At 42.8% G+C, this 125,106-nt stretch overlaps 3 protein-coding genes across 6 annotated transcripts; 2 read left to right on the forward strand and 1 right to left on the reverse strand.

Moving 5' to 3' along the window:
* Nucleotides 1-3,191: 3,191 nt before the first annotated feature.
* ntaq1 (N-terminal glutamine amidase 1) lies at nt 3,192-24,992 on the reverse strand. Its single transcript, XM_033019081.1, has 6 exons — nt 24,727-24,992; nt 19,805-19,904; nt 9,988-10,038; nt 8,334-8,482; nt 4,496-4,620; nt 3,192-3,759 (listed from the first exon to the last, which is right to left on the reverse strand). Exons 1-6 carry the CDS (start codon nt 24,810-24,812, stop codon nt 3,650-3,652), a joined length of 621 nt encoding a protein of 206 aa, XP_032874972.1. The 5' UTR covers nt 24,813-24,992; the 3' UTR covers nt 3,192-3,649.
* Nucleotides 24,993-27,717: 2,725 nt separating this feature from the next.
* On the forward strand, nt 27,718-82,654 carry atad2 (ATPase family AAA domain containing 2). 2 transcript variants are annotated; one of them, XM_033019083.1, is made up of 28 exons: nt 27,718-28,166; nt 35,803-35,969; nt 40,286-40,323; nt 41,337-41,475; nt 41,575-41,680; nt 42,169-42,262; nt 42,879-42,989; nt 45,601-45,709; nt 47,258-47,368; nt 50,333-50,441; nt 52,917-53,032; nt 57,754-57,928; nt 60,512-60,600; nt 62,558-62,717; nt 63,328-63,418; nt 63,941-64,255; nt 65,656-65,785; nt 67,854-68,040; nt 72,245-72,430; nt 74,345-74,480; nt 75,872-76,068; nt 76,877-77,036; nt 77,914-78,036; nt 78,256-78,402; nt 78,751-79,173; nt 80,360-80,496; nt 81,034-81,162; nt 82,368-82,654. In XM_033019083.1, the coding sequence occupies exons 1-28, from the start codon at nt 28,056-28,058 to the stop codon at nt 82,404-82,406; spliced, it is 4,035 nt and encodes a 1,344-aa protein (XP_032874974.1). In that variant the 5' UTR covers nt 27,718-28,055; the 3' UTR covers nt 82,407-82,654. The 2 variants fall into 2 exon arrangements, with proteins under 2 accessions (XP_032874974.1, XP_032874973.1); XM_033019082.1 differs by having other exon boundaries at nt 27,898-28,166; nt 45,598-45,709.
* A 5,389-nt stretch (nt 82,655-88,043) lies between these two features.
* Nucleotides 88,044-110,341, forward strand: zhx1 (zinc fingers and homeoboxes 1). Of its 3 annotated transcripts, none has more exons than XM_033019084.1 (3): nt 88,044-88,253; nt 98,896-101,721; nt 107,937-110,341. In XM_033019084.1, exon 2 carries the CDS (start codon nt 99,017-99,019, stop codon nt 101,696-101,698), a length of 2,682 nt encoding a protein of 893 aa, XP_032874975.1. In that variant the 5' UTR covers nt 88,044-88,253; nt 98,896-99,016; the 3' UTR covers nt 101,699-101,721; nt 107,937-110,341. The 3 variants fall into 3 exon arrangements, with proteins under 3 accessions (XP_032874975.1, XP_032874977.1, XP_032874976.1); XM_033019086.1 differs by lacking the exon at nt 107,937-110,341 and adding an exon at nt 102,197-102,912 and having other exon boundaries at nt 88,054-88,253; XM_033019085.1 differs by lacking the exon at nt 107,937-110,341 and having other exon boundaries at nt 88,054-88,253; nt 98,896-102,912.
* The last annotated feature ends 14,765 nt before the right edge of the window (nt 110,342-125,106 follow it).

The raw sequence follows: 125,106 nt of genomic DNA on the forward strand, positions 1-125,106 counted from the left end.
GGACAGAGGGGTAGGGGAAGGGAGCGGGGGGAGAGAGGGAAGGGGGGTGGGGGAGAGAGGGATGGGTGGGAGAGGGAGACGGGTGAAGAGGGGGAAACATTGAAACATAGAAATTAAGTGCAGGAGTAGGCCATTCGGCCCTCCTAGCCTGCACCACCATTCAATATGATCATGGCTGATCATCCAACTCAGTATCCTGTACCTGCCTTCTCTCCTTACCCCCTGATCCCTTTAGCCACAAGGGCCACATCTAACTCCCTCTTAAATATAGCCAATGAACTGACCTCAAATACCTTCTGTGGCAGAGAATTCCAGAGATTCACCACTCTCTGTGTGAAAAATGTTTTCCTCATCTCAGTACTAAAGGACTTCCCCCTTATCCTTAAACTGTGACCCCTTGTTCTGGTCTTCCCCAACATCCGGAACAATCTTCCTGCATCTAGCCTGTCCAACCCCTTAAGAATTTTATACGTTTCTATAAGATACCCCCTCAATCTTCTAAAATCTAGCGAGTACAAGGCGAGTCTATCCAGTCTTTCTTCATATGAAAATCCTGACATTCCAGGAATCAGTCTGGTGAACCTTCTCTGTACTCCCTCTATGGCAACAATGTATTCGAGCATTGGGCATTGTGACATCACACGATGGAACGTTCACCAGGGGCTGGGGCTCCTGCAAAGGCATATGTAAATGAATCCATTCCGATTGGACATCTGTGAGCATCGGGCATTGTGACATCACACGATGGAATGTTCACCAGGGGCTGGGGCTGGGGCTGGTGCTGATTCTATGGGTGAGAAGCCAGTTTATTTTTGAAATATTGGGGGGGGGGGGGTGGGGAAGGATTTGATTTAAAACGTGTACTTAAACACGACGAAATGTAATGAGGAGCGGATACTTAGAAATAAAAGTGAAATCTCTACCGAAATGGAAAAGATGTCGGCGATTCTGCGTCTGGTTTCGGAGTTGCAGTGAATCAAAGGAAGAAATGCAGCCGGAAGCCGTACATGTAAATGGATCCATTCCGATTGGACATCTGCGAGCATCGGGCATTGCGATTGGACATCTGCGAGCATTGGGCATTGTGACATCACACGATGGAAACTAATCAAAAGGCAGAAAGGCAGCCGGACGGACGGAGGCGACTTTTATATAATAGATAGAAGATAGATAGATAGATATAGATAGATATACTAAGATTTTATATGTACTTTATGATATTTAATATGCAATGCATTTTTTAAATGTAATGTTGCCCCTTGGCTGGACCTCGAGTCCGTAATAAAGTTTATTATTATTATTATTATTTTATCTATCTGCTTATTCTGTATATCCACCATCTTATAAATTTTCTGTACACCCTTTCCAGCTTAATGACATCTTTCCTATAGACAATGACCAAAATTGAACACATTAGTCCAAGTGTGGCTTCAGCGACGTCTTGTACAACTGTATCATACATCCCAACTTCTATACTCAGTTCTCTGACTGATGTGGGGCAATGTGCCAAAAGCCTTCTTCACCTATCTACCTGCAAAGCTTCTGGGTTCAAGCAGAACAGTAGGTCAGGCAACACATCTGGAGCAAGAAGCAAGGTTAATGCTTTCAGGTTGATGGCTTTACATCAGAACCCAGAGAAGTTGGAAGTCAAGGAGCAGGGTGGGGAGAACAAAAGGGATAAATGTGTCATGGTAGAAAACAAGATAGAATAACGGTCATGGTGAAGATAGACACAGTGCTGTAGTAACTTAGTGGGTCAGGCAGCATCTCTGGAGAAAAGGAACATTTTTCCTGCAGTTACAGTAAGTGAAAATCTAGCAGGCAAGCAGGATGCTTTCTCCAACCACCCCCATTTGAAGGCCACGATCTTCCATCGCTTCTACCCAGGGCTTGGCACCTACTTCTAGCAGCCACTGGTTGTCCTCCAGGATGCACCGAGCTGCAGCCTGGTTTATGCCGGTCACCTGGGCGAATTCGGACAGAGCATCTCACGACCGCGGCGCAATGCTTCCGACGGCCCGGGATTCTTGCACTGAGACTGCTCCATGGCCGGAGATGCAGCGAGCGACTCGCCAGCCACGCAAACACTCGCCAGCCCCGGCTCCCTGTACGCATCTGCCTCCGCCGCTGCTTCTGCTTCCATCCCTCCCTCTGCCCCGGCTCTCCAAACACCCATGACCAGGTTGCTCAGAGCGCAGCAGAGCCTCGTCCAAAGCCGGAGATATTGAAACATGTCTAGCCAAAAAAGTGGAGGGGCTGCAGCCCCCCCCCCCCCCCCCCCCCCGGTTCCGTGGCCCATGTACCTCTCTCCTGCCGCTCGCTTATGTCAATCACTTCCCGCAAATCCTTAAATTCCGACTGCCGCCAGGAGCAGGACATGGCCTTACTTGCTGCGCTGGGTGACACTCATTCACAGCACGGTCCGTGTCTTTCAATGTAAATTTGCATGGGGACATGGTTTGGAGGTGTGTGACGGTTCGGTCAAGTAAGAATAACAGAGAATAAGAGTGCTGCTGTCTTGTCAACATATGCGCACACAAGCAGTTGATATTAGTTTTGGAATTCTCGTTGATCACAGAATTTCTCATGACAGAGCGTGAGAAATTCTGTGATCAGCGTGAGAATTTGGCTAAATGCGTGAGTCTCACGCTTAATGCGTGAGAGTTGGCAGCTCTGACATAGGTATAAAAAGATCTTGATTTTCTTTTTTCTGTCTTGCCAAAGCCATTTTGTGGCCGCTTTTGGCCCTTCTAATTGCCCACTTTAGTTTTTTCCTCCTTTCTTTACAATCCTTAAAGGCCCTGTCTGATTCCATCCTCTTGAACTTTGCATGTGACTCCTTTTTCATTTTGACAAATTTACAACCTCTTTGGTCATCCATTATTCCCTTACATTGCCATCCTTATCCCTCCTCCTTACTGGAACTTGCCGGTCCTGAACATCGATCAACCGACCTTTAAACAACTCTCTTGTCAAATGTGGACTTACTGAATAGCAATTGCTCCCAGTGTACCCTCCTGAGCTCCTGCCTAAATACGCTGTAGTTTACCCGACTCCAATTTAGTACCTTCCCACAAGGCCCAATCCTCAAAATGCACTTCCGCTGTAACACCAGTCCCATGGCCAGACTTATTTTCCAACACAAGGTCCCGTATTTTCCAGTACATACATGACGATTTAAACATGAAATAAAAAGGGAAAAAAAGTGTTAAAAGGTTACATTTTATTGAATTATTTTACAATGTGGATAACAAAACTTTGGTTTACATACTAAACAGATAGGGTTGGTCCTTTCTTTGTGATACCATTGCAAGAACAGACAATCTGTACAAGGTTCCATGTGCTGAAAAAATACTATAAGACTGTAGGAAACAGTTCATTACAGTGCCTTCATTTGATATAGAGTTCATTCTTGAGCAATACTTGCAATTTGAGGGTTTATTTTCAATCACAATTCCAATGGCCATGGTTTGAATGATATTTTCATTCACCTTTCTTTAACTGCTGCATTCCTTCTATCTAAAGGTTTTTTTTAAATCCCACCTTTGTTCAATACACAAAGTACTTCCTGTCAGATGATTTATATCTCTCTCATGCAGTTCCTTCAAATCTTGCAGACCAAAGGCTGAGAATGTTTTGGTTCCAAATGTCATTGCTTTGTACTTCCAAACTGTTGCACAAATTCAGTGAAGGTATAAACATCGCCCCATCCGACAGCAAGATTCATACTGATGAAGTCATGCAGGTTCATTTGTGCTTCTAGATTGCAATAAAAATCACAGGAGGTTAGGAGATCGAAGTTTTTTAAACCAGGAATCAATGCCACTTCTCAGTGGAAGCAGTTTTGTCTTATTTACTCCATAATATCCTTCACAATTTTAAACCCCTCTTTAAAATGTAATCTTAAGATAAGCATCAAAGTTTGCTTTGTATTGTTCAGCCTTGAAAACACATCAGTCATTGTGTGATGGACACACAGCAAAAGCCTGGGATGCAATCCCAAGAAGTTCACTACCATTCAGGATAACAATCCTGCTTGACTCACATCCCACCCACCTCCTTAAACACTCTTTGCACTGAAACAATTTATCTAGGCATCTAAAAGCACCTCCTGAGTTTAAAATGTCTTCCACTTAGAGGGCAGTGGTGCATGGAACAGCTTATGTAAGTACTTACCTCCACACTATCATCTAGAGTTGGAAATATTTTGCTGTTCCTTCATCGTTGCCAGTGTCTAAATCTTGGGAAACGCCAACAATGCTGTGAGAGTACATTTACCACCAAGGCTTCAGTGGTTTAAGGGCAATAAAACTGGCTTTGACAGCCATGTACACATCCCAGAATAAATAAAAAAGGGACATATTACACACAACTGCAGAACACCACATTAAGCACATAAGCCCTGTCTAAACTTTGAGTTATATTAGAAAAGATGCACTGTCTGTTTTTGGAACAGATTGATTTAAAGATCCAGAATGTTTTTAATTTCACGTACCTGCAGTCTGAATGCATGGATATGGTGGAGGAGCCATGCGCCACATTCCATGAGCATTTTTCATGTGGGACCGATCTGAAGCAAATGTCTTCAGGTAGAGATCTGCTCTGAGAACTCTCATCTTCCTGCACATGAATCACACGCAATAGCTGACGTTACAGAACGTGGCTTCCATTCAGTCCCTCCGTAATCATTGCTTTCTACATTACAGTCCCAGAGAACTCATCACAAGAAGAAACAAGCTGCTATTTTTGAATTGATGAACTGCAGACTTGTGGGGGTGGAAGGAAGCGGTGGACTGTCAGAATTAAGTTAGATCTTGTCAACTAACTACATGTCCTGCCTGCGTTCAGTTCCCAAGAATTGTTTGTAATCCGAACAATTTGCAAGTTCAAATATGCATGTGAACCGAATTCCTACACGGCAAAAGATATCAGTACAGGTGCACTGTCCCATTGGAAAGGACAGTCTGAAGGACATTTTTAATCTTGCTTTGTTGTTCTTAATAATAAAATTAACGCTAATAAAATTCAGCCCAAGCCTATTTCAGGCCATCAATGATATTCTTTTAAAATATTTCACTGCAGATGAGGTCTTGCATGCTATTAAAAAGCCTATTGTTTCTGGCCAAGACAGTGCATACCCTGATATTATTTGCAAAATGGACATCAACGTGTTAACTGGAATGTAGTTTTCTTCTGTTTGATTTGTTAAAATTTAAACCAGTGTCCAGAACAGTCACCTGCAGCCATGTTAGTCGACAAATCCATTCTGCCAGTCTTCCAAATGTTTTTTTGTATGTAAGGGGTATACACGAGTCAGGTGTTCGTAAGTCAGGAATGACCTGAAAATGGATCCTAGGACTTGGTTGTGGAGAGAAGACAGTAGTGCAGCAGGTAGCACAGCTGCTGCAGGATAAACCCTCACCTCAGGTCTATAGGGAGGTTTCACGGCAGTCGGGTCACGACCCCATGACCCGTACTGTTGCTACGCTACTCCAAATGGAGTACACGCGATGAACTGCAGGTAGGCACTTACCATTGTTTCCAGCGTAGCGGGCCCGTTAAAACCCGCTGAAATTGTCAATTTTTGCGCTGTAAATAATTATGGAAATCGGGATAAGCGTGAGAGACATTTAGCCTACTTCAGAATTCCAAAAGTGAGGAGAAATGACGGTAGATACAAGTGTGAGCTGAAGGGGACAACAACAGCCAGAGTGCTTGGCGAACATTGGCCGTTTGCTCACTGCATTTCATCAACTAAGGCATTATTTGTGGTTTTTCTTGATTCCTTTGACATCTAAAAAGTTTCAGAAGTGATAAATCTGGCTGTAATTTTTTTAAATCGGCCATGGTTCTCAAGTGGGTTTTTACATACAAAATGAAAACGCATCTGAAGAAGGATTTACAGCCAGATTTATCACTTCTGAGACTTTTTAAATACCAAAGGAATCAAGAAAAAACACAAATAATGCCTTACTTGCTGAAATGCAGTGAGCAAACGCGATAATTCGGAAGTGGCGGCGCTGTGATACAGCTGCGGCTCGCCTGCAGTCTGTCTGTTTTTACTTTTTGTGTTGTTTTTTTTGTCTAGTTTAGTATTGATTTTGGTTATTAGGTGGTGTTATGTGTGTGGGGGGAGGGTGAAACAGAGCTTTCTGTCTCTCCCTTCGGGGGAATGCGACTTTTTGTCGTATCCCCCTTCTCTTCCCCCGTCTGCGCTGAGGCCTAATGGCGGAGCTGGCGGCCTCCAACCTGCGACCGACCTCGAGGGTCCGGAGGTAGAGCCAGCCAGGACTCACCAACGCGAGGCTGGCCGTCTTCGAGCTGCGGCGGCGTTCGGGCAGCGGCACGATTCGGCGCTCCGGTGAGGGCGGACGGCGCGGGGCTGAGACACTCCCGTGCGGCCGGCACGGCTACTGGCTGGAAGGCGCTCCCGTGTGAGCAGCCCGGTGCAGGGCTGAGACGCTGCCGTTTGGGCGGACCTGCTCCCGGCTGGAAGGTGCTCTCGTGGGGGCAGCCCGGTGCGGGGCTGAGACGCTGCCTTGTGGGCGGCCCGGTGCGGGGCGGAGACGGTGCTACGGCGGCTGAGGCGGCGTTCTGGCGGCGGCGACCTGGATCCGGGGCTCGGCCGCGGGCCAGTGGAGGACAATGTCGGGAGCTCGCAGGTCACAGGCTGGTGCCTGTTTTCCGGAGCACCCGTTGCAACAGCTGCGGGCAGCTTCGACCACCCCCGGGCCGCGGAGCTTGAACCGCGGGACTGATGCCATCGCCCGGTGGGGTATCGCCTCGGCGCAGAGGGAGAAGAGGAGGGAAGAGACAGTAACTCTAAGACTTTTGCCTCCATCACAGTGAGGAGGTGTTTGGTGAACTCACTGTGGTGGATGTTAATTTGTGTTTATTGTGTTTTGTTATTATTACATGTATGGCTGCAGGCAACAGCATTTCGTTCAGACCGAAAGGTCTGAATGACAAATAAAGGATTCAATTCAATTCAATTCAATAATTCCCAATATTTTCAATTCCGATATCTGCACAGCCAATGTTTACCAAGCACTTTAGCTGCTGTTGTCCTTTCAGTTCTCGCTTCTCTTTACCTTCATTTCGCTTCACTTTTGGAATTCTAAAGTTGGGTACATGTCTCTCACACTTACCCCGACTTCCACAAATTTTTTCAGCGCAAAAATTCAACATTTTGGCGGTTTTTAACAGGTAGGAAAGTACGCGTTTCTTGCATTAATAACATATACCGGAAGTTACGGATGTCCTCCAGATGGATTGAGCGGCTCCGTGCATCAAGCCCTATGACCCAGTGACCTTACGTGCAACCCCCCTATATAGCGTTAGCATATTCTCCCTGGCTGTGACCCAGTGGATGGTCCGGTTTCCTCCCACATCCCTTAGACGTTAATAGGTTAATTGGCCACTGTAAATCACCTCTCAGAGCAAGTAGAACCAGGAGAGAGTTGATAGGCACTTAGGTTAAAAAGCACAGGAGAAAAACATGGGGAATGGGGTTGATGAGAATGTTCCAAGAGCCGGCATGGACTCAATGGCCTCCGTTTATATTGTAAGAAAATATGGGGAATGCCAGTTTAGTAAATTGCAGTCCTGCATTTCAGCTAAAATTGGATGAATCAACCTTCTTGGAGAAAATTTCTGGTCCTCGCATTACAGGAAGGATGTGGACGTTTCAGAGAAGGTACAGAAGGGGTTAAGCAGGATTCTGCCTGGATTAAAGGGTATTGGTTGTTAGGAGAGGTTGGATAAACTTGTATTGTTTTCTCTGGAGCGTCAGAAACTGAACTGATAGAGATTTATAAAATGATCAGAGGCATTCTTCTCAGGGCGGTAATATCAACTACTAAAGGGCATAGTTTAGTTTAGTTTAGTTTGGAGGTACAGCAGAAAACAGGCCCTTCGGCTCACCAAGTTTACAGCCACCAACGATCATAGTTGTCTGTTGTCCCACTTTCTCATCTACTCTCAACACACTACAGGCAATTTTACAGAGGCCAAATAACCTACAACCCACCTTTGGCTCGGTTTCGTCCCACAAGACGTGTACGTTTGTAGGTTAATTGCGTTCTGTAAATTGCCCCTAGTGTGTAGGATGCAAAACTGGGATAATATAGAACTAGTGTATGGGTGATCGTTGGTCAGCACACACTTGGTGGGCCGAATGGCCTGTTTCCATGCTGCATCTCACAACTAAACAAATATTAAATCTGTCTAGGAAGCCACTCAGTTCAGGGCCACTAAAATGGTGGGATGGGGGCAATTTTCCAATGCTGCCCAAATCTTGTGAATCAATGAATTAAGAAAGATACTTTTCTCACCTTCTAAAAATTGGTCTCATGTGGTCTTCAGATCGGAAGGCTTCTTTCATGTAAATATCAATAGGACATGGAAACGGTAGTGTTGAATCCAAATCATAAACCTCACAGTGCTGCCCTCCACAATCGTGGAACAGGAGAACGTGGTAATCCTGGTTTAAAATACATTATTTTAATTGCTATATTATATGCATCTATAATTTGTGTTTACACCACTGAATCTTATTAAGTGAATTCCTTATCTGAGGAAGGGTATCGACCCAAAACGCCACCCATTCCTTCTCTCCAGAGATGCTGCCTGGCCCGCTGAGTTACTCCAGCATTTTATGTCTATCCCCATCAAAATGTCTGAGTGTTTGTACAATAAATTATGTCAGCACAGCTATTGCAGGACAATACAATCTCAAAGATTAACACGGGCCACTGAATGATTGAAAAGATGATTTGCCTTTAAATGGTGGTATAAGCACCAAATCCCATTGATCCCGACACCCCTATATAAATGCACCAAATCCCATTGATCTCGTCATCCCTATATAAAAGAATAAAGGCTCCCAGTCTGACATTCAAATCTCTCCAAAGCCTCGTCCTTGCTTTGTCCCTCCAGTCCTACAACTCTCCAGCCTCTACCGTTCCCTCCCAAAAAACCTTTCACCTCTTTTTCCTATTGATTTCAGATTCAATCTTTATTGTCATTGTGCAGTGTACAGTACAGAGACAACGAAATGCAGTTAGCATCTCCCCAGAAGAACAAACATAGAATAATGAGCAATAAATATATATATGTACATACAGTCGTAGTAGTGCAATTTTTCTGGGGAAAGGATTGTCCGGGGGAGGGGGGGGGGGGGGGGGGGGCGACTGGCAATCACCGAGGTGCAGAGTTAAGTAATGTAACAGCCGCAGGGAAGAAGCTGTTCCTAGACCTGCTGGTCCGGCAGCGGAGAGACCTGTAAGATTCTACCAAATCCCTGCCTCATTGGTCTGGCTACAGAAGTTCCGTAGCACAATGGTTATGTTACAGTACTAACAACAAGAGTCCTGGACCACTGACCCAAAGACTTCAGTTCAAATCTCCTTGTGACAGCTGTGGGTCTTAAATTCAAGAAATTAATATCTGATTCCCCTCACTGATTTCTATGCAAAAAGCATGTTACATTTATGGAGAGAAGTCATGCTATACTTTTTTTAAAGACTCGGGTAGAAGATAGTGTACAATTGCAAACATTTATGGAACGATGTTAGGATCTTTTAGAGGTGGTTTAATTGTACAGATTGAAGGAATTCAATAACGTGGAATGCCTGGGGGAGCTCAAACTGCCTCCTCAGAGCAGAGCAGGTTAAGAAAACTAATGGGGAGATTGAAAATCATGAAGGGTTCTTATAAACCAAGTGGTTTAAAGCTGTCTCTGTTGGCAAATGGATGAAAACAGAATCTTTTCATGTGAACAGTCATTAAGATCGAGGATATCTCATCTAAAATGAGTCGGATTCCATGGGGTATTTCAAAAGGCAATTGGATATGTACTTCAATTGCAGTTTCATTACAGTTGTCATGTAGGACTTATTGGATTGCTCATTGGGTTCTGTTCAATTCCTATATTTGAATAAGCAAAGGGAAATTGAGTTTAACGGGTTCAACAAGAGCACTACTTACCCAAATCACAGGCTGATCTTCATGGCACGATCTCTGTCTCCAGATGGGCACCTTTACAGAAAAACATATAAAAATAATCAGATTCATAAACTATCCTGTAATACGCTTATATCGTAAATGTTCCTCTTCACTTAAATTACTGAATGATATTTAGACATATGATGAGATACATTCTAGTAATGCAACCAATAGAGGTGGATAAGACAGGGACCTCTCTCCTGACTTAGTGCCAAATGATACAGCAACGTGGGAGGAACAGCTATTCTGTGCATGCTCATCACTAGATGATTCTCTTTAGACTCTACAAGTCCTCAACCACTAAGTCTGCGCCGACCAGCGATCACCCCATATACAGTTTTGGTCTCCAAATCTGAGGAAGGACATTATTGCCATAGAGGGAGTGCAGAGAAGGTTCACCAGACTGATTCCTGGGATGTCAGGACTTTCATATGAAGAAAGACTCGGCTTGTACTCGCTAGAATTTAGGAGATTGAGGGGGGATCTTATCGAAACTTACAAAATTCTTAAGGGATTGGATAGGCTAGATGCAGGAAGATTGTTCCCGATGTTGGGGAAGTCCAGGACAAGGGGTCACAGCTTAAGGATAGAGGGGAAATCCTTTAGGACCGAGATGAGAAAAACATTTTTCACACAGAGAGTGGTGAATTTCTGGAACTCTCTGCCACAGAAGGTAGTTGAGGCCAGTTCATTGGCTATATTTAAGAGGGAGTTAGATGTGGCCCTTGTGGCTAAAGGGATCAGGGGGTATGGAGAGAAGGCAGGTACAGGATACTGAGTTGGATGATCAGCCATGAGCTTATTAAATGGTGGTGCAGACTCGAAGGGCCGAATGGCCTACTCCTGCACCTATTTTCTATGTTTCTATGTTTCTATACTAGCACTATCCGATACACTCGGGACAATTTACAATTTTACCAAAGCTAATTAACCTACAAACCTGTACATCTTTGAAATGTGGGAGGAAACAAGAGCACCCGGAGAATACCCATAGTCACAGGAAGAACGTACAAGCTGCATCCCTAGTCAGGATCGAACCTGGGTCTCTGGCGCTGTTAGGTAGCAATTCTACCCCTGAGCCTTTGTGCCACCTTCTCCATATCAAATTAGCCACTTCTCAAATGGTGCACCTATGAGCTCTGATATCGAATGTTATGGCTGACGAGTTTCTTAATCAATCCCATTCTTCTCAGTGATTGATGTTGCTAGCATTCTATTCATACTGAGCTGATTATATTTCGCAGACAAGTTCATAAATCGTAACAGCACAGGAGGTTATTTGACCTGCCATGCCTGTAAAGCTGTGCGAACAGCTCTCTAATTGGCTACACTTTCCAAACAGCCCTGCAAATGTTTCCTCTTTGAGTATTTATTCAACCACCAGCCTTGCTGTCAGATCACAGCAACTCACTGCATTAAATTGAAGCGCTAATTGACAACTTTGTGCATAGCAATGAGCTCAAGGTTTGGTAGCATGTGTGACTTCCAGCAAACCGTCTTCTATACAGTAAACAAAGTAAATTTACTTGGAAAATATTGTCAGGTTAAACAGGATTGAAACAGCGACTATTCCAACTTCTCCTTGGATGGGAGCTCCCTTGAGAGGCGTCCATAGGTTGGGCGTTCGTAACCTGGGCTAGCCTGTCATCCCTTTCACAGTGTGGCAGAGGTTGCATGACTGATTGTGTCAGAGGCGGTGTACTTCACCTGCCATTTACTTTGGGTTTTGCATGCACCGGTCCCACAAACCCAAGGTTTACAGCGCCTTCCCAAAGAGTCCTTCTCCAGTTTGAGCGGCCACGGACCAGGGATTCTCGTGTGGGTGAGGAAGCTACAATTTTTCCAGGAAGGCTGTGAAAACAGCTTTGAAGTTTCTTCCTCTGTTTATCTAGAAATCTCTTCATGTGACAGAGCATGAATACAGTGCCCATTTCAGAGGTCTGGTATTATAGAATCACAAAGACATACAGCATGGAAACAGGCCCTTCAGACCAGAGTCCAGGCAGACCTTCAATCCTACATGATCCCATTGTATTTTCCCCACATTCTCAGCCTCGCACGTAGCGAGGCATTTCCATCAGAACCGACCAAGTATAATAAGGCCCTCAATTGACCATGGAGAGGACAATGGCATTCGTTCGCTTATCCATCTTGTAAACTTGGAGAATTGTGTAGAGAAAGTGTTGCTTGCTGGAGTCCTAACCAATTTCTATTTCTCATATAACCATATAACAATTACAGCAAGGAAACAGTCCATCTTGGCCCTTCTAGTCCATGCCGAACACTTACTCTCACCTAGTCCCATCTACCTGCACTCAGACCATAACCCTCCATTCCTTTCCCGTCCATATCCAATCTATTTTTAAATGATAAAATCGAACCTGCCTCCCCACTTCCACTGGAAGCTCATTCCACACAGCTACCACTCTCTGAGTAAAGAAGTTCCCCCTCATATTACCCCCAAACTTTTATCCCTTAATTCTCAAATCATGTCCTCTTGTTTGAATCTTCCCTACTCTCAATGGAAAAAGCTTACCCACGTCTTATCTGTCTATCCCTCTCATAATTTTAAAGACCTCTATCAAGTCCCCCCTTAACCTTCTGCACTCCAAAGAATAAAGACCTATCTTGTTCAACCTTTCTCTGTAACTTACGTGCTGAAACCCAGGCAACATTCTAGTAAATCTCCACTGTACTCTCTCTAATTTGTTGACATCTTTCCTATAATTTGGCGACCAAAATTGTACACCATATTCCAGAATTGGCCTCACCAATGCCTTGTACAATTTTAACATGACATCCCAACTTCTATACTCAATGTTCTGATTTATAAAGGCCAGCACACCAAAAGCTTTCTTTACCACCCTATCTACATGAGATTTCATCTTCAGGGAACTATGCAGTTATTCCTAGATCCCTCTGTTCAACTGCATTCCTCAATTCGCTACCATTTACCATGTACGTACTATTTTGATATGTCCTGCCAAGATGTAGCACCTCACACATATCAGCATTAAACTCCATCTGCCATAATTCAGCCCACTCTTCCAAATGGCATAAATCTCTCTGTAAACTTTGAAAATCTACTTCATTATCCACAACACCACCTATCTTAGTATCATCTGCATACTTATGCCCCTGTCCCACTTAGGAAACCTGAACGGAAACCTCTGGAGATTTTGCGCCCCACCCAAGGTTTCCGTGCGGTTCCCGGAGGTTGCAGGTGGTTGCCGGAGGTTGCAGGTAGTGGAAGCAGGTAGGGAGACTGACAAAAACCTCCGGGAACCGCACGGAAACCTTGGGGTGGGGCACAAAGTCTCCAGAGGTTTCCGTTCAGGTTTCCTAAGTGGGACAGGGGCATTACTAATCCAATTTACCACACCATTATCCAGATCATTGATGTATATGAGACATGTAGTAAAAGTCATGCTGTGGTTGTTATGGGAGATTTCAACATGCAGGTAGACTGGGAAAATCAGGTTGATACTGGACCCCAAGAAAGGAACTTTGTAGAGTGCCCTTGTGATGGATTCTTTGAACAGCTTGTATTGGAGCCTACCTGGGAGAAGGCAATTCTGGATTTAGTGTTATGTAATGAACCGGATTTGATAAAGGACCTCAAGGTTAATGAGCCATTAGGAGGCAGTGACCATAACATGGTCAGGTTTAATCTACAATTGGAGAGGGGGCAGAGTAGATCGAAGGTGTCAGTGTTGCAGTTGAATAAAGGGGACTATGGGGCCATGAGGGAGGAGCTGGCCAAAGTTGACTGGAAAGATGCCCTAGCAGGGATGACAGTGGAACAAAAATGCAGGTGTTTCTAGGAATAATACAGAAGGTGCAGGATCAGTTCATTGCTAGAAGGAAGAAAGATTCCAAGGGGAGAAAGGGACGACCATGGCTGACAAGGGACGTCAGGGACAGTATAAAAATTAAACCGAAGAAGTACAACGTAGAAAAGATGAGCGGGAAGCAAGAGGATTGGGTAATGTTTAAAGAACAACAGAAGATAACCAAAAAGACAATACGGGGAGAAAAGATGAGGTACGAAGGTAAGCTAGCCAAGAATATAAAGCAGGATAGTAAAAGCTTCTTTATGTATGTGAAGACCAAAGTTGGACCCCTGAAGACTGAAAAAGGTGAATTTATTATGGGGAACAAGGAAATGGCAGATGAGTTGAACAGGTACTTTGGATCTGTCTTCACTAAGGAGGACACAAACAATCTTCCTGATATAGTAGTGACCAGAGGATCTGGGGTGACAGAGGAACTGATGGAAATCCGCATTAGGCAGGAAATTGGGTTGGGTAGACTGGTGATGCATTGGTGATACATTTTCCAATGTTCTATAGTCTCAGGATCAGTTCCTGTGGATTGGAGGGTAGCTAATGTTATCCCACTTTTCAAGAAAGGAGGGAGAGAGAAAACAGGGAATTATTGACCAGTTAGCCTGACATCGGGGTGGGGAAGATGCTGGAGTCAATTATAAAAGATGAGATAGCCGCACATTTGGATAGCAGTAACAGGATCGGTCCGAGTCAGCATGGATTTACGAAGGGGAAATCATGCTTGACTAATCTTCTGGAATTTTTTGAAGATGTAACTAGGATAATGGACAAGGGAGAGCCAGTGGATTAGTGTACCTGGGCTTTCAGAAAGCATTTGATAAGGTCCCACATAGGGGATTAGTGCGCAAAATTAGGGCACATGGTATTGGGGGTAGAGTGCTGACATGGATAGAGAAGTGGTTGGCAGACAGGAAACAAAGAGTAGGGATTAATGGGTCCCTTTCAGAATGGCAGGCAGTGACTAGTGGGGTACCGCAAGGCTCGGTGCTGAGACTGCAGCTATTTACAATATACATCAATGATTTGGATGAAGGGATTCAAAGTAACATTAGCAAATTTGCAGATGACAGAATGCTGGGTGGCAGTGAGAACTGTGAGGAGGATGCTATGAGAATGCAGGGCGACTTGGACAGGTTGAGGGAGTGGGCAGATGCATGGCAGATGAAGTTTAATGCGGATAAATGTGAGGTTATCCACTTTGGTAGCAAAAACAGGAAGGCAGATTACTATCTAAATGGCTTCAAGTTGGGAAAAGGGGAAGTATAATGGGATCGGGGGGTCCTTGTATATCAGTCTATGAAAGTAAACATGCGGGTACAGCAGGCAGTGAAGAAAGCGAATGGCATGTTGGCCTTTATAACAAGAGAAATCGAATATATGAGCAAAGAGGTCCTTCTGCAGTTGTACAGAGCCCTAGTGAGACCACTCCTGGAGTATTGTGTGCAGTTTTGGTCCCCTAATTTGAGGAAGGACATTCTTGCTATTGAGTGAGTGCAGCGTAGGTTTACAAGGTTAATTCCCGGGATGGCGGGACTTTCATATGCCGAGAGAATGGAACAGCTGGGCTTGTACACTCTGGAGTTTAGAAGGAGGAGAGGGGATCTCATTGAAACATATAAGATTGTTAAGGGCTTGGATACACTAGAGGCAGGAAACATGTTCCCGCTGTTGGGGGAGTCCAGAACCAGGGGCCACATTTTAAGAGTAGGGAGTAAGCCATTTCGAACGAAGACGAGGAAACACTTTTTCTCACCGTGAGTAGTGAGTCTGTGGAATTCTGTGCCTCAGAGGGCGGTGGAGGCAGGTTCTCTGGATGCTTTCAAGAGAGAGCTAGGTAGGGCTCTTAAAAATAGCGGAGTCAGGGGATATGGGGAGAAGGCAGGAACGGGGTACTGATTGGGGATGATCTGCCATGATCACATTGAATGGCGGCGCTGGCTCGAAGGGCCAAATGGCCTACTCCTTCACCTATTGTTTATTGTCTATTAGACAGAGTATTGAGTATAGAAGTTGGGAGTTCATGTTGCAGTTGTATAAGACGTTGGTGAGACCGCATTTAGAATATTGTGTTCAGTTCTAGGAAATAGGAAAGATATTGTCATGCTTGTAAAGTTATAGGAAAGATATTGTCAAACTTGAAAGGGTTCAGAAAAGATTTACAAGGTTGTTACCAGGACTAGAGGATGTGAGCTATAGGGAGAGGTTGAGTAGACTGGGTCTCTATTCCATGGAGCGCAGGAGGATGATGGGAGATCTTATAGAGGTGTACAAAATCATGAGAGGAATAAATCAGGTAGATGCACAAAGTCTTTTGCCCAAAGTAGGGGAATCGAGGACCACAGGACATAAGTTCAAGGTGAAGGGGAAAAGATTTAATCAGAATGCGAGGGGTAGCTTTTTCACACAAAGGGTGGTGGGTGTATGTAACAAGCTGCCAGAGGAAGTAGTTGAGACTGGGACTATCCCATTGTTTAAGAAACAGTTAGACAGGTACATGGATAGGACTGGTTTGGAGGGATATGGACCAAGCACAGGCAAGTGGGACTAGTGTAGCTGGGACATTGTTAGCCCGTGTGGGCAAGTTGGGCCGAAGGGCCTGTTTCCACACTGTATCACTCTGTGACTCTTTGACTGTTTGCCAGAACCCTAACCAATATCTATCCCTTACCCACATTGTTCAAAGTTTATATTATATTACTAGACTAAGTGGGACCCGTTGGGTCCCATGTTCACACGGGAGGGCTGGTCCCCCAACGCAATATTCCACCTCTCCACCAATTCCAACATTGGTGGCCAGTGGGGGGGGGGCGCTTTCTGGAGCGCTAGTATGGGTATTGTGGGCTGAAGGGACTGGTTTCCAGAGGGCTAGTATGGACATTGTGGGCCAAATGGATTCTTGGGGTGGCAGCTCAGTCACTCAAGCCTGATGTGCTGGCAGCTCATTCACGGCGGGTGGGCTAGCAGTTGAATCACGGCTATTCCTTGAAATTCCATTTCAAGCAGGGTGCAAGGCAACCAAATTCAAGTGCAGTTTCATGCCACTTCAAGCAGGGTGTAAGGCCACCAAATGCTAGTGCAGTTTCATACCATTTCAAGCAGGGTGCAAGGCCACCAAATTCAAGTGCAGTGTCATACCATTTCATGTAGGGTGCAGGGCCACCAAATTCAAATGCAGTTTCATATCATTTCATGCAGGGTGCCAGGCCACCACATTCAAATGCAGTTTCATACCATTTCAAGCAGGGTGAAACCACCATAAAACCACACAAAACACCACATAAATACCACACTCACAGTTCAGTAGACATTCAGTGTTTTCAGTTGATTCACAGCTCAGACAGAGTCGTGACCTCTCCCTCCCCCATCTTGTAGAGACTGAGCCACACCCACACTTCCGGGTTTTATAATCCCTCCCCCTCCAACCAGAAGGGGCGTGGCCTTCATGGCGTGATTGACAGGAGAGAAATTCTCACCATTTTTTAAACACTAATAATACTTTTATTTTTCATTGATGGGAAGAATCCTCTGCACCTGATGAGCGGCGGGGGACTGAGTAAGATGGCCAAAAATCACAGTCGTAAGTGGTAGCGTTTTATCTAAAATCAATATACATTGCAAACAGAAAGTTGTCAAGTTTCCAACAACAACCATTTTTGCAGTGCAGCATTTTAAAGCAGTTACCACCACCAACAACAACCATTTTTGCAGTGCAGCATTTCAAAGCAGTTACCACCACCAACAACAATCATTTGTAGTGCAGCATTTCAAAGCAACCACATTTTTATTTTCAAACCACATTAAGGGCACTCACAGTTGAGTAGACATGTGTTCAGTGTTATTCACAGCTCAGAGAGACGTGACCCTCTTGCTTCCTCCATCTTGCAGAAACTGAGTGAGGCACAACACTTCCGGGTTTTATAGTCCCTCCCCCTCCCACCAGCAGGGGCAGCAGAGATAATGTCAACATTTTTAAAACATGAATAACTCTTATTTTTCATCGATGGGAAAAACCCTCTTGTCCTGGGCAGCGGAGGGGGACTCTGAGTAAGATGGCCAAAAATCACAGCCGTAAGTGGCAGCGTTTTTTCAAAAATCATGAAACAGAAAACAGGAAGTAGTCAAGATCTTACTTTTAGCAATATAGATTACCTAGTCATTACATTGCTTTTTATGGATTTTTGAAAAACATTACAACAATGTTTAGTTTAGTTTAGTGATACACATGGAAGCAGGCCCTTCGAGTCAACACCGACCATTGTTCACCCAATCACACTAGTTCTATGTTATCCCACTTTCTCATCCACTCCCTACCCACTAAGGGCAATTTGCAGAGACTGATTAAACTACAAAACAGCATGTCTTTGGAATGTGGGAGGACACCAAAGCACCTGGAGGAAACTCACACGGTCACAGAGTGAATGTACAAACACCACATAGACAGCGCCTGAGTTTGGGATCAAACCTGGGTCTCTGCGCTGTGAGGCAGCAGCTCTACCAGCGGCGCCACTGTGCCATGCTGAATGTTGGTAATATTAGGAAAAAAAGTACTTCATTGGTAGTAATGAGCTAAGCACACCTCCAGATTGAATATGGGATTGGATGTTCCCATGAGCTTGGTGTATACTGGCCCCCCTCCTCTTCAACATCTACACCAACGACCAACCACTTCCCCCACAATGCCGCCGCTTCATCTATGCTGATGGCCTCTGCATCACCACCCAACAGGAGAACTTCCAGAAGATCGAGTCTGTCCTGGAAAGCGCCCTCCAAGAGATGACAACCTACTACAATAACAACCACCTGAAATCCAACCCATCAAAAACCCAACTATGCAGCTTCCATCTTAAAAATCGAGATGCAGGAAAACAACTGAGCATCTCATGGGATGGCCACAAACTCTCCAACCACTTCCACCCCGTGTACTTCGGAGTCACACTCGACAGGACACTCTCTTTCAAAACCTACCTTCAGAACACCAAAACCAAGGTCAACACTCGCAACAACATCCTGCGCAAACTGGTAAACTCAAAGTGGGGCGCTGATCCACCAACCATCCGTGCAACTGCCCTAGCCCTGTGCTTCTCCACAGCTGAATACGCGTGCTCAAGCTGGAGCCGCTCCCACCACACCAAACTGGTTGACACAGCCCTCAACGACACCTGCTGCATTATCACGGGATGCACAAAGACAACGCCAGTCCCGTGCCTCTACGCCCTAGCTGGTATTGCCCCCCCCCCCATATCAGACGATCCATCGTCGCCCAAGACGAGCGGAGAGCACAGGAGATCGATACCAGGCACCCCCTGCACGGACACACAGCACCTCCACCCCGACTGAAATCCAGAGCCAGTTTCTTGCAGACAGTCCCACCTCTCCAGACAACCAAAGAAACAGCAAGGACCAACATCTGGAAAGATGAATGGAACCAGCTCAACATACGAGCCCACGACTGGATGGAGAGAGGAATCACTCCGACTGAATGCCTCGCCAGCGGGCACGACCTCCCATGGCCAACCTGGAAGACCCTCAACAGATTACGAGTGGAGCAGGGGAGGTGCAAAGCACTTATGAAAGCATGGAACTACCAGGCAGAAGACACATGCAGCTGTGGAGCAGTACAGACAATGTCCCACCTACTGGAGTGTGACGACGCCCCCCAGTGCTGCCCCCAGGACCTGGCTGAACCGACCCGACCAGCTGTGACCTGCGCCAGATACTGGCAGAACGACATCTGAGATTGCAACGGACTCGAAGAAGAAGGTGTCAAAAGAATTTGGGGTTTCACCCCTAGTCACAAGCTTGAATCTGTACAATATATGGGTCAGCTGAGCCTTTAGAACTTTGCTTGGAATGATCAATCTTTTCGGCTAGGACTGGGATAGTGGGGTGAAATTTATTAAAATTCTCGTACCTCATTTAAAAAAAAAAGCACATTTCCAAATTACACTTACCATCTTTTCATCATTTGATATGAAAACAGCATACCATTCTTCTAAAGGATGTTGTCTTTTGTTCTTTATATATTCACAAAGCTTCCACACATTTTCTTCACTGTAAAGACATATAGATCAAAGATTAAAGTGCAAGATTGTTTATCTTTTGAAACTGAAATGCCCAGTGCAAAATATGGGGAAAAGATGCAACATTGGAAAAGAGAGTTTGAAGATTGGACGATAACTTTCAAGGAATTAGGAGTTATGTAAATTGTGTTTTTTTGAGGAGTGGGATTCTGTCAGAAAATCTACCACTGGGCAGCGGGTACTGGAATTTGAAAACCGTGACCTCCAAGTTCAAGAATAGCTTCTTTCCAACAACCATCAGGCTCTTGAACACTATACAACAATAACCTCAACTATGAACTTATTTAGACTGTTTTTAGTTGCACTAAGGACTGTTTACACTAGTATTGTGAATATTAATTTATTGATTTTTTTGTTTATTATATATCTGTGCATATTGCGTTTTTCTCGGCCAGTTATGCTGCTGCAAGTAAAACCCCTGTCTCACGGTGCGAGTTGACCCACGAGGTATCCCGAGTTAAAACTCGTGGTAATAACGTACGATTAACTTAGCTGTAACATCGGAACTCGTGGATGCAACTTAGAGACTCGTTGCGCTAATGGCAGGAACCCGTGAAACTTGTTAACTCTTGGAAAAATTCAAACATGTTTAAAGTTTTCCACGAGTAAAATGTACCGCTGAAGTTAAAAATTAAAACATTTGAACTCGTTTTAAGAACGTAGTGGCCCGTGTGTTTGCCTTAGTGTCTCGTGAGTCTACCGTGGGAACTCTTAAGTCCTGCAAAATTACGCGCAAGGTTTCCAAAACAGATCTTAACGTCCAACTTGTTTCATTTTTATGCGGAGTTATACTTGCTAATAACTTTTGTTAAGTAAAATGGTGTGCCATTTGTTGGCTACTTTGCTTAATGGCGTAAAAGCCTTTTTATATTCTGGTACAAACGCGTTAAGGGTTCTGCAATTGAGATCTGAGATGACCGTTCCCGTTCAGACACACAGCATAAATTTCAGACCTCCAGTGTAAACTTTGGAAACTATACCATTAACTTATTGGTCTACGACCTACTTTATTGAGATAGGAAACTCTATTTAAATCAAAAAAAATCAAAGATCCAATTTCCTGTGCTGTCTCAGAATTAGTGAGTTTGGGGATTCGACGATGAGTTGGCAAGTATTGTTCTGCACAATATAGAAGATATAACGGGTAGGAAGGAACTGCAGATGCCGGTTTACACCGAAGGTAGACACAAAATGCTGGAGACACTCAGCGGGACAGGCAGCGGGACAGGACAGAAAATGAATAGGCGACATTTCAGGTCGAGATCCTTCTTCAGACTGAGAGTCAGGGGAAAGGGAGACGCGAGGTATGAAAAGTACAAAGAACAAATGAATGAAAAGTATGAAAATAACAAATCTAAGTCAACAATGATGATCAAGGAAAGGTGGAGCCCACAATGGGCCACTTTAGTCCTTTAATACGGTCTAAAAAGTATTTACATTGCTGAACGTAAATTCAATAAGATGGACGCAAATGAGTGGCACTATCTGTAGGCGAGTTTGGGACCAGACTAGACTATCTGAGAATTAGAAGGGTGGCGACACAGTTTCTCATCCACATTCAGTACCCTGTTCCTGCCTTCTCCCCATATCCCCTGACTCTGCTATCTTTACGAGCTCTATTTAACTCTCTCTTGAAAGCAGATAGAGCCCTTAAAGATAGCGGAGTCAGAGGATATGGTGAGAAGGCAGGAACAGGATACAACTCAGTGGGCAGGCAGCATCTCTGGACTCCGGTGGCGGGCTCCATGCACAGCTGTTTAACCTGACCCCCCCAGTTGATTGTCGCTCACTTCAGTTTCCCAGGGGGTCGGGACGGGACTGGAGTTGGGAGGGAAAGGTGGGAGGGAAAGGTGGGGAGGGAAAGGTGGGGGGGGGGGGGTTTGGGGTGACTTATTACGGGAGACAAGCGTACTGACTGTGTGAGCACACACCAAGTTAAATTAATCTCCTTTGCCTACATGTCATCCGTATCCCTCCACTCAATGCCCAGGTCAAAGGTCACTATTCATAACATTGCTGGAAAGCAGTGGAGCAATGGACCTTCATTTCTTCTGTTTTTTCCAGCTTTGATTCTTCTAGGTTAGACTAGCATCAAATATTGCTTTCAAACTATGAAATAGTTGTATTTATTGTTCCTTTGATAAAAGCGAAGATTATTTTGTTGTTTTTATAGCTTTATTATGCTCTGGTGCGCGCGGAAACTGACCCTTCAGCCCACCGGGTCCGCGCTGACCAGTGATCCCCGCACATTAACTCTATCCTACACCCACTACAGACGTTTTTTACATACACACATAGCCTACAAACCTGTACGTCTTTGGAGTGTGGGAGGAACCCGAAGATCTCGGAGAAAACCCACGCAGGTCACGGGGAGAACGTACAAACTCCGTGCAGACAACACCCATAGTCGGGATTGAACCCGGGTCTCCGGCGCTGCATTCACTGTAAGTAGGTATGTTGCAAAACTTACCTTCAGCGGCGCTGCAGTTCTGTCGCTGCCCGTGTGCGCGACTTTGGCGCCTTTGAGAGGGGGGCGGGTTTAAAACGCGATTTTCTCTAGGGTATTGAAATCGAGGTTGTTCAGCCTGCCTAGTTGCTGATGAAAAATCGCTGCGAGGTTCGTTCGCTGCAGCTATTTTTAAACTAAATTGGGTTATTTAATTGTTATAGTAGATTAAAAATCATCCTCTAAAGCCGCGAACGCCGACAACGGGACGGATCTCATGTCGGGGACAAGGCAAGGTAGGTTGTTTATTTTTACATTAAAAAGTGCTTCTTAAGATCCCTTTATACAAAATTTTATGTTGCGAGTAGCTGACTTGGGGGCCCATTCAATCCCGCAGTGTTTTTCATGCCATATGGGCTTCAAATCCACCGCAATGGCAACGTTCCAAACCAGCGCGTTCCACAGAATCCCACTCGCAAGCTGATGGCCATTAATTTACAGCAATTGAACACTACATTCCTTCCATTTGGCCTATAAATTAATGTCAATGAGATTTAAAAATCATGTTTTATTGTGAATTCTAGTGTGAATGTTCTTTGGACACTTAGGCTATTTAAAAATGTTAATCTTTCCTTAAGAAATGGATAGATGTTTAGATCTAGTAATTGAATTTTGGAATTAGCTACAATTGGGTAACTAACTAATTATATGCTTTAATTTCAGGTAATCCAAGTAAGATTGTTTAATATTTGTTTCAGAATGCTTCAATCTATAATAACTGAAAATGTCTTTCAGTTCTCTTAATTTTTAATTAAGTTATGTATGGGCTTTTGACTGTCCTCGATCACAGCTTTTGTGTTAAGTTAATGGAAAATCAATAGTGAACAAGATGATAATTTCCGAGTATGAAAATGGCCATAACTTTTTTAATACTGCAGATATGAAAGTGAATTAGGTGTCAAATTAAACTTCCTTTTATGCTTTATCTGATGGGATAAGTTACAGACTTGATTTTTTAAATCTCAAAATTATGTGACATTGCAACCTATAGGCGGGATCAAAGATACTAGTATCTTTGGTCGGTATAGGGCGGTTGCATGTAAGGTCACTGGGTCAGAGGGCTCGACGCACGGAGCCGCTAAATCCAACTGGAAGACAACCGTCACTTCCGGTATATGTTATTAATGCTAGAAACGCGTACTTTCCTACCTGTTTAAAACCGCCAAGATGTTGAATTTTTGCGCTGAAAAAAATTGTGGGAGTCGGGGTAAGTGTGAGAGACATGTACCCAACTTTATAATTCCAAACGTGAAGCGAAATGAAGGTATAGAGAAGCGAGAACTGAAGGGACAACAACAGTTAACGTGCTTGGTAAACATTGAAAATATTGGGAATTATCGCGTTTGCTCACTGCATTTCATCAAGTAAGGCATTATTTGTGTGTTTTCTTGATTCCTTTGGTATCTAAAAATTCTCAGAAGTGATAAATCTGGCTGTAAATTTTTCTTCAGATGCGTTTTCAATTTGTATGTAAAAACCCACGAGAACCATGGGCGATTAAAAAAATTACAGCCAGATTTATCACTTCTGAAACTTTTTAGATGCCAAAGGAATCAAGAAAAAACACAAATAATGCCTTAGTTGATGAGAAATGCAGTGAGCGAACGGCCAATGTTCACCAAGCACTCTGGCTGTTGTTCAGTTCTCGTTTCTATCTACCGTAATTTCTCCTCACTTTTGGAATTCTGAAGTAGGCTAAATGTCTCTCACGCTTATCCTGATTTCCATAAAAAATGTTGGAATTGCCAACGCCATTACTGGAATCAAAGCGGGCTGATCAGAGATGGCAGTGTGCTTGAGACGATAGAAGCAGCACGATAAGCAAAAGGTGAGGGGGTGATCATGCAGGCGGATTGTGACAATTGTAAGGGAAGTGGAAAACTAACATAGGAAACATGAAGTGATAGGGAAGTTTAACAAAAGTGTTGGATGAACTCTGCGGGCCAGACAGCGTCAGTGAGGGAACTAGATAGACACATTTTCGGATTGGGACGCTTCTTCAATCTGACCGTTGCCTGATCTGCTGAGCTCCTCCAGCACTTTACCCTTCATTCAAGATTCCAGTCTCTGCAGCTTTTTGTGTCTCCTCTGAGATGGAAGGTTGATGGGTGGAGAGTGGGGGAGCAGTGAAGCCGACATAGGCTAAAAGCAGTAAACCAGGCTGATCACGATTCAACAAGTGAGAGTGCTAGGGTTGATGCTTGTACAGCTACAACCACCTGGGTGGAATTTGAAGCCACCACCATTGCCCCTCTCCCCAGAAGGACAGGTCAAGCCTGCAGCTTACCAATAACAGCTGGTGTACACACAATCCTCCTTCACAATGGCTGAAAGCTGGCCTAGGCCCAACGCGGCGGCGTTTGGGAAGTTCATAACAATCTGGGAGACAAGACCTGATCCCACGTATATTGATTTATTTTCTCTTCGGACCCGCTTCGCTGCAACACAACAGATCGGAGAACAGTGATTCCTTCCGGAACTACCGACCGGAGCCCCCGACAGAAGCCCGGCGGTGGCGGAGTGGACAAGTGGTTGCACGCAGTCATTTCCACGCCCACTAAATGACGTCGCCCCGGGGCAGCCGCCTGCGCGCTTTACCCCGGCCTTGCTGCAGTTTGTGCAATTATTGCAGTATATTATCTCTTTTGATTTGGAGATCTGCAAATTTAATTGCACTTTATCGACATATAAAAGCACAGTGCACTGAACCATTTTGGAAATGTGTCTGTAAATTGTAATCGGTGTCAGATAAGGTGTGGAGACAACACTATTGATACACAAAATAATTTTAAAAACACACAAAATGTGTTAATACACAAACGGACACAATGTGTTCAGCAGGTCAGGCAGCATCTCTAGAGAACATGGATAGGTGACTTCCAGATTGAGACCCTTCTTCAGATCTTCAGGCTGTTAAAGTGTGCTGAAGAAGAATTAATTACCTCAAACAACTCCTGATTTTCCACACAGATGCTACCCGACCTACTGCGTATGTCTCCAGCAGTTTCTGTTTTTATTTCAATGATGACATAGTCTATCATTAACTTGTGGGTTGCCTTACTCCAGATAATATGGAGTACAGTAAGCTCGGCTCTGCATTTTGGAGGGAGTTGCATGATGCAATTTTCAATCTTGCAATTAAAGAAAATAAGGCTGTACTGCTCAATTGGCTAAGCAAAACATGAACTATTGCACTATATGGAAGAAGAGTAGGGGTGTTTTTCTCAGTCAAGGGATTAATATTTATCAATAATTGTGTGAATAGCCTGATCCATTCATTATTTACAATTCTAAAACACAAATTAAATTATTACAACCTTAATGTTTCACAGATCTTTCTGCCTTCCTGAGATGTCCCCCCATCCTGTATTTCCTATAATACAACAGAGATGACACACCAGAAATATTTCATTGCAAAGCATTTGAGACAACCTGAAAAGAATGAGAAAGATGCTATAAAAATCAAAGTTTTTTTAATGCAAATTTGATCAATGCAGTTACACAAAGCGTTTCCCGGTCCTAATTTTCTCTAAATAATATGTTCAGGAGATGATCAAGAGCATATTGCAACAATTTGTTTATCTTTTCAGCTTCACTTGACTTGAAGGTTCCACTTGTGATACTCAGCTTTTTCTAAAATTGTTGACTATTATCTGACAATGTTCAGCTTATTTATCAGAGCCGGTTAATGTGTGGATAAAACACTGAATTAAATGCAAAATACCACACATGCCAGTTATCCTAAAAGAGAAAAATGTTGGAAACACTCATCGAGTCGTGGATGTTGTAGAATCGGTATGGGTAGAACTGCAAAATAGCCAAAGGCAGAAACCGCTTGTTGGAGTTATATATAGACCACCAAGCAGCAGTAGGGAGGTTCGGGATAGCATCAAGCAGGAAATTAGGGATGCATGCAGCAAAGGTACAGCAGTTATCATGGGTGACTTTAATTTACATATAGATTGGGCCAACCAAATTGGTAGCAGCACTGAGGAGGATTTCCTGGAATGTAGACAGGATGGTTTTTTGAACCAATATGTAGAAGAACTGATATCTATTGCTCTACACACTTGCTAAGATTATACAGAAGCGCCGTAGAAAGCATTTTATCGGGATGCATCACAACTTGGTTTTGGAAACAGCTCCACCCAAGACCAGAAGAAATTGCAGGGAATTGTGGACATAACCCAGACCATCACACAGACCAACCTCCCTTCCATTTACATCTCACGCTGCCTCAGCAAGGCCAGCAGCATAATCAAGGACGAGTCGCACCCCAGCCACTCCTTCTCCCCTCTCCCATCAGGCAAAATGGATAGTAGAGTGAAAATGCACACCTCCAGATTCAGGGACCGTTTCTTCCCAGCTGTTATCAGGCATCCTACCAGAGAGCAGTGCTGAACTACTATTCGCCTCTTTGGTGACCCTCGATTATCCTTGATCGGACTTTGCTGGGTTTACCTTACAGTACACTAAACGTTATTCCCTTATCATGTATCTATACACAGTAAATGGCTCGAATGTAATCATGTATTGCCTTTCTGCTGACGGGATCAGCAGTCCTGAACTACCATCCGCCTTATGTGGAGCCCTTCGGACTATCTTCGATCGTATTTTGCTGGCTGAGTTACTCCAGCATGTTATATCTATGTTAGGTGTAAGCCAGTTGCAGCATGGGACCCATACACAAATAAAAACATTTCTTCCATCGAACGTGTCCAAAGACAGGCAGCTCGATTTGTTACTAACACCTATGAGAGAGAAGCGAGTGTCACCAAACTTCTGAATTCTCTGGGGTGGAACCCTCTCCAAGACAGACGTGAAGCTCACCGTTTGACCTGTTTTTACAAAATGTTAAATGGTCAGCTCGACATAGACTACAAGAGCTACACCAAACCCAAGTGATCCCAGCTACAAATTCAGATGTGTACAGCAATTCGTTCTTCCCCCGCACAATTAAAGCATGGAATAATCTCCACCCAACTATAGTTACCCAACCAGATGCAACTAAATTTAAAGTAGCTCTTTTTTCCCAATAACCCTTTCTGGCTTAAGCCCTCCCTTCACCACCTCCAGTTTAAATTCCATTTGGAATATTTTGGAGGACCAAGAAACCAAGAATCCTCTGCAGCTCCTTCCTCCTCCACGACAGAGAGCCCACGTGTTGCTTTGTTGTGACCGCGCCCCCGTCCGCTGCGTCAAGCGCCACGGTTCTGATTGGTCTATTGTGACGCTACGAAGCGACGCGCTGGACCACGTGTTCTCCCGGGTCTCGACCAATGAGAGACCAGGGCAACTTGCCGCTCGCCGGCAGCTTTGAAGTGGAATCCCTCCGCGCCAACGGAGATGGGAATAAAGTTTCATGTCACCCTATTTCACCCAGTCGGGCGGGGAATCTTCACGCTTGTCCAGTGGCGCGGCTTCTGCTTGCGGTGTCAACCCCAAGGTTGAGGATAGGGAGGGGGACTATATTTCGTGGCGGAAGTAGATGGCGGAGAGCGCGCTGGAAAGTTCTGGCGCTGGAATCGGCGGCAGTTGGGCAGCGGCGAGGTTGGCCGGGCGGATGGGACTGGAGGAGCGGGCGGCAGTGAGTAGACAGACCGCCACTGCTCCACCATGGTGATGCTGAGGAGCGGCGCGACCATCTGCCTCGACTCCAGCTCCGAGTTCATGGCCCTGCCCAACACTGACAGCCAGCATCTCGGCAAGAGAGAGCGCAGCTCTTCGGTAAGCGAGCGGCCGGCGGTAGGGAGGGGGGAGATGGAGAGAGAGAGAGAGAGAGTACCTTCCCCACCCCCAACCAGCTCACCCCCCCCAACCAGCTCACCTCCACCCCCCCCAACCAGATCACCCCCCCCAACCAGATCCCTCCCCCCCCAACCAGATCCCTCCCCCCCCAACCAGATCACCCCCCCCAACCAGCTCACGCCCCCCCAACCAGATCACCCCCCCCAACCAGATCACCCCCCCCCAATCAGCTCACCCCCCCCCCCAACCAATCACCCCCCCAATCAGCTCACCTCCCCCCCCCACAAGAATCACCCCCACCCAACCAGATCACCCCCCCAACCAGCTCACCCCCCCCCCCAAACCAGCTCACCCCCCCACCAGCTCACCCCCCCCCAACCAGCTCACCCCCCACCAGCTCACCCCCCACCAGCTCACCCCCTCACCCCCCACAACCAGCTCACCCCCCCCCCAACCAGCTCACCCCCCCCCCACCCAGCTCACCCCCCCCCCAACCAGCTCACCTCCCCCCCCAACCAGCTCACCCCCCCCCAACCAGCTCACCCCCCCCCAACCAGCTCACCCCCCCCCAACCAGCTCACCCCCCCCCCCCCCCCCCACCCCCCCCCCCCAACCAGCTCACCCCCCCCCCCACCCCCCCCCCCCCCCGCTCCCCCCCCCCCCCCCCTCACCCCCCCCCACCCAGCCCACCCCCCCCCCAACCAGCTCCCCCCCCCCCCCAACCAGCTCACCCCCCCCAACCAGCTCACCCCCCCCAACCCCCCCCCCCCCCCCCCCCCCCCCCCACCAGCCCCCCCCCCCCCCAGCCCCCCCCCCCCCCCCCCCCCCCCCCCCCCCACCACTCACCCCCCCCCCCCCCACCTCCCCCCAACCCCCCCCCCCCCCCAACCAGCTCCCCCCCCCCCCCACTCCCCCCCCCAACCTCTCACCCCCCCCACCAGCTCACCCCCCCCCCCCAGCTCACCCCCCCCCCCAACCCTCCCCCCCCCCCAACCTCTCACCCCCCCCAACCAGCTCACCCCCCAACCAGCTCACCCCCCAACCGCTCACCCCCCCCCCCACCAGCTCACCCCCCCCCGCTCACCGGCTCCCCCCCCCACCGCTCCCCCCCCAACCGGCTCCCCCCCCCAACCGGCTCACCCCCAACCGCCCACCCCCCCACCCCCCCACCCCCCCAACCCCCCCCCCCCCCCCCCCCAACCCCCCCCCCCCCAGCTCACCCCCCCAAGCCCACCCCCCCAACCAGCTCACCCCCCCCCCCCCCCCCTCACCCCCCTCCAACCAAGCTCACCCCCCCACCCAACCAGCTCACCCCCCCAACCAGCTCAACCCCCCCAACCAGCTCACCCCCCACAACCAGCTCACACCCCCAACCAGATCACCACCCCAACCAGATCACACCCCCCAAACCAACTCAACCCCCCCAACCGCTCACCCCCCCAACCAGATCACCCCCCCACCAGCTTCACCCCCCCAACCAGCTCAACCCCAAAACCAGCTCACCCCCCCCCCACCAGCTCACCCCCCAACCAGCTCACCCCCCAAACCAGCTCACCCCCCAACCAGCTCACCCCCCCAACCAGCTCACCCCCCCCCCAACCAGCTCACACCCCCCCCCCAACCAGCTCACTCCCCCCCCCCCCCAACCAGCTCACCCCCCCCAACCAGCTCACCACCCCCCCCCCCCCAACCAGCTCACCACCCCCCCCCCCCCCCCAACCAGCTCAGCTCCCCCCCCCCCCCCCTCCAACCAGCTCCCCGCCTTCCGGGGCCGGGGAGGATGGTTTGAGTGAGACCGCAGCCCCCCTGGCAGTCAGGAGCCGGGGTTGTGGTGCGGTGGAAGGGGCTGTTGACTGTCACCCGGGCATCGGCCGTGTCTATATTACCCCCCCCCACCCCCCCCGCCCGGCTCCGAGCGCCCGGTTTCGGGTCCAGTGGCTGCCGATTGAAAGTTGTCGCCGACCGTTTCTCCCAAAGATCCTATAGCGGAGCTATATATATATTCTTTGGTTTCTCCTCCTGAAGCTGCCCCGACCCCCACCCTCCTGTCATTGATTTGAGCCTCGCTGGGCGGGAAAGGGAAGGGGGTGGTGCTGTCGCCGAGCCGAGTCGCGCCTTTTCGGGGAGGGGGTGTGTCCGCAGCCGCTGAGTTTTCCGCCCTTCCCTGCCGCCCTGCCTTCACCGTGGGACGAAACCCATGTTTTTCCACGACTCCCTCCCCCTCCCCTCTATGCTCCGGGCGCTGGCCGCGGCCCCGGAATTGACCTGTCCCATGGCTGTATGCTGTGCCAAGTGTCTCACAATTCGGAGCTCGTTACTTTAACCTCTCTTTCGCCCTTCCGTTATCCACACCATCTCTTCCCTTTCCTCCGCCCTTCTCTTCATGCGTCGAGTTGGACAATTAATGTGGGATGATGCGAACTTTTGCAGCCGGCCATGGAAGAAGCCGTGTCCCAGCATTCGTAGCTGCAGTGAAAGTCCTCTATCCCGAGTGCAGAACTTCCAAAATTTATGCCATTGCCTCTATAACAGACTGGCAGACTTTCCAATCCTAGGAGAGAGCAGTTCACGTCCTTTATCTATTTAGTTCTCTGTCGTATTAAAAAAAATTGTAAAAGATGTGGCTGATCTCGGCAAAAGAGATGCTAGGCGGGTGATCCGATCGATTTGTTTACATTTTTGAAAATATGGAAACTTCCATCTGCCACTGGGGGACGGGGTCAAGAATCCCGGATCATAGAAAATAATGTGTAGGAAGGACTGCAGATACTGGTTCACACAGAATGCTGCAGTAACTCAGCGGGTTAGGCGGCATCTCTGGGCATAGAAAAAAATAATGGGGATTGGACAATCTGCCATATACTGGATTCATGATCGATTGCCAAAATCTTGCACCCCATTCTTGTGTTCTCCCATGGCCATTCGGCCCTTCGAGCCAGCACCGCCATTCATTGTGATCATGGCTGATCGTCCCTGATCAATAACCCGTGCCTGCCTTCTCCCCATAACCCTTGACTCCACTAGCCCCTAGAGCTCTATCTAACTCTCTCTTAAATCCATCCAGTGACTTGGTCTCCACTGACCTCTGTGGCAGGGAATTCCATAAATTCACAATTCTCTGGGTGAAAAAGCTTTTTCTCACCTGTTTTAAATGACCTCCCTTTATTCTAAGACTGTGGCCCCTGGTTCTGGACTCGCCCCACATTGGGAACATTTTTCCTGCATCTAGCTTGTCCAGTCCTTTTATAATTTTATATGTTTCTGTAAGATCCTCCTCATCCTTCTAAACTCCAGTGAATACAAGCCTAGTCTTTTCAATCTTTCCTCATATGACAGTCCCGCCATCCCAGGGATCAATCGCGCGAACCTACGCTGCACTGCCTCAATCACAAGGATGTCCTTCCTCAAATTAGGAGACCAAAACTTACACAATACTCCAGATGTGGTCTCACCAGAGCCCTATACAACTGCAGAAGAACCTCTTTACTCCTATACTGAATGCCTCTTGTTATGAAGGCCAACATTCCATTAGCTTTCTTCACTGCCTGCTGTACCTGCATGCCAACTTTCAGTGACCGGTGCACAAGGACGCCCAGGTCTCGCTGCACCTCCTCCTTACCTAACCTAACCCCATTGAGATAATAATCTGCCCCCTTGTTTTTGCCGCCAATGTGGATAACCTCACATTTATCTATATTATACTGCATCTGCCCACTCAACCTGTCCAGGTCACCCTGCAACCTCCTAACATCCTCTTTGTGTCATCCGCAAACTTGCTAGTGTTGCTCCTAATTCCCTCTTCCAAATCATAATATATATGGTAAACAGTTGCGGCCCCAACACCGAGCCTTGCGACACTCCACTCACGACTGCCTGCCATTCTGAAAAGGACCTGTTCACTTCTACTCTTTGCTTCCAGTCTGCCAACCAATTTTCTATCCATGTCAACACCCTACCCCCAATACCATGTGCTCTAATTTTAGTCACCAGTCTCCCGTGCAGGACCTTATCAAAGGCATTCTGAAAGTCTAGATACACTACATCGACTGGCACCCCTTCATCCATTTTACTTGTCACATCCTCAAAAAATTCCAGAAGATTAGTCAAGCATGATTTCCCTTTCATAAATCCATGTTGACTTGGACTAATCATTTTGCTGCTATCCAAATGTCCCATTGACTGTCTGCTCTGATAGGAATTACCATAGGTTCACCACACTGGGTGAAGAAAATGTTCCTCATCTTAGTGTTAACTCGTCTACTGTGTATCCATGGATTGTGACTGGTCCTATTTGTTTCCTTGCCACTGTGAACTTTGCTGCATTGCTTCCATGTGCCACCTCATTCTTCTGAGTCCTGGAAGTTATAAGCTCGAAGACAGACACAAAATGCTGGAGGAACTCAGCTTCTCTGGAGGGAAGGGATGGGTGACGGATGTTTCGGATCGAGAACCTTCTTCAGACCAATCATTCCAATTTCAATTTGTACATCTGTCCTGCCCACCCAGGAATTGGGAGTGGTGAGATTTTGTTTTCCTCTGCAGAAAGGACATCCTCCATCTGATAAGGAAACAAAAATGTTACACATTATTCGGACTGTGGTCTTGCATCAAAAAATTGTAGTAAGATATCCCTGTTCCTGTACTCAGTTATTGTGACAAAAATGCCATTTGCCACAATCACTTGCATGCTTCAATCGAATATTCTTGCTATTGAGGGAGTGCAGCGTAGGTTTACAAGGTTAATTCCCAGGATGGCGGGACTGTCATATGCTGATAGAATGGAGAAGCTGGGCTTTTACACTCTGGAGTTTAGAAGGATGAGAGGGCATCTCATTGAAACATAAGATTGTTAAGGGTTTGGACACGCTAGAGGCAGGAAACATGTTCCCGATGTTGGGGAAGTCCAGAACCAGGGGCCACAGTTTAAGAATAAGGAGTAAGTCATTTAGAACGGAGATGAGGAAACACTTTTTCTCACAGAGAGTGGTGAGTCTGGAATTTTCTGCCTCAGAGGGCGGTGGAGGTGGGTTCTCTAGAATCTTTCAAGAGAGCTAAATAGGGCTCTTCAAAATAGTGGCGTCAGGGAATATGGGGAGAAGGCAGGAACGGGGCACTGATTGGGGTTGATCAGCCATGATCATATTGAATGGCGGTGCTGGCTCGAAGGGCCGAATGGCCTACTCCTGCACCCATTGTCTATTGAATAGTGAGTGCACAAGGGCTAATGACTTGCTGCACCTCTCCTTATGATACTATATACATATAAATACTTTGTTCAAAGCATTTAAACTTGTGGTGCATTAATAGTCACTATTAAACTTGTGATGCGTTAATAGTCACTGCCTGCCACTCAAAAAAGGATCTGTTTATTCATTTGTCTTTTTTTAATCAATCAGTGTTCCTGGACATTATATTAACCATTATTCCCCAAGCCATATGTTTTAATGTTGCATCATAATCTCGCATGAGGGTTGTGAGAAAGTGATTGGCAAAATAACCAAAAGTGAAATGAGGAAAATCGTGCAGTGGAATGTTCTGCCAAGATAATTAGTGGTTTCACTTGTAAATTCAAAAGGAAGCTGGATAAATTGCAACAATATACAAAACTGTGGGGCGAGAAACCAGTGTTTCCACTTTGAAGTAAATTACCCGAAATTCGGAAAATTCTGGTTGTCTTCAGATAATTTTAGGGAAATTGATTCATTTTGGGAAATTTGCGCATCCGGCCCACGAAGAGGTGTAAAGGTAATACACACAGCACTGCTGGTTTGGCGCTCAAAGGTTTAAACAGATCGCTGTCAGTTTACGCGTGGGAATTTAAACAAAGAGCTGTCGGCTGCAGCGCTATGGATTCTAAACATAGCGCTACGGGCTGCAGTGCCATGGGCTTTAAATATAGCGCTATGGATCCCAGACTGTTCGGGAAAATTCTCGTATAACAATCTGGAATTCTCTTTCTCTGGAAGTTGAGCCTTTGATTATTTTTCAGGCAGTGGTAGAATTCTGGATAAGCCTAGTGGTGAAAAGTTACCAGTGGGATTGCAGTTATATTGGGATTGGCTTGATCTTACAGAACGGTGGGTGGGCTCATGGGGCCGAGAGGGCGAGAGAGGGAGGAAGTGAAAAGAGGAAGGGAAGAAGGGAGAGGGAGGGACGAAGAGAGGGAGGGGGAGAGCAGAGACTGAGACACATGAGAGCAGGTTGAAAACAACGAAAGCTGTTGGAGGCAACGAAAGCTGCCTTGCATAACACTGTACAAGCGAGTAACAGAAGCAGGCAGATACGGTGTAGTTACATAGATCTTTTTGTGTTAATGTGTGCCAGTGAAAAAAACCCAATAACAAATAGCACGAAACTTGGGATTTTATTTAAGGAATTTGGGAATTTATTTAAGGATTTTTTTAATTTTATGTGTGGAAGCACTGAGAGAAACCAACTGAACTCTTGCAGAGCCTATATTGATTTGATGGGCCAAATAGGTTGATCATAAATTGGCCTTCAGCCCAACCTGTCCATGCTGCATTTGGTTGCATTGGGCCCATGTACCCCATAACATTTCTTATCCATGTACCTGTCCATCTGTCTTTCTAATGATATTGTACCTGCCTCAACTACTTTGGCAGCTTGGTTTATATATCTACCACCCTCATGAAATTCACGAGGCACGATTCCCCATGCTTGAAACCATACTGACAATACCCAATCAACCTCTGTCTTTCCAAATGCATGTAAATCTTACCCTGCAGAATTATGTTCAGTAACTTTCCCACCACAGATGTTGGTTACTGGTCTATCGTTCTGTATTTTTACTTTGCAGCCCAATTCAAATAGAGACATGACGTTAGACATCATCCAGTCTTCTGGCATCTCACCCACATCTAATGGGGTGGGAGATTGCAACCTTCACGTGGTCCGCCCTGTTTCGACGAATGCAATCAACCTGGCATGCACAATCAAACAAGATCAAATAGAACAAGTTGTCCTACAACTTTAGGCTGTGCATGCCATACGCACGAAGAAGAAGACCCACATCTAATGATGAATGTATCACAGTAGTACTCCTGCAATTACTTCTAGGTTACAACGGTGTCCATGGATATATCTGATCAGGCCTGGGAGATAAATCTAGCTTAATTCAGCACTTTCGAACTACTGTAATATGGATTTTCATTATGACACCGTTATTAACTTTTCTAACTTCACTGTTCTTGAAACAGACATTGAATCCCTTACAAAGGGTAAGGGTTCAAATGTCTTTTCGAGTCTCCCATTCCAAGCATGAATGTCGTATCCTTTTTTGGGAAATCTTGCTTTATTGTTGGTTCTCAATGTGACTGCTGGTAGGCAGCACCTAGACTGTCAATGTTTTTTTTTTTAAGGGGGGGGGGGGGGGAATTCATCTTGCTGAATGTTTATAGCTTTCTGCCTGGTGTTTCCAATTCAATTATTATTTCTTTCCTGAATACTATGACATCTCGAGATTCATTGTATGTTGTCTTCTTTCCAGATCAGTTTAAACATTTGTGCTAGTAGTGCTATTTTGACATATTTCTTTACTTGTGTCAAAATATTTAAAAAACAGATAATTTACAATGCACTGTTACTCTTTGCACAGAGATATCTATTCAGGAAAGTGAAGGAAAGCAGCAATGGTGATCTGCTTCCTGCTTTGAAGAGGAAGATTCAGTTGCACCTAACTGATACCTCCTTGGATTCAAGTTACAATGAGAAGAGCATGGAAGAATCATGTGACCATGGGGTAGAAGTACAGCCATTTACCAGGTAAAGAACTGAACATTTTTTTCCCCCCATTTTTTAAAATTTTATAAGCCAAAAATAACATAATACATTTCCTGTACCACTTCTTGTTTTAAACTTTAAAAAGAAGGAAAGTAGAGAGAGTTAGATAGGATAGTTAGTGCGTGAAAGAGTGATCAAGAGAGACCCGTAGAAACGTAAAACACGAAAAAGTTAAAAAGAAAATCAAAGAAAGAGAAAAATAGAAAACAAGATATAAGAAAGTAAAATAAGATAAAAGGGATATACCTACTTGGTATCTTTACACACCCCTCACCAGGTCCTGAAACCATTTATTTTCAAAGTTATGTTGCACCCTATACTTGTAATGTCGAAAAATGGAGACCAAATCTTTTGGAAATGGTCTAGAACTGAACATATTTAGTGAGCAATCTCTCTATTCTTGCAGGTCACCCTCTGAAATGTATGCTTCACATTTCTTCTTGTATACTCCGGTACTTGCTTAAAACAATAAATGCACCCCAGAAATGTGGACATTTGTGGGATCAGTGCAAAAAGTAGTTATCCATAATAAATGGAGACAGACAGACATCACTCCAATGGCCGGTACCTGATACAACTCTTGCCCTTCCTGCTGTGCTGGAATACTGGCCAGTGGGGAATTATTCTCTCACTTGCTACGAGTTGCCATGCCAAGTATCTCGTGCATATATAGCAATGCATTGCATCATGACTTGGGGTGAAGAGGCTGCTTGTGAAAGGCCGGTGTTGAAGGGGGCCAGGGCAAGTGGTACAGTTGCTCAAGACTGAGGTTGTATGCCTGAAGGCTGGATCTTTGTCTTCAGAGTGGGCCATTATCGGAACACCCACTCCATGTGTTACAAGACTGCCCTGGCCCTCGCATTACCACTCTTAGATGTGATGGAAACTACCATTTTCCCCTTCTCCTTGTTTGGCTCTGCTGTCACCCCAGTCTTGGGATTTCTAGAGTTATATAAGCTGAAGAACCAGAATGCAGCCTTGATCCTCAATTCTCAGTGACTGGCTGCACCGCTTGTCTTGGCCTGTTCAACACCAGCCCTCAGGCCTACTTCTCTACTTCAGAAATTTAGGCAGACTCGGCAGGTTGACAAATACTCTCTCGGACCTCTGCAGATGCACTGGAGAGAGCCTAATGCCTGTTTGCGTTCGGTAATGTCCAAGACCAAAGAAGGTTGCAGAAAGTGGTGGGCATGGGGATCTACAGGAAGCTCTGCCTCGGGAAGGCAGTTACAATTATCAAAGCTGCATACCACCCTGGCCATGCTCTTATCTCACTGCTACTATCGGGAAGAAGGCTTAGGAGCCTGCGAATCATTGACTTGGTGCAATAAATAATTTCTTCCCATCAACCATCAGGCTTTTGACCTGCACTGCACAGTCCTAACCACAGCCTTATCTCAGCAATCTACTATGGACCTTGATAGATTGTGCTATCATGGTCTGGTTACCTAATAGTGCTAATATTTTATTGTTTATTATACATTTGTCATATTATGTTAATGCATTTGTATAGCTGCAAAGTTTCTTGTTTCTTAAATGTATCAATGTTTCTTCCTGGAGCATATGACAATCAAACATTCTTGACTCGACTAACCACACTGAGCTCTAGAACTATTCATTGCTGGGTTTGCACCAGGTATCTGATCGAGCATTGTGTAGCCTGTGAGATGCTTTAAACAACCAAAAAAACTATACGTGATTGTTCAGTTGGAAAAATTCAGAACATTGAAATGATTGGGACTCTTGGCATGGTACCGGTGTGTTTCAAATAGGATTGTCTACATTGAATGCACTTTCTGCCACTAGAGCGCACCATTGCATTTTTGTAAATAGGTATTGGTGCAATTTACTTTTCAACAAACTATAGATTCAACAGCAGTTACAAGAGATTGAAGGCTGGCAAAGAGAAGATAAGGAACTATTGACCTTTTGACTGAACCAGAATGGATAAACCAGTTAATGTGATGTATTTCGATTTTTACAAGCCTATTGATAGGCTGTCATGTGGGAAGACATGTTTGGAGAATATGAAATTGGGAGCAATTGAAACATACAGCACAGCAACAGGCCTTTTGGTACAACTCGTTCATTCCGACCATGGTGCCCCATCTAAGCTAGATCTAAACCTTTCTGAGCCAACTGTCCAAATGTCTTTTAAATGTTGTGATTGTATCTATTTCAGCCAATTCCTCTGGCAGCTCATTCCTTATAGACACCACCTGTGTGATAAAGTTGGCCCTCTGATTCCTATTAAATATTTTTCCCCATTTTAAATCTATGCACTCAAATTCTTAATTCCCCTATCCTGGGGGGAAGAAAATAGTGCATTATCCATATCTATTCCACTAATGCTTTCCTATAGCGAGGTGACTAGAACTGATGATAATACTGCAAGTACAGTCTTGTGCAACTGTAACATAATGTACCACCTTGCATACATAATTCCCTGACTGAGGTCAACATGCCAAAAGCTGCCTTCATTACCCTATGCATCTGACACCACATTTAGGGAACTGTGTCCTTGTACTCCTAGATTCCTCCATTCTACAACACTTCTCGGGATCCTACTGTTCACTGTGAAGGCCTTGCCCAAGTTTGACTTTCAAAAATACAATATTTCACACTTATCTGAATGGCAGAGCTGAGGCCCTGTACAAGAAGGGTCAAAGCCAGCTGTACTTTTTGAGACGGTACCGCTCCTTCAACGTCTGCAGTAAGATCGGGAAGGAAGGCTCCGCCTTGTGGGCGGAGTTGGATTTATGGGAGATTGGCTTGGAGGGGAGGATGCTCCTCAATGTGGAATACCTTTAGCAACAGACTGGTTCCACCAAGATGCAGGACAGAACGCCACAGGAGATCCTTCTTCCCTGTGGCTATCAAACTACAACTCTTCTCCTTCTGTCGTGGGGTAGACTGAGACTGACTCCCTTCACCCCCCCCCACATTATTTGCACAACCCCGTTCCGTTCCACTTGTCACTTTAGTTTCATGTATTTAGTGCTTTTATGATTGTTGGCAAATCAATTTCCCTCCTGGGATAAATAAAGTTCTATCATATGGTCTGGAAACTCCATTCGCCATTCTTCAGCCCATTTGTCCAGCTGATCAACATCCTGCTGTAATTCATGATAACCGTCTTCACTGTCTATTCTACCACATATTTTAGTGTCATCTGCAAACTTGCTAATCATGCCTTAAACATTCTCATCCAAATTGTTGATATAATATACTGGCATGCATTGGAAATTGGTTAACAGGGTTTAAAGCAATGAGTAGAAATGAACATGTTTTCATCGGGTTGTTACGATCAGCCATGATCACAATGAACGGCGGTGCTGGCTCGAAGGGTCGAATGGCCTCCTCCTGCACCTATTTTCTATGTTTATGTTTCTATGTCACTCCTGTAGTGGAGTACCACAAGGATCGCTACTTGGACACCATCTATTTGCAATTTGTCTCAATGATTTGGGTGTCCCAAATATATTTCATTGTTTGCCGATGATGCAAACCTAATGGGATTGAAATTAGGATACAAATAATAGACATTAAAAGCGAGTGGGTGAGGTAGAATATATTGTGGAAATTAGGTCATCCTCAAAACACGGGCAGAATATTTTTGGTGAGAGGTTGGAAAATACTGATGTTGAAAGGGAATGTGCTTTCGTACACATCACTGAAATTCTGCATGCAGGTGTAGGAATAAATTAGAAAGTTAAATGGCATGTACTCTTGATTGAAAGGATTTGAGTACAGAAATAAAGATGTCTTACTGCAATTATACAGGACTGTGGAGAGACCTCAATAGCTTTGGGCATCTTACCTCAAAACAAAAAGGATATGCTTCTTGTGGGAAATTAGAGTTGAGGTGGAGGGTCATTCATGATCTTCTTGAATGGGAAAGAGGGCTCAAATAACTAGATTGCTTGCTTCAAATTATTTATTTCTTATCTTATATTGGTCTCTATTCTATCACTCTTAAGATTCCAGCATCTGCAGCTCCATGTGTCTCCCTAATGTTTAAAAAAAAAATTCTGCTGGCTATTGTTGATTGTGGTTGACCATTCAACTATGAGACCAATTTCCCAACTGGGATGAATAAAGTTCTATTGTATCGTATTTGCTTGATTTGGAGGGACTGAATTTGTCAACTCGCTTCATCCCTGGACTGTACGAATATGGGAATCACGGGTGATTCCAAGTGGTGAGCTGAGCTAGACATCATCTGATCCTTTGTCTTGCCCCTTCTGAAATACGTTCTCTTAAGTGTTTGAGTGCTTACAAGCTCTCTTTTTTTGCAGGCAATCAGTAAGACTAAAAACGAAAAGGAGTGATAAAGGTACGTTCCCAATTTTGTCCTTAACAGGTCCCATTCTTCCATTTTCTAACTTTTTATTTATAAGCCTCTTCTCTAATTCTATAATTCCCATTTTGTTAGTTGCTGGTCTTTTTTACATGCATTCCTTGCCATTTTTAATTTTAGCTTGTCTTCCAAGTCTACACAACCCTATATCTATGTCATAGAGTGTTACTGTTTTTCTCATCCTCCGTCCATGGTTTTACGAGAATTTCCCTTGAGAAAATGTTTCGATGCTTTTTTTGCTCATCTCTTTCATGAAATTAGAAAAGTCAATGTTCATATCGCTGGGATGCAAAACTCGTAACAAGGGCAGAGTCCCCCTTGCCCTCACCTTCCACTCTACCAGCCGTCACATAGAACAATTAATCCTCCGACGTTTTCGGCACCTCCAACGGGATCCCACCACTGGCCACATCTTCCCATCTCTTCCGCTGTCTGCTTTCCGCAGAGACCGCTCCCTCCGTAACTCCCTGGTCAATTTGTCCCTTCCCACCCAAACCACCCCTTCTCCTGGCACTTTCCCTTGCAACCGCAGGAAATGCTACACTTGTCACTTTACCTCTCCCCCCCCCCCCCCCCCCCCCCGACTCCATTCAAGGACCCAAACATTCACCTGCACCTCCTCCAACCTCATCTATTGCATCCGCTGCTCTGGATGTCAGCTGCTTTACATCGGTGAGACCAAGCGTAGGCTTGGTGATCGCTTCGCCCAACACCTCCGCTCGGTTCGCAATAACCAACCTGATCTCCCGGTGGCTCAGCACTTCAACTTCCCCTCCTATTCCGAATCCGACTTTTCTGTCCTAGGCCTCCTCCATGACTGTTTTTCAGTTACCCTTCTGCTGACTTTGTTGGTGCATTGTTATGCTTGTGCTTTGCAACAAAGGTGATCCTGTAAATCGAGTATAGATTAAATGTGTTGAGTTTGAATATAACGTAATGGTCATGCATTGTATTCTTTCCAATAACCATGGCTCCCATCACACGACCAGTCAAGTGTAACAGGTCTGAAATGGAAGTAGATGGTGTGCAAGAGGAAGGGGGCACTGATACGGAAGTGCGACGCAGTTGTCGGCTCCGAAGAAATCCCTACAAAAACCAATCTGTGCTCTTTGATAAACTGATCACAAAGTAAGAGCAAATAATTTTTCTTTTGCTTAATTTGTAGCCATTAACAATTCATTACCAGAAACTTTGTTTTTCTCTTCTTTCCAAACATTTGATGACCAGCACTGCTGAAGCAGTTTTGCAGAAAATGGATGACATGAAGAAGCTGCGACGTCAGAGAATGAGAAAATTGGAGAATTTGCGAGTACTCAATGATACAGAAGAAGTGGTATGTTTATACCTTGTGCAATGCATAATTTCAGTCCTGTGAGGCACTGAGGCAAAGCTTTACTGTTGATGAGCTTTAAATGGTGTCCTGTCCAACCTCTGAGTACAGGTTCATGCAGAACTGTGTTGGAGAATGGCCGGGGTGACATCCCAGTGCTCTGGCAATAATTATCCTGTGAACTACATCATAAATCAGATCATTTGGTCACATTGCTGTTTTTCGGAGCTTGCTATGCACAAATTAGTTGCATAATTACCTACAATGGGACCTACAACTCGGAGGCATTTCATTGGCTCAAAAATACTTTGGACAGTTCTAAAAGTGTTGTGAAAAGTACTAGAGAAATGCATGTTTTTCTTTTACATTGACTATTATCAAAACTCAGCTGTTCTCACCAAGATAAAACACTTGAGGTTATCAAATGGGGTAAACCGCTTTTGTATGGAGAGATGGTGCGGTATTGATGCTGTCCTTTTCCATTCCTAAAGGAAAATCTAGACGTGTTTTCGTGTGTGAAAAAGAAAAGAACAACGCAAACAATAGATGAAGAAACCACTGAGGATCATGAAGATGCGAGCGGTGGTAAGGAACTTGAGTTTAATTATGCATAAACAATTTCATGTTTGCAGGTTGCGTAATATCTTTGTGGTTAGAACTTAATGCTGTTCACTATTTGTAGTCTAACTCGCGTTTTGCAGTCGAGCATGCTCTTTGTATTCCATATATTTTGTGCCCTAACTTGTGATGTCCCTTTCCCCATCTCCACTTTGTTTATTGAGCTACACTGCTTCTTGTTTAAGCAATGCATTTCTTTAATCCTTATTTTACAATCTGCTACATGCTGCTTCCTCTTTCCCAGTTCTACCACAATTTTAAGTATGTGCTCCCTTAATTCATCATTAAATTTAATCTCCCAGCTGCTGGCAATTATTCCTTGTGTTACCTGAATACGAAGATTTGGAATTTTCGTACAAGTCTGGCTGCCTTTGTTCTTCTTTGGTGACACTTATTAACCAAATCTTCAGTCACCTGCCTGGTTGTGTGCTCTTTCTTGGCTTGTTTAAACTTTGTTTATCTCTTTTGAACTGTCTTCCATGAGTATTCCATGGCATTAAATGCACAATGCAAATAGAAGTTTGTGAAAGTATTAGCAAATTCCTGCTTTAAAAAAAAGTTACTTCTCAATCTTTAACCATAGATTTAACTGAAGAGGAAGCTGAAGATAGAGAAGATGAGGATGGTGAGGAGGACACTCCCAAGCGTTACTATTTGCGTCAAAGGAAAGCTGTTGTGAAATGCCAAACTCCAGGTATATCTGCTCTCCATCTGATATGATCCAATACATGTCTCTTTTTTAAGCTTAACTTTTTTTTTCTATCCCTTGGGAATGTATTCACACTTTCAATAAGCGGTTTTGTATTGGCTTCCTCCTTTCTGGTCTTTTTCATTTGGAAAGCAGTGACAGGATCAGTCAAAGTCAGCATGGATTTGTGATGGGGAAATCATGCTTGACTAATCTGGATTTTTCTTGAGGATGTAACAATAGACAATAGGTGCAGGGGTAGGCCATTCAGCCCTTCGAGCCAGCGCTGCCATTCAATGTGATCATGGCTGATCATCCCCAATCAGTACCCCGTTCCTGCCTTATCCCCTGACTCCGCTATTTTTAAGAGCCCTATCTAGCTCTCTCTTGAAAGCATCCAGAGAACCTGCCTCCACTGCCCTCTGAGGCAGCGAATTCCACAGACTCGCCACTCTCTGTGAGAAAAAGTGTTTCTTCGTCTCCGTTCTAAATGGCTTGCTCCTTATTCTTAACAAGTAGAATGGATAAGGGAGAGCCAGTGGATGTGGTGTATCTGGGCTTAAAAAAAACCTTTGACAAGGTCCCACACGAGATTAGTGTGCAAAAATAGAGCATATGGTATTGGGGGAAGTTCTTTAGTAACTTGTCAGTTTCTTTGTTGAACTAAATTAAGGCGCATGTTGCAATCAAAAGCGCTTGACCAATTGGTTGGGAAGAAAGCCAAACTGTAAGAAAGACGACATGGATAGAGAACTGGTTGGCAGACGGGAAGCAAAGAGAAGGAATTAATTGGTCCTTTTCAGAATGGAGGCAGTGACTAGTGGGGCAAGGCTCAGTGCTGGGACCCCAAATATTTACAATATAACGATTTAGACAAGGGAATTAAATGTAAAATCTCCAAGTTTGAGGATGACATAAAGCTGGGTGGTAGTGTGATCTGCGAAGAGGATGCTATGAGGGTGCATGGAGGCAGACGCATGGATAGGTTGGGTGAGTGGGCAGACGCAGGGATAGGTTGGGTGAGTGGGCAGATGCAGTATCATGTGGATAAATGTGAGGTGGTCACTTTGGCGACAAGAACAAGAAGGCAGATTATTATTTGAATGGTGTCAAATTAGGAAAAGGGGAGGTGCAATGAGACCTGGGTGTCCTTGTACATCAGTCACTGATAGTAAGCCTTCAGGTACAGTAGGCAATGGAGAAAGCAAATGGCATGTTGGCCTTCATAGCGAGAGGATTTGAGTATGGGAGCAAGGAGGTCCTGGTGAGACCATACCAGAAGTATTGTGTGCAGTTTTTGTTTCCTAACTTGAGGAAGGACATTCTTGCTATTGAGGGTGCAGCGTAGATTCACCAGGTTAGTTCCCACGTGGCAGGACTGACATATGATGAAATAATGTGTCGACTGGGCTTGTATTAATTGGAATTTAGAAGGATGAGCGGGTATCTTAAAAGGAACATATACAATTCTTAAGGGATTGGACAGGCTAGATGCAGGAAAAATAGAAACATAGAAATTAGGTGCAGGAGTAGGCCATTCGGCCCTTCGAGCCTGCACCGCCATTCAATATGATCATGGCTGATCATCCAACTCAGTATCCCGTACCTGCCTTCTCTCCATACCCTCTGATCCCCTTAGCCAAAAGGGCCACATCTAACTCCCTCTTAAATATAGCCAATGAACTGGCCTCGACTACCCTCTGTGGCAGGGAGTTCCAGAGATTCACCACTCTCTGTGTGAAAAAAGTTCTTCTCATCTCGGTTTTAAAGGATTTCCCCCTTATCCTTAAGCTGTGACCCCTTGTCCTGGACTTCCCCAACATCGGGAGCAATCTTCCTGCATCTAGCCTGTCCAGCCCCTTAAGAATTTTGTAAGTTTCTATAAGATCCCCTCTCAATCTCCTAAATTCTAGAGAGTATAAACCAAGTCTATCCAGTCTTTCTTCATAAGACAGTCCTGACATCCCAGGAATCAGTCTGGTGAACCTTCTCTGCAAAAATGTTCCCCATTTTGGGGAGTCCAGAACCAGGGGTCACAGTTTAAGAATATGGGGTAGGCCATTTAGACCTGATACGAGGAAAAACTTTTTCCTCCAGAGAATTGTGAATCTGTGGAATTCTCTGCCACAGAAGGCAGTGGAGACCAATTCACTGGATGTTTTCAAGAGTGAGTTAGATTTAATTCTTTTGGCTAACTGAATCAGGGGATTTGGGGGGGGGGGGGGGGGGGGGGGAAAGCAGGGATGGGGTACTAATTTTGGACGATCAGCCATTATCATATTGAATGGCGGTGCTGGCTTGAAGGGCTGAATGCCCTACTCCTGCACCTATTTTCTTTGTTTCTGTGTTTAACTTATTTCTGAGTTGGCAACTGTGATGTACTTGGCAGTATTAAATCAATCCCTCATAAAGCCATAGAATTGTTTAGCAGGAAATGTGACATTCAGCCCTACTTGTCCGTGTGTGCTCGTAGGCACTCCTTCCATATTAATGTAATCTCCCAGCACTTCAAGCCTAGGCAATGCAAGTTCTCATCTAGAAACGTAATGCATAACGTATGCCTTTATGGACTTGCAGAGATCACTGAAATTTTTTTTTCTTCTGATCATTGTACTAGAACCTGAAAGAAAACGAACTATCTTTTATCATGGCCCATCTTCACCTGTAGGGTATCGATTTGGTGCTTCAGGCTCTCGTAGTCCTTACTGCAAAAGAAAAATAATCAGGTTTGTTGTTTGTAATCTTGTTGCGATTAAAGGTTTAACTGTGGCTAATGTCTTTGTAATCAACGTTGTCTAAATGTTTTTCTTGTAATTTGCTTCATTCTGAACAAATACCCTGCCATTATATTTTTGTGTGGTGTTCTGATGCTATACATACAGTCAAAAAATGCTAATGACTTATTTTGTATAAAGTAGGAAAGTTTTAATTATGGTTCTTCCCAGTTAACAAAACATTCACTTAATGAGTCGTTGCAACAAAGAGGGGTCTTATAAATGTAAACACGAGGAACTGCTCATGCTGGTTTCCAAAAAAAAGACAGTGCTGAAGTAACTCAGCAGGTTAGGCAGCATCTTGAAACATCACCAATTCATGTTCTTCAGAGATGCTGCCTGTCCCGCTGAATTACTTCAGCACTTTGTCTTTTCTTATTAATGGAGTTTGTCGCTTAACAAACACTTTATACCCTGCAGCGAAGGTTGTAAAACGTTTAGACACTGTTTTAAATATAGAACTGAACATATTGAGTGTTTATCAAGGATACATTTTTGGATATAGATATTAAAAATGACTAAGGGGAAACATGAGTATCTACATTCTGTCATTTGGCAACAGTAATTGGATGAATGACTCGTAGCTTTGAGCTTGTTTGTTCACTAAAACAAGTGTACTTTGCTGTTAATTTACTGCATCTTTACTGGGGAGAGAGACAGTCTCATCCACAGCAACTGGTAGCATCCTGTAAAATATAAGGGTTCATTAAACCTGCTATGAAGAATCTGGCATTAAAATTGTTTAATAAATTTAACTCGTTTATTAGCAATGGTGCAGGAGTAGGGAAATCTGTATTGGCTTCAGCATGATTCTGAGGCATAGATATGGTTATGATTTGTCCTATAGTCTCAGAGGAAAATAGACAATAGGTGCAGGAGTAGGCCATTTGACCCTTCGAGCCAGCACAGCCATTCACTGTGATCATGGCTGATTATCCACAATTAGCACCCCATTTCGGCCTTCTCCCCATATCCCTTCAGACCATATCCCTATCTTTAAGACTCTTGAAAGCCTCCAGAGAATTGGCCTTCACTGCCTTCTGAGGCAGAGAATTCCACAGATTCACAACTGTGTGAAAACGTTTTTCCTCATCTCTGTTCTAAATGGCTTACCCCTTATTCTTAAGCTTGTTAATAAAATTGTTTTTTAACTGGCATGATCAATAAAAGATAAAAGGAAATGAGCTTTATTTAAGTGCTACTTTTTCGGGAGTATTGTTGGTAGGGCAAACATTCATTGCCTTTGAAAAGGTGTTGTGAGCCACAGCCTTCACCTTGCTGCACTACTTGGCATTAGGAAATCATACATACACTTGGGTGCGAGAAAGAGTCCAAGTTTGATAGCATAAGACGTAAAGATGGAAGACATTCCAATATATTTGCTGCCTTTGACCTAAGTGATGGGTGTTGGTTTTGGAGGTGCTGTTTGAGTAGCTATGGGTGATATGTTGATGATATGTGCAGCTTTCAAGCAAATACTATATATGTTTTTATTTGAAGGCGAAGACATGCAATACATAGTAGTGATTCAACCTCCTCTTCATCTTCTGATGAGGAAGAGGGGCACTTTGAGAGAAGAAGAAACAATACGAGGAACAGAGCACCTTTGAGGTATGTCATTTGTTATGGAAGTATATGAAACTAATTTAAAGTGATTTTTTTTAAATCTCAAGGCTTGTCTTACAGAGATTTTTTTTAATTGCGTATGTAATTTGTTGGTTTTGTGGAGGAAAAATAAACCTTTTGCTGAAATCATTCTCATCTATAGTTGTATGTTAATTGGCCTCTAAAATTTCACCTCTTGTGTAGAGTGGATGAGAAAGTGAGATAAAATAGAACTCGTGCGAATATTTGATCAATGGTTGGCATTGGCCATAAGGATGGTTTCCATGATGAATCTCTAAGCTCAACTAACCAAGCCATGTTGCTGGCTCTTTCATTTTTATTAATATATGAATCCTCTGCAGTAACAGGTTTAAGGCGTAATAATAAAAAATAACTTACTGCCATTGTGATGTGGTATTACCTATGGAACATGGTCTGCTTTTGTTCATGGCGACCATATTTTAATTCTGTAATGTCACTCTGTGTTAGAATGTTTTGGGCTAATATTGGAAAAAAGTAGAACAAAAGGTGAGGTATTGAGCTTTATGATGTCATTTGCATTATTTTCAGAAAAGATTTGCATCATAACTGTAGGGCATTGTTTTTGAATATAAATCAGTCTTGCTGGCAGTAAAGAATACGGGACAATATTCAGAGATCTACAGCAGAGGAAGCCATTTAAACTTTAGTGTGAAACCAATGGAGATGCTTGAGTTGGAAGAAGGTATTGGTTTCTGTGGGAGCTGCATGGGTGTGGATTTGGATTATCAGTCACTGAAGACAAGGGGTTAACATTACTCATCATTTTAAATTGTTTAGGAAAATTTGTTGTAAATAGTGGATGGGAATGATGTTACTGACCAGAACCAAGCATATCTGTCCAGAACAAGCTGGACTGAGGAGTAAAGAGCAAAGGACAGATGAAGTTGTAGTTGAGGGAGAAAAAATAATTTTAAAATTGTTTGCGGGGGCCGTGAAAATGAAATTGAGAAAGGCCATTATGAAGAGGCAAGAGGAGCTACTAAAACACTCAGCATGCTAGACGAGATCTGGAAACTTGGGTTTAGATTTATTATTGTACATGTACTGAGGTACAGTAAAAATCTTTATTTTGCAGTTAGTCAAACAGATCAGATATACAGGAACAAATCAGGAACAAATTTCCTGTAACCTTAATCATTTTTGGAAGTTTCTACCTTAATGGAATATTTCTAATTGTTCATGTTTATACAGATAGGGCTTTTATTGCAAAATGTAAAGTACAGGTGCACAACCTTTTATCCGAAAGCCTTGGGACCAGACACTTTTCGTAATTCAGAATTTGTCGGTCTTCGGAATGGAAATTTTTTAGCGTAGATTTTAAAGGCTGGCTCAGTGGTAGAGTGCTCGGCTCATATCCGCAATGTCGCGAGTTTGCGCCTTGATCCCGGCAGTAAACTCGGTCGCGAGTTTGAGTCTTCAATGTAGTTTTTTCTTGCAGAATAAATGTTTGTATGAAATGCAGTGTAGGAGAGGTGTACTGACTGTGTGGGCAGAACTTTGGAAGTGATTGCCCACCAGTCTAAAAAGCCGCTGTGTCTCCCTGTCCCTGGGATAGCAGGGGGCGATCAAACAGCACAATACCCCCCTCCCCCTCCAACTCCAGAGGAATCCGCTCCCCGATGGGCCGCTACGGCGACAAGTGGCAGTTCGCCCACAACCCGAGCTGCGCCACCCAAAGAACAAGACGTACCTTGCACACCATCAGCTTCTGCCCCTACGGGGAGCGTGTTCCTCTGGAGTTGGAGCGGGGCTGGGCTGGAGTTGCCCTTGCCCCCTCCCTCTGCAACTGCAAACAACCCCACTCTCCTGCAAGGGCGGTACAGTTCCCGGAGGATGGCAGGTGGCCGGAGACGTCAGGACCAACAGGAACCCGCTCCCCGATGGGCCCCTACGACGCCCCGAGCTGCGCCCCGTCATCGCAACCCAGGTTCCTCTGTAGTTGGGGCTGGGCTGGGCTGCTGTTGGCTGTGGGTCTCTGGGATCTCCGTGCTTGCAGTGGGCCTGGGGGTCGGTGTCCCGATGAGGGGGCGCAGCTCGGGGAACGGCTTCTGGTGGTCCTGACCTCTCCGGCCAGTTTGCAGTTTTCCTCTGGAGTTGGAACGGGGCTGCGCTGCTGCTGGCTGTGGGTTTCTGGGATCTCCGTACTTGCAGTGGGCCTGGGGGTCGGTGTCCCGTTGGTCCTGACGTCTCCGGTGACTGGCACGGTCCTGCTGCAATCGCTGACGTGAAGACAGTGCAAAGCCCCCCGCGCCGGTGCAATGGGCGGGGAGCTGGAAAGGGGAGGGAAGGGGTCACACACATGGCCGGGAAGCAGAGGGGTGTAGGTGGGGTGAAACTGAAGGGAGCGAAAATATGCTGCTGCCTGCCCCGCTGAGTTAAAAAGTTCCCACGCAAGACTCACGATACACTGTGTATTGTGAGTCTACCGTGGGAACTTTTTAACTCAGCGGGCAGGCAGCAGCATATTGTCAATTATTAACCCTCCCGCGCAATATAGCCTCACCTTCTCTTTTATGAATGGGGATTTAGTTCCCCTTTCTTAGAGGACCGACCGGAGGTTCCGCTGTCACCTCTGCGGGCCGCCCTCGGTGAACGTTTTCAAGGACCTTTCTTCAAGGACCGAAAAAATGGCCGCTATTCGGAGGTTTTCGTTATTTGGATCTTCGGATAAAAGGTTGTGCACCTGTAGAAGGAATATTCCATTTAGTCACTGATGTAGGAATCATTTGTGCTGACTAGAAAGGTAAGTGCATGTTTTGGGCAAGCTTCCTTTTGTTACTTTTCCAGATACTTGGCGAATTTATCATTTGTTATTTTGCATATTTGACTAATTTCACCGTTTAAGTTAATCTGTTTAAATTGTTTCTTGCACACATACAAATATGGAAATGAGCTTTTTTTTACAATCCTACCATTGTACATTTCTAGATGTCTCCCACTGAACATTAGGAAAGATGACATGAAAGGAATTCACAAAGATCGGATGAAAATAGGTGCTAGCCTGGCAGATGTGGATCCAATGCAAATTGACACTTCTGTAAGTTAAGGGAGTTTGGGGTTTATGGTTTTCATTTTTTTCCCCCCATCAACTTTTATATCAAGGATATGGAGTAGATAGCATTAAATCATTTAATTTGGCAATATTTAACAGATTTGTAATTGCTATATTATCGTTGCATTTACTATTAATCTACTTTTTTCTGGTTCTCTTTGATTTGCGCTGTAGCAACAAGCATAACTAATCTTATCTTGGAAAGACTTGCATTGTTAAACTTTTGCCAAGGTTTCTCACAGTTGCTTCCAAGCTTAGTTGATGAAGATGTATCCACTAATCATTCAAGCAAGCTGTTTGCCTGTACTTCATTTTTATCTGATTTTCATCACTTGTCTCCAGTGTCCACTCTTGGACAGACGAGATGGTGATCTCAATTCAAATTCGTTTGAATTTCACATAAATCTGCATTTTCCTTGATGACTTTTGCCCGATATTGTACATTAGAAAGATAAGGGCTTTAAATTGAAACAAAATAATATTTTTTTTTCAGTCAGGATGAATCAAGGTTGAGTTGTTAAAATTTATCAAATTATCTTTTCGCTGGCCACCAACAAAACAACAAGGTATGAGTTGCAGGAAAAATATTTCTAATTTCAGAGCTGAGGTTGGACTGTGGGATTACTTTAAGCATCCTGCCTGCTAATCCAGAAAGGGTTTACTGTCACAGTAGATTAGTCCATTTGTGGGACCGTTCCTCATAGATAACAGGATTGTAAATATAGTTAAAGCAATAATGTGGATAAAATATCATTTTTTACACTGTATTATCATGTGCTTTTTGCTTTAGTGTTTGCAGTAGGTTTAGTCAAATTTTAAATGTTCATTTACTCCACAACTAAATATTTTCCTTCTCCAGAAGAATTTCTCCTTGCTGAATTTAAGTTTTGCCTTTTGCCCACATGTCCTTTCTTCAAATGGCTCCCTACCTGACAACGAGGCTTATTGGAATCTTTTGTCAGTGCTCTGGCTGAGAATTGACATTGTATAGAGCTGAGTTAAAAGCTGAGATGCTCAGGTTGCCTTTGTGCAATTTACCCAGTCATCAGCAACTCTGGTTGCTTCATCTTGAATCCCTTCCATTGAACTTGTTTTAGTTGCAAAATGGCCGAATCCTGAATTTGTCATGCCTGAGTGGATTTACGAGGATGTTGCCAGGACTAGAGGGTCTGAGCTATAGGCAGAGGTATTGAGTAGGCTGGGACTATTCCTTGGAGTGCAGGAGGATGATCTTATAGAAGTGGATAAGATCATGAGAGGAACAGATCGGGTAGATGTACAGTCTCTTGACCAGAGTGGGTGAATCGAGGACTAGAATACATAGGTTTAAGGTGAAGGGGAAAATATTTAATAGTCTGAGGGGTAACTTTTTCTCACAACGGGTGGTTGGTGTATGGAACAAGCTGCCAGAGGAGGTAGTTGAGGCAGGGACTATCCTATATATAAGAAACTGTGAGATGGGTACATGGCTAGGACTGGCTTGGAGGCAGATGGACCAAATGCTGGCAGGTGGGACTAGTGCAGCTGGGACGTGTTGGCCGATGTGGGCAGGTTGGACCATCTGTTTCCACACTGTGTCACTCTGAAAGAAGATTTGTTTTTCAGAATAAAAACAGTTGCCTTTCTCATGGTGAATAGTTTTTGAACGTTTGTTACCAAGGTTAGCCATGTTTACAAAATTGAAGCAATGTAAATGTATGTTATGAGTTCTAGTTAACACTCTAATGGGGGGCCTTCATATTTTTGTATTTAAAATGGCCTTTGATTTAAAGTATAGTTGGTTCTGTAAAGGGAGGTTTAATGGATAAGATCAAAAACATCAGTGTTTAACTAGACTAATAAAAGTGATGGATGGATCAATATGCATAGGTTAGACAAAGATCCAATGCACAGAATGATGTAGTTGGAAAAGCTTTCTCAAGATCAATGTAAAATGTGCTTATTAATTTGGTAGTACAAAGCTGCTGAAAGTAAGCAAGCATACTATTTACTAACTGTACAACATAAATGTGTGAAATATGAATAAATAAGCATCCCTGAATTTTGTTTATTGTTTAAAATGATTTTTGAGAGATTGGATAGTACAATATAGTGAATTATTAATCTATATGCCTAAACTAATGATTTGGAATCATTACTGATTATTCTGTGAAGATTACAAATTCAAGTTTAGTTCATGAAATAAACATAGAATTGAAGTGTCTGTGGAAACAATGTGATGGTAAAAACCTAGCATGTTTGTTCAGGCTTGTATATGAATCCTGAAGCATAGTAGTGTGTTGAGATTCATAAGGTTGTTGCACCAAAGCCTATAAATGGTTCAAAAACAGCCTCATTCTCAAGGCAGACATGTGCAATAAATTGTGGCTTTGCCTTTGATGCCAAAGTGATTTTTTGTGGGAAAACGCATGTAGGTATAACTTGGAAACATACTGTTTTTAAAACATTTTTCTCATTTAGGTTCGTTTCAATAGTGTGGGTGGACTTACAAACCATATTGCTGCACTGAAGGAGATGGTGGTTTTTCCATTACTTTATCCTGAAGTCTTTGAGAGGTTTAAGATTCAGCCTCCAAGGTAGAGAAAAATCACTAATCAATCTAAATTATTGATATTTTTTTTCTGTGGTTCCATTGCAGATTAAAATATGTTAGAATGCAAACATTTTTTTACGTATCTGGCCTGAGATCTTGCTGTGCATGTCTATCTTTGCTAATCTGTAAACTGCACACCTGGGTTTCTTCTGCATTTCAAGTCTAATAAGGTGTCTTATTTAACGCTAACCCGATCTTCCCATTTGTACTATTTATGGATTGTCACGGATTTGCTGTAAGTTGTACAGCTACTAATGTGCTTGTCATTTTGGAAATGAGATGATTCATTTGGTTGTGAATATAGAAAATTATCCTCAGTTTATATTTTCCAGTTCAGTTTTGGACTTGCGAGAGTTTCTCTTGTATGTGATTTCAATACGTGTTACAATTAAGATTTGTCATTTACTGAAGTCTGTGCTGTATCATTGATACTTAAGCTATTGCACTTTAATAACAATGTGCTTTTATAGCTCGATTGTAAAGGCATCCCAAAACAAAATGTTATACTGAGTTGTGTTTGATATTTGAATAGTTAATCTGAATCTTGACAATGTGTTGGGTTGTAAACAGCCTATTTTTAAAGGAAAGTGAGAGAGAAGTTTACAAATGGAGATCCAGTGCAGAGGTCCTTGGTGGGTCAAGACTTAATGTGCAAAATGCTATAATTGGAAGAACTGAGACATCTTAGAGAAAAATTGTAGAGCTGAGGAAGGTTTGAAATGAGCTGTTAAGCTATGGAGAAATTTGTTATAAGAAATTAAAATCTGAATTTGTCAGTGTAGGGTGGCAAAGATGGGGCCAACAGGTGAATGAGATTAGCAGGTGATATGGTAGCACAGCAATTAGTAATGCTGTGGCAGACCCGGGTGCTGTTTGTATAGTGTTATCTCTGAGGCAGTGTTTTCTCCCAGGTGTTCTGGTTTCTTCCCACATACTAAAGATGGTTAATAGGTTACTATAAATTATCCCCTGCGCATTGGTTAATAATAAAAATGAATCGGAAGGGTTGATGGTGCATGTGATACAGAATAAAAGGGGAGAGAGAAATGAGGAACCATGAAGGAGATACCTGCTCTTAGACTTATAATGAAGCAGATCGTTCAGCTCAAGTAATGGAGTCAATTTTAGATGGACTGAAGTTTATTGAGTAAGTGTGTGCTTCTGTGGGTGAGGTCCTTTTCAGGGCTCGATATTAACAGTTGCCCGGGTGCTAATGGCGACCTAAAGTCCCACCGGGCAACCTAAAAGCCTTGCCATTTTGCCCGGCTTGGCAAGCACCCGGGACACCTCTCGATCAACTCTGAGCGGGCCCCTCTCTCTCTCTGTCACTCTCCGTCTCCGCCCCCGCCCGCCATCTGTATCCGTGTCCGGGCCGCTGGTTCTCCGCTCTCCGCCCGCTCCTCATCCGCCGGCACGGCCGGCAGCCTTGCACATGCGCACAGCAACGGCCTGCACATCCTTCCCCTGCACGTGCGCACTGCCACGGCAACTGGTCGGCGCCGGGAACTTTCTCCCTCCCTTTGCATTGTGGGAGATCTGGCCGCCATGACTGTCTGGTTGCTGCCTCGCCGTGACCGCTGAAAGCTAACGCCGAATCACTCCCTGGAGCTGGAGTAACTCCCTGGAGTAACTCTTGCTTCTTGGTTTCCTGGTCCTCCAAAAATATTCCAAATGGAATTTAAACTGGAGTGGACCCTCCACCTCCCAACTCCAAACTCTGAAAAATAACAGCCTATTGCACTTTATATGTTTATTTATTGTCTATATATATATGGTCTGTGGTATATAGACACACTGAACTTTTATCTCCTGTTCTGTATTATGTATACATTCTGTTGTGCTGCAGCAAGCAAGAAATTCATTGTCCTATCTGGGACACATGACAATAAAACTCTCTGGACTCTTGACTTGGACTTAAGCAAAAAAGGGTTCTTAGGGGGGAAAAAAGAGCTACCTTAAATTTAGTTGCGTCTGGTTGGGTAACTATTCCATAGTTAGGGTGAAGACTATTCCATGCTTTAATTGTGCGGGGGAACTCCATGGAGCAGCCAGCATCTCTGGATTGAAGAAATTGGATGATGATTCGGGTAGAGACCCTTCTTTAGATTTCCTCTGGTTTTAGTGTTTTTAGTTTAATTTAAAGATACAGCGTGGAAACAGGCCCTTCGGCCCACTGAGTTCATGCCGACCACTGATCACCGTACACTAGTTCTAATCCCCTCATTAGTGAGTCAAGAGTGTTTTATTCTCTCATGTCCCAGTTAGAACAATGAAATCCTTGCAGCAACACAACAGAATATGTAAACATAGCACTCTGTAAACAATGTTGTAAACGAGAAAACAAAACAGTGTATATTTATATATGAATATATTTGTGTGTGTGTGTGTATATATGTACACACACACACTTTCCTGGGATTAGTAAAGCTCTGTTGTATAGTATCGTGTATGTAGGAAGGAACTGCAGATGCTGGTTTAAACTGAAGATAGACACAAAAAGCTGGAGTAACTTAACAGGTCAGACATAATCTCTGGCCAAAAGGAAAATATTACATTTTGGGTTGGGTCCGTAAAAGGTTCCTGCACACCTTTGGAATGTGGAAGGAAACAAGAGCACTCCGAGTAAACCCATGCGATCAAAGGGAAAAGGAGCAAACTCCATACAGACAGCACCCATATTCAGGATCAATTCCGGTTCTCTGGCACTTTTAGGCAGCAACTTTATGGCCAATGTACTGCCCCATAGTCTTGAACTGAATTAAAACATACAGTAGCTGTAAAGGGGGACATAGCGTCACTTAGAGATTTAAGACTGAAAATGGATAGTTTCTTTTTTTTTTAGTAACCAAAGTTATCAACGTATAATTTTTTAGTGTTGGATAACAAAATATAGTGGCACAGCTGGTGGACTTGCTGCCTCACGCCAGAGATCTGTGTTCGATCCTGCCTCGGGCACTGTTTGTGTTGAATTTGCACATTGTCCCTGCAAGCGTGTGGGTTTCCTCCCACATCCCAAAGACGCATTGGTTTTGTAGGTTAACTTGTCTCTGTAAAATTGCACTTAATATGTAGGGAGTGGGTAAGGAAAGTGGGATAACAGAACTTGTGTGAATGGGTAGACAAAATTGCTGGAGAAACTGAGGCAGCATTTCTGGAGCGAAGGAAATAGGCGACGTTTCGGGTCGAGACCCTTCTTCAGACTGATGGGGGGGGGGGGTGCGGAGACAGTGGGCTGAGGGAGAGCTGGGATGGAGAGGAGAAAGCAGGGACTGCCTGAAATTGGAGAAGTCAATGTTCATACAGCTGGGGTGTAAACTGCCCAAACGAAATATGAGGTGCTGCTCCTCCAATTTACGGTGGGCCTCACTCTGGCCATGTAGGAGGCCCAGGACAGAAAGGTCAGATTCGGGAAGGGGAGTTGAAGTGCTGAGCCACCGGGAGATCAGGTTGGTTATTGCGAACCGAGCGGAGGTGTTGGGTGATCGCCAAACCTACACTTGGTCTCACCGATGTAGATCAGCTGACACCCAGAACAGCGGATGCAATAAATGAGGTTGGAGGAGGTGCAGGTGAACCTCTGCCGCACCTGGAAAGACTGCTTGGGTCCTTGAATGGAGTCAAGGGGGAGGTAAAGCGACAGGTGTAGCATTTCCTGCGGTTGCAAGCTAAGTGCCAGGAGAGGGGGTGGTTTGGGTGGGAAGAGACAAATTGACCAGGGAGTTACGGAGGGAGCGCTCTCTGCTGAAATCCGACGGGAGGAGATGGGACGATGTGGCCAGTGGTTGGATCCCGTCGGTAGGCAAAGTTTGAGAAAATCAGCAGGTGAGGCAGCATCTATGGAGCAAAGGAACAGGCGACGTTTTGGGTCGAGACCCTTGTTCAGACTGATGTCGGGGGGGGGGGGGGAAGAAAGGAAGAGGAGGGAGAAAGGAAGGTCTACCTGTAATTGGAGAAGCCAATGTTCGTACCGCTGGGGTGTAAACTACCCAAGCGAAATATGAGGTGCTGTTCCTCCAATTTGCGATGGGCCTCACTCTGGCCATGGAGGGAGGCTCAGGGGGAGCTGGAGAGGAGAAAGCAGGGACTGCCTGAAATTGCAGAAGTCGATGTTCATACAGCTGGGGTGTAAACTGCCCAAGCAAAATATGAGGTGCTGCTCCTCCAATTTACGGTGGGCCTCACTCTGGCCATGGAGGAGGCCCAGGTCGGATTCGGAATGGGAGGGGGTTGAATTGCTGAGCCACCGGGAGATCAGGTTGGTTATTGCGAACTGAGTGGAGGTGTTGTGCGAAGCGATCGCCAAGCCTGCGCTTGGTCCCACCGAGGTTGATCATAGGCTGAATAATCCAACCACATTTTTGTTTGGCAGTGGAAAGAAATAATAGAAATTGCATTCATTGCAATGTGTAAAAAGCATTGAGAGACTATATACTGTATTATAATTTTGCTGCATGTCATTATGGTATATATCATGTCTTGATTGGTGAATATGTTTAGTTTGTGACTTTATTTGAAGCAGAAATAATATGTGAATGCTTCATTGAGCATAATTCCGACTGGTAACTACGCACTTCGTCCGAGCACAATATCACACACACAATTTTTTTTTTATCTTTCACTACATCTTTCTAATGGTTAGTATGGCTAGTTGGCGTTATTCACATTCAAGAAAAAACTGTTAAAATATTCTGTTTCTGTGTTTAGAGGCTGCTTATTCTATGGTCCTCCTGGGACTGGGAAAACCCTTGTTGCCAGAGCCTTGGCTAATGAGTGCAGTCAGGGAGATCAACGAGTGTCCTTCTTCATGCGAAAAGGTGCAGACTGCCTCAGTAAATGGGTTGGGGAATCTGAACGACAACTTCGGTTACTTTTTGATCAGGTAATTAGAATGTTCGATTCTTCACATTGATTTTTGAACATCAAGTGTACAAAAAGAAAATGCAGAAATTGACTCACTAACTAGCTCATTAAGCGGTGAATAGGGGACTGTTTATGCACAATTAAGAATTATTTGTGTGAAATCTATTTGGATCTGGTTTTCGGCCTTGTGGTTTAAACAATATTGTCATTTGTCATCCTGAAAGCTGAGACTTGTGTCCTGATCCCGTCATTTTCACTAATTCACTCGATCAAATTACTTTTTAAAATCTTTAATGCCTAGAACCAGAACCAGGGATTTGGGGGGGGTTACAATTTCAAAATAAGGAATTGGATTGGAAGACGAATCAAGAAGGGTAGCAGAAGTATACACGCATATTAAGGGATTTGGTGTTTGTGCAGGAAAATGATATTGACATTAAAGATTGACTACAACCTTGTTGAATGGCAGAGGAGTTAAAAGGCTGAATAGGCTCATTTTTATTTTGTAATAATACTGTTCAGGGATTGGAGGAATATGGAGCCTGTGCAGGCAGATTAGATTACATTATCTTTGCATCATGTTCAGCACAGACATTGTGAGCACAAAGGTTTGTTTTCGTGCTGCACTTTTCTACCTTCTATCTACTGATGGTGGGCAGATGCGTGGCAGGTGCAGTATAATACAGATAAATGTGAGGTTATCCACTTTGGCGGCAAAAACAAGGGGGCAGATTATTATCTCAATGGGGTTAGGTTAGGTAAGGGGGGGGTACAGCGAGACCTGGGTGTCCTTGTACACAGGTCACTGAAAGTTGGCGTGCAGATACAGCAGGCAGTGAAGAAAGCTAATGGAATGTTGGCCTTCATAACAAGAGGATTTCAGCATAGGAGTAAAGAGGTTCTTCTGCAGTTGTATAGGGCTCTGGTGAGACCACATCTGGAGTATTGTGTACAGTTTTGGTCTCCTAATTTGAGAAAGGACATCCTTGTGATTGAAGCAGTGCAGCGTAGGTTCACGAGATTGATCCCTGGGATGGCGGACTGTCATATGAGGAAAGATTGAAAAGACTAGGCTTGTATTCACTGGAGTTTAGAAGGATGAGGGGGATCTTATAGAAACATAAAATTATAAAAGGACTGGACAAGCTAGATGCCGGAAAAATATTCCCAATGTTGGGCGAGTCCAGAACCAGGGGCCACAGTCTTAGAATAAAGGGGAGGTCATTTAAGACTGAGGTGAGAAAAAACATTTTCACCCAAAGAGTTGTGAATTTATGGAATTCCCTGCCACAGATGGCAGTGGAGGCCAAGTCACTGGATGGATTTAAGAGAGTTAGATAGAGCTCTAGGGACTAGTGGAGTCAATGGATATGGGGAGAAAGCGGGCACGGGTTATTGATAGGGGACGATCAGCCATGATCACAATGAATGGCGGTGCTGGCTCGAAGGGCCGAATGGCCTCCTGCACCTATTTTGTATGTATGTTACTGCTACCTGCAGTATGCTGTGGCGAGCTACACATTTTCTACCCACGTCCACAGCTGGAATATATAACTTCAGTAAATTAAGTAAATTATATTTGTTGCTATGATGCCACAAGAGTGTTATGAAAGCTCAAAGTTAATTTGTATTGTAGAAATGTTGTGGCTCCTGGTCCACAACAATGTGGTAGACTCTTACATGCTCTTTGTAACCGAGGAAACAGTTGGGAATGGGCTGCACGTCTCTGCCATTGGTGCCAATCCAGTAAATAAATAAATGAATGAATGTAATTATTGCATTGTGTACTGGGGTAACTCAGGAGGACAGCAGCATCTCTGGAGAACATGGATCAGTGACATTGTGGGTCGGGATCCTCCTTTAGACTAATCATTCTGAACAAGTGTCCTGACTAAAAAAAATCCATGTTCTCCAGAGGTGCTGCTTGATCCACTGAGTTACTCCAGGACTTTGTCCTTTTTATAAACCAGCATCTGCAGTTCCTTGTTTTTACATTCCCATCCCCTGGTTTTTTTTGGGGGGGGGGGGGGGTTTGCTCCTGAATGTATTACTTCACATTACCTGAATAAGGTTTTATCTGAAATGTAATAAAAAGGAACTGCAGATTCTGGTTTATACCAAATATATACAAAATGCTCCAGTAACTCAGCAGGTCAGGCAGCATTGCTGGAGAAAACGCACAGGTGACTTTTTGGGCCGGGACCCTTTAGTCTGAAGAAGGGTCCCAAACCAAAAAGTCATTATCCATTTCTCCAGAGATGCTGCCTGACCAGCATTTGGTGTTTACGGTTTTATTGGAAATCATACTGCGGCTGATCCAGTTTTCTGTATCCAGCAAATAGTTATACTTCCATTGCCCAGTTCAAAATAAAGCTGTTTACTGGACCTCGGTACACGTGACAATTAACTAAACTAATTCCCATATGGTGGAACCAGAAATGAGCACCAAATATTTCCAGTTCCAACCTTTCTATTGCAATTGCTTACAAATGGTTCGTTGTACAATTTCTGATATAGAAACAGTTGAGGGGGTACATAATTTCTCACTTTGTTTCTTCAGTCTTGTTGAGAAAGTTCTACAAACGCAACTTTTTTTCTACAGGCTTATCTTATGCGTCCTTCAATTATTTTCTTTGATGAAGTGGATGGCTTGGCTCCTGTTCGTTCTAGCAGACAGGATCAGATACATAGGTAAGCACAAAAAGGGTTTTAAATGAGGCTAAATTATTTGCACAGTTAAGAGATGTGATTCATGTTCCATATTTGAGAGGTCGGTGTCATTACATTGAAACAGAAACTGCTGTACATGGTGCAGCCATCTGCGTGGGTATAAAATAGGAAATCCACAAACCCATCCTTACCATTGACCTGACCTGATCCAAAACTGCCGCCCCTAGATGGAGTAAAAGATTTAATATTATCTTGAGTGACCAGTCGCGATCAAGGAACATATTCTTTCTGCTGGTTAGTAATTTCATTGCAAGAAACATATTTAATATGGTTAGATGTTTTTATTAAACTGTATTTGGATATTTATTTCCCCATTTTTGATACATAAAATGTTCTTGTGGTTATAAGAACAAACCTGTTTTGACAACGAATGTAGGTTGATATGAGCTGTAAATCTATTAATTTACTAGACTAAGTGGGACCAGTTGGGTCCCAGCATCATACGGGAGGGCTGGTCCCCCAACGCAGTATTCCACCTCCCCACCAATTCCAAGATTGGGGGGGGGGGGGGGGGGCTTTCTGGAGCGCTAGTATGGGTGTTGTGGGCTGAAGGGACTGGTTTCCAGAAGGCTAGTTATAGACATTGTGAGCCGAATGGAGTCTTGGGCTGGCGGCTCAGTTACTCAAGCCTGTTGTGCTGGCAGCTCACTCACTCACGGCTGGTGGGCTGGCAGTTGATTCACGGCTATTCCTTGAAATTCCATTTCAAGCAGGGTGCAAGACCACCAAATTGAAGTGCAGTTTCTTACCACTTCAAGCAGGGTACAAGGCCACCAAATTCAAGTGCAGTTTCATACCATTTCAAGCAGGGTGCAAGGCCACTAAGGACAGCGAGTCGTGACCTCTCCCTCCTCCATTTAGCAGAGACAGCCACGCCCACACTTCTGAGTTTTATTGTTCCTCCCCTTTCCACAAGAAGGGGTGTGGCCTTCATGGCGTGATTGACAGGAGAAAGAATCTCAACATTTTTTAAACACTTATTTTTTTATCGATGGGAAAAATCCTCGGCACCTGATGAGTGGAGGGGGACTGAGTAAGATGGCCAAAAATCACAGCCGTACATCGTAGTGTTTTATTCTAAAATCAATAGAGAGGACAAACAGGAAGTGGTCAAGATTAGACTTTTAATTGTATAGGCAAGGCAGCGTTAATTGGGCAAGGCAGCGTTAATTGGGCAAGGCAGCGTTAATTGGGCAAGGCAGCGTTAATTGGGCAAGGCAGCGTTAATTGGGCAAGGCAGCGTTAATTGGGCAAGGCAGCGTTAATTGGGCAAGGCAGCGTTAATTGGGCAAGGCAGCGTTAATTGGGCAAGGCAGCGTTAATTGGGCAAGGCAGCGTTAATTGGGCAAGGCAGCGTTAATTGGGCAAGGCAGCGTTAATTGGGCAAGGCAGCGTTAATTGGGCAAGGCAGCGTTAATTGGGCAAGGCAGCGTTAATTGGGCAAGGCAGCGTTAATTGGGCAAGGCAGCGTTAATTGGGCAAGGCAGCGTTAATTGGGCAAGGCAGCGTTAATTGGGCAAGGCAGCGTTAATTGGGCAAGGCAGCGTTAATTGGGCAAGGCAGCTTTGGCAATTCCAAACCAAAGGCAACGCAGCTTTAGCGGAGGGGGACTCCAAGTAAAATGGCCGTAAATGGCAGCGTTTTTTCTAAAATCAATATACAGAAAAACAGGAAGTGGTCAAGATCAGACTTTTAGTAATATAGATAAGCAATTATGCACAAAGTCAATTTAAATTAATTTATGGACTTTTCTTGTTGAGCATATTTATTTTGGTTTACAGAGATGTCAACTTCATAAGCCTGCAGTTTTTATGATAGTGATTTTTAAACTTTATTTGCAAGTCTGTACCTCAATGACTGTGTTTATGACTTAAGTTGGAAAGATGTTGTTAAATGTTAACATCACAGTTGTTTTCAGTTCCATAGTTTCTACTTTGCTGGCTTTGATGGATGGACTGGACAGTAGAGGAGAGATTGTAGTGATAGGGGCCACAAACAGAATGGACTCAATTGATCCTGCTTTAAGAAGACCTGGACGATTTGATAGAGAATTTCTTTTTGGTCTCCCAGACAGAGATGTAAGTGTTCAAGCATTAACAAGTTATCTTGATTAATATGAAAAAAAAAGTTCCTTTCTGGCATCTGAAAGGAAGGATTATGTTTGAGTTGATTATTCTGGCACAATGTACTTCTGTGATTTCTGTGCCATTTGGCTTCTGTGGTAGATTCCAGTCCACAGAGCTTGAGCAGCTGCACTTTGACCGGCTTGATGGTGTTCCAGATGTTGACTAATTTAATCTGCATTTTCCATACCTCATCTTGGAGCAGAATTTCACAGATAGTTTGATTCTCACAGCATGCTGGGGTAGAGTTTTTCTTTGCTCTGTTTTGAGAAATTGATGGACAGTTTCTGTTCAGCCTCAAGTTCAATTTACTTAATCAGTTTTGTTCACTTTGTAGTTGTATGGCACCAATTTTCTTCTTGTAATTTTGGCAACATTCCTGATTTTCTTAGCCCAGGGTGCTAAATTACAAATGCCACTTTTTGGATCAAATAACTTAGTTTGAGTAATTAAAGGCTTGCAGAAGTATGGCACTGCAATTTTCACTCAAAGTGATACATTTTCAAGTGCTCAAATAAATTTACTTTAAAAATATTTATGTTCCTTTCTTTCAATTTGCTAAAAGGCCCGTAAAGAGATACTGAAAATTCATACCAGGGACTGGAATCCAAAGCCATCAGATGCATTTCTCCAGGAACTGGCAGAGAAGTGTGTGGGTAAGGTCAATAGTGCTTTATTTGTCACATATGCAACTGCACAGTGAAATTCATTTTGCATATATTACACATGCGGGTGCTGCCATTTTTGGCGCATTATTTCAAGTTCGGTTGGTCTATGCACTGGAGCAGGTCTTGCGATCAGATGTTCTTCACCCGGCCATCTTTGTGCCACGGGGCCCCCTCTACAGCCTACCTGAAGGTGCTGGAGACATTACCTCAGTTCACTCTTCAACCAGCCCTTGCTCCTTGCATCCCACTTCTCGAGTGCCTGGTTACGCCGTCTGCCAAGCCTTCGGGTGAGTTCCCGATCCCTTCGGGCGAGATCCTGTCGACCACGAGCCACTGGGTGAGCTCTTGAGTCTTTGGGTGGATTCCTGGTCCCGCAAGAGATCGTGGTGGGCGAGCCGGGCCTACAAGGCGGGTCCTCTCGGCAAGTCGTGTGTGTGTGTGTGTGTCTCTTTAAACTACATTGCCTCCTGAAACATTTACATCAATTAAATAATGTGTTCTCTACCACAGGCTATTGTGGTGCTGATATTAAATCCGTCTGTGCTGAAGCTGCCCTGTGTGCCTTGCGTCGCCGGTACCCCCAGATTTATGTTACCACTGAGAAATTGCTGCTGGATGTATCTTCTATAAACATCATGGCACGAGATTTTGTGAAAGCCATGCAAAAGATCACACCTGCTTCTCAGCGAACAGTGACCTCTCCTGCACAGGCACTGTCGTTTGTTGTCAGGCCGCTCCTGGAGAACACCTTCAAGAGAATTCTAAATGTATTGGAAAAGATTTTCCCACATGCAGGACAAGACTTGAAAAAGAATGACGAGATCGGTAAGAATTAAATGTATGGAATGTACATTGCAGAGACAAGCCATTAATACTAATTGATCCATACCGATACTAATGCACGCATGAGCACTTTCCAGAACTCCTTTTTTCTGTATAATTATATTCTCTTACTATTGTCATCCTTTAGCTTTCCTAGATCCCTTACAAATACTTGCCAGTCTGGTCATTGTTCCTTGACGTCATAATTCCATATTTCAACCACTCAGTAGAGAAGAATCAATTTAATTGTTTATTTCATTCAGAGCTTCATAATTCAGTTACATTGTATTAAATTATACCTGTTTCACATTTATTAAATAAAACCAGTAAGATTACTGAAGTCCTGAGATCATAAAGATTACAGCTGTGCTATGCTCATGCAAGTATTATCTTGTATTCTGTCTTCAACCTTTTATAGTTGTCGGGTAAGGATATTAGTTCATGTTTCCCATTTTTTGGCACCTGACAGCAAGTAGTCTAGACTAACAAATAGCAAGGAAATATTTGTGATCATACACTATTATTTTGCCTGTAGCTTAATTTCAGGGTTGTCTTTTTGCTCATGACTTCATCTATATATCTTTGAATGAAAATATTGTACTTCTGCTGAGTTGTATTTCTGCTTTGCGCCTACTGTCATGTTACCAGAATGGTTTTCTTCTAGGTGTGCTTCACCTGATTAGACGGAGGTTCAGAATTTCTAAGTGTGGACTCTAATAATCATAGTTGTGAGAAGAAAGATTCCTCAGATCTCTTTATTCCCTCTGAGAATTAAAAAAAATAAAAATTAAATGCAGCAATGTTCTATTAGTTTCAAATATTTATAGTACCAATCAGTCTTTTATACAAAAGCTAGAGTAACGTAAAGTGTTGAACGGCATCTCTGGAGAAAAGGAATAGGTGATATTTCGGATCAAGACCCTTCTTCAGACTGAAGTATCTAGTTTTTTTTGTTTGCAAATTAACTCCTGGTCTTGGCCTCTATCTCTTACCGTCATCAAATATTTGTGTTCCTCTGACTCTGGTTTCTTGCATATTGCCAATTGCTGACGCCCATGCTTCCTCTTCTTTGGTCAGTGATTTTGATCTCCTGAGCATATATTTTGCATGTCAGATTTTATCTAATAACGTTTTTCTGAGGCACTTTCGTATGTTTTTCTACTGTAATGTAGTGAATGTAGTGCCAAAATCAAAGTGCTGGAGGAACTCGGTAGGTTAGGCAGCATCACTTCGGCTGATAATTTAATCAGCTAAGCCTCACGTTCAAGGATCTGTTTAACAAGAACATTTCTTGACGGTGTTGACTATATAATGTGCTGTTTTGGTTGCTCATTTTGTTCTTGACACAGATTTGTTGGACTGATGTGAGGAAAACTCTAATTGTTTTATTACTCCTAAAACAGATGGATTAAGCCACATACTTAATGATGGTGTCTACAGTGATGACGAAAGTCCATCTGCTTTTGAAAATGAACTACATCAAAAAACAGCCAGTAAGCAGACACATGGTGGATCTTTCCTCAGTTACAGCCGGTAGGTACACTTATTCTATTCTATAGAGCTGCACTTGCCCACAGGAATTCAAGATGCAAGTGATGAATATTACAAAGTGGATTTTCTTGACATGTGACTTTCCACTAATAATAAGTTAATATTAGGAGAAATAAGGAGAAATCCATTGGTTCAAATGCTATAATCATTATTGTAGGTGATTTTTCTCATTTTGTCTTTTTTTAATTAAATGAAGTGCTTAATCATGCCTTTTGTGAACTTTTCCCATTTATAAATTCCCATGTACATTTCTATCGTCCCAAAACTTAACGACCGGTGTGGCATTGTCAGAGTTGCAGCATTAAACAGAGCTGTGTCTGCTTAAGTAAATGTAAAAGGTACCATGGCTATATACAAGGATAATTGATGTTCTGTGCTCTGGCTAGCATTTATCCCAGGATTAATAGGAACAGATTAACTGGGTGCTTACCTCTTGAGTGTGGTACATTTTGTGCACACATTTCCTGTTTCCCTATAAAACAAATATTTCAAAATTCATAGTGATATGTGAATCGGGACGGCACAGTGGCGCAGCAGTAGAGTTGCTGCCTTACAACGCCAGAGAACTGGGTTCGATCCTGGATGCCGTCTGTACGGAGTTTGTACGTTCTCCCTGTGATCGTGTAGGTTTTCTCCAGGTGCTCCAGTTTCCACCCGCACTTCAAATATGTACTGGTTTGCAGGTTAATTGGCTTCATTAATTGTAAATTGTCCCTTGAGTAGGATAATGCGAGTGTACGGGGTAATTGTTGATCAGTGCAGACTCATTGGGCCGAAGGGCCTGTTTCCGCGCTGAATCTCTAAAGTGTGTGGAAACGTTGAAGTTCTGAAACACTAGGGTGACAAGTAATGTACCATTATTTCAGGAGGGGAGCAAGGACAAGTGAGGGAATGAAGCTTGATGTCAGTGGTGGGAAAGTTGCTGGAGGGGTCTCTAAGGGATCTACCAACATTTGGATAAGCACTGATTTTGGAATAGTCTCTATGGCTGTGTGTGAGAAAGGGTCTCTCACATATCTGATGGTTTATCTTTGAAGAAGCCATCAAGATTAGCACGGGTGTCAGGGGTCATGGGGAGAAGGCAGGAGAATAGGGTTGAGGAAGAGTTAGGTCAGCCATGATTGAATGGCAGTGTATACTTGATGCTCTGAATGGCTTAATTCTGCTCTTGTCACTTAAGAACTAAGGATTGAGGGCAGGGCAGTGGTCGTCAACTATGCGGACTTTAGCAAGGCCTTTAAAGTTCCACATCCCAGCCTTCTAGTGTCTGGAAGGCTAGATCACATGGGAATTAAGGTGAGCTAGCTAATTGGATTCAAAATTGGCTTGAAGCAGAGTCAAAGGGTCTGTTGTTTTTCTGATTATAGGCACATGACCAGTGGCATGCCGCAGTGGTCTGTGCTCGGTGTCCAATGCTGTTTGTCATCTACATTGTTAATGTAGTTAGCATTGTTAGTACATTTGCAGATGACACACAGGTGCAGTGGGCTGTGAGGAAGGATATCTAACTTTACAACAAGATCTAGACCTTGGGAAGGTGCGCAAAGGAAAGGCAAGTGGGATTTCTGAAAAGTGTGAGCTGTTACACATAGGTGTGTCAAGCGAGGGCAGGGCTTGCACAGAAAATGGTTAAGCCCCAAGTATGTTGCAGAGCACAGATCTGGGAGATGGGGTGCATGCCATCCTGGTCAGCATGGGTTTACATGGACAGTTCTCACATTCTAAGAATTTTAAAGGAATTATGAATTTCAGGACAAAATGTAGCCTTTTTTGTATCCACCATTCCCAAACAATTTTACTTATAAATGTGAAATGTTATGACACTGAGTAAAACATGTCAACAGATGGAGCTGTTACCGTGTTGTTAATATCACTGAATTTTTGAACTTCACTTAAACTTGGCCCTGATTTAATTTAAAAAATCTGCAGTTATAGATTGTAAATGACTTATCAAATGTTTTTGGCCTTCGCTGAATTATTGCTTTAAATATCTTAAACATACACTGCTGATTTTTGAAGAAATATTCATGAATATCTCGTCTATCATTAGGTGTGCCTATCACCAGCCAACATCTTACAGACCAAGGCTACTGCTGGCCGGGGTACGGGGTTCAGGTCAGAGTTCTCATCTTGCCCCTGCATTGCTTCATGATATGGAGAAATATGCAGTACATACACTAGATCTTGCAGTGTTATATGGTGTTAGTACCACATCACCTGAAGAAACCTGTGCAATGGTACGATTATGTGTAGTTTTTATGCTCTGGAAATATATTTTAATGGAAACTCTTGGTGTTCAAATGAAACATTTTAGTTTGGGTTCTTTCAATGAGGTGATCATACATAATTCCTTTAAAGGTGCTTGTAAATTCAATTATTTAGGGATAGCTTATAAAAGTCATTCTTGCAGTTACTCAACTTGTACTTTTGTTTTCTTTGTCCATTGATAAGTCAATCATTAGGTCATACGGAATAGGAGTAGAATTAGGCCATTTGGCCCATTAGGTCTACTCCGTCAATCTATCATTGCTGATCTATCCCTCCTAACCCCATTCTCCTGTCTTCTCCCCATAACATCTGACACCTGTATGCTTGTGTGATTTCTGGAAAGGATTTTATTTGAGGGGTTTTGTCTGGGTTTCTACTCTGGGTCACGTGTAAAATTATATATTTAAAACTAGTGCCTTCCATAATGTTTGGGACAAAGACCCATCATTTAATTATTTGACTCCACAATTTGAGATTTGTAATAGAAAAAAATCACATGTGGTTAAAGTGCACATCGTCAGATTTTATTAAAAAGGTGTTTTTATACGTTTTGGTTTCACCATGTAGAAATTACAGCTGTGTTTACACATAGTCCCCCCCCCCCCCCCCCCCCCCCCCCCCCATTTCAGGGCATCATAATGTTTGGGACACATGGCTTCACAGGTGTTTGTAATTGCTCGGGTGTGTTTAATTGCCTCCTTAATGCGGGTATAAGAGAGCTCTCAGCACCTCGTCTTTCCTCCAGTCTTTCCATCACCTTTGGAAACTTTTATTGCTGTTTATCAACATGAGGACCATAGTTGTGCCAATGAAAGTCAAAGCCATTAGGCTTACCAAAATCAACTGTTTGGAACATCATTAAGAACGAGAGCACTGGTGAGCTTATTAATCACAAAGATTTTGGCAGGCCAAGGAACTCCTCCACAGCTGATGACAGAAGAATTCTCTCTAGAATAAACAAAAATCCCCAAACACCTGTCTGATAGATCAGAAACACTCTTCAGGAGTCAGGTGTGGATTTGTCAATGACCACTGTCCGCAGAAAACATCATGAACAGAAATACAGAGGCTACAATGCAAGATGCAAACCACTGGATAGCCACAAAAATAGGATGGCCAGGCTACCGTTTGCCAAGAAGTACTAAAAAGAGCAACTACAGTTCTGGAAAACGGTCTTGTGGACTGATAAGATGAAGATTAACTTGTATCAGAGTGATGGCAAGAGCAAAGTATGGAGGAGAGAGGGAACTGCCCAAGATCCAAAGCATACCACCTCGTCTATGAAACACAGTGGTGGGGGTGTTATGGCCTGGGCATCTATGGCTGCTGAAGGTACTGGCTGATGATACAACTGCTGATGGTAGTAGCATAATGAATTCTGAAGTGTATAGACACATCCTATCTGCTCAAGTTCAAACAAATGCCGCAAAACTCATTGGCCAGCGATTCATTCTACAGCAAGACAATGAGCCCAAACATACTGCTAAAGCAACAAAGGAGTTTTTCAAAGCTATAAAATTGTGAATTCTTGAGTGGCCAAGTCAATCACCCGATCTGAACCCAATTGACATGCCTTTTATATGCTGAAGAGAAAACTGAAGGGGACTAGCCCCCAAAAATAGCATGCTGAAAATGGCTGCAATACAGACCTGGCAGAGCATCACCAGAGAAGACGCCCAGCAACAGGTGATGTCCATGAATCGCAGACTTCAAGCAGTCATTTCATGCAAACGGGCGGAAATCGCTATCAAAACATGGAACACAATTTCTTGGTGGCCGCACACACACTGCTTCGGCCGTGGGCCGTGGGCCCTGTGGACGGTAACATCGGGAGCTGACCTGTTTGGTGAGCGACTCCGAACTCCAGCAACAGCAGCTTAGTCTGCCCCAAATCGTGAGGCTTAAATCGTCCCGGGGCCTTTCATCGCCCGGCGCGGCTTAAAATCGGCCACGGGATCTTCTATTGCTCGGCGGGGGCTTCAACATCAACTTCGACGCAACAGTTTGACTGCCTGACCGCAGGGTGCAGATCCTGCGGCCGATTTTAAGCCACGCCGGGCGATGAAAGGCCCCGTGAACAGGCCAATTCAGACCTTAAAGCGACTGATACCCGCTTGAATCTTTCAAAAGCTACAATGTGGTAAATAACACTTAAACAAATAAAACTGATGCAAATAAAGGCAAACAGAAGAACCAACCTTGGAGGGGAGAGAGAGCGAGATGGGGAAAAAATACTAAATAACATGAATGTGGGACTTACCTGCAAGTCAGCCAGGAAACCGGTTCAACCGGAGCCCTTAATGACCTGACCCGTTTAAATCTTTCCCGTCCACCAATACATCCAATTAGTTCAAATGGTAATTGTACCCGCATCAGACAGTTTTAAGAAATTCTCCGTGAATACCTTCAGTAATACTTGAAGGTCAAAACACAATTGGTGTCTTGTGGAAAGCGGAGATTTTTAATAGATTTTTTTACCTAATTTCAAAATCCAGATTACAAAACATGTGGGGGGGGGGGGGCGGGGTTGTCCCCTACCTCTCAAAACATGCCCCCCCCCCCCCTCCAGGATTTCCGCCCATGCATGCAAAGGATATGCAACAAAACACTAAACATGAATACTTTCATTTACATGACATTGGATCAAACATTATGGTACCCTGAAATGGGGGGACTATGTATAAACACTGCTGTAATTTCTACATAGTGAAACCAAAATGTATAAAAATGGCCTTTATTAAAATCTAACAATGTGCACTTTAACCACATGTGATTTTTAATTTTTTTTTTGTAATACATATGTCAAATTGTGGAGTACAGAGGCAAATAAGTAAATGATGGTTCTTTGTCCTAAGCATTATGGAGGGCACTGTACTTCTGTTATTCACATCCATACAGTAGGTTAACTTTGTTGCAGTGGTCTAACTTGGTTTGTAAACAGCAGAATATATTTTCCCAGTAAGATGCAGAATGATGCATAAAGGATATATAATTTAAATTACGGTCACTTAAACATAATGACTTAAAGTTAAACATTGTGAAGTGCATCTCCATTCTTGTTCTGTTTACCCTGTTTGCATCCTCTAAATTATAATGTGCCCTGGTTTATTTAGGAGAGTTGGGGAAAGGAAATGAAAGCAGTTAAAAGATCTGTGCAAAAATAATGGTTTTTGAAACCCAACAACATTGAGATCTGAATTCCCTATGAATACTGAAGTGTAATACTTTAAAAACAAAAGGGCAGTGAAACTTCCAACCTTCATGTAAAAGCAAGTCCCATAAGAAAAAGTCACTTTGCATATATTCGTTGTGGTTTTTATGAGAAAACTGTCCACCTTCACTTAGCTTTGTTCCTTACCCAGAAAATGGTGGCTTTGGCTAACATTATACCCTAGCCGTGGAACAGCATTCAAGTGTTAATACCCTATATACGCAATGGTAACTTGCAGGCTTGACTGATGTGACTTGTGGATATATGGCTTTACATTTGTGAAAGAAAGAAATTGCATTGCTGATCTGGTTTATTCAGAGTTCCTCCAATTTCTACTTGGAATCCAGAATATGGTCTTTCTAACAGTCAATCAATCACTTCTGCTCTTTAATAAAAGATGGAACACAGAACAGTACAGCACAGGAACAGGCTCTTCGGCCTACAATAATTGTGCCGAGCATGATGCCAAAGATTAACTAATCTCATCTGCCTGCACATGATCAATTCCTGACATTCTCTGCATATTGATGTGCCTATATAGAAATCTTCTAAAAGCCACAGGCACACACCATCCTCAATTTAAAATATATATATATCTGCTTTAAACTTTGCCACGCATGTTCTAGATATGGTGATCGGAAAGGCCACAATAAAGTTTATGGTTCCCCTTCATCCAGCTATCAAAGTTGCTACAAACAGCAAACCTCAGTAGTAAAAGCATCAATATGTGAAATCTAGTCTTAGAAATTGGCTTCATAAAATCAAACTTAAGTAATGTGTATGTGCTTTAAAAATCCAGGTATATGGAACTGTTAGAACCTTGATTGGAGGTGTGGTTAGGATGTCAGATTCTGATAGGTTGTGAACAGTTATGTAATTTTATGTTACTAGCAATGTAATTTTAGACCCAGGATGATCATTATGCACTCTTTAATTTTACTCAATTATGTTGATGCATTTAGTTGTTCCGAGAAGCTCGAAGGACAGCCCCAAGTATACTGTACATTCCTCACATCGATCAATGGTGGGAATCAGTTGGAGAAACCTTAAGAGCAACATTCATTTCATTACTTCAAGATATTCCCTCATTTACCCCAATCTTGCTGCTTGCAACATGTGATGTTCTACGAAATGAACTGGCAGAAGAGGTAAATGTTCATTTAATCAACATAATCATAATGTTGATTATTAGCCAAGTATGTTTTGCAACATATGAGCAATTTGATTTGCCATACAGTCATACTAATAAAGAGCAACAAGACACCCACATTTTTTACATAAACATCCACAACAGCGATTCCCCCACATTCCTCACTGTAATGTAAGGCAAAAAAAGTTCAATCTTCCTTTCTTTGTTCCCCCGCGGTCAGGGCACTCGAACCTTCCATTGAAGGGACGATCTAGGCTCCTGTTGCCAGCATTGGGCCCTCTGCATCAGGGTGATCAAGCCCCCGCATCGGGGGGATCTCAGCTCCCCGCACCAGCCGATCGGACCCCAGGTGGGGCTGATCGAACCTCCTGTGACTTTGGAACTTCCCGACGTCGGTTTCTACCTGAGACTGCGAGCTCCTCAATGTTGAAATCCCCATGTTGGAGTGTCGATCCCAGGCAAGGGATCGCAGACTCCGATGGTAAGCCCACGGCCCCGCGATGGGGCTCAAAGTCAGTCTTGAGCAAGGCCTCCAGCTCCATGATATTAGGTCGCAGAACGATTGGCGATACGATCCGGAAAACAATCGCATCTCCTGCAAGGTAAAGGGCCTGTCCCACTTATGTGTCCTTGGCACGCAAATTACGCGACCTCATGGTCGCGTTGAGACGCACGGGCATTGTATGGCTGCGCGGGGCCTGTCCCACTGAGAAGCGCGGAGGGGTATGTAGTTGTGTGCTCCGAAAGTTTTGTAGCGAACAAAATCTTCGCGCTCCAACGGCCTGTCGCGGAACTGATAGCCAAAGTGGGACAGGCCAAAGACCCTGGCGCGTTTCACCTTCAACAGCAGCAGAAGCAGACAAACGAACGCCAACTCGGCCTGGGGCTCACGGCCGTTACGGCCCGGATCCGCCCCCACTTCTACTCCCAGAGCGAGGCCAAGAAAATTGAAGATGGACACAAAATGCGGGAGTAACTCAGCGGGACCGGCAGCATCTCTGGAGAGAAGGAATGGGTGATGTTTCGGGTCAAGACCCTTCTTTCAGACTGAAGAAGAGTCTCGACCCGAAACATCATCCATTCCTTCGCTCCAGAGATGCTGCCGGTCCCGCTGAGTTACTCCAGCATTTTGTGTCCATCTTCAAATGACATCATGTGCTCCAGACGGCTGTGCGGTCAAATGAAGTTGCGCCCGACCTTCGCAGGACCGTCGCGGCTCAACACGACCACGAGGTCGCGTAACTAGCATGCCAAGGACATGTAAGTGGGACAGGCCCTTAAGAGATTGAAAAAAGTTTCCCCTGGCCCCCCACATAAAACAAGCCAGAAAACATTAACACATACTTTTGAAACACTAAAAATAACAAAAAAAAAGACGATAAGACAGTGACTGTTGGCGAAGGTGCCATCGCTGACGGCGCCACCTGGTGGTCTATTTTTGATTATTTTGTTCTAGATTGTGGTATTTGAATGGGCCTTGAATTCTGGTAATTGTTCCCGCTGAGTTACTCCAGCATTTTGTGTATCTTTAATTCTGATTTCTGGTATCTAGTTCCTTGAGGAGAAATATAATTATCTTGCCAATAATCAATATTCTAACTACCCCTATGCTCTCTAAATTAAACACAGCGGTTGAATACCTTCAATATAATGCTTACTTTGCACTTCACCTTGTCATGTAATTGAAATAGTGCAGGGAAAGAATAGTAATTTTGCAGCATTGGTTTGATTCGAATTATTGAACAAATGATGTATAAAAACAAAGTACAGAAGGATGTGATTGAATCGGTGTATAGGTCATTTTAATAGATAATTATTCTTGGAAGTTTAATGGCCTTCTGATTACTGATTTAAAACATGACCAAACATTTTACTTTTAATCTGCTTTTTAATTGAGCCTTTATCTTTTAAGGTAAAAGAACTGTTTGCCCACCTTTCTGGAGAGGTTTTCAATGTTCCACTTCCTAACTCTGAAGAAAGAAAGAGTTTTTTTGAAGACCTAATACTGAAACAGGCTGCAAAGCCCCCTTCATCCAAAAGGAAAGCTAGTAAGTTGAAGCTGATCTTGGGATTTTCACTAACTGATATTTTAAACAGTTGCTTTAATGGAATTTTAAGGATTTTGAACTTTCAAGGTAAACGGGTCTAGTGAATTGGAGGTTGGTATGTACCCCAAGGAAATGGGTAAGGTGTGTGTCATAAAGACTACTTGGCCATGTAATGAGTAGCCTTCACCCAATTATCTTCAGCCATTTCCTGCAGTTGCCGCAATCAGTGCCCTGCCATCCACCGTCATTTCAAACACACTTCAATTTAGTGAGCTTACTGCCCAGCTATTTTCTCCGCCTCAACCCCACCACTCTTTTCTTCCACATACAATTGGCCGTTACCTTTATCACAGCACCATTTCTGATAGCCCTTCCATTCCAACCACCAAGGTCATCTTTCATCACATACTTTTATTTCTTGACACCTGCTTCACCCTTCCAATTCTCTTCTGCATCTTTGAGAATAAACTTCACACAGATTTACTGCAGTAATTCATCAATTGCATACTGACCACGTTTAGTTCTGTTCCAGCACCATCTTTCGTCCTTTCCTGATATAACTCTTGTCCACATGACTAAGTTAAAGAGCTGAAGGTTTGGTAACTATGGTGCACATCTGGTTCAGCTAACCATTGCTGGACCACAAGACCAGTTGAGCCTTGCTCTCACTTGGCTAAGCTCATCTCCCTGGAATGCAACATCATAGGTTATTGCCGTGAGGTTCAGGAATGTTAACTCTTTCCACAGACTTAGTTGTTCTACTTCATATTGCAGAATCTGCAGTATTATACTTTTACAGAAAGAGTGAGGACTATGGCCTTAAGTCTGCACAGTTGATCCTGTGACTTATTTGCTTTCCCACTTTGACATATTCCCTAAACATTCACAGATTTACTGATCACTATCTTGAATATTTTCAATAACTGAACATCCACATGTCTCTGAGGTAGAGAATTCAGAATATTTCCAACCTTCATGTGTAAAGAGATTGTTCATCTCAGACCTGAATGCTTGACTTGTTATCCACTGCTACCCCCCCCCCCCCCCCCCCCCCCCCCCGATCAAGACTGTTCCATCATTCCAATTAGATGAAATGTCCAATTGGCATCTAGCCTTTCAATCCATTTTGGAATCATTTTTGTTTTAACTGGAGGATCTTGGAAACACTGGTATAAAACCAATTTGCTTAAATTATCCTACCTATCATTGCTTTCTTGAGAGAGTCTACTAATTCATGTATTATTTGAAAACTACTGCCCCATTCCCAATCTTGTTTCAGTGTAAAATCTGTTTTTTTGGAAAAATAACATTTTCAAATGTTTTGCAGTTGCTCTACTGTCCTCCAGCAGTGACGTTGGTGTGAATGTTAATCAAATTTTAAATCACCTTAGTCCTTCAGGCTTTGGAAGTCCTTCCAATTGCACCACCACCAGAACCCCAGCGTCTCTCTGAGATGGAGCTGAAGCAGATAGAAGAGGAGGAGGAAGGCACTTTACGGGAGCTCAGGCTCTTCCTTCGAGAAGTCACGCACAGACTGTCAAACGACAAACGTTTTAGAGCATTCACCAAGCCCGTCGATGTAGAGGAGGTATTTGTTGTTGACCTTGGTGTAGCATGTCATCCCATGTGCATGTTCAAATTTTATAGTGGAGAAAATGTCATTGGATCTTGTGGACACATGACAAGCTGAACTATTATAGTTTAATTTAAGTAAAGCAGACATATTCATCAAGTGCCTTTCACATTCCCAGAGCTCAGAAACATTAAAAAACATTGGGGGGGGGAAATGGGCTAGGGACCAGGGCTGGTATTGATGTTCGAAGCCAGAAAATTTTGGATTTTGGGCGTGAATAAGAAAAGAAGGCATGGAGAAGATAGAGAGGGTGGTTTTAAATGCAGAAGGGAAGAGAAATTTGGACGATGACAAGACGCTCCTGAAGGAACTTGGAGATTAGAGAGAGTAGAGGGAGAATGAAAAATGCTGCTGAGGAATGTGAGTTTGCAGATGGCAACCACAGACACAGGATAGATAAAGGTGATTATCCCACTGCAAAGTCCAATGGGGTGCTGCACTATCAAATGAGAAACTGAACCAATGCTCCCTTTGCCCCTGATGTGACAGATCCCTTGTGGAGGAACATAGTCTTAAGAATAAACTGCTGACATTGGCCAACTTCAATGAGCCAGTTTTTGGAAGCAGTCAATTACTGATATGAATTTACTTTCCTGGGTAATAAAGGAGATGAAGATGTATTATTATTGTTTATTAAGGGTGGTATAATCCTGGTCATTGGCTTATTTGATAAGATCACCCTTGCTGGGAAAAAGTTTGATATTTTGCCTGTAAATGTTTCTTTGCGTTTTATAGAACTCGTAAAATTAACTTTTTCTATTAGGTTTCAGACTACTGCACTGTTATAAAACAGCCAATGGATCTCTCGACCATAATGTCAAACATTGATCTGCATAAATACATGACTGTAAAAGACTATCTGCATGACGTAGAGTTGATCTGCAATAATGCACTGGAGTATAATCCGGATAGAGATCCTGCTGGTAAGGAACAAATGAGAAAATCTGTTTTATTGAATACTACCAAAGGGTTTGAGGAAGGGTCTGGACCCAAAATGACACCTATCCATGAGCTACAAAGATGCTGCTTGATCTGGGAACATTAGCTGCTATGATTTTGTGCTGGCAAGAACATTGATTGTTCTCTTAGCGATTGGTTCAATTCTATATCATTAGAGGTGACATAAAAAATGGAAGCAGGAGTTGGCCAGTCAGCCCTTCAAGCATGCTGTGACATTCAATAAGACCATGGTTAACCCAATTTTAGCCTCAATGTCACTTTCCAGCACTCCATCCATCCCTATGCCACTGGACTCCCTTGAAGGCTAATTAAATCTTTGATTGATTTGAATATGTTCAATATTCTGCCCCCCATCTCCCCATGCCTCTAAAGAAAATCTATGCCGTGACCAATTAGAGTGGATTAGATTTGCCACCTTAAGCCAGTTTATCAGTCTGTCTGGGGAGCACATGCATACAATAACACTGCATGTCTTCATTTTGACCCCCCCCCGCATTTTGAATCAAATCTCTCTTGGAAGTCTTAGTTAACTTTGACTTCCTTGCATGTATTATGTAAAATATGGAGAGCATCAGGCTTGGAGATTTCGGGGATGATACAAGTATTTGAACTGGTTATTTTCAATTAATTGTTGGACTTCTGTGTTGTAAATTAAGTGTAGAGCTCTTTAAGTAGTGCATTATTACATTGTAGATGAATTTATTCAATTTAATCCAACGGTCATTTTAACAATGAGGCCTTTATGGGACTCTAATGATTTTTCCCTTGTAGCAAAAGTGGAATGTAAATGTAGCTAACTAATGCTTCTAGACAATGAGTAATGTAATACTGTCTTTTAAGATCGTATGATCAGACACCGAGCCTGTTCTTTGAAAGACACTGCCTATGCAATTATGAAATCCGAACTTGATGAAGAATTTGAAAAACTCTGTGAAGAAACTCAAGAATCCCGAAGAAACAGAGGTACAATACTTTTCTTTAACCAGTTTAAAATTGAAATCCAACATAGTCTGCAGTAAAATCTTCTCTGATTATCTGTAGTGGAAACGGATATGTTTGAAACTTCCAGATACTTGCCAACATTAACTGAATGTTTTGATGTGCTAAATCCTCCATTAGAGGGGAAAATGTGAATTATGAATTTATGTTGTGCAATTCTTTAAACGTGATTTATTGTTGTAGGTTGTTACTCTTCCAAATATGCACCCACATTTTATCACGTGCTACCAAAGAATTTTACCACAGAGAATAAAAAGCTAGATCCAGAGTATTCCTCTCAAAGAATTGAGTTATCCTCACCGGTATCTTCAAGTACACCTTCAACTTCATGTGAGTGTTGCCTGAAATTTTATAAATTTCTTTTTAAATGCTTTTCTATCAATGGACACTAGAAATATTCTCATTTTTGCACTAAAATTGTATGAATTTAAACTGGTAGATGTGATTAAGTGCTCCCTTGATTTTAATTTCTCATCCTTGTTTTCAAATACTCTCTTGGTCTCAATTTATCAATAATTTCTTCCAATATTAAAACACTTTGATACAACCCTTATGGTAACTTGATCATTTTAAAATAACAATCCATCTATAAATAACTACATAATGTCTATTGATTATTAGTAGAGTTGTATTGCTTATTATTCTGGTATGCAGTAACAAAATACTTTATTTATGTAGCTCATTCAAAAAGGAGATATCGAAGTAGGTGGTATCGTGGCATATATAAATATAAACGCAAGAGGTCTACACAAAACAGTATTTCTGAGGACGCTGACGGTGAAGATGTAATTGAGGGTACAGAAAATCACCATGATTCAAGACTAGATGAGACGCACTACAACAAAGATGTCTTCCTGGAAACTCAAAAGCAACGTCTCCATAATGGGTATAGCCATGTAAAATTAACTGAGGAGATCACTGATGAGCAGCCTGACACACTTATATCTGCCGGTGAAAGTTTATGCAAGAAGAAAAAGCTTTGTACCAATGAAACAAAATGGGAAGAAAATGAACTGGGTAATGGGGATTGTCATAAAAAACAGCAACTTGTAACAAGTGAGCACAGGGAAAAGAAGGGAGACAAACCATATCATTCCCCAGGTTTGTGTATATTTATATTTGGAAGTACTACAATTGAGTAATTATTTTGGCTATCTTTTTTGGGATGAGCTATGCATTCCTCAGTGGTTTGGGAGAGAGAAGGCTCATGAAATTTGAATGTGCTTTTGCTTATTGCTAACACGAATTAATTTGTGTTTTGAGAAATCAAAAGGCTTGTTAAAACAATAATATGTAAGCACTTTTAATCTTGTAAATAATAAAATTGCATGAATCATGTGTAAATAATTTGTATTTGTGAACATGGTACTAGTAAAAATAAAAAATACGGCAATGTTCAAAGAACAGTGCGCAGGAGATTTCTGGTGGCCCATGCCATTTCTACCCCACAGTTTGTTAGCTTAGCACATTGCTATTGGGTTTGTGTGAAAATTCACTGCAGCATTTGCCTTGGTAACAACTGAAGAATTTAAGTAATTAGCTGCTCAGTGCTGTATTCATAAGCATCAGAAAGAGTAATTGGGTTATTTATAATGACCTGAGTTTTATTTCATTGCACTTGCATTGATCATAAAGAAGTCCAAGTTCTGCATTAGTCCTTTTTCAATTCCACCTAAAATAGATGTCGAGCATTCACTGCTTGTTAGGCTCGTGCTGAGAATAAGTATCGGCATTATTTTTATTAACAGGATGTGGGCACCCATGGTAAGGCCATCAATTGTTGCCTATTCTAATTGCCCTTGAAAGTGGTGGTAAGCTGCCTGCTGTCATGCCCTGCCAGGCTATTTCAAAAGATAGTTAATTTTGAAATTAGACTTTCCTGTACCATACAAATAGTGCTTGCCCTTATTTGCATGTTATCCATTCTTCTCTCGGCTAGGAAGGAATGCTGGACATAGCTTCTGACATCATCTTGTGCTGCTTTGTTGTATGAATGCATGGAACTAGACCTAGGACTAATGTTTTATGTTGTCCTTCTAAATATTTCTTCTGTCATGTAATTGCTGATTTCTGCTAATTGCATGTTCCTAACAATGTGAAATGGGTTGAAATAGTTATTGTGTTTTGTGTCTTTGCCACATTTTTGGCAACATATGCAACTTTGAATGAGGGGGTTGGTAAATGATGTGATAAATGCTTTTTAGAAGTTAAATTAATAATGGCCATCAAGATGATGGGAGAAAGTTGAATACCACTCTAAAGTTGCTCTTTGTATTTCATCTCCCAGATGATTGCTCTATTTCACATATGACCCGAAGCAAGCGAGTCCAGGTCGAACAACAGCAACACATTAATGTTGAGAAGGCAATGATGGTCCTTTCTGATCATACTACTCCCGTAATAGTAGATCATGTAAGGCTAATGGTAGGTTACGGGGAACAAACCATCGCTATCAGCATTTGAAATTAGCTTTTTTAATGATTTGTTTATTGTTTTGTTAACTACATTAACCTTGAGTTTTCATTATCTATATATTCCCTCAAAAAGTAAAAGCCTGAAACTCGCAGGAACATTTATTTACTGTTTATGATGTAAAAAATGTAAATTTTCTGTATTTTTTTTTTAGTTGAAGTTCAACAATAGAATTTATTTTACCAGATATTTTCCAGTACGCAAATTTAAATAAAACCTGGAGAAATGTCAAGTAATCCACATAACAGTCACATGACTTTAGTGTTTTCTAAGGCATTTGCATGGAGGATGACCTCTATTGATTGTAATGGCAATTGTTCATTATCTTTTATTTTTACCCTACGATTTATTATTCTACAACTTTAACTAGTTGTGTGGAAACTGCATGTTTAACTCAAGATATCTGTAGAATCCATTCAAGTATGATCTTTTTGATTGCTAAATCATCATTGAAAATTAAATGTGTTCTTTAATCTGGTTCACCTGCAGAATCTCTGGAAATGGATTACTCTGAAAAGTGAAGGATTCACTGTAACTCATCTTGAAAAGTTGTATGCAGTACTCAGTCAATGCATCTATTGCCATCGTAAAGAGTTTGATAAGACAATGTTAATAAATGTAAGTTGCTGGGTCCTATAAATTCAAAACAGATATGCACTCACCGTTTGCATCTAGACAATTAGTATTTAATAGCTTTACTGTGCTACAATTTGGGTGCATGGTAGGATGAATTCATCTCCTTTTGACAGATTACACACTCAAATCAGTAAATGTTTTGTATTGCTGGTGGGTGACTAAAATGTTTTTAGAAATAAACTTGGATTGGAAAGAGTATCTCTGGGAAAGATTGGAAATACTCGGGTCGGCAGCATTCACAAAGCAAGCAAAGTTAATTTTTGTTGGAATAAGAAATATAAATAAAATGTTTTAAGCAAATGCAGAAGTATGGAAAGAGGGGAGGAAAGGCGGAAGGATAGTTTCTTCTGTAAATAGTATTAAAAAATATCTTGACAATTACTTTTGCAAATCATTTCCCTTTTTCTTGTATCCATGGCCATCTCATAGCCCGTCACAAAGCTAAAGCTCCCTCATTTCATTAGCTAGATTTGAGATGTATATGGGTCTGAAATTCACTGTAGTCATAGTCTTGGAGTACTAGAGTACCGAAACACATCTGGCCCAACTTGTCCATGTCAAACAAGTTGCCCCATCTAAGCGAGTCCCATTTACCTGCATTTGGCCCATATCCCTCTAAATCATCCCTAAGCATGTACATGTCCAAATGGCTTTTAAATGCTGTTTTGCTCTCTATATAACCGGTTTAGATCTCTGGTGTTTGGTGCAAAATTAAATTGCCTAAAACTTTTCTGGGTTTAGAGGAGAATTTGGCTGTCATTTTCACTGCAGAACCTAGACAGTAGGTGAAAGAAAGATATGATTGAAGTATGTTGGCAGGAACTGCAGATGCTGGTTTACACTGAAGATAGACACAAAATACTGGAGTAAGTCAAAACATCACCCATTCCTTCTACCCAGAGATGCTGCCCATCCCTCTAAAGTTACTCCAGCATTTTGTTTATCCAATATATGAATGAAAGTTGGCTGAGAATAGACTTGCATTGAAGGCACGTGAAATAATTGACTGACTAATGTTCCTATGTGTGGAACTACACCTTCAGATATTTAACTTTATGCTCGTGTGAAAATGTTGATTCTGAACATTTTGTTCTTGGTTAATATTTTGAAGTTACAACAGTTACATTTTGGAATGAATGGAAGTGAATATCATCGCCTTATTGTTTTATTTTTCTTCTGTCCTGTAGGAAATGGAAAATGAAGTGAGGAAGATAAGTCAGTCTTGATCACTCTGAATATGAATGTACTTTGAATAGAGTTTCTAGTCCCTGTTTTGGACAGGTTCCAGTTTTTTTAATATAATGTTAATGGTTATAACAATTTAAAGCTATTCACATTTATTTACCAAAGCAAGTTATATCTTGAATGTAAATATATTCCAGCAAAAATGAAGTGTTATGTTGAACTGAAGCTTTTGCTATGTTTATAATTGCTATATTTTGTAATTTGAGTAAAATAAATTTTGATTAAAGAATGTGGTTCCTCCTATTAACGCTGCAATATTAAAGCTGTAGATGCCTAAAGCACAGTTAGGCCCTTTGATTCACCATTTCCTTGCTGACCGTTAAGTATCTATTACTTATCACATTTTCAGTACTTGGTGAACGGCCTACTATGCTGTGGCAATTCTGGTCCTGGTCCAGAATCTTTCTGAAATGTGCCAGGATTTCAACCATCCTCTGGGTGAAAAAAATCTTCCTCAGTTTCCCTTTTAACACAGCTCACCTTAAACCCATGACTTCTGGATGTCCTGGAGACGTGTCTCTCACTATCCTATCCATCCATGCTAATTTTGTACGAGTCCTTGTTATTGAAACGTAGAAAATAGGTGCAGGAGTAGGCCATTCGGCCCATCGAGCCTGCACCGCCATTCAATATGATAATGGCTGATCATCCAACTCGGTATCCTGTACCTGCCTTCTCTCCATACCCCCTGATCCCGTTAGCCACAAGGGCCACATCTAACTCCCTCTTAAATATAGCCAATGAACTGGCCTCAACTACCTTCTGTGGCAGATAATTCCAGAGATTCACCACTCTGTGTGAAAAATGTTTTCCTCTGCAGTAGTCTGCATTGGAGATGGAAATAATGACATGGGTAGGAAACTTTCACCCATAAGTATTTGTAAATATGGGGCGGTTGGGGACCAGAAGAACATTAACTGCACCTAGAAGACTTTATTTAAAAAAAGGGATAAGTAGAAAGTATTTAAATCGTACTCTACCTACCAATATTAGAATATTTGTGAACTTACCTCTGCTTGTTTAGCTTGATTTAGGGAAGAAATTGGAGTCAACGCAAGAGAAATCAGACTAATAGGAAGCATTATCGCAGAGGATGTGAGTGCAGGTGCTTAAGTCAGAGGGCAGTAGAGGGATGTCAAGTTATTGGATGAGCATGAGAAATTTGACTGACTAGGAAAGTATGTTTGGAACCGATGCATATTTGCAGCAACACAAGTATACAGCAACGTACAGTGGAAAACAACCCCCCTCCTCCCCTCACCCAATACCTATTGGGTTTCTTCAGCCTCCACTCCAAGGAAAGGGACTGATCCAGTCTCGTAACTGATAGCTACCATTCCAGGCAACTTCCTTATGCATCTCCTCAGCATTCTCTCCAGGGCAATCACATCCTTTCGAGAGATGATCAGAACTGCTCACAAATTCCAGATGCCTCATTTATTCTGTTATTTTACACGTTGCTCCATGTGCTTACATGTATATTTACTAGTTACAATGTTAACTTGCTTACAGGAGATCACTTGACTCGTATGTTTATTGCCTCTGTCCATTACACTGGTACTCAAAGTTCATGCCTAGATTCCTTTGTTTTAAATTATGGCACCAACCATCTAGGATTTCTCATCTCTAGTGAAGATTATATGCCATCGTTTTTTTCTGGTTTAACTTAATTTTAAAAAAAGTCATTTGGAATCTCATCCAGTTTACATAATTATGGTCATTTGGTTTAGGATTTCCAGGTAATTCGTCTTTTGAAAGTGATATTCACATTGGGAAAATAATTTTGGCACATAATTTGTGCATTTACTGGTCAATAACAAAGATACCTTGTAAATGAATGCAGATCATACCAACAACACAAAATAAAACGAGATGGGGGGGGGGGGGGGGAAACCAAAAACAAATGAACAAAATTTTGAACAGCAAGAGCGTTGTACAGGTAAGTAGATTATAACAGGTTATTTTATTGGTCACATACACCTAGGTGTAGTGAAATGCTTCTTGCCAATGCAGCACGTAAAGAAAGAATACAGACATAACAGTCATAAAGAAATGTAAACATAAAAACATCCCCCCACAATGGTTCCCATTATGAGGGAAGGCACAATGTCCAGTCCCCATCCCATGTCCACCCATAGTCGGGCCTATTGAGGCCTCCACAGTTGCTTTTACGGAGGCCCGATGTTCCAGGCCGTTCTCGCCGGGTGATGGTGCTCCGTCGTCGGGAGAATCCTCTCAGCGGCATGGGAACCCTGGAACGGTCGCTTCCCTTACCAGAGACCGCGGCTTCCGAAGCCAACAAGGCCGCGCCGGATGGAGCTCCACCACTGGCGATCTCGGCGAGAGATCCCAGGCTCCGGATGTAAAGTTCAGCGCCGCGGCTGCTCCATAGTCCCGCAGCTCCGCGATGTTTCATCGGCGGTCTTCAGCTCACCGGAGCTCCAGTGCGGCGACCCGGGCAAGGCATCGCCCGCCCCGTGATAGCGCTCCAGCGCTGTGCAGCCGCCACCGAAGCTGAGGTACTGGGCGGTCCCCTCAGGAAACGCCGCTCCAGGCCCGTTGGTAGGCCGCGAGTATGGGTAGAAAGTGCAGCCCGGAGAAAAGCTGCCTCTCCGACCAGGTAGGGACCCTGAAAAGTAGTTTCCCCCTTCCTCCCCACCCCCCACATAAAAAAGACGAGTTCCAAAAACAAAACACTAAAACTCACTAAAAATAAAAATAAAATGAAAAACGAACAGCTGCAGGCTGGGCAGCCATACCACACAGGACGGCGCCCCCTAACAACATCAACAAACACTTTGAGCCAAACTATTTATTCAAAAACAATAAATGAACCTTTCGGAATTGTACATAAATAATGTTTCAGTCTCTTTTAAGTCCACGTGAGGAGGCAAGAGCTTGGTCCTTTAGTTTGTTTTACTTCCTCTGTAGTATGCATGACCTGTGGAGTTATATAACAATACTGAATATTTCTGTAGAAATAAGTATCCAATAGCTTTGTTAGATTTAGGCTGTGGGCCGAGGAGCTTTATTCCAGTGTTTTGTGACCCAAGTCACAGAACTACATGAAATTTTCACATATTGTGTAAAAAATATATATAAATCACCCCTGAAGCTCATCAAGAACAAGACTTGCACATTTTTTATTAAATTAGAGAAAAAACTGAAACATTTCGGGTATTTTTAGTCCAATCAAAGCACGTTTAACATTGAGTTGTCTGCCAGTTGGCCAATCACGCGCTTTGTTTCAGGCTAGCACACATAGCTGAGAGGGCTTCACTGATGCCTGTTTTACTGGAGATTCCGATGAAGGTTCTTTGTTGTGGAAACTTGCAGCAGGGTAATTGAATTTAGTGAGAAAAGCAGTAAGAAGTCTGAAAAATGTGCAGCTAAGTGGATAGAAGTGGAAGAAAGTCTTGAAAGCAAAGTCCCTGCTGAGATGCTTTGTGAATCAACTCAAACTAGGTAAGGTAAGATCTAAAGTCTGAATTTATGAAAATTAATCTGTATGGACTTTAATTAATTTAATTGCACCCTTTATAATTTGAAAAAATGAGATTTGCTGTACATTCATTCACTCACACTCACTCACTCATTCGTTCACTCATTCATTCATTCATGAAGTTGAGGGCCTAAACTATATAAATAACAAGGTAAATTAAAAATTTTCACTAATGCCAGCTTGTTGTGCATAGTGAAACATATTTAACATAGTGAAGCTGCGGTCTCAATTAAAAAGCGGCCGATTCGCGAACGTGGAGCCGCGGATCTTCTCCGCGGGCGGGGGGGGGGGGGGGGGTGTACATAGTGCTGTCCGTAGCGGCCATTTCCAGGAAAAAGGAGGAATATATCTGGAATATATATATATGTGTGTGTGTGTATATGTATAATAATATATATACCTATATATATTCCTCCGTATTAATAATATAATAATATATTATATTATTATACCTATACTACTATCTGGAATATATATAGGTATAATAGAATTTTTTTACCTATATTACTATCTGGAATATATATAGGTATAATAATATATATATTAGATTATTATACCTATATTACTATCTGGAATATATATAGTTATAATATATTATACCTATATTACTATCTGGAATATATAGGTATAATGAGATATAGTTTAAATGGACTGCAACACGGAAATAGGCTGCCCATCGTGTAATAGGGCATTGACCACTAGATGGCGCTTACTTTCCCGATCTCATTTTCTAATTAGTTTAATTAATTAATGTGCAACTTTCGGCAATGACGAGTTATGACTTCCTTCTCAATTATATTTCATCTAAATCTGTGGAAAATGTCATGTAGTTTGGTGACTTGGGTCACGAAAACTGATTTCTAGACACATTTTTGATGCTCGGCCCACAGCCTAATTGTGGTAAACAATCGGATGGTTTGAGTGTGACAGTGATATTCATTTTTTTAAATTGAAAATAAATCAATTGCATGATTACTATTCTGCTTTGTTTCAAAGGCATATTTGATTTCCTTTTGATTTTTTTTTTAACTGAGGAAAACAACTTTAAAAAAATGTTTTAATTGAAATTTGCACTGCTCTGTGAAAAATATTTTGACACTTGCAGATTATTGGGTAATGGAATCTCCAATTAGATCAGTTTCATTACAGGATTTGGATTGATGGGATATATTTAAGATGTTAAATAATATGTGGAATCAAAGCAGGTTTGTACACGCTGTAATTTCTGGTTGCACAATCATAATGGTTATGCAATAGCAGTGTAGACAATATTTAATAATGTATGTGTTGTGTAAGCAATCTTTGGTTTAAGCAAGCGATTTTGGTGATCAATGACTAGTAGGTAGAATCAAGTCATTTGCTGTTATCAAAATGACTGACACTGGAAAACCCATTGGTACTTATTGTTCAACCTATGTGTAGCTTCATTCTGACGAGGGAGAACCAGGACACAGGTCTGCATAGAATGTGGACCTGGTGGACCGAGCGCAACTGTAAAATAGCCTCGTGCATCAGTACCAAGATGGGTGTGATCTTGGCCACTATTTAATGACTAAACTTCTAAATTACTTGAGTGTTCTTTATGATTTGGAAAACAGTCAATGGATCCTTGTCAGACGGGAGGCGTGTACTTAGTTGAGTGGTCACTATTGATAATGCATTGCAGTTGGGGAGAATTGGCGTGGGATCTTTTCCTAAAGTGTCTGAGGCCGGGTCTCAATTTAACGTAGATTAACTCAAAGTTGCAGCAACTCAGCGGGATGGGCACCAACCCTGTGGGCAGAAGGAATGGGCGACGTTTCGGGTCGGGACCCTTCTTCACTTAATTTAGCGTCAACGCTTGTTCTTTCCTCCAGCTGCTGGTATGTGCGTTTGTTTGTTTTTTGGGGAGGCGGGTATATTTCTGAGTTCGCTGCTGCTACAAAGAGGAGCCGAATCCGAGCTCCCCCGGTCAGTGCTAACCGGAGCGGTCGTCGTTGGTCGTCACGGCCACTGCTCCCGCGATCACTCACTCACTCACTCACTCGCCTTCAGTGCCAGCAGCTGTCGCGAAATAAAAGGCCGCGCTTGCTTTACGGCAGGATAGGGCAGACCAACGATACTGGAGGAGCAGGCAGGCCAGTCGCGGCCGGTGACGTCAACGCGTTGGCGTCGTCCCTCCCGATTAAATAAATCGACGAATTAATTAACCGAGTTAATACCGACGACCGGATGGTTGGCCGGCAGCTGAGGGGCGGGCAGGCCGGCTGCTGAGCGGGCTCCGCCGGCCACCTGGCCGGCCGGCTCCCGAAGGGCAGCTCGGAGAAGAAAGGCTGAGGAGAAGGCGGTGAGGACCGGGGTAGAGGGGGGGGGGATATTGGCGCCGCTCACCGCTGAGATCGCGGCCCGCAACCACTCTTCCCCAACCCCGCCGTCTCCATCCCTTCCCCCCCCCACCATCCCCGCCGTGACCGTTGGCCGTGCGCGCGCATCATTCAGCGCCATGCGCGCACCCGACACCTCCCGTCGTGTGCACGCGCATCCGCCGCCGAGCCGGGCACGCGCCCGTCCTCACACCAGAGCCGCCTCCTGCCTGCCTCCTGGGTGTGGGCGGGCCGGGTAGGATGGATGGATGGATGGATGGGGGCGGGAATGCGCTCGACCACTCGCCCTCCTCTACCCCCACCCCTCTCCCAGCGGGTGCCATGTGTGTGTGTTCACTGCTGCTTCATATGTCGCTCAGCATGGTGTCTGCCGGACGCTGCCCCTGGGGGAAGTATCTTTTCTTTATCTCTTCTCCCTGGTAAAGGAAGGGGTGCAGTGGAGGGCTTCATTTTCTCCCAAGCCACATGTGTGGTGGGGGTTAATCGGATGGCTCTTTGGTGCAGGCAAGATGGGCTGAGCGACGTTGTGTCACTAACGAGGGATGGGACCGGAGCAAGGCATTGCTGTCATAAATTTGGCAAAACAACAAATCTATTCATGCTCTTTGCTTAAACTAAGCCTTCCCCGTCTTAATGTGCCTGCTACTTTCCCCAATTCTTGCTTGGTATCGAGTTTTAGGGACCGAGGATCTAGTGGGAGGGAGGAACTGAAGGGATTCCACTTTAGTCAGGAAATGGTGTTAGGGACTGAAGACAGATAAATGACTGAAAACTGTTGGGACTGAAGACAGATAAATCCCCAGGGCCTGATGGTCTGCATCTGAGGGTACTCAAGGAGGTGGCCCTAGAAATCGTGGATACATTGGTGATCATTTTCCAATGTTCTCTTGTGACAGGATGGATTTAGGAAGGGGAAATCATGCTTGACTAATCTTCTGGAATTTTTTTCAGGATGTAACAAGTAGAATGGATAAGGGGAAGCCTGTGCACGTGGTGTATCTGGACTTTCAAAAGGTCTTTGACAAGGTCCCACACAAGATTGGTGTGCAAAATTGGAGCACTTGATATTGAGGGGAGGGTATTGACATGGATAGAGAACTGGTTGGCAAACAAGAAGCAAAGAGTTAGAATTAACGGGTCTTTTTCAGAATGGCAGGCAGTAACTAGTGGGGTGCAGCAAGGTTCGGTGCTGGGACCCCAGTTATTTACAATATATATTAACGTTTTAGACAAGGGAATTAAATGTGACATCTCCAAGTTTGCAGGATGACACAAATGAGTGGCAGTGTGAACTGCGATGAGGATGCTATGAGGCTGCAGGGTGACTTGGAAAGGTTGGGTGAGTTGGCAGATGCAGTATAATAATGTGGATAAATGTGAGGTTATCCACTTTGGTGGCAAGAACAGGAAGGCATATTATTATCTAAATGGTGTCAGATTAGGAAAAGGGAAGGTGCAATGAGACCTGGGTGTGCTTGTCCATCAGTCACTGAAAGTAAGCATGCAGGTACAGCAGGCAGTGAAGAAAGCTAATGGCATGTTGGCCTCCATTGTGAGAGGATTTCAGTTTAGGAGCAAGGAGGACCTACTGCAGTTGTACAGGGTCCTGGTGAAACCACACCAGGAGTATTGAGTGCAATTTTGGTCTCCTAATTTGAGGAAGGACATTATTGCTATTGAGAGCGTACAGCGTAGCTTCACCAGGTTAATTCCTGGGATGGCAGGACTGACATATGATGAAAGAATGGGTCGACTGGGCTTGTATTCACTGGAATTTAGAAGGATGAGAGGGATCTTATAACATAGAAACATAAAAAATAGGTGCAGGAGGAGGCCCTTCGAGCCAGCACCGCCATTCATTGTGATCGTGGCTGATCGTCCCCTATCAATAACCCGTGCCTGCTTTCTCCCCATATCCCTTGACTCCACTAGCCCCTCGAGCTCTATCTAACTCTCTCTTAAATCCATCCAGAGACTTAGCCTCCACTGCCATCTGTGGGAGGGAATTCCATAAATTCACAACTCTCTGGCTGAAAAAGTTTTTTCTCACCTCAGTCTTAAATGACCTCCCCTTTATTCTAAGACTGTAGCCCCTGGTTCTGGACTCGCCCAACATTGGGAACATTTTTCCTGCATCTAGCTTGTCCAATCCTTTTATAATGTTTCTATAAGATCCCCCCTCATCCTTCTAAACTCCAGTGAATACAAGCCTAGCCTTTTCAATCTTTCCTCGTATGACAGTCCCGCCATCCATGGGATCAATCTCGTGAACCTACGCTGCACTGCCTCAATCACAAGGATGTCCTTCCTCAAATTAGGAGACCAAAACTGTACACAATACTCCAGATGTGGTCTCACCAGAGCCCTATACAACTGCAGAAGAACCTCTACTCCTATACTGAAATCCTCTTGTTATGAAGGCCAACATTCCATTAGCTTTCTTCACTGCCTGCTGTACCTGCACGCCAACTTTCAGTGACCGGTATACAAGGACGCCCAAGTCTCGCTGTACCTCCCCCTTACCTAACCTAACCCCGTTGAGATAATAATCTGCCCCCTTGTTTTTGCCGCAAAAGTGGATAACCTCACATTTATTTATATTATACTGCATCTGCCACGCATCTGCCCACTCACTCAACCTGTCCAGGTCACCCTGCAACCTCCTAACATCCTCTTCACAGTTCACACTGCCACCCAGCTTTGTGTCATCCGCAAACTTGCAATTCCTTCTTCCAAATCATTAATATATATGGTAAAACAGTTGCGGCCCCAACACCGACCCTTGCAGTACTCCACTCGCCACTGCCTGCCATTCTGAAAAGGACCCGTTTACTCCTACTCTCTGCCAACCAATTTTCTATCCATATCAACACCCTACCCCCAATACCATGTGCTCTAATTTTAGTCACCAGTCTCCCATGCGGGACCTTGTCAAAGGCTTTCTGAAAGTCTAGATACACTATATCCACTGGCACCCCTTCATCCATTTTATTTGTCACATCCTCAAAAAATTCCATAAAAAACATATAAAATTCTTATATGCAGATGCAGGAAAAATGTTCCCGATTTTGGGGGAGTCCAGAACAAGGGGTCACAGTTTAAGAATAAGGGGTAGGCCATTTAGGACTGAGATGAGGGAAAATGTCTTCACCCTGAAAGTTGTGAATCTGTGGAATTCTCTGCCACAGAAGTTAGTGGAGGCCAATTCACTGGATGTTTTCAAGAGAGTTAGATTTAGCACTTGGGGCTAAAGGATATGGGGAGAAAGCATGAATGGGGTGCTGATTTTAGATGATCAGCCATGATCATATTGAATGGTGGTGGTGGCTCGAAGGGCCGAATGGCCTACTCGTGCACCTATTCTATGTTTAACAGTAGTGACTTCAAGCTCATCACTGCGTTGTCTGTGGTTGTCATGTTTGCACATGATCTTTTGGCACGTCACGATAAATTTGCACAGTTGATTTGCTTTGCGGTTGTGGCAGTTTTTGACTGTTATTGAAGCTTGCTACTGAAGAATCTGTACCTCTTGGATGTATACTAGGAAATTTCTCAAAACTGTAAAGCCAGGAATGTTGTGATTGTGACGACCTCTTTTGTTCAAAGAGGGAGGAGTGAGTGATATTTTAGGATCAAACTTTTCAAATTAAAGTATACAATCGATGTCAATATTATTTTGTTTTCATTTCAGATTTAGTGTTTGTATATTCAACTAAAATAAGTTGAAAATTTAAATCAGGAACATTTGATAGCACCACGCAGTCACTAACCAGTCATAAATGTTAATATGGACAAATGATTACTTTATGCTCTCATGTTTGTGATTCATCAAGCTTATGAGTTATGAGGATTTTTTTAACAATTGCCTTCTAAAAAATTTTAAGATAACTAATATGGAAGACCAGGAAACATAGGGAAAAGTAATATAAATGTTTTATGCAACATCATCCATGAAATACACACTGCACCTGAATGGTGAAGTGCCAAAACAAGCTGGTCGATCTATGAATTTATTTTTCTCTTTCCCAGCACATAACTCCAGTTTTGCACTTCACAGTTTCCATTTAGAGTTTGACAATTCTTTCTTCTGTGGCATTTATGCATAATTATGTTTTTTTCTGTGCCATTTTGTGTTTTATATCATCCTTATATCATTTTATTTTAACAGTTTTAAGGTCGAGAATGAGATTCATTAAGGACAGAAATGGGTTAAGACATCAGGTATATTACATTTTAATGTTTTGTATAAGAAGGAATTGCAGATGCTGGTTTAAACCGAAGATGGACACAAAAGACTGGAGTAATTCAGCGGGACAGGCAGCATCTCTGGAGAGAAGGAATGGGGGATGTTTCGGGTCGAGTTGAGATAGAAGGTGCAGTGTATATTGGAACTGGGATAAATAGCAATAGGATCAGTTGGATCAGGATCAGTTGTGCCTGTTAAGGAGAGAGTATACATTAGAATTGAATTGACCGAGAACAAAATGCAAATGAAACTTGCAGATTGCAATCTAATCTTGAATGAGAAAGATTAGATGCACCAGGGCTGAAATTGAACAAGCTTGTTCTTTGAGGAATCATTTGAAATATTTTGTTTAAAATTAATGCTGTGTAATGTTCTTCTTTGCAAAACAATGGCAATGCAGTATAATTGTCAAAAGAACCAGAGAGATAGTTCATTCATATTGTTACTTAAACATTGCCCTGAGCTGCCAAGAAACTTGCCGTGGCTCAAAGCCTTTAAAAATACAGTCCTGTTATTCATCCTTTCTCTCCTATTTTCTGTTCTGTAATTTATTGAACTAAATGTACACAATTTTAGCTGCTAGTAATGAATGTTATTGGTAACTAGGGTTGGAGGCACAGTGACACCTGTGAATCATGGTCATTTTGTTTCGCCAGCTAAGTTTTCCAGTCACTGCTGATGATGGTCTTATAGTCCAAAGAAATTCTAGGTTTGAATTGAAAAATCACCTTTTCACCCATTCTTCTTTGAACAAAAGATTCAATCATTTTCCAGTGAATCAAATCTTGACCTCCAATGTAGTGCAAAACCTGACATGGGATCTCTGCTACATTTCAACTTGCCTGCATTGTGACCATGTCACTTTCAATATAGCCACGGTCTAATGGTTTGGTTAGCCGTTCGTTTCAGTTTACACAAATTCTCTTCCCAGGAAGTGAACATGAAATGTGACAGTGCCCTCAAAGCATACTGGAAGCAATTGATTAAGTTCCAGTTAAAGAGTTTTTTTAACTTTGTAGTATGGAGGCTGTTTTGAACCATTGCTGCAAGGCAGTTATTCTCAACAGATTGAGCATGTTAAGTAAGATTTGGGTGTCAGTAAACATAGTGATGTTTTTCTGAGATGTTTTTCTTTTGGCAGGATCAATTTTTCACAATATTTATGTAAAATGCAAGAATAGTTTGATATTGAATTGAAACTATGCCTTTTTCTTTAAGTTCCTGGACGCAACAAAGCTTTGAGGGGGCCATATCTGCATAGACTCCATTACTACTTCTTAGGAATAGAACATCAATGTGCAGCACTTTGTCACTGGGAGTAGACACAGTTGTTGCTGCACTCAGATAAGTGGCTGGAAAGAGAATTCTGAGGTACCATTTAGTCAGAAAACATTTGGTCAGAGAAGGCCTGAACTATCAACATGATGAACTCTCATCAACCTAGATTCAATTTAATTGTCACATGTATCAATTAAGGTACAGTGAAATTTGAGTTGCCATACTAAGTGAGAAAAACAACAATACACAATTCAGCCACATAAAATAAAATTTAACATAAACATCCACCACAGCGGAATCCACATTCCTCTCTGTGATGGAAGCCGATAAAGTTCAGTCATCTTCCTCCTTTGTTCACTCACGGTTGCGACTGAACCCTTCGCACTTGCTGTTGCCGACGGTCCGCTGTTCAAGCCCTCTCGTCGGGATGATCGAAACTCCGGCGTCGGGACGGATCGGAGCACTCCGCGGCATGAAGCTCCCGAGTCGGCCGCTTCTTACCGCAGACCGTTGCTTCACGGTGTTAAAGTCCACAGGCTCCGCGGTTAGAGCTCCTACACTGGCGATCTTCGGCAAAAGATCCCAGGCTCCATGATTGTCGCGCTTGAAGCTCCGGGCCGGTCTCCAGGAAAGGCCACACCACTCCACGTTGTAGGCCGCAGGGGGGGACGGAGATGCGACACAGAGAAAAATCGCATCTCTGTCAAGGTAAATGACTGGAAAAAGTTTCCCTTGATCCCCCCCCGCACCGCCCATATAAAAATACCAAGAGACATTAAAACAAACATTCAAGACAAACTTAAAATAATAAAAGCAGAAGGGTCGAGACAGACTGCTGGCGAGGCGGCCATTACGGGCGCCACCCGATGGTGAAGGTTTTCTACTTGTTATCTTGACTTCATGACAAGCCACAGGAAGTAACCTTTGTGCCTTTATGATGATAGCTCAGCTCAACCTTCATATTTAAAAAAAGAACTCTGCTTACTGACAGGTGTGTCTTTTGTACATCATGAAGACCTCAACAAGCTAGTCCCATGTGCAGTTTCAACTGCCTGGCCAAGCTTTAATCTCCCATATAGTTTTCTTACCAATTCTGTATTTTTCATGATTAGAACATCATATCCTCTCCTTGCTAAAGGACTGAAGCTGCACATTTTAAATGAATGCACCACTTAGGGAATCGTGTCTTGTGCATGGTTTTGTGGTCTTTGCAAATTAAATGAGGTTAGTTTTTGTTAATATTCTTTGAAGTTATCATTTTTGTCATGATTTTAAGGTTTAGACACAGTGTATAGGGAACTAGGGCCGACAGAATTTATTCCATTGATGGGGATGAATCTAACAATTTGTGACTAATCTGTTTTAGGTTCATGGTGTTCGGCACGGACTAGAAGGGTCGAGATGGCCTGTTTCCGTGCTGTAATTGTTATATGGTTATATGTCTCATTGGACTGTTATGTTCTGGACTAAAAAAAATTGAGAAGTGATGAAGTTAAAAGAAAAACACTCTGTTCAATTTACAGGAACATTTTAAAGAGCAGATTAAAAGTAGAGACAAATGTTTTCATTTTCTGTTGTGGAACCTAACCGGTAATGTAAAATAAAATTACATTGTTTGGGGACAATCTAAAGTTATAGTCGTATAGCGTGAAAACAGGTCTTTTGGTCCAACTTGCACTAGTCCTACCTGCCCACACTTGGCACATAAACCTATCCTATCCATATACTTGTCCAAATGTCTCTTAAACATTATGATAATACTTGCCTCAACTACCTCCTCCGGCAGCTCGTTCCACATACCCAACACCCTTTGTGTAAAAAAAAATGTTACCCCTCAGGTTCCTATTAAATCTTTCCCCCTTCACTTTAAACCTATGTCCTATTGTTCTCAAAGATTTTTTCCTTCCTCCCTACTCTTTGTCCAAATGTGGCATGCTACATGGCTAAACTTGAATGTTATAGCTGCATTATAAAATTCAAAGTATATAGTATTGTTGGTGGTATCAGGGATGGTACTGGTGAACCTTACTCTGCAATTCTGTGCAAAATGTGCACAGAGATTGATGTATTTATTTATGAGAACCTATTTATTGAAATCTTAATCAAATTATAGTTACATTTTATTTGAGTCCAAATTTGGTTATATACTTGGGCAAATGAATCTTTTGGCTCTAGATATTATGGTTGAGTGGGTGTTACATTTATTAAATACTTCTTGCTCGTTACTTTCCACTTACTTACTATTGGAAGTGTCGTCTTTCAAACCGGATGTCAAACCAAGGCTTATTCAGCCACATTATAACAAAATATACAGTGACTATTCTCAGAGTTGAAAGCTTTTCTGGTACTTTGGCCGCATCACAAAAACAGATTACCAAGCCGTGTCATTTGCCTGATGTCTTGTAACATAAAAGAACTTGAGATGTATGTAATTAAATTAGAGCCAGGCCATGAAGAAACAAAATCAGGAAAGTACTTTTTCTACACTAATAATAATCTGAAGTTCAACACCTTAGGACAAGCTGAAGATTTGTTTGGTTATTCTGTCAACACAAATTCTTTACCTTGGTGTGAGTACTTAACTTGCATGTAAATACAATATTCACGAGTACATGCCTGTCTCAATGCAACATTTTTGAATGCACCTTTTGGGATTTACTATAGGCTTGTTTATCTTAATGTTTATGCCACACACTTGTGTCCCTCAGATCTATTTTTTTCTGTGCCTGACAGGTTTTCTGAGTCATTGATAATTTGATTTTGTTATAGTGCCATAAATTGAAGTGAGCCTTTTTAGATGCACTTACTTGTGCATTCCTATTTATTCACTGAATGTGGACTGTGTTGGCAATTATTGTTCATTCTTAATTACCCCGAGAACTCAGGGAGCAGCAATGAGTCAACCACATTGCTGTAGATCTTGAGACATACATACATGGACCAGACAAGATAAGGATGGTAAATTTATTTCCCTGAGGTACATTGATGAGTGATATGAATTTTTAATGACAGTCTAGTACTTTTGCTGCTTATGATTATTGGGGGGGAAAAGCTTTTTAAATTTCAGATTTATTCAATTTGTTGAATTTAAATTCTGCAGCTGCTGCATGGCATTTCAACCTCTGCGGATCAGTCGACTAGAAAGCTAGCTGCTGATTCAGTAACCTAACAGCACTGTGTGTGTGTGTGTGTGTACGGGCGCTGACTCAGTCTGTCCATCTGCATTTGTGCTTCAGTTGTGACTGCTCCCATTTCTCTGTCAAATGAGAATGTTTCCAATACAGCGGGTGCTGGTGCATCCAAAGCACACACACATTAAAATTTTTCTTTATTGTTTTTAAATTGGTTAAATACACAACTATTGAGTAGAGAGTTTCAAGTTTTAGGCAGAGCTGTCATGATGGATCAGTGATAAATTTTCAAATCAGGTTTGTCAATATCATGGATTGAAATCTAAGGTAGTAGTGTTCCAATTTACCACTGCCTCTTGTAGAGGTCATGTGTTTGGAAGGTTCAATCAGACTAGGCTTCGCAAGAAACTGCAATACATTTTTCAGATGGTATACCATCTACAAAATGGAGATTGTGAAGGTTAAGGGTAGTGGATTGTGCAAATGAGCTTACTTTCTCATGACTGATGTCTGTTCAGTCAAGTATTGTAGAAGATGCAGTCATCTAGGCAAGTATTCCTAACTACTCCCCATTGTAGCTTTACACATTACTAGACTAAGTGGGACCCGTTGGGTCCCAGTCACACAGGAGGCCTGATCCCCCAATGCAACCCATTCCCCAATGCAATATTCCACCATGGTGTGGGAGAGGCGGTGGTAGTGTCAGAGAGGCGGTGGTGGTGTGAGGGAGGGGGGGCTGCCTGAGGCGGTGGTGGTGTGAGGTTGGGGGGTTGTAGTGGGAATGGGGTGGTGTTGCAGGGGAGGAGGGTGGCGTGGGGGAGTGGAGGGTGGGGGGGGCTCCACTCAGCGGCTGCCGGCCGTGGCACCACAAAGCGATTTTACCGACTCCAAACAGCGGCTTTCCCGACTCCACTTTTGCGGACTCAATTTGCACTTGTGGACTCAGCCCTGCCTCCGAGACTTTATTCTCCAGCAGGTGCCGGAAGAGGCGTTACCTTCATGGTGACTGACAGGCGAGAAGACCAATCTGCTGATCTCACGATTTTTTTTAAACCTTCATAAGCCATTTAGAACTGAGACGAGGAAACACTTTTTCTCACAGAGAGTGGTGAGTGTGGAATTCTCTGCCTCAGAGGGTGGTGGAGGCGGGTTCTCTGGATGCTTTCAAGAGAGAGCTAGATAGGGCTCTTAAAAATAGCGGAGTATGGGGAGAAGGCAGGAACGGGGTACTGATTGGGGATGATCAGCCATGATCATATTGAATGGTGGTGTTGGCTCGAAGGGCCGAATGGCCTACTTCAGCACCTATTGTCTATTGTATTTAGAAACAGGAAACATGGGAAATGCATTCAGTAGTCCAGGCAATATCTGTGGGAAGAAAAAAGCTAATGTTTCAGCTCTGGGACTCTTCATCAGAAAGACCTGAAACATTAACAGTTTCTCCTTCAATGGTTGCTGCCTGATCTACTGAATGTTTCCATTGTTTTCTGGTTTTATTTCAGATTTCCAACTACTGCAGTTTAGGGAGAATTTTCAGCCACAGTATTTATGTGGTTTGTTCAGCGAAATCTCTGATCAATGGTGACACTCGGAATGTTGATGATAATAACCCTGTTGTACATCAATGGTCGGTGGGTCGACTTACCATTTCTTATAATCACTGTGAAAGTTTTGGTCTTAGTATATGCAGGCTTGGGCTGCTTTTTCTGAAAAGTTGCAATTGGTTTTGTGTGTAATCCTATTTCACCGTTTAAATTTATGTAATTAAAATGTGAGAGTTTTTGGTATCTTGCTGTTGAACTCTGCTGAGATGAGAGGGTCGATTTTCCATGTTTCAATTCTTTATTTAGCCAATGCTCCAATGATACGTATCAAAAGTATGGACTAATTTTTAAGTGGTAAGCATTTTTTGTAGTCATGAAGTAACATTTTCTTAATTTTTATCTACAGATGAATCCATTGTGATAGCGCCACTGCCTGTGGGGAGGAACCTAAGATATAGGCCTGAAGGTAGATCAACCTGCAGTGGGATTAACATTTTTTGAAACCAATTCACTTTTCACCACTGACCATGGCCAGCAAAAGGAAGTCTAAAATTCCTTGCATGGTCCCTGCAAATGAAACTCTGGATCAGAACCAAGATCTGGATATGATTACAGATGTTGATGATGATCTTCCTCCAGACACTTCTGATGAGAGTATGGCAGCAGATGGTGCTGTAGTTGATGATGAGAATATTGCAGAAAAGGAAGTACAAGATAACCAAATCAAGAAACTAGAAGGAGGCTATGAGTGTAAATATTGCACTTTTGAAACACAAGACTTAAATGAATTTACAGTGCACGTTGACTCAAAGCACCCAAATGTTATTCTCAATCCATCCTATTTCTGTATGGAATGTAATTTTATGACCAAAAGGTATGATACTCTTAATGACCACAATGCTAGATATCATTCGGGTGAAATAAATTTTAAGCTTAAAATGGTGAAACACAACAATCAAACTGTCTTTGAACAGACTGTTGAAGAATGCAATAGTAATGGGGTTCCTACAAATGAAGATCAGTCCGAAAACATTGACACCACTCCGACAGGAATATCAATAAGTAAAACACCAATCATGAAGATAAAAAATAAAAATGAGACCAAAAGAATCTCTCTGTCTCCAAGTTTTGTGGATGAATTCACAGCTAGACAAGAAAACAACGATGAGACAATGGGCACCAACTCGGTCTTGGGATCTACTAGTACCAGTGGAATTTGTATTAACCAAGAAGGAAATGGTGTTATAATTGATTCAGTAGGTATTAGCCAATTGATACAGTCTCCAAATTCTAATTGTATTCCAAAAGTTATGATTCCATTAAACAGCATTCCAACTTATAACACTAATATGGATGTAAATACTCACCTAGTGAACACATTCAACAAATTTCCCTATCCTACGCAGTCAGAAGTTGTAACGTTAAAAACTCAGACAAAATATACAGAGGAACAGATTAAAATCTGGTTCACTGCTCAACGGCTCAAGCATGGCATCAGCTGGACCCCAGAGGAGGTGGAAGATGCCAAAAAGAGACAATTTAATGGCACTGTGCACACTATACCGCAAACAATTACAGTCATACCTGCACAGATTTCAACATCTGCTAATGGATTGCAGCAGATCCTCCAACCTTGTCAGATAGTTGGTCAGCCAGGTATTGTCTTGGCACAGGTTACCAGTAAAAACGTGGTCACTGGGAATTCTCCGGTCACTGTCACCGTTGCAGGAGTTACAAATCAAATGCAGTGGCAAAAGCGCAGAATGCAGGAGGGTGAGACAGGGCCTGAAGTAAAACGGCTAAACGACTCTCAGCTTCCTCAATTTGCTTCACAAGGAGGTTCCCTTAATTCTGTCTCGAGTACAGATCCATACATCGTCCGCCTCAAAAAGACAAAAGAGCAACTGAATGAACTAAAAGCCAGCTTCAATAGGAATGCATTTCCCAGTGATGCAGAAATTGCTAGAATCATACAAATATCAGGCCTCACAAGAGGTGACATAAAGAAGTGGTTCAGTGATACACGGTACAACCATAGAAATTCAAAATGTAATCAAAATGTCAATATTGCTGAAGTCAGCAGCACCATCATTTTGGATTCTGGAGATGAAATGATTTCTGAATCGCTTGCAGTAAATCAGCAACGTAAACATGGGTGGCATGCTTTCCCAGATTTTACTCCTCAGAAGTTCAAAGAGAAAAGCGCAGAACAGCTTCAGATTCTCCAAGAAAGTTTTCATTTTAGTCCATTTCCCACTGATGATGAGATTAACAAGCTAAGGACTGAAACAAAACTCACTAGAAGAGAGATTGACGTCTGGTTTTGCGAGAGGAGGAAAATTAAAAATTCAGAAGATAAAAATGATGAGAGCGGAAAATTGGTAGACGGTGAAGTTGATGTCAAACATAAGGACTCTGATGCAGGGAGCACAAAATCACAATATGGGCAAATTCATACCACATCTTTGGCCAGTGGCTTAGCAATTCCAAGAGTAATGGCAACTGCAGTTAGCAGACTATATAAGAAAACTCCAGAGCAGTTACATCTGCTTAAAAGCGCATTTGTTCGCACGCACTGGCCATCCCCAGAGGTATATGACCAATTAGCTCTAGACACTGGGCTGGCCAGAACTGATATTGTAAGTTGGTTCGGAGATACCAGATATGCTTGGAAAAATGGCAACTTGAAATGGTACTATTATTATCAAAGTGGTAACATGGACACTCAAAATGGACAAACCCAGGTTTCCTCCAGAAGGACTAAAGGTAGAGGTAGATTGAGAGGCAGACCACGAGGAAGAGGAAGAGCAAGGGGGAATGGAAGGTCTCGCAACTGGAGCGGCATGACGTCAAGCAAAGTATCTACGGAACTCGCTTCAGGGAGAAATTTTCTTGAACCATATTACTTGAAACACAAATATTTAAATGAAGAAGATCTTGATGATCTTGTGGCAAAATCAGGCATGAGTTATGAAAATATCAGGGAATGGTTTGTACAAAGGCAAACGGAAGTTGTTGTTTCGGAGAGCAACAATTCAAATGGACAGTACCCTGGTGAAGATGAGAAAAACGAGCCACTTGAAGAGGATGATGACTGGGCTGGTGAAGAGAATGAAGATGATGCTTCTGAAGGAAGTGGCAGCAGTGATGTGTGGAAGCCTCCATCGCAAAAAGAAAATGAAGTAACTGAACCAGATGATGAACACTAGGTAGAGAATTCTAACATAAAAGTGTAAGTAATTATAAGTATATTTTACATTTTGTACTAAGAAATCTCAAACCACAATTGGGAAATAGTACAGCACAATACTAAAAGTTAACATTTTCCTTTTAGCAAATGAATCTGTGGAATTCTCTATTATTCCCATGATGTGTTCCACCAGATATTGATTTAGCACATCTACATGCAGAATGGAAGATTTTTATTTGTATATAGAATATTTTGAAAGTATTCTGATGGTGACCATTGTACTTAGTATGGCTGGTGTAGAGGACCTTTCTAGCCTATTTTATGATTCCCATTAGTACAAGGTGACACTTCATAATTTCAATTAACTTTACAGCTTTTATGATTTTTTTTTGTGTTCCATCTGACTTTAAAAACAGGTGGTCCCAGAAATGTGTTAGATACTTTCTTTTGTTTAAGTAATGGGAAGCTTACACGGTTAATTATACCATGGCACATATATTTGTTCGTGTACTTGCAGGGCTATATGTCAAGATTTTGATCTATGCTACTTTTAATAGTACCGGGACAAATGGGAACCAATATCATGTCGTCAAGTCAAGTTTATTTGTCACATACACATAGTGATATTCATAAGTAAATATTTTTCAATATCTATTTTAAAAAGTGGTTTAAATTTTGTCAACTCAGTCATTTAATTGCTTGCAATTTGTAAATTTTTTTAAATAAATTACACTAAAATGCCATTATTAATTGAATTCCTAATGTCAGGGGAAAAAAAGTGACCTGATTTGTTCATGAAATATTCACCTCCAGGTGGTCAAAAATGGTTGTAATTAATGCATTTATGAAACATAAGGTATGTCTTGAAAATGTTTTGGTTTATCTGATTCCAGTAGTTGAATACTAAAGTCAGAATCTTTTTTTTTTTTTTTAATTGGTTTCTTCGCTGTTGAAAAATAAAGTAAGTTATCAATTAAAAGTTCGATTCACAATATCCATCAATGTGTAAAACAACATTATTTGATCCCTATGGCAAATTGCATATTGTTGCAAATACTTCAGTGTGTTAATTTGAAATTACAAACCATATCCCCATACTTAGTTGCTCTGCATTGTGTTTCTTCCCCATCCCTCCTTTTCCATGTGCAAATTGTGTGCCTGTTTCTGCAGTTGACTATATTTTATTGAAGTACTTCAATCTACTTAAAATAAAATTCCACTGCATTTCATTTACAATTGCCTTTTTTTAAATGTGTGTGCGTGTGTATATAAAAAGGGGATCATCACCTTGTTTCAGTTTAGTTTATTGTCACGTGAATGTGAAAAGCTTTTGTTTCTGCCAACTAGACAGCAGAAAGACAAAACATGATTACTATCGAAGGTAGACAAAAATGCTGGAGAAACTCAGCGGGCGAGGCAGCATCTATGGAGCGAAGGAAATAGGCAACGTTTTGGGCTGAAACCCTTCTTCAGACTGATGTGAGGGTGAGGGGAACGGGAAGAAGAAAGGAAGAGGAGGAGCCAGAGGGAGAGCTGAGAAGGGGAGGAGACAGTAAGGACTACCTGAAATTAGAGCAGTCAATGATTACTATCGATCCATTTACAGTGTATATTACATGATAAGGTAATAACGTTGCAAGGTAAAACCAGCAAAGTCCGATCAAGGATAGTCTGAGGGTCACCAAAGAGGTAGATAGTAGTTCAGCACTGCTCTCTAGTTATGGTAGGATGATTCAGTTGCCTGATAACAGCGACTTGGGAGCAACTCTCCCGTTACACCACTATGCCGCCCCTGTGCTGGTACATAGTTCTTTGAAAGTGGCGTCACAGGTATATAGGGTAGTCAAGAAGATTGTTGGTACATTCGCATTCATCAGTCAGGGTATTGAGTACAGAAGTTGGGATGTTATGTTACAGTTATACAAGGCATTGGTAAGAAACAGAAAAATAGGTGCAGGAGTAGGCCATTTGGCCCTTTGAGCCAGCACCGCCAGTCAATCTGATCATGGCTGATCATCTAAAATCAGTCCCCCGTTCCGGCTTTTCCCCCATATCCCTTGATTGCTTTGGCTCTAAGAGCTACATCTCTCTTGAAAAGAGTGCTTTTGGAGTACAGGTACTATGTTTTGGTCACCCACCCTGCTATAGGAAGGATATTGTTTAGCTGGAAAAAATGCAGAAAAGATTTACAAGAATGTTGCCAGCACTTGAGGGCCTAAGTTATAGTGAGAGATTGGACAGCTAGGACTTTATTCCATGGACATTAGGCCAAAGGACCTGTTTCCATGCTGCACGACTCTATGATTAAATTCACAACACAAATTATCTTTATTAACCTATTGAGTCCACAGAGTTTTAGTTTTCAGTTTGAGTTTAGTTTATTGTCACTTGTATCGAGGTATAGTGAAAATCTTTTATTGTCTGCTAACCGGTCAGCAGAAAGACAACACCTGATTACAATCGACATATCCACAGTGCACAGATACATGATAAAGAAAATGACAAGTACTGTTTAGTGCAAGATAAAGTTCAGTTAAGTCAGATCAAAGATAGTCCGAGGGTCTCCAATGAGGGTGTTAGTAGCTCAGGGCTGTTGTCTAGTTGTTGGTAGGATGGTTCAGTTGCCTGATAACAGCAGGGAAGAAACTGTCCCTGAATCTGGACATGCTTGTTTTCACACTTCTATACCACTTGTTCTTGCCAATATGGACCAAAGAGGGGAACATTGAACCAGTATTTCACTTTTGATTGCAATCTAGTAAATGATTACAAATAAATCACTGGTTGCAAGTGGGAACTCACAAAAACATGTATTTATCAATTTCAGGTGCAATTGCAGCTTATGAAGGCTTTTGGAAAAGCCTAAACATCCTTTTCAGTCTTTCTGAGGAACGCTGGTAAATTTCAACAAAGTTGTCAGGAATACAATTTTAACTTTCAGGTTATGCTACAATTTTGTATAACATAAGTCGTCAAGTCAACTTTATTTGTCACATACACATACAAGATGTGCAGTGAAATGAAAGTGGCAATGCCTGCGGATTGTCCAAAACAACAGAACAGAACCGGTATTTACATTTTAGAAAAATAAAAAAGACAAACACACCAGTACATTAGTTCCTGGTGAGATTAGAGTTTACAGTCCTAATGGCCAGTGGGAAGAAACTCCGTCTCATCCTCTGTTTTCACAGCGTGACAGCGGAAGCGCTTGCCTGACCGTAGCAGCTGGAACGGTCCGTTGCTGAGGTGGTAGGGGTCCTTCATTATCTTTCTGGATCTGCACCACCTGGTGTATAGGTCCTGCAGGGCGGTGAATGTAGTTCCCACAGTGCGTTCGGCCGAATGCAGTACTCTCTGCAGAGCCTTCCTGTCCTGGGCAGAGCTGTTCCCAAACCAGATTGTGATGTTACCTGACATGATGCTTTCTACAGCCCCAGAGTAGAAGGACTGAAGGATCCTCGGAGAGACTCTGAATTTCCTCAGCTGCCTGAGGTGGTAAAGACGCTGCCTTGCCTCCCTCACCAGTGCGGTAGTGTGTGTTGTCCATGTCAGATCCTCTGTGATGTGGATTCCCAGGTATTTGAAGCTGCTCTCCCTATCCACAGTAGTCCCATTTATCTTCAGTGGCATGTACGTCCTTGGTTGTTGAGCCCTTCTAAAGTCCACAATCGGCTCCTTAGTTTTAGTGACATTCAAGAGGAGGCTGTTGTCAGCCACCTCCTCCAGGTAGGCCTTCTCATCTTTATCGGAAATCAGGCCCACCACCACAGTGTCATCAGCAAACCTGATGATGGAGTTGGAGCTGAACCTGGCCACACGGTCGTGTGTGTACAGGGAATACAGTAGGGGGCTGAGGACGCAGCCCTGGGAGGATTCTGTGTTCAGGGTGAGGGGGTTGGAGGTATGTCTCCTCACCTTGACCACCTGGGGCCTGGCGGTGAGAAAGTCCAGGACCCAGGCACACAGGGGAGTGTTCAGCCCCAGTTCCAGCAGCTTCTCAGCCAGTCTGGTGGGGACTATGGTGTTGAAAGCTGAACTGAAATCAATCATCCTCACGTAGCCCCCCTTCTGGCTGTCAAGGTGAGAGAGAGTGGTGTGCAGAACCTGGGAGATCGCATCATCCGTGGATCTGTTCGGATGGTACTGCAGCGGGTCCATGGTGTGAGGGAGGACGGCGCAGATGTAGTTCTTGATCAGCCTCTCGAAGCATTTCATGACCACTGAGGTGAGGGCCACCGGTCGATAGTCATTCAAGCAGGCTGGAGAGGCATTCTTAGGCACTGGGTTTTTATAAGAATTGTATGTGTTTGTAACAAGTATAAATTCATTACTTGTATATTTCATGCAGTAACTCTTATATTATTATATATTTTTACATAGTTGTGAACATAAGATTTAGACAATAAATGATGGGGCCTCAACTAATCATCAAAGCTGTTCATATCTAAATTTAATTGTAAGAAATCAAGTTTAAGCATTTTCATACAAATAAAAATGGTGAGAATTCCTTGATTTGTAAACATTTCATCTACGTTCTAAAGATCAAATTATCTAATGCATGTATACAAAATCGTTTAACCCAAAACGTTGACTGTCCATCATCTCTACAGATGCTGCTCAACCAGCTGAGTTGCTCCAGCGCTTTGCTTTTTGCACCAAAATTGGGCCATTTTTTCAGTTTGGTGGCAACCTAGTGTGTGCACATGCGTGTAACTTAATGTAAACAGAATGTATTAAACATGAATTCACACAAGTGTAAATTTGTATTCATTATCAATGTTTGCACTGGAATGGGAACAACTAATCTCATCTTGAGTTCTTCTTTGAAAGATGGATGTGTGCTGATCTTAAGTGTGCCACAACACTGAGAGAGAGCTCTGATCTTCTAAATAATTTCTTGATATGAGTTTACTAGGGAGGCCTATGACTTCTCCGTGACATTGTCAAGTTTCCACATTTTCCATCCATGTGTTAGTTACACGTATGGGTTCAGCGTTGCCTTTCCTTCCCATTTAAAAGACGCTCCATGGAAACTGCCCTACAGGGACTGTGATTGTGTACATTAATAGTATAGATCAGGGACCTCCAAACTTTTCAGCATGAGGGCCATATTGTATATTTGTCACATTTTTTTAGGGCAGCACACACACACACACACACACACACACACACACACACACACAAGCGCTCACACACACACACAAGCGCTCACACACATACACGCGCTCACACACACTCACACACACACACACACACGCACGCTCACACACCCACCCACTAACTCAGCGGTGCCGCTGCTGTCGCCGATCTTCACTGTCTCCCCGGGGCCATCGATGCTGCTGGCACCAACCCATATCTCTACTCCAGCCCACCACGGGCCTCCACGGGTGACTCCGCCAACCCTCGCCTCTCCACTGGCCACCAGCAGGCTGGAGGTGTCACCTCACCAGAGTTCCAAGCTCAGCACCAGGCCCACAACTTCCACTATGGTCTGGCTCTGCTGCGTTCTAGTGTTCTTTCTCCACCCCCTCTCCCCCCCCCCCCCCATCCTACAGGGAACCTCAGTAGTGATGGGTCTTCCCCTTCCCACTCTTTCAACCAGGTTACCCTGACCACACATCCCCTAATTAAAATTTCCCGCTGTTTATTTTGGCTTTTCTTTTACAGAGGTCTGGCAGCACTGCACCCCTGAGTATCCGTCACGTACAACTAACGGTAACCTGTTAGCAGCTACACACAAACCCTCAATTTGATAGCCTATGGCAAACTGACGTGTAAATTCCCGCGCTACCACAAAACCCACTAAATAGCCCGCCGTGCGGAACGTGTTGCTACGGGCCAGGTAAAATCTCGTGGCATGGCAGATGTGGAGACCCCAATTCCCATTCCCAATAGATCATTCCCAATTGATGTATGGAATTAATTTATTCCTGTCTTCTCTTGCATTTCCTCGGTTATTTAAATCCGAGTAACAACATAGAAAAAGCAAAACGTCCAGAGGTACGTGGGTTGGTTAGATGAAATAGAATAAATATGGCCATTGAAGGAATTTTTGATAGCAAGGCAGAATGATCTTTCATTAAATATCTTAGAAACTACAAATATGAATATTACTTTAGAAGACGATTAATATTTATGTCCTTCGAACATCTTGAAGCTAATGGAAAATGCTACGGTGAGGAGCAACTATTGTATCTATGAAAGAGCTTTAAAAGACTGCTTATACATTTCCTGATAGATTTACTTTTATTCTTTAGGAACAGCAAATAAGTAAAAGTCTTCAGTGGAGCCTTTGGATAAAGAACCAATATGGAGAATCATCAATTCTCGTTTTCTTCCGTGAGCTGCAAGATTACTTCCGTAAATAAATATCCATACACCACACATTTTATTTCTGAGTAAAATATAGGCTTTTTTAAAAACATTTCCACATTGCCAAAGTTTTAATACAACTGAAAATAACTTTTGTATATAGCTATTGTTATGGGTCAAATTTGTACAGTTTGGGATTTTATTACATTTTTACTGAAGTTTAATTTTGGAGATATCTTTGAGCACAATTTTTTTTTTTTAGATTTTAGCAAGCTCTTAACATCAACTGTGCAGTTTGGTTCAGTCTGATGTAATAGTTTGCCCCCGCCTGATTCTGCAGTTGGAGTAAAATATGAGCTATCTGATCGCATTAGATTAAAATACTGGTAATCACTTATCAGTAAAGAAATGTAAACGCTTATATTTGTGACTTAATTATGCATGGTGTTTTTTGTACATGTGCTGGAAAAACACCTCCTCAATCTCCTCAATTCTATGCTTTAGTCTTTAGTAGCTACTTGAAATGACATTTATTGTAGGTGTAGATAAAGCCAGCAGAATTGTTTTCCTCTACTTATTTTCATCAGAAGCCATATTCCAATTGCTAGTATTTTTTGGTAACTTCTGCAAGTCATTTTGTATGCTGAAATTAGAAAAATGTTGCTTCATATATACAGTACTACATTTATATAATATATAGTATTTAAATATTATATGCGTTAAGGGGGTTGCAAGCTGTGGTTTGAAAAACAAAAAACAGTTCTAATTTTTCCACACTATTTATTGTACTTCTATGTGTACTGTGAGAATAAACATTGAAGAGATTATTTTACTTTTTTGTAGTTAGCAATTCACTACTGTAGCTATCTGTAGTTAGTATGTTTTGCTTGTTTAAGAATTGACCATTCATGCTCATCCCTTTCAGTACTTAGTGTTTAGATTATTTTCTGAAAATTAAAAAAAAAAAATCTACGAAGCACTAATGGTGAGGTAAACCAGTCAAATTTAGTTTTAGATACCTATTTCTATAGAAAATGTTGATCTCTATACAAATTTCAATCATGACTACAGTCATGGCTGGTGAATGCGCAATTTTATTATGCAAAACGTATTTGCACGGTTATTATACAAGTACTGTATACTAGATTCTTCAAAGTTTCATCATTATTAGATTGTAACTTTGGCTGTCTAACCTCTACTGGCACATGCAAGTCATGATAATATTTGGGCCTGCACTAGCAATTCTCAATAATAGTTAAACTTTTTATTTTCCTTAACAGTTTTAATATTCATCTGGATCATGATGAAATTTGAAGTGTAAATTTATAATAATATGGACATTGGGCTTGGTCAGATCTTCAGGTTTAAAAAAGTATACCAATGGTAATTTGGCAAAAACTTTTGTTGCACATTACTATGCAATTTGTTGTTGTTCCAAACACATTTGGGAAATACTAGCTAGTGGGACCTAATACTTGTTCTGGCTTGCTGGTGCTGCAGGTTTTAGTTTGCACGGAGAACTAGTCATCGTAAAAATATAGCATCGTGTTTTAAAAATGTTAATAATTATCACTGCAGTAATGAATGAGGAGAAAATAACCAGCCCATGCATTTTTCTAAATGGAACTCGAAATAGTGCTCATTGTATCCTCTCCATTTTTTTAGACCCCTCCTCAAGAAGAATTGTGTAGAAAATAAAATGAAGAAGTTTTGAAGTGTCAGAGTTCATATTTAATCAAAATTGTAGAGGCCTTAATACATCACATGTTGATTTTTTTCCCCCAAGATACCTTGTTATCGAATCATAATTCTATTGTTACGTAACCCAGTGACTTGAGTCTTGTTGGCTACGGCATTAGTTACAGGCCTTGCAGAACTCTTCTTGCCATTTACAAATAGTCCTCTCTCCCAACTCAAAAGTCCAATAAATCTTCACAGTACCCTCATACTTGCCTTTATTTTGGGTTTGCAGTGCAATCTTGTTTGTTCAGCCATCGCCCCTGTAGGTTCTGTAACATGTGTGCAAAACATGCTCAAAGAGAAGTTTAATGTCTTTTAAGAATATCTGTGACTATCCAATATAATCAGCCAGCACATATACCATTCTGAGCAGTTTCAAGGTAACAGCACATTATAAAGATTTGTGGAGATTTTGTAAAGGCTTATTGTTATTTTTTGAAATATTTTATCTGCTTTTTTGCCATGGATTTTTTTTAAACAGATCTGTTTAGTTCTTTTTTGCAGTCTTGAAAGTTGTGTTTGTAGATCTGATGTCATTTTCCATTGACTACAATACAATGATTGTAATATGTGAATATAATGTTTCAAAATAAATCTCGATGCTGTCATTTATTGAGTTAGATTTTGTGCTACTTTCTGTATGTCTGCAGCAGACATTTTTATTACTCTGCATTTGTACATTTTCATTGATTGTTTCGTAACGTGCCGTAAAAGGAAAATGTTTGAACTTTTTATTTATTGCTGGCTGAGTACCGCATTATCTTTGTTAGTGTTGAAACAATTATATTATTTTTAAAAGAAAATCAAGTCGGGTTGAACAAAGAGATGGATTAAACTTGCAAATATGTGGCAAGGATCTGGGAGAAGTAATGCAACGGAGAAAATTCAGAAAAGTAGGTAAGACAAAGTGTGAATACCTGAGATTAGGTGAATCACAGCCAAAGCAGTGATTCATTTTTCTGAGTCCACATTCTCTGACCTATTACCTTTCCTTATCCCAAGTGATCTATTTACCTTGCAATTAAGTAATGTACGATCCCCTGATGTCAATGCTCATAGACTGTTGTGGGTCTCAAACCTTTGAACCTCAGTGAGATTATGAAAAAGTAAACGTGGTGACATTTAATCTCTCAACAAGAGTTTGCACGTTCTCCCTGTGACCATGTGGATTACCTCCGGGTGCTCTGGTTTCCTCCCACATTCCAAAGACCTGTAGAGTTGTAGGTAAGTGACCTCTGTAAATTGTCCCTGGTGTGTAGGGAGTGGATACAAAAGTGGGAGAGCACAGAACCAATGTGAATGGATGATCAATAGTTGACATGGACTCGGGGCCAAAGTGCCTGTTTCCATGCTGTGTCTAAACTAAAGTAAACCTGCCCTTGAAAAATGTATTGAATCATTGTGAAATATAGTCACTTGGTGGATAATATGTCCATGGTAGGCTTCCATAGAACAGTGATGTGATAATAAGTAGATAATGATTATTAAATAATGTAGATTTGTGGAACTGATATTGATCTGGATATGTGGGAACTGAACTGTTCTTCCATCTTGTCATGATCATGGGCAACACTTCATACGATGGGAACTGAACACAAGCTCTGCATTGTTTCCCATCAGTGCTATGCTAAACATGTCTGGTCACACTGACACACAAAGTCAACAACTTGAACACCGGAATGTCTAGTTTTTTTAGTTATAAGGCTGTGTTACCAGCAGAAAGGTTCTGTACACTAGACCTGACTCTGAGGCACGGTGCGATAGGCTGAAGTCAGATAGGACTACAGTGACAGGAGACTATCATTAAGGGGACAAACAGGAGATTGTGTGGCTGCAAATGACACTCCAGGATGGTGTGCTGTTTCCCTGGTGCCACGATCCAGGAAGTCTCCGAGCGGCTGCAGAACATTCTCAAGGGGGAAAGTGAGCAGCCAAAAGTTGTTGTGCACATTGGCATAAATAGAAAAAGGGTTGAGGTGCTGCACAATGAATATAGGGAGTTATGCCCCTGTCCCACTTAGGAAACCTGAACGGAAACCTCTGGAGACTTTGCGCCCCACCCAAGGTTTCCGTGCGGTTCCCGGAGATTGCAGGTAGGGAGACTGACAAAAACCTCCGGGAACCGCACGGTGGGCACAAAGGCTCCAGAGGTTTCCATTCAGGTTTCCTAAGTGGGACAGGGGCATTAGGCAAAGGTAAAACGCAGGACTTCTAAGACAGTGATCTACAGATTATTCCCTGTGCCACATGTTAATGATAGAAACATAGAAATTAGCTGCAGGAGTAGGCCATTCGGCCCTTCGAGCCTGCACCGTCATTCAATATGATCATGGCTGATTATCCAACTCAGTATCCCGTACCTGCCTTCTCTCCATACCCTCTGATCCCCTTAGCCACAAGGGTCACATCTAACTCCCTCTTAAATATAGCCAATGAACTGGCCTCGACTACCCTCTGTGGCAGAGAGTTCCAGAGATTCACCACTCTCTGTGTGAAAAAAGTTCTTCTCATCTCGGTTTTAAAGGATTTCCCCCTTATCCTTAAGCTGTGACCCCTTGTCCTGGACTTCCCCAACATCGGGAGTAATCTTCCTGCATCTAGCCTGTCCAACCCCTTAAGAATTTTATAAGTTTCTATAAGATCCCCTCTCAATCTCCTAAATTCTAGAGAGTATAAACCAAGTCTATCCAGTCTTTCTTCATAAGACAGTCCTGACATCCCAGGAATCAGTCTGGTGAACCTTCTCTGCACTCCCTCTATGGCAATAATGTCCTTCCTCAGATTTGGAGACCAAAACTGTACGCAATACTCCAGGTGTGGTCTCACCAAGACCCTGTACAACTGCAGTAGAACCTCCCTGCTCCTATACTCAAATCCTTTTGCTATGAAAGCTAACATACCATTCGCTTTCTTCACTGCCTGCTGCACCTGCATGCCTACTTTCAATGACTGGTGTACCATGACACCCAGGTCTCGCTGCATCTCCCCTTTTCCTAGTCGGCCACCATTTAGATAATAGTCTGCTTTCCTGTTTTTGCCACCAAAATGGATAACCTCACATTTATCCACATTATACTGCATCTGCCAAACATTTGCCAACTCACCCAGCCTATCCAAGTCACCTTGCAGTCTCCTAGCATCCTCCTCACAGCTAACACTGCCCCCCAGCTTAGTGTCATCCGCAAACTTGGAGATATTGCCTTCAATTCCCTCATCCAGATCATTAATATATATTGTAAATAGCTGGGGTCCCAGCACTGAGCCTTGCGGTACCCCACTAGTCACTGCCTGCCATTGTGAAAAGGACCCGTTTACTCCTACTCTTTGCTTCCTGTTTGCCAGCCAGGTCTCTATCCACATCAATACTGAACCCCCAATGCCGTGTGCTTTAAGTTTGTATACTAATCTCTTATGTGGGACCTTGTCGAAAGCCTTCTGGAAGTCCAGATACACCACATCCACTGGTTCTCCCCTATCCACGCTACTAGTTACATCCTCGAAAAATTCTATAAGATTCGTCAGACATGATTTACCTTTTGTAAATCCATGCTGACTTTGTCCAATGATTTCACCACTTTCCAAATGTGCTGCTATCCCATCTTTAATAACTGACTCTAGCAGTTTCCCCACTACCGATGTTAGACTAACTGGTCTGTAATTCCCCGTTTTCTCTCTCCCTCCCTTCTTAAAAAGTGGGGTTACGTTTGCTACCCGCCAATCCTCAGGAACTACTCCAGAATCTAAAGAGTTTTGAAAGATTATTACTAATGCATCCACTATTTCTGGAGCTACTTCCTTAAGTACTCTGGGATGCAGCCTATCTGGCCCTGGGGATTTATCGGCCTTTAATCCATTCAATTTACCCAATACCACTTCCCGGCTAACCTGGATTTCACTCAATTCCTCCAACTCCTTTGACCCGCGGTCCCCTGCTATTTCCGGCAGATTATTTATGTCTTCCTTAGTGAAGACGGAACCAAAGTAGTTATTCAATTGGTCCGCCATATCCTTGTTCCCCATGATCAACTCACCTGTTTCTGACTGCAAGGGACCTACATTTGTTTTAACTAATCTCTTTCTTTTCACATATCTATAAAAACTTTTGCAGTCAGTTTTTATGTTCCCTGCCAGTTTTCTTTCATAATCTATTTTTCCTTTCCTAATTAAGCCCTTTGTCCTCCTCTGCTGGTCTCTGAATTTCTCCCAGTCCTCCGGTATGCTGCTTTTTCTGGCTAATTTGTACGCATCATCCTTCGCTTTGATACTATCCCTGATTTCCCTTGTTATCCACGGATGTACTACCTTCCCTGATTTATTCTTTTGCCAAACTGGGATGAACAATTTTTGTAGTTCATCCATGCAGTCTTTAAATGTCTTCCATTGCATATCCACCGTCAACCCTTTTAGAATTAATTGCCAGTCAATCTTGGCCAATTCACGTCTCATACCCTCAAAGTTACCTTTCTTTAAGTTCAGAACCATTGTTTCTGAATTAACAATGTCACTCTCCATCCTAATGAAGAACTCAACCATATTATGGTCACTGTCACTCTTGCCCAAGGGGGCACGTACAACAAGACTGCTAACTAACCCTTCCTCATTACTCAATACCCAGTCTAAAATAGCCTGCTCTCTCGTTGGTTCCTCTACATGTTGATTTAGATAACTATCCCGCATACATTCCAAGAAATCCTCTTCCTCAGCACCCCTGCCAATTTGATTCACCCAATCTATATGTAGATTGAAGTCACCCATTATAACGGTTTTGCCTTTGTCGCACGCATTTCTAATTTCCTGTTTGATACTATCTCCAACTTCACTACTACTGTTAGGTGGCCTGTACACAACACCCACCAGCGTTTTCTGCCCCTTAGTGTTTCGCAGCTCTACCCATATCGATTCCACATCCTCCAAACTAATGTCCTTCCTTTCCACTGCGTTAATCTCCTCTCTAATCAGCAACGCTACCCCACCTCCTTTTCCTTTCTCTCTATCCCTCCTGAATATTGAATATCCCTGGATGTTCAGCTCCCAGCCTTGGTCACCCTGGAGCCATGTCTCCGTGATCCCAACTATATCATAGTCATTAATAGCTATCTGTACATTCAACTCATCCACCTTATTACGAATGCTCCTTTCATTGAGACACAAAGCCTTCAGGCTTGTTTTTACAACACTCTTACCCCTTATACAATTATGTTGAAAAGTGGCCCTTTTTGATTTTTGCCCTGGTTTTGTCTGCCTGCCACTTTTACTTTTCACCTTGCTACCTATTGCTTCTACCCTCATTTTACACCCCTCTGTCTCTACGCTCACACATTTAAGAAACCCTTTCCCTTTAACTCCATCCTCCACTATCCCATTCGACACCCCACCCCCCTTATTCAGTTTAAAACCACCCGTGTAGCAGTAGCAAACCTGCCTGCCAGAATGCTGGTCCCACATCTGTTAAGATGCAATCCGTCCCTTTTGTACAGTTCCCCCTTACCCCAAAACAGATCCCAGTGATCTAAGAATCTAAATCCCTTCCCCGTGCACCAGTTCCTCAGCCACACGTTCAGGTCCCGTATCTCCCTGTTCCTGCTCTCGCCAGCACGAGGAACTGGAAGCAAACCGGAGATAACAACCCTGGAGGTCCTGCTTTTCAGCATTTTTCCAAGCTCTCTAAAGTCACGCTGCAGAATATTCATCCCCTTCTTTCCGACATCGTTTGTGCCGACATGCACTACCACTTCCGGATGTTCACCTTCGCCCTTGAGGATTTTCTGCACTCTGTCCGTGACATCCTGGATCCTGGCACCAGGAAGGCAGCACACCATCCTCGCATCCCGTCTGTTGCCGCAGAAACCCCTGTCCGTACCTCTCACAATGGAGTCTCCCACTACAATGGCGTCTCCCACTACAATGGTGTTGCCTGCCTTAGGCCTTTTTGGTTTTGGCTCAACAGCCCTATTCGCATCACAAGCCAGTCCGCCGCCCAGTGTAAACACCTCTTCTGTCCCGACAGCTTCTAAGTGGGTGAACCTGTTCACAAGAGGTACAACACCCGGGGACGTTGGCATTCCATGCTTCCCTCCCGTTCTCACTGTCTCCCACCTTCTCTCTTCCAGTACCTTAGGTGTAACAATCGTACTGTAGGACTTGTCGAGGAACGACTCAGTTTCTCGGACGAACCGGAGGTCATCCACTTGCTTCTCAAGTTCCCCATGTGGAGTATATGAACTTGGGACAGTGATGTCATGGCTGATTTGGTGCAGGAGATAGGGATTTATATTTTTGGACCATTGGGATCTCTTCTGGGGCAGAAATGACCTGTACAAGAGGGACGGGTTTTACCTGAACTGGAGGGGGGACCCCTCCGTGGGTTGGAACTGGAGCCCTGTGGCTGGGGCCTGGGTCTGCACCACAGAGGCATCAGGAGGGGAATCCGGCTGTGATAGTGGAGAGGAGACTGGTTAAGGATTGAAGGTTTCCTTCCCTGAAAAACATGATTTTTTTTTTTTCAAATAACTTGGTAGTTGAATAAATTAATGATACTTTACTGCCATATGATCACCTGTGAAATTTAAAAGCTGAATTTCTTTCTTTCAAGTTAAGTTCGAAGCATTTGCAGGAATGAAATTTGCTAGACCCCTGGATACTGGTTAAATAACTTTCACCTTTGTACATTTAAGAGAGGAGTAAGGAAGGGCAAAAAGAGGATTGTCAGCATGGCTTTGTTTATGGGAGGTTTGTCTCATTATTATTATTTTTTTTGAAGCGATGACAAGGAAAATTGACGGGGAAAGTGCAGAAGACCTCGTGTACATGGAGTTAGCAAAATCTTTGACAAGGTACTGATTATGTAATTCCGGTCCTAATCTTACCCCCCTAGTCTGGTTCAGTCAAACATCAAAAATACAAAACACTGGAATCCAACTCCCTTTATTATACAACACCAATACAATACCTAGTCCAATACCGCAGGTCCGATCCTTGTCTCTACTCATTTGAGCCCATCAGCCTTGTGTGAATAGAACAACTCCAGAAGATCAGCACACACCAATGCGCTCTCCCTTCTTTTACACCCTTGGCGCGAAAATACATGGGGTGTGGCAACCCCTACAAGCCAATTATCAATAAGGATTACAAAATCTACTAACAATTCTACTGAGTAAAGAAACATTATACATACCAGGTAAAATAAACAGATTGGGTAAGGCCCCTCTCCTTGACCAATCACAGGTAACGCTGCGAAGACCATGCAACATAGGCTGCAACATTATTGTAACCCATCATTTCCCAACCAATCCCAAGCATGCATTTGCAACAGGACCTAGCTCCTGCAAAATCTCAAAACAATTAAAGGCCATCTGGACATCAACCTCTATTCAACCTCGTCCCAAGCTATAGACACTCTGGAGCCATGATCCTCATGGTCTTTGCAGCTTTTGCAAAAGGTGACAATCAGATTTTACAGAAGCAGAAATCATCCATTTTGTCAACACCCAAAATGCCTGATATTATCATTCCCCCCTTTTATCATATATGATAACACACAACGTAAGATGACAACTGTTTCTGTTCTACAATTTAACAATGATGGCAATTTTATTTATCAGAACTCTAAATAACTTCCCGATTTTTCATGGTTTCTGACTGACGAGTCTCCATCTCCCGAGTTTGCATGGGCAGCTTAATGTACTGTTGACTCTCGATGGGTACGATGTTCCTATACCTAAAAAAAATTCCTTGATGAAAACAAGTTAACAGCTCACTCTTCCTGTCTTCTTTTGCATTTCCTCGGTAATTTAAATCCTGGTAACAACATAGAAAAAGCAAAACGTCTAGAGGTACGCGAGTTGGTTAGATGAAATAGAATAAATATGGCCATTGAAGGAATTTTTGATAGCAAGGCAGAATGATCTTTCATTAAATATCTTAGAAACTACAAATATGAATATTACTTTAGAAGACGATTAATATTTATGTCCTGCAAACATCTTGAAGCTAATGGAAAATGGTACGGTGAGGAGCAACTATTGTATCGATGAAAGAGTTTTAAAAGACTGCTTATAAATTTCCTGATAGATTTACTTTTATTCTTTTGGAACAGCAAATAAGTAAAAGTCTTCAGTGGAGCCTTTGAATAAAGAACCAATATAGAGAATCATCAATTCTTGTTTTCTTCCGTGAGCTGCAAGATAACTTCCGTAAAGAAAAATCCATACACCACACATTTTATTTCTGAGTAAAATATAGACTTTGTTTAAACTCTAAATAACTTCCTGATTTTTCATGATTTCTGACTGACGAGTCTCCATCTCCCGAGTTTGCATGGGCATGAATCCTCTTTGTCCATCACGTTAGCTTAATGTACTGTTGACTCTTGATGGGTACGATGTCCCTATACCTAAAAAAAATCCTTGAATGAAACAAGTTAGCAGCTCGCTCTTCCACTAATACTCTTACAATGGTGAAGATGGACCCACGCATTCCTTCCTTCTACCTTAACAGCGGTTGGAATCGTCAGGAGACCCTGGTAAGGTCCCTCCCACCGAGCCTCCAAACCTTTCCTTACCCAATTCTTCACTAGTACATAATCACCAGGCTTGACCTTAATGGAAGAAACCAAAGGAGGTAATTCATTATATATTGCTCGCCTGAGTCAAGGTCAGAACGTAATTAGTCATCTCCGTAGTCATGTGATGGAAACACGGCCTCTGTGGCATTTTGGCTCGACGGGGTTCTTAAAGGACGTCCATAAACAATTTCAGCTGGGCTCAGTCTCGATTTCCCTGCAGGCGTGACACGCATCTGAAACAAAGCTACAGGGAGTAATTTGATCCAACTAATTCCTGTCTCTGCCTTCAATTTAGCTCATTTAGTTTTCAGGGTCTGATTTGCCCATTTGACAGGTCCAGCAGCCTGTGGTCGATAAGCACAGTGCAGTTGCTGTTGGATGCCCAGCTGTTCACAGAATTCTTTATTAATTTGCCCAATGAAATGAGGACCATTGTCAGAACTAAGCCGAATTGGGATACAGAATCTAGGGATAATTTCTTGCAGGAGCACCTTGACAACAGTAGCCGCTTTGTTATCAAGTGTTGGGTAGGCCTCAATCCATTTGCTGAATACATCGACAATCACAAGTATATATCTATATCCTTGGCACTTCTCCAGCTCGATATAATCCATTTGAAGAGTTTCAAAAGGACCCATGGGCAAAGGTGTTCTTCCATCCTCACAACCCACTCCTTTCCCAGGGTTATATTTCTGACAAATAATACAGCAACTATTCACTTTTTGGGCCAAAGTTTGTAATCTTGGATGCCACCCTTGTAGCTGAAAGCATCACCAATTGCTCTTGCACCACAGTGAGTCGCAAAATACATGCACTCCACAACCCAATCTGCAAGAAGATCTGTCATACCAGTCTGCCCTGCCGGAGTAACCCACAATCCCGACATACAATCTATTGTACATCCAAGTTGTTTCCATAATATTATACAGTGGCTTGCAAAAGTTTTCATACCCCTTGAACTTTTCCACATTTTGTCACGTTACAACCACAAACGTAAATGTATTTTATTGGGATTTCATGTGATAGACCAACATAAAGTGGTGCATAATTGTGAAGTGGAAGGAAAATGATACATGGTTTTCAAATTTTTTTACAAATAAAAAACTGAAAAGTGTGGCGTGCAAAAGTACTCAGCCCCCCTGAGTCAATACTTTGTAGAACCACCTTTCGCTGCAATTACAGCTGCAAGTCTTTTGGGGGTATGTCTCTACCAGCTTTGCACATCTAGAGACTGAAATTTTTGCCCATTCTTCTTTGCAAAATAGCTCAAGCTCAGTCAGATTGGATGGAGAGCGTCTGAACAGCAATTTTCAAGTCTTGCCAGAGATTCTCAATTGGATTTAGGTCTGGACTTTGGCTGGGCCATTCTAATACATGAATATGCTTTGATCTAAACCATTCCATTGTAGCTCTGGCTGTATGTTTAGGGTCGTTGTCCTGCTGGAAGGTGAACCTCTGCCCCAGTCTCAAGCCTTTTGCAGACTCTAACAGGTTTTCTTCCAAGATTGCCCTGTATTTGGCGCCATCCATCTTCCCATCAACTCTGACCAGCTTCCCTGTCCCTGCTGAAGAAAAGCATCCCCACAGCATGATGCTGCCACCACCATGTTTCACAGTGGGGATGGTGTGTTCAGGGTGATGTGCAGTGTTAGTTTTCCGCCACACATAGCGTTTTGCATTTAGGCCAAAAACTTCAATTTTGGTCTCATCTGAGCACCTTCCTCCACATGTTTGCTGTGTCCCCCGCATGGCTTGTGGCAAACTGCAAACGGGACTTCTTATGGCTTTTTTTCAACAATGGCTTTCTTCTTGCCACTCTTCCATAAAGGCCCGATTTGTGGAGTGCACGACTAATAGTTGTCCTGTGGTCAGATTCTCCCACCTGAGCTGTGGATCTCTGCAGCTCCTCCAGAGTTACCATGGGCCTCTTGGCTGCTTCTCTGATCAATGCTCTCCTTGCCCGGCCTGTCAGTTTAGGTGGACGGCCATGTCTTGGTTGGTTTGCAGCTTGTGCCATACTCTTTCCATTTTCGGATGATGGATTGAACAGTGCTCTGAGATATTCAAAGCTTGGGATATTTTTTTATAACCTAACCCTGCTTTAAACTTCTCCACAACTTTATCCCTGACCTGTCTGGTGTGTTCCGTGGGCTTCATGATGCTGTTTGTTCACTAATGTTCTCTAACAAACCTCTGAGGCCTTCACAGAACAGCTGTATTTATACTGAGATTAGATTACATACAAGTGGACTCTATTTACTAATTAGGTGACTTCTGAAGGCAATTGGTTGCACTGGATTTTATTTAGGGGTATCAGAGTAAAGGGGGCTGAATACTTTTGCACGCCACACTTTTCAGTTTTTTATTTGTAAAAAAATTTGAAAACCATGTATCATTATCCTTCCACTTCACAATTATGCGCCTCTTTGTGTTGGTCTATCACATAAAATCCCAATAAAATACATTTACGTTTGTGGTTGTAACGTAACAAAATGTGGAAAAGTTCAAGGGGTATGAAAACTTTTGCAAGCCTCTGTATCCCCCTTCAGGAGCTTCTATTTGCAACTGTATAATTTCCTGGATGGTTGGCAGTGGCTTTTTCGAGGGAGATTTGTTACCTGAACTTTTTATTGCCTCATCTTTGGCACCACCACCTTGCGTTCCAGGGATACCTCCTTTGCTGTTTGATCAGCACAGCGATTCCCCATGTCTTTCGTAGTCTGTCCCTTTGTATGAGTGCTACACTTCATTACCAAAATTTGCCTAGGTAGCAGCAGAGCCTTCAATAAATCAGTCACCAATTGCTTATGAGTAGAGCCAGGATGTTTAGGCGCTGAAATTCTCTGAAATAGGCAGGCAAAAAGGCATAATAAAATTACAAAAAAGGCACAAAAAGGCATTTATTGACTAAAAAGGCATTTATTTCCACCCCCAGAATATGGTTAAAAATGATAATTATAAAGGTATATTACATTAAATGACCAAAGTTGCCTGATTGCACATAACTACCAGCATTTTTTCAAATTATCTGGTGTTAAACTATGCCATCTGTCAGACAGAATATGCTACAGTTGTGAAAAACTTATTTCTACCACAGCTGGGATCACTGATGCATACCTGACACAAGCTACAAACTCTACATTCATGTTGATATCTTGTGCATTACAACTACCTTTAAGAACTTTAGCTAGGTTTTGTATTTCTTCAAGATCTTTGTTAGCTAAAATCACCCTCTCACATTTTCCTTGTATGTCTTCACCTACATCGCCAGGAACTTTAAGTACAAAGTACAGCAAGTGAAGATGTAAACAACTGAGCAATAGTTCAGATCTTTGACTTCTCCAATACCTCAGATGTCAAGAAATACTCCTTTGATGGTTGACCTGCCTCCAGTGTACCAATGACCACATTGGCAACAAATCTCCCCACAGCATCAGTTATCTCGTCTATTGGGATCCATATTTTGTTGCATGCAACTTCATCTCTAATTTTCTGCACAACAATGTTGAAGTTGCTGTCAACATAATTTTTCTGTAATGATGACTCGCTTGGTATATGTTCCTCTGTATTTCCCTAAAAAACCTCAGCTTTCCAATTTCTACAGTGGAATTCCAGCATCAATGAATGCATTGCACAGATCACTCGAAAACTCAGATATGCGATTGGAGCCAGCAATAAATGTTGTGAGGAGACAAGCTTGCGTATTTCCTACCTTCTGTTTCTCTGCCACCAACTTGTGTTTAGCTGTCTATGCATGCATGGAGATGAAATATATTTTCTCATGATTCACTGTTTTCTCACATGCATTGCAAAACAGCACACAATTGTCTGTAGAGAATATATCACTCCCATACACTCTCACCAAATCGTTCAGTTTTTTACAAGGTGTTGACTTGACTTTAGGCATTTTTGACGCTTGCAAGGGTAGATCCTACAGGAGCGGGGATGCAGACCTCTACAGGCAGGCTAAGTACAAGCTAAGAAGAGGAATCAGAGCTGCCAAGGAAAGGTACTCTGAGAATTTGAGGAACAAGTTCTCAGCAAATGACTCTTCTTCACTATGGAAGGGTTTGCAAGAAATCACAAGCTACAAGAGGAAAACCCCCCGCTCCTTGGACAATCATCAGCTAACCAACGACCTGAACGAGTTCAACTGCAGTTTCGATAAACAGAATCTTAACGCTGGTAACCCCAACCAACACTTCACACCTACTCACAGCTTGATTCCAGTTTGAAAAGACTGGACCCTTCACCTACTCCTCTCCAATCACCACTTCACACCAACTTAAAGCATGACTCCAGTTTGCAAAGACTGGACCCTTTCCCAAGCACCTCTCTTCAATCACCACTTAACACCCACTTACACCCAGGTTTTGCCCCGGTGGTGTAAATTTTCTTGTAAGTTACGTTAAAACGGCAAAAAAGGCTGATTTAAGCACTCGATCGTGAAAAAGGCATTATCTTCCTGAAATCATCAAAAAAGGCACATGGCATTTGTGGCAAAATCCTGGCTCTACTTATGAGATATTTGAGTTCCTGCCAAAGTTTGGAATCCTCTATTCCTCCACAGCTGTCCAAAGTCATGTACTACTCCGAATGCATATCTAGAATCTGTATATATGTTTACTTTGAGATACTTTCCAATAATACATGCTCTGATTAAAGCGAACAGCTCAACCTGTGTTGCTGAATAGGGTGACTCAAAAGCAGCTGCCTCTACACTGTTCCCATCCTGGTCTACAATAGCCTACCCAGAAAGTCTCTCTCCCTGGGGCCCAACGGATGCACTCCCATCCACATACAGTGTCATATCAGGGTCTTCATAGGAGCGTCTTTTAGATCTTCCCTTGCAGATGTTTCTTCTTGTGTTATGAACAAACAGTCATGTCCTGACTCTGACTTCCTCCGGAGGTGAAATGAGGAAAGATGCCGGATTAAAAGTTGTACAGTGTCTGAATTGGAGTTTTGGATTGTTCAATGGATAAATTTCATATTTGTTTTGACGAGCCATTGTCAGATGCTGAGTTTGCAGTTGTCCCAACAAGGTTGCCACTGAATGGGAACTGCACACTACTATCTCCTGCTGTTAGATCAGGTTTACAGCAGACTGTAGACTATTATAGATTGCTGTTAAGATCTGGGTGCATATTGGGTGCCTTCTCGTTACTGGGTCGAGCTTTGAAGAATAATAAGCCACTGGTCTGTGCTAATCCCCATGTTTTTGGGTGAGGACTGCAGTTGAACATTCGGAAAGGATGGTACATTAAAGTTGGAAGGGTCTATCGTAGAGTGGCCTTCCTAGTGCTGGAGCCTGCATTAAAGATCTCTTTAAATTCTCAAAAGCTTTCTGAGCTTCTTTGGCCAACTGAAATTCACCCTCTAGGTTAGTATAAGGAGTCTATTCCTTGATGTCTAGTGCAATATAAGGGATCCAGGGTCGGCAGTAGTTCGCCACACCGAGCCACTGTCATCTGCTTTGCCTCTTTTGGTACAGGAAATTTGCAAATTGGTTCAAGTCTGCTGCTTTCTAGACTTCTTTCCGTGGCCGAAATTATCACTCACAAAAACATTACTTTTTGTTGAGCCATTAATACTCTGGACTGGGAGACCACATATCCTAAGGTTGCCAAGTGGTTCAATAATTGACCAGTGTCCTCACAATTGCTCTGCTCATCTACACTAGCCACTAACAAGTCGTCTACATCCTGAACTAAAGTGGATTTCCTTTTAAAATTTAACGTGCTTAACTGTTCTTGAAGTAATCGAGAAAACAAGGTAGGCAAATTAATGAATCCCTGAGGTAGTCTTGTCCACGTATATTGTTGTCCCCTCTAAGTAAAGGCAAATAAATACTGGCTGCAGGTCTACATTTCAAAAAAATAAATACATGCTGCAGGTCTACATTTCAAAAAATCTTCGCTTCCGCTGGAATCAACACTAAAATATGAGCCGGGTTTAGCACCAAGACATGGAGCGTTTCTACCACTGCATTGACAGATCTTAAGTCCTCAAACCAGTCTGTACTGGCCCTCTTTTCCTGCCTCGGGCACAGCAAGGATTGGTGTGTTGCAAATAGACTGGCACTTCACTAAGATGTCTTGTTCCAGCAATACCCGAATCAGCTTGTCTATAGTAGGAATTGCCTGTTGTTTCAATGGGAACTGCTGTATTGAAGGCAGTGTCACCCCTTTCTGGAGAGCTACCTGGATGGGATCAATGCAAACACATCCTACCTGAGTTGCGTCTTCTGCCCACACTTGCGGGTCCACATACTCACATACCTCACTCCCCAGATGCTGTCATAGATGGGCAACAACTGTCCTCGGGTGTCTGATCAAACTCAACAGTACATTGGTTAGACAAGCTCTGTTCTTCAGATATATTCGGTGTGCCAGATCAATTGCTTTCTTTCCCATTGCTCCCAAGTCTTTTGCACTTGCTGGAAAATTCACCTTTCTCGTGAGATGTGGAGCAACTTCTGAAGCTCGTTTCCATAGGTCTAGAAGTATTTTAACGTACTCTGCAGTTCCTTCTTGTCCTCTTATCCGTGCCAAATTATTCACATTCCAATTTTTTCCTTTACGAGTCATCTTAGCAGTTATTTTGTCTCCCCTCTTAGTTTCTCTGCAGCCTTCCCTTTGCTCTTGCTATAGTCTCTTTTTTTTTGTCTCCGCGCCGGGCATTCCTTGCTCCAAATGCTTCGCTGACCACAGTTAATGCAAGCATCCGATTTTACCACTTCGTTTTCCGGTGACTCTTTTCTTGCAAATTTTTCAGTGGTTACTAAAGGGCCTGTCTCACTTGGGCGTCAT

Source organism: Amblyraja radiata, chromosome 4, assembly GCF_010909765.2.
Source record: "Amblyraja radiata isolate CabotCenter1 chromosome 4, sAmbRad1.1.pri, whole genome shotgun sequence".
Lineage (NCBI taxonomy): Eukaryota > Metazoa > Chordata > Chondrichthyes > Rajiformes > Rajidae > Amblyraja > Amblyraja radiata.

Bases quoted from the DNA above. Each gene is read 5' to 3' on its own strand.
- ntaq1 (XM_033019081.1), bottom strand. From the start codon at position 24,812: ATGAACTTCCCAAACGCCGCCGCGTTGGGCCTAGGCCAGCTTTCAGCC. The intron at 19,905-24,726 runs GTAAGCTGCAGG...ATGTCTTTACAG, and splicing joins GTGTACACCAGCTGTTATTG to TGAAGAAAATGTGTGGAAGC. The intron at 10,039-19,804 runs GTAAGTGTAATT...TTTTCTGTAAAG, and splicing joins TATCAAATGATGAAAAGATG to GTGCCCATCTGGAGACAGAG.
- atad2 (XM_033019082.1), top strand. From the start codon at position 28,056: ATGGTGATGCTGAGGAGCGGCGCGACCATCTGCCTCGACTCCAGCTCC. The intron at 72,431-74,344 runs GTAAATGTTCAT...TTATCTTTTAAG, and splicing joins GAAATGAACTGGCAGAAGAG to GTAAAAGAACTGTTTGCCCA. The intron at 81,163-82,367 runs GTAAGTTGCTGG...TCTGTCCTGTAG, and splicing joins ATAAGACAATGTTAATAAAT to GAAATGGAAAATGAAGTGAG.
- zhx1 (XM_033019084.1), top strand. From the start codon at position 99,017: ATGGCCAGCAAAAGGAAGTCTAAAATTCCTTGCATGGTCCCTGCAAAT.